The following is a 144,179-nucleotide window of genomic DNA, read 5'->3' as shown; positions in this document are numbered from 1 at the left end:
GTTGCTCTGTGGCTACCTAGCATGTATCATAATGACTATAATATCCGTTATTTCGGCCTTCAATTTGTTTAGGCTTTATTCTCCTAAACATATTCTGCACTTAAAGACCAGCACCACTTGATTACGAACGCTCATGTTCTACTTACTTTGATTGTTGTCCTTTATTTGCTAAATCTATAATACATGAAAAGGTTCAATGTAAGTGTAAACAATTTCAATTATATATTGGGTTACAATGTTTTTGAAATCTATAACATATATAAAAATGTACTAGCGCAGATAACACCTCCACTTATAGATAAAAATATCCTTTTCATTATTTTTGACGGAAAATATCATTTTCGTAATTTATAAATTTCAACTATCAAAAACCTATCATAATCCTAATCAACCACTAACAATTTCCATAGCATAAAATTCTCTAATTATCTTCTCAATTTTAACTATTATAAATCTTTTCTAATCATAATCAACAATTAAAAAAAATCTAATTCTAATCAATCATTTAAAAGTCATTCCAAATGCTAATTAAATATAAAATATTTAGTTAAGGTGTACCAATTTTTAAATCGAAACCTTTACGTTTTTTATCAATGGCAAAAGGGCTGAAAAACCACCGACCTTTGTTTTGGTTTTCAATTCCACCCTGACGTAGGAATTTTATTAATTTTTACCCTATTTCAGATTTTTAGTTTTCAATAGCCCTCTAAATTAGAAAAAAGTTGATTTTTTGCAACTATATAAAACAAGAAAATTTAAGGATTATGTAATACCCCCAAAATATTTAATTATCTAATTGGACCAAGTGTTCAGTTTTAAGTCGCCGGAGTGGCGGTATCGGAAAACTTTCCGAGAAATTAAAATAAATAAAGTTTTAATAAGTCGGCTTCGCGAAAGTAATGAGGCGGAAATTAATATTATATTTCAATTTTAAAGTTGGAGTTGGAATTAAAAGGAAAAATGTCAAGTAAAGTCCCAGAATAAAGTTCAGGGACTAAAGTGGTAATTTAGCCACTACGTCTCAAAAATGAAAATTTTGGATTTTTGACGGAAAAATATTATTATCGGGTATCGTATTATTTATTGGATATAAATAATACGTATAAGTTATAATTAAAGTATAAATTAATTTAGTTATGGATTAAATTGAACGAAAGGAAAGTTCAAAAGCTATTTTGTAACAAGAAAGAAAAGAAGGGCTAAAATGAACCCTTAGACATGATATATATAATTCAAGATATGAATGAAAGAAAGGATCAGAGAAGGAAGAAGAATCTAGAGAGCTTGAGAAACCATCGAACGATACCGTCGTTTCGCCGCCGTTTCTCCGTTCGATGTCCGATTCGAGCGCTTTTCGCGGCAATTTCTTCAGAATCTCGTCCTCTATCAATCTCATGTTTTGTTTTAAGGTAATATTTCGAATTTGAATTATAAAATTGAGAATACGAGGGCTGTTTGGAGTTATATCTTAAGGATTTGAATTTTTATCGATATAAACTTGATTTTAGCGTTTTTGGTGAAAACGGAGGAGCGGGTTTTGAATAATAGGGAGTATTACATGTCGGGATGGACGGAGAGCCCCGTAAATCGATTTTTTGGGGGCTGCACTCAGTGTGCGGACGCACAGTGCTCTCGTACGGACGCACAGTGGGTCCATAGGGACCAAAATGGGATTTTTTCCCTAATTGAACGGGATTTCAATATTTTTTAGTATTAGACCCTAAAAACGATTTAGGACCCCGGTAATTTGAAAAGTAAAGTTTTAGCTCAACGTTCTCGATAATTAACGATAATGAGAAACGTTAAGAAGTTATACGTTTCTCGAATACGAGAAGCAGAGTTCAATATATCATGAATACGATAAAAGGATATCGAGTTCACGAATAACATTAAGAATGAAACTAAACCCTAGAATTTGAAAGTACTATACGTAAAAACGCGATTCACGTCTAATTATTAAACGTTAATTATTATGTATCAGACGTGTCAGCGAACAGAGAGGTTAGTAGACGTGGGATAGCGAGAGCATATCATTTCATCGACCACGTTTTTTATTGGATTGCGGTTTCTGTGAGTTGCACTTTACTTTCGTGTATTATATATTAAAGTTATTTAATATTATATTTTATATATACGTGTATCGTTTATACGCATCACATTATATACGATTTGATTAAATGTTATATGTTTCTATCAAGTTTATATACGAGAGACTAGTATTCGATCCGAAGAAACTAACTACCTATTGGGTGTCAATAGGCTGTGTGATCACCAGTATCGAGTCGGTCTAGTGTGTTGCATATGATTAATGTTTTGATATAAATGTACGATATTATATGAAATGGCATGACATGAATATGAATTTCGAAGTTGGATAATGAATTCGATACGAGTGAGCACTCAGCTACGGTGTAGTCCGGAGTCCCCGTATCTAGTGAGTTGGACTCACACTTTGGGATTAAAGAGATAAGTCGCGATCGACGAGGTAGAGTGTGAACACTCTCAGGTCGGACTATCTGGATCAATATGATTTGATTATTCGAAAGTTGTGTCACATGCTAGGATATTAGTTTCGAATGGATCAAGTATATGTTTTTATATATTGTTTTATATTATTGTTTTCTTGAAATGTGATGCTATGTTTTTATATTAATACTGTTAGTAAAATGCAACCTCACTCAATGTTTTCCAAATACTGACCCCTCACCTTTGATGTTTTTTCAGGTGCTTAGTGTGTGGACTTAGCTAGAAACCAATTTTGGAGTCCAGAAGTCAGCTATGTATGTATAGTTCTCTGACTTCTGTGAGTGCTGCAGTAGTGGTCCAGTGTTGATAGAGTTATAGCCTAGACAACAGTACATTTTGATTGTACATATTACTTGTTGTCTTGTTTATAACTTTTTGGTAGGCTGTGCACGGTATATGTTGTTCACGGCACCAGATGCCGGTGATATGTCTAATACACTAACTTATGTATATAGTACCGCGAGGGCAGTTCGTACCAGGTACAGTAGCTAGAGCCCGCGAGGTTTTGAACAGTTAGTGTAAATATTTGTGTATATATATATATTATGTATGTTTGCTTCTGTTGAGTTGTGGTATATGTTTATTATTTGCGAAATATTTATAGTGGTTTGAGGTTTGCTACGGGTTCCGGAGCTACCACTCCTGTTCCCTAGCGCCGGTTACGGCTCAATTATTTTGGGTCGTGACAGATTATTTCATACTTTTTTCTATTTGTACAAATTTAAACAAGTCTTTTAACTTAAAAAAAAGTTTCAAATAGATCTTAAATAAAATAAGTATAGAATTAATTTTTAAATTTCAACCTGCCATCGCTGGACTCATCGACGCAACCCCGCTCATCACCCGCCAACGATTGCCGTACCCCACCAGAAACCATCGACACATTTTAAAAAAAAAAATTCGATGGAGAGGAGCAGCTTCTCCTCCTTTTCTGAAGTGTTGTTTCTCCTCACCATTGAGGAACAGATCTGCTCCTCTAGGAGGAGCAGATGCTCCTCTCGCCTGAGGAGCTGTTGCTCCTCATTGAGGAGCTGTCGTGGGAGGAGGAGCTCCTCCTTCCCGAATTTTTTTTAAAAAATTAGACCAGTAAAACTAAAAATAAACCTAATGTTATTTACAGACAACAAAATAAATAACTGTCTCCTAATCCAGTTGCAAATGAGTTGGATTGATGAATTGGGATTATGTATCAGAGAAGCAACCTTAGATTGATAAGCAGAAGTATCTGAAGCAGCATGTTTGTTATTGTACAAACAGAAGAAGGTGCACTACTTAAAAACAGCCCTAAATGGCAAAAATCCATCGCTAATCACGTTTAGCGACGGAAAATTTTAAATACGGGAAACAAAATTGCGACGGATTTAAATCCGTCGCTAATTTTTAAAAATAAAAAAATTAACTTTTTAATTAAAATTGTAAAATGAAATATTATTTAATGGGTCACCTTCCCTAACCCACCCACTCGCTATACACCACACACTGTCACCCACCCGCAATTTTCGCAAGTTTTCCAACTTTCCAGTAGGTCATCCATCCTTCAAATTGCTTCCACCCAATCCTCATTAAACTTATAGTTCACTCGCGCGTAAGTCCACTTCAACCAACCCATATTATTATTATATATCCATGTATATTATATTTAAATATATCTGAAAGTAACAAAAGTTACTCCCGCAATATACTCCCGTAATATAAAGTAATTATTTTTTCATACTAATTATTTTTAAATAAATAATTAATAAATTATGTTTTTAATAATTATTTTAAATAAAAACAACAAATAATAAACAATTATTTTTGTAATCAATTATTTTTTAATTAATATTATTTAAATTAATAATTTTTTATATTAATAATTTTTTATAAAAATAATACTTTTAGCGAGGGATTGTGAAATCCGTCGCTAAAAGTAAGCATTTCGCGACGGATTACAAAATTCGTTGCTCAATGTATTACTTCTAGCGACAGATTTTGTAATCCGTCGCTAAAAGGGAAACAAATTAGCGGGAATCATCCCGCCATTTTTAGCGACGGAAATTACGTCGCTAAAAGTGGCGGGATGATTCCCGCCAATTTATTTTAGGATTTAGAGACGGATTCAAAATCCATCGCTAATCGAGTAGTGAATTACGCAGCAAACTAGCAAGAACAACGGGAATATACTCTAATAATATGTATAATATTATTTGCAGATCGTCTTGTAAATAAAATTAAAATTACATAAATGCTCTAACACGTTAAGAATTAAATTTTCTAACTTCATAACAGAAGAATTATAAGCCTTTTATTAAAAACAAATAGATCTTTCAGAAAGAAAGAATAAACACAATTTTCATAAAGAAAGACAGGCAGTTTAATAAAAAATTAATTTTATATTATTTATATCTTTTTTTTAATTTTTGTCGCGATCTTTTAAAATTGTCATATAAAACCACTATCTGTTTTAAAATTCGGCATGTTTTTACTGATCCGGCTAATAAAAAATGACGTCGCAAAAAAATTATTATAAGAGTTAATTATATATAAAACCACCACCTTTACATTCTTTTTCAATTTTATCACGACCTTAAAAAGTTTCAAATTTATCATAAATCTTCATCTTAAACTTGACGGATTTAAATTTGAATTTTTTTTACCAAAAAAGATTTTAGTTTTCAAAATGAAAGAATAAAATAAACTAGAATTTGATAATAAAAAAAATTTCTTATTGAAATAAGATTAAAATTTAATCATAAAAGTAAATAAATAAAAATTTAGTCATTGATTTGATATAATTCAATATCTTGATACTTTTAAAATCGATCTGATTTTATAGAATACTGTTTTGATTTATAGAATCCTAAGTTACTTGTTATGGTTCACTTTTAAAAAAAATTAATAAATTATTTTAAAATAAAAACTCCACAACTTTTGACATCGGAAGTTTCCCAAGCTCTTAATTATCTTCCATAATAGTATTGCATTAATAATCTGGTTGGGGCTATAAACATACAAATTCATATAAGTCGTGAAGAAAGATAATGCCATTGTTAAAGACTTCAGATTTTCTAATGAAATGTTCAACTCAATGTGACATGAAATTAACAAGTGAATGTGAAACATATAACATTTCGATGTGATATATGATTAGATTATCATATCCTTATCTTCTTTTTGGAGAAAAATATCCTTATCTTTTTATAATTCACAACCAAAAACAAAAACTAGGCTGTGGGCTAAATAGTTCCTCTAACTTCACTCATTATTTTTTGGATAATTAATTCTGAAATTATCGTACTTTTTCAGTTTTACAATTTGGTTACCAAATTCAAAGTACAATAAATTATATATATATCATATTATATTTTAAGTGACTCCTGCAGGTTTATAATGAATTTAGTAAACACTTCACACTTTTTTATCATGTCATAATCAAATTTTATATTTTGTTGTAAAATATGGATGTTGCATCTCTCGTTCTTTCAAACTTTTTTTAGAGTGAAATACAAATGTCATATAGTCATAACTTGGTCGGATTTATTAGAAGTTTGTCAGACTTACTAAAAACATAGTATTAGTTAATTTTAATCCATTATGTTTCAAAATTCTGTAACCAAATTTTAATAATAAAAAAAATGTACTCCATCTGTTCTAAATTGATAGGCACTATTTCAAATTTTTTTGTTCCAAATTATAGGCCGTAATTTATTGTTTTAATGCTTAAATTGCATATATACCGTCATTAATTATGATATACTCCCTCCGTCCCACTCTAATTGACAAAATATGGAATTTTTGGTGTCCCATTCTAATTGACAAAACTAACATAACTATAATTTTATTCTTTAATTTTCTATTTTTACCCTCATTTAAAACCATGTCTTTTATAGAAAATAGTGAGTATTTAATGAAAATTTGACTAATATATACTAATAGCATTAATTAGCTACATTATCAATAGAAGGGTATATAAATAATTTTCTATATCATTTATTGACTTGTCTTGGTTATTGAAATATAGTTATTTTGTCAATTAGAGTGGGACGGAGGGAGTATTACATTAAAAAAGAGCAACACCCACTAAAAATTAAAGTCAACACTGCATTAAATAAGGGTAAGTGTGTTGTAAAATATGAATGTTGCATCTCTCGTTCTTTCAAACTTTTTTATAGTGAAATACAAATGCCATATAGTCATAACTTGGTCGGATTTATCAGAAATTTGTCAGAGTTACTAAAAGCATAGTATTAGTTAATCTATTATATTTTAAAGTTCGGTAACCAAATTATAATAACGAAAAAATATAATAACCACTAGAATGAATAATCCATCCTTTTGTTTTGTTTATGTGGGAAATTGAATACGTACATTTCCCCCACTTGAAGAACCTAGTGGTTACTCGTCAGCTTCCAATAATCAACGTGTCAATTTTGAGGGGTCAACTTGTGTCCGCCACCTTTACTATCATCGCCAACACAACTAAACAAAATCCCAATAGATTGTCACATTTGGTGTTACTGAAGTTTATTCATATTATGGACGGTGCATATACCGTACTAATACTAGCTCTAAATTTAATAGTTGCTGAAATTTATGTTCTCAGGAATAATGATATTAATTTTGATTCAATCTATACAGTTAAAAGTAACTTTCACTTAATTTAATGTGGCTGTGAACGTAGTAAATTTCGAAAGTACTCACCCAAACTTATAATTGATCTCGAATTTAATTAGTTTTGAAATAATGGGACCGCCACCTAAGAGCATTTTCAATGGATCCCTTTATTTTAAAGAGCATCTTTATTAGAATAAAGAGCATCTTGAAAATAAAAAGCGAGATTTTAAATAATACTATAATAGACTTTCATATTATTTTTTTAATTTTTTTATTTGAAAAATAAAAATAAAAATATTATCTAACCTATTACGACTGAATACGAGCGGATTTTTATCGTCCCTAGAGACATACTGTGACCGTATTTAGTAGATTTACTACTACTCTTTTCTTTGCTAATGAAGCATTTGTTTTTGTAGTATTTGCATAAACTCGAGTGAAGCTAACATGAATTTTTATCCTTTTCAACACTTTGTGGCTTGTGATTTTTTTTATTTTGTTTGTTAATCATTCTAGAAAAGCTTTAGTTACAATTTGTTAATTAATAGATTTATATGAAAATCAAAGAAAAAGAAAAATACCACTCAAAAACAGAAAACAAAACAAAAAACAAGAACCCTACATTTTAGTATACACTTACAATATTCCACCATATACGCCTTTGCCCTGATCCATCTATCTATCATTCTTTTTAGTTTACACATTGATAGTGAAAATTGGCTCCCACAAACATATAGCTACTTTGCTTTACAAACTTCATCTTGAAACCATCTTGAAACCATATCTATAGAATCTATTGATATGATTATGGTGCATGTTTTTCACATATCATGCTCAATTCTTTTTCTTTTTTCTTGGTAACGACAAATGTTACAGTGGAACTTCTTTGAAAGAAAATCATTTTTTTTCCTTTTGCTTTTCATCTTCATATTTTTGTATAGATAGCTAGACTTAAGTTGAAGAAAAAAAATTAATTAAGGCAGAAGGTAAAAAAATCTTCCAAATTTTTCAAAAAAAACATATAGACCCTTTTTAAAGTTTATTTGCCATTTGGATCCTCAACATTTTTCTGTTAAACATATAGCTTCTTAGCTATTCTCCAGCTCAGCAGTATCCATTCTCTAGCTCAGTAAGAAGAAGAAGGAGCTGAATCAGTTATAACAAATTCCAGCTCAGCAACACACAATTAGTGTGTCTATTAATATAGCAATTAAGTCAGTTTCTAATATGGTATTTAGCAAAGAAGTTTTTATCAAGCTGATAAAGTCCTTCGATTTTTCTATCTAATCCAATCATCTTCCATTATGCCAAATCTTGTATGATATAAAGATTTTTATGAAGAATAAAGCAATAAATATATTGCTTTGTTAACTTACTAGTAGAAATTAGATTAAATGAAAAAACTGGAACGTATAACACATCATGCACCATTAAGTCATCACTAAATTTTACTATACCTACATGAGTTACAACTATTCTTTGTGAGTTTGGCAATGTAGCAAAAGATATTATAAGCTATTCTATATGATGAAAAAGCACTTAAAGAAGAGTCAATATGGTCAGTTGCACCAAAATCAATATATAATCCAAGTTTCACCAAGATCTTTCCTAATAAAACAGCAAGTATTAAAGTTCTTAAAGTTCTGAAAATAAGACTTGATAGAATTGATACCTAATTTGATACATGTATTTTCTGATGTTGTAGCAAAATTGGTAGATAAAGTATTGATTTTTGGTGAAGAACTCACTCCTTTTTGCTGCGACAGACTCATCAACTGGTTGTACTGTTCTTATGTGATCATAGAAGCCACATTGTTGCTAGTATTCACATTATTATTGCTTTGAGAATTCATCATCATTGCATTGACATTATTGCCTTGAGAAGTGATCATTGTCCTATCCAGATTACAAGTAGGGGTGTGCAAAACCAAACCGAAAACCGAAAAACTGAAAAACCGAATCGACAAATTCGGTTCGGTTGAAAATTGTACATGAATTTTGGTTGGTCGGTTTGGTTTGGTTTTGAGTATAAAAAAATTTCTGATTGTTTTACATGTAAACCGAACTAAAATAACCGAACCGAACCGAAATAACCGACTGAGCCGACCGGTTCTATTCGGTTTGAAATATTTTCTTTTTCTAAAATTTCGGTTAGGCTCATTTTTTAAAAAACCCAAAAATTCGGTTCGGTTCGGTTCGATTCAAACCGAATGCACACCCCTAATTATAAGTATCATCCGAATAGTCAGACCTTTGTTCTTGACCAGTATAATCTTGATAATTGCCTTGATCTTCCTCCATCCCATACTCTCCAATTTAATTTACAAAACTTTATGTTCTAGGCTTAGGCTTATAGCCTAGTGGATAGCCATGCTTCTTAAATTTCTAATCAAATTTACTGATGTGACATGACGCACCCAAATCATATTTAAATGAATTATCATCATTTTATGTGGCATTTAAATATGTCAATTTATCTATCGATTATCTTTATCATATTGGTAATTTATGGGTACACGCTAGAGATGATATATTTGATGCCACAAAATTAATTGTTGTATCAGAATAGTTTTGATTGAAATTTATATAATGCCAGCACTACAACAGTAAGAATTATCTTTTTCGCTGTGTTGCTGAGTTCAGAGGGGGGGGAGAGTCTCATCGTGATCGAACCCCTAGACCTCCTGAAGTTCGATCTTGGTTACCTCCTCCTTGCAACGCTTTGAAGATTAATTCTGACGCTGCTGTGTCTGTTCACAAGAATTTATCGATGGCTGCTGCAGTTTGCCGTAATGATCAAGGTGCAGTGTTAAATTGTGGAGTTAATATCCTGCATGGTGTGGTGGACGCAGAACAGGCCGAAGCTCAAGCTATTCTCCTCGGTTTGCAGTTAGCTGCACAGCTACCTGAGCAAAGGTGGATAGTCGAATCTGATGCTCTCACAGTCGTCCACCGTTTTCAGCAACCGGAGTCAGCCATTGATAGTATTCAACTTATCGTGGAGGACTGCATGGAAATTGTCGGAGATAGGACCATTGTTTTCCAGCATATTCGTAGAAATGGCAATGGTGTTGCCCATGCCCTTGCAAAATGGGGTATTTTCTATGGTAGATCTCGTAATTTTGACGGTGAATTACCCTTCCCGGTCAATGAGCTTGTAACTAATATTCCCTAGTTAATAAAGCTCTCTTTTTCTCTCAAAAAAAAAAAAAGAATTTACTGTTTGTACCAGTAAAAATTAAAATTCAGAAATGGATTTAAAATAAAAAAATAGAACTTGGACACTAAAGTAGTAATTAACCCCATTATTAGTTTTTCCTGCATAATCGCCATGCATCGTAGATAAGGTAAGTAAGAAGCATTTATACACATGGCTAATATTTTGCCAAACACAAAGTAATGATAATGTTATGAATATGTTCAAAAACTGAAACAGAAAAAGCACCCAAAAGTAGTGCAGGAAGTGCGGCCAAAAAGTATGGTTCAATTTGCTACCAAAAATTCATGGCATCTCATCATATAATAAAATTAAAAAAAAGAAAAGCACTAAAATTCAAATGAGCATGTGCATTAAAAAAGAAAATTACAAAAATTCAACTTCAGTCCTTAAACATCAAATGCGTGCATACGCATCACTCCCATCTTGAAAAGATGAGGTCGAAATTTAAGCATTTCATTCCAACTATGTTCATATGAAACTACTTTTAATATTTATTTGCAATATATCTATATCTATCTATACTATATATAAAAGCACGGATGGGGGGGGGGACAGGCAAATTTACTGAATAACCCTTTTCAGTTTACTACTAAATAAAGGTTTTATAGTCATTAACTAATTAGTTATTTAATTAATCACTATTGTAATTAAAGTCCTACTTAGAATAGGTAGCTAAATTATCTCCAAAACTAAATTGTCTCCAAATTAGTAGGAATACTTATCTTTTAGTTTGATTGAACTACAAAATTAAAATACTGTATTTGGTTAATATATTATTATTTAAATTTTTATCTTATTATTTTTAAAGATAATATTATTTAATTATGATTATTATAAAACCAAAAAAAAATTCAGTATGGAATAAAAAATTTAAACCGAATATTTTGTATTTACTTTTAAAAAAAATCTTAACTAATTTAATATTAATTATAAATAAAAAATTGATATAACTATAATAAATTTACTAATATATTCATTGAGGAGTTACGTTACGAGCCACGTGCATAGCACGTAATGCGAAACTAGTATATGTAAAGGTTCCTATACCATTCGTATTTTGTTCATAAAGTCCTTAACAATCAAATTTAATATTTCTGGATAACACGTAAGATTATTTTCAAAACTAACTCTCAACTAGTTAGGAGACCTGGTGGAGGGTTAAACATAATAGAATTGCTACTGTATATTTTATTAGTTGAGAGTAATTATTGCTATTAATTAGGAGTGATTAGAGATGCTATCTTTAGGAAGTTAATATCCCATATATATATATATATATATATATAGGATATTAATTGTTGTAACATTGATACCGATTGTTGAATCTTTGGTACCAATTGTCGTGACCGGTTCTTGACCGGATTGGTATGCGCAGCGGAATCGAAACCATTCGGTAGGTATTTAATAATGGATTTGATCAACAAATAACAATATAGCAAAATAATAAATAACACAAGAGATTTACGTGGTTCTGCTTTAAAGCGTACATCCACGGGCGAAAGATTCGAGCCATCCACTAATTATCAATAGGAGTACAAAATTGGTGGAGAATCACCAAATAGAGAACATCTCTAGTAAATATGCCCTTACAAGAAAAACCCACAAAGTGTTTCTCTCTCTACAAGAAGTACCCAAAAGGGTAAGAATTAACTTATATTCCTCACATCACACACACCCCTTTTTCCGCCTTATTCACATCAATGTCTACATTGTGTGTTCGGTTTTTGGTGTATTTTAAAAGGTGAATAAGGTAGGCTATATATAGTGAGTAAATAATCTATATGGCATTAGGAGTATTAATCCTAATTGGATTTATACTTCCTAATTAGCCAATGATAACAAAGTTATCCTTCTCCCAAACACTTCATTAATAGAGTCCTAATACAAATAGGAATTAGAATTCTAGGCATATTCTAACATATATATATATATATATATATATATATATATATATATATATATATATATATATATATATCCCGTTATTAGGAGAAATTCTCAATTAACAACACTAATCGCTCCTAATTAAACGGAAGTACCATTTGTATAAGAATTTGTTACTCATAAATTCCTTAATACCATCTATATTCTTTTAAGGAAATAAGTCATCTATTTTTTCTAACATTGTTTGTTCTAATGGTTTTAATAATAATTTTATAAACTTGTGGCATTAAAGATTAGGACACTTATCATCTAGGATCTTGAAACAAATGCAAAGATTAGAACCTTCAATTGTAAGCTCTATGGATCGTGCTTGTGATGTGTGTCATTATGCTAAGAAAAGAAAATTATCTTTTCATGTAAGTTCTTATGTGTCAAAAGAAAATTTTGAATTAGTTCATGTTGATATATGGGGACCTATTTCTATTACCTCTTTTTATGGTTTTAAATATTTTTAAACCATTATGGATTACTATTCAAGATATAAATAGGCATTCATGATGAAACGTAAGTCATAAACAAGAGGTTATATGCTGAATTTTGCTACTTTTGGAAACACTCAGTTTGAAAAGCAGATTAAAACTATTAAGACTTGCTAATGGTCTAGAATTCATGAACAATGAGTTTTATTCGAAATATGGAATTGTGCATCAAACTAGTTTGTGTTTATACCCATGAACAAAGTAGTATAATAGAGAGGAAATATTAGTATATTCTAAACATTGCAAGAGCATTGAAGTTTCAATCTTCCTTATTTATGCAATTCTAGTCTCATTGCATGCAACATGCTATTTTTCTCATAAACAAAACATCATCTCTAGTGATTTTCAACAGTACTCCTTATGAAAGATTATATGGTACTAAGCCTATATTGAATCACTTAAGAGTATTTGGTTGTTTGTGCTTTTCTAGTACTATGAATAATGGCATATCAAAGTTTGAACTAAGAGCTCAAAATGCATATTTTATGGGATTCCCTGCAGCAACTAAAGGATACATTATGTATTATTTCGATTTAAAATAGTTATTGGTATCCAAGAATGTGATCTTTTATGAAACCACATTTCATTTTTCTTCTACTTCTAGTTTATCTTCTTCTGCAATAGCTCCTGCCTCTTCTGCTAACAATTCCTTATTGCATTTTATCCATATACAACTAAACCTTCCATAACAAGTATCACACTAGGACCAACTCTACCAAATTCACCTAATTCTCCAAATTCTCTATGGATTTCAGTTCTTACTGTTTATCTAACTACTCAGTCTATGTTTCAAAACAAAGACTGTCCTATTCTCAGAAAGTCTTCTAGAGTTTCTCAAAAACCAAATCACTTCAAAGATTAACCATACTCTCTTCCTTCTTCTTAAACAAAAACACCACCAGTCCTCACTATTATCAAATGTTACTACTTATAAACATTTCATTCTTTTTGTTGATATTGTCAATGAATCAACTACTTATAATCAGGAGATAAAGTATAAATTTTGGCAGGATGTTATGAGTGTTGAACTTCAGGATTTGAAGCAGAATAAAACTTGGGTATTGACAAATTTACCACCAGACACGCAACTTATAGGTTGTAAATGGGTTTACAAGCTCAAATATCATTTTAATGGTACAATTGAAAGATGGAAGGCAAGGTTAGTCGCCAAAGGCTATACACAACAAGAAAGAATATATTATTTGGATACAGCTAACTACTGATCGAAATGAGAGCTGTTAAACCCTTCTTGCTCTTGTTGTACTCAATGGATGAGATTTACATCAATTAGACATTAATAATGCATTTTTGCATGGCGATCTGATTGAAGATGTCATTACCATCTGGATTTCATAGTTATAAACCATCTCAACTCTGAAAATTGCAAAAATCATTATATGGTTTGAAACAAGCAAGCAGACAATGGAATGCCAAATTGTCTATAGCTTTACTTGCTCGAAACTTCAAACCTTTTACAGTTAATCCCTCCTTGTTCATGAAGTCAACAAATACTGCTTTCATAGCTCTTTTGATATATGCAGATGATGTGATCATTGCAAGAAACTTTCAGATAGAAATTCAGAATATTAAGAATTATCAGCTAATTACCTTAAGCAAAAGGGATCTTGACAAATTAAAGTATTTTCTTGGCATTAAAGTAGCCAAATTTACAAAAGGTACAACCTTATGTCACAGAAAGTATACTCCAGATTTGCTTAAGGACACTGGTTTTTTGTAGTCCAAACTAGTCCTTACTCTTATGATCACTTCCAATAAACTTAGTAAAGGTGATTGTGATCCTTTTCTTAATAATTTCCTTTATAGACAACTTATTGGCTAACTGATATACTTATGTGTTACTAGACCTGATCTATCCTATGCAGTACAACCATTATCATAATTTTTGGATTGCCTTACTATTAATCACATGGTTGCTTCTAACAGAGTACTCAAATATATAAAGTATTCTCTTGACAAAGGTCTTTTCTTTTCTTTTCTTCTACTTCCAATCTTACTCTTCAAGCATTCACGGATCCAGATTGGGCTTCCTACATTAATACCAAAAGGTCAATTTCTGGTTACTGTGTCGTTTTGGGATCTTCTCTCATATCGTAGAGGTCTAAGAAACAAACTATAGTACATAGATCCAGCTCTAAAGATAAATATAGAGCCTTAACTACTTTGACTTATGAGTTACAATGGTTATCATTTCTCTTAACAAATCTTCAGTACAAAGCTCCATTACTTACAACTACTTTTCGTGACATTAAATCTACCATACAACTTGCCCATAATCTTATTTTTCATAAAAGATCTAAACATATTTCTATAGATTATCATTTGATAAAAATATTAGCTGCATGAGTCATCAAGTTATTGTATATTTCTTCTACAAATCAAATGGAAGACTCTTTTACCAAACCATTGTCACCTATCTCTTTTTCAACTTCTATTTACAAGATGGGACTATTAGATCTCTGTTCCCCAACCTGAGGGGGGGTAACACAGGTTTTTAGTTCAGCATTGGATCCAAGCTTTGTTTTTGAAGCAGCATTTGATCCTTCCTGCATGGTTTCATGTTCAAGAAGCTATTGAGTGATTCATCAGGTAAAAGCAAGGGAAGCATGGGTGATTTGGCATAGCATGAAGAAGAGTGTGATTCATTAGTTTGTTAGGTGTTTTTTATAACAAAATAGATTCCTTTCCTATTTTCTCAAGAAATAATCGCTTCTTCTTGTATTATAAAAGGACTTGGCTGGTTCATTTTTCTGTAATCTGATTTTTCCAAATTAATAAAGATTTGTTTTTCGGATACTTAGGATACATATGTAGTTAAAATTGAAGTCCTCAAACTGCTGGAAAATATGACAGCGGTAGTAGTTATAGAGGAAATGGAAGTCAAAAAAAGAGTTTTGCACCAATTGTAATTCAGACTATTGTGGGAGTCGCAGTTAGAAAAGCGGAACATAAAGAAACAAGGGTTAATTCCATATAAAATCACCACCTTTACATATTTTTTCATTTTAATCACGTCCTTTAAAAAGTGTCAAATAAAATCACCACCTTTTTTTTTTTTTGCAAATCTATCACGGATGTGAAAATTCGGTGTATCTTTATTTATTCGACAAGCGAAATCAACAAGAAAATAGTAAGAGGAATGTATTTTTGTGTGTTAATAGGACATTAGTCAGATTAAAATATTTATTTGATAGGAAAAATACATCAAAATTTACTCATCGATGATAGATCTGCAAAAAATGGAAGGTGGTGATTTTATTTGACACTTTTAAAAGGACGTGATTAAAATGAAAAACGTGTAAAGGTGGTGATTTTATATATATGGAATTAACCCAAGAAACAACAAATGGAAAAAGTGATAACCAACCTATATCTAAAAAACAAACTCAAAACTTAATTTGCTTAATTTTCTTAACATTGCATTTTCAATTAGCTTATGCAATCAATTTTCCTCCAGTATCGACAAATTATAATTCAAATAGTATAAGCGTTGGCAGTATTTATCAAGATTGGTGGGTTCAATTTCTCCTACAAACCCTCTTCCTCCTCCAACATCGAAAAAGATATTCTAATGTAATTGAAACTTTTTTTGCCTACAATATTTCACTTAGTACAATTGTTGAAGTACTTTCAAAGCAATTTAAAAAAATTAGGTCACTTAAAAAAGAAAAAAGTATCAATGACATAATTTAAAATAAACTCTCTAGCACGTCTTACATCAGTGATTTTTATTGAATTTCTAATTTCTAGGAAACATTATCAAAAAAATTTAAAAATTATGCTAATATGTTCCTACAATTTAAATTTTTATCAACTCTATCCAAATAGTAAATAAAACAATGAGAGGTCTAATATATTTTATTACCAATAAATTTATATTTTTAAAATATGGACTAGTTGTCATAATGTAACTTACAATTTTAAAATATATTTTATCTCATTAATTAGACCTTTTATTTTTAATTTATTTTTTGAATATAAATGACTTTAAATATAAAACTATTGAACAAAACTGTTAAAGTGATTATTCGTTTACACATTTAATGCTAGTATAGTTGTGGATATAATTAATTTTGTCTATTCTAGGTTTGATTTTATCTCTTATATTAGAATAAAAAATAAAGCTATTAAATGGTCATAAACATTGATAACAAAAACTACTTTTTTTTCTTTCTTCTTAAAAAAAACTAAGAATTACAAGTTGCACTACATTTTTCAGTACCTTCACATGTGAATCTCTGTCTCTTGCTTAAATTAAAATAGGATTTTTGTTTGTTCTTTTAATAGGTGTACCTAATTCGTTATGACTACGTAGTGTCACAACTCATAAGAAGAAAGAAAGAACTAGGAATATTCACCGATTCTTATGCAAAAACATAAATTATTTAAATTTAGATTATGTTTTTCCTCCACATGTGCTCTTCCTTATAAATTATTAAAGATTTAATCACTTAAAAGCCTCCTATTTTTAAATTTTTTTTGCAATTGTACTTTAACGTAAAAAATTCTCTCAGAATCCTCCACCTTTAAATTCTTTTCCAATTGTATCCTAAAATATTAAATTGACCTCTTTTTACACAAAAAAAATTAAATAATTTTTCATTTTTAATCTATATTCTAATTAAACACTAATTTTATTAATAATGTAAAAAATCATTCTTCCTAAAGTTATGTTTACTAACTTTTTAAAATCAAAACCATAAAAATTTCCAATTTAGGGTACAGTTAGAAAAAAAATTAAAGGTGGGAGGATTGTTAGAAATTTTTTTTACGTCAGTGTGCAATTGGAATGAAATTTAAAGGCGAGAGGGTTTTGAGAGAGTTTTTCAAGGTCAGGTGCAATTGAAAAAAATTTAAAGGGGTAGCGCTTTTGAGTGATTAGGTCATTATTTAATGAAAAAAACTAAATCATACTTAACTGATGAAAAAAATTCATAACAAAATAGATATTCTACATGAAATAACTATTTTTATTTTGATTAATGGATTAGTAAGTCCATAAAATTGTTATTTTATAATTATATGAAATAAAAATTACTTCTAAAAATAAAAAATTACTTTCTAATTTTTTATTATTTGCTATTACATTTGATGAACCAAATATGAATGTGAGAATTTGGTGTCCTATAACTCGGACATTCTTGTAGGTCTTCTTAAAGTACAAAAGATTGTCGTGTTTTTAAGCTTTAGTGACCGAATGTTGATTTTTTTTCAGTTTGTTATCAGATTTTAAATTTTTTCAATTTGGTTATTTAATTAAAATTTTGTTTTGGTGCAAGATTTTTTAACATAAATGCGGCAGCCGTATTTTAGTTTCGTTGTCTACTTAAAAACTTATCATGTACATATGTTGATCTAACAATTACCCTTTTAAATAAAATTATACTTACATGGTAGAATTTTAAAAAAATACAAAGAAAACAAATATTATCATGTATGTATTTTAGCCGGAAATTTCTCATTAAAATGAAATTAAAATTTAATAATTAAAATAAAACGATTTAATTAAAATTCGGGCATCAACAAAAAACGATAATTAGGACATCGAAGTATCAATTACCCACAAAGAGACACATTCTATTGACTGATTTGCTATATAATATATGATAATATAGAGGAATTCTTGTTTGCAGATTGGACCATGATTAGAATAATCAAACACAAAATAAAAAATATGAGAACAAGAAGTTGATTGGAGTATTGCAAGAGCAAAGAATATATAGGCAGTTTGTTGGTTTGTGTTATGTCTGCGATTGACAGGCAGTGGTCAGCGTAATCATAGCCGACCTGCAAGATCTTGATCCCATAATCACTCTTTAATATCATTCTTAATCATATTTGTCTATCGTATTATTCAAAGCTAGGAATACGATATGATGATTTGATTTATAAACACAAATGTAAATTATTACAAGCTCTCTTACATATTAAAATTCACATTCTTATATTTTCTACTTCAACATTAAACAATATAGTTTTTATTTTTATTTTCGTCAACAACTTACTTCCTCTATTAATTTTTAGAATTAATTAACCGAGTCAAAAAATTAACTAAAAAACTAAAATTTTAATTAAGTCTTTAAGTTTATTTTGACACAAATTTAAATAAAAATTATAAACGTATGAAATATAATATATTCTATTTTTTTGGAAAAATATATTCTATTTGCAGTGATGTCATTTGTTAAATATATCATGATTTAAAATTTGTTAGTTTGATTTATTATTTTTTATTTTTTACCAAATTTGCTCATAATTAATTTAGAGATGAAGTATACGTCCATATATATAAAAAGTCAAAATTTATCATACTTGATATATATAACAACATGTCATGTTAATAAAAAAACAAGGAAAAAGGTGCAAAAATAACCCTCATATATACCCTATGTCTCTTATTGGCACCTCATGTATTTCAAATTTTAAATATGACCCTAACATTGTGAAAAAATATCAAAAAAACACAAAAATTGGATGGCAAACAAAAATATGTGCGGCATTCAACGGAAATATTCACGGAGGGGCATTTTTGACATTTTTTCAAGATGTTTGGGTCATTTTTTAGATTCGAAATATATGAGATGCGGACTATACATTAGGGTCGTTTTTACACTTTTTCCAAAATAAATATAGATATATTTTGCAACGCTGACAATGAAAAAAAATTTGAAACTATGATATATTTGACATACGAAGAATAGTTGTGGATATAAATACATTTGCCATTTATTTGATTTAAATTTTATGATCTAATTTATGAATTGGACATAATAACATTTTATTTAAAAATAAAAATTCAAATTTCACCATAAAATTTGGGTCTAATGGGGATTCAAAGTCGAATTAGGACTTGGTACATAGTAAGATTAAGTGTTGAACTCCCGTTTAAGATGGAGGAGACTGAACAGACCGAGTTAATATTTGGCTGATAAATTAGGTCTAATCACTATCTACATTGTTTCATATTTTAAAACAGTTTGTAATATTTACATGTTCATAAAAAAAAAACATTTTCATATTTAGAAAAACATTATATTATTTTTTTTGCCAAAGAGAAAAACATTATATTGAACTCACTGTTTTGAACATTTTATATAATTTTTTTATTAGAAAAGAATGTGTTGTACCATTAGAAAAAGAAGAACAGAATGCCAGTTTTGGATATGTGTTCGGTTTAAATTCCATGCCTTCATGTGCTTGACTACGTTAACAAATACTACCGATTATTTGCATTATGGCCGATTAACATCATTCTATTCAATCTCCATGCCACCATTTCGCAAAACATGTTGTTGCATCAATATTTATTAAAGGCTTAATATATCATTTGACCCCTAAACTATACCATTTTATTCTCCGCGACCTCTAAACTAATTTCGTATTCTTTTGGACCTCTTAACTCTTTTTTTTTGTTCTATTTAACCCCTCATACGGAATGTGCATACCACGCGCGATGACGTGGATAAAATTGCTGACATGGCTTTTCTGACATGGGGTTAAATAGAATAAAAAAAATAGTTAAGAGGTCCAATGTAACACTAAAATAGTTTAGAGGTTATAGGGAATAAAAGGGTAAGGCTTTTCTGACGTTGATAAAATATTTTTTTTAATTTAAAATAAAAAGTGATGTACTTTACATATTATTTGAAAAAATCATCTAAGGCTTTAAAAATCATGAAATTTAGCGTATTTTCCAATTTTAACACAAATTTTAAAAATTCAGAATTGATTTAAAAGTTTGAAATTGCAAAAAATTAAAAGCTGGTGTATTGAAATTTTTAAAATTGAAAATTTATGAAACACACTAAAAATTATAAATTTTTAAAAAATTTAGTCTTTTTTTAATATTATCACAGTATAGTAAATTTATATATTTTATAATATCGTTAAAAACATACAAACTTCATTTATCATTATTAAAATGTAAACAAATATTTACATGTACAAGAAGTTATATTATGTAATTATTTGACTAAATTTTAATATTATTTTATTTTTCTAGAAGATTAAATGGATAAAAATTAAATAATTGTATTTTGGAGAAAGTTAAATGGGGAAAAATTAAAAGTTTGAAGGTGTAATAGGAAAATAAAATAAATTCAGGGGTCAAATAAAACAAAATAGTGTAGTTCGTGTGTTCAATAGAACAATTTATGTTTTTTAATTATCCTTCACGCGCTTCAAAGCGTTTGAAAACACGCGCTTTTGCCACGTTGGAGGAAAACGGTCAGATCGGCAAAAAAGTTGCAGTTGACGGGTTAAATAGAACAAAAAATAAAGTTAACAGGTCCAATAGAATATCAAATTAGTTTAAGAGTCTCAGAGAATAAAAGTGTATAGTTTAGAGGTCAAATGATGTATTAAGCCATTTATTAAATATTGTAATTTTCCAATCTACTTACTCTCATTGAAAATGTAAGAATTTTTCTGAGCGAATTACTATGAGACAGATCTACATATTATAATTAGCAATTTGACATTTTTTATTTGAAAATTATATTTAATAGTCCTTCAGTTTTAGTTCCGTTACTTATTAGACCCTTATGTTAATTTTGGATAGCAAATCGTTAACAAAATTAAAAGTGAGGTAATAAATCATTTGAAAGTGAGGTATCAAATCGTTTACAAAATTAAAAATGAGGGACTAACTCGTTAACAAAATTGAAAGAGGGGTATCAAATTGTTTGAAAGTAAATATCAAAATTAACGGATGGGTCCAATAGTTAACAGAATTGAAATTGAAGGACTATTAAATAGGATTTTAAAATAAGGGGTATCAAACTGTTAGTTATAATATAATTAGGGATTTTAGAGTAATTTGTTTTTTTTTTATATCTAAGTCTAGGTTTGCTTTAAACTTGTCTTTCTAAATAGGAGTTTGTCTCCAAATAAGAATGTAAGCTTATATATTCTGTCTTTTAGATATTATTCTTATATAAGTAAATCTTGGTAAAAATAACCAAGCGTACGTATGCCAATTTATAATACAGACTGCGAAATCTGAATATCGTATCCAAAAAATTACTTCTAAAGACAACTAGTTAGAAGACTTGATTTGGATAGTTGAGAAGATAATTTGGTTTGATTATGTAAATTAAAAGACAGGATTAAACTATTATAAATTAAAGTAACTAAAGTTGTAATTAAAATGAGGTTTTAACAATAATGGGAAAAGCAGGGATTATTAATCGTCATTGTGTTGTTTATTCGATTCAGGTTATGGATTGAATTGTTCTACTAATTTTTGGACTAGTCAAAAACACCTAAATTCTCTCTCGAGTAATTGTAGGTAAAAGCATAAAACTAACTGATAATAGGTTAAATATTCACTCTCGCACAATGATTAACCTAATCACTAATTAATTCAATGTCTATGAAGTGAATCTTATGAACACGCACTCGTTAGTTTACTCTAACGTAATTAAATTCTATGTTTTTAATTATGCTGTTCTATTTTAATTTTACTCTCTCGAGTTAAAACTAAAACAAATGACAAAGGCTAAATGATCAGTTTAGACTAAGCATTAAACACAATAATTAAAACCTAGCAAGAACAAAAAGAAACTATAATTTCAATTCGTTTAAATAGACACAAATACTCCCTAACGGAGGGTTTAGCTACGCATAAAAATAAAATCAATCGTATCTTGTTCTCATTCATTGTATCTTGTTCGAATCAATTGTATCTTATTCGAATGTAATCTAACATGAATCGAAGTAATAATGCAGAAATAATCAATCGAAGAACAATAATATGAAAACTACGCTAGAACTAGGGTTTAATTTGATTACAAAACTATTTGAACTAACCGAACCTTTGCATCAATGTCTAATGCGGTATTTATATATTTTTTTGGTTAGAGAATGACTTTAGGTCGAGTTAAAGTGAAAATCCAGAAGTGTCCCTTGAGTTTCATGGAGTTCGACACTGAATACGAATATTTTTATCTTTTTAATCGCAGTATCAATAAAGTGCACTACAATGAAAATAAGTGCACAAACATGCATATTATTTTCTCAGCAAAGTGCATAAACGTGCACTCTTATACTTAGCCAAAGTTCCACTTTTCAGCTTTCTCAAAGACAGCTTTTTCTTCGGCAAAAGCGCACGAACGCACTTTGTTCTTCTTGGGGATATGCGAACGTGCACCCTTATACTTAGACAAATTTATTTATTTTTTCCATCCAAAACTTTCAATTCCCTTCGGCATTTTTGCATGTCCGTGCGCACTAACACTTGGGAAAATGCACGTTCGTGCACTCTGGAATATAGCCTTAAATCGCTCTTTTTGCTTCCCGATTTCGCTCTGATTAGCTCTGATGTCTGGCAACATCTGAATTCTATCAAAATTGCTCCAATGTACGCCATAATTGCACATTCTACCTGAAACGCTGAAAATGATAATAAATGTCTAAATAAGCATAAAAATAATATAAACATGCAATTACCGTATCAAAAACACACCCAAATATAGGAGTATTTCTACTCTTATCAGTAGATCTATAGCGACGCGTTTGGAAAACACGCTTAGATCTTCATTCCATTTGTTGTCCGAGTCCTCTTAGAGTTGTTTTTTCTGGAGATTCGGACGAATCTCTCTCTGGTTTGTAAGGTTGACAAGTCTCGTGGACTCGAGTGCCGATGTCTCTTGGCTTTCTCTTTTAGTCGAGTCGTAGGATTCTCCTAGAAGGACAGATCATGTACGACTCAGGTCCTTTATACTTATGCTGAAATTAGATTTTCATCATTAGCTCCCCCGCAAGTGAGCTAAAGCCTTGATATTTATGACTTGTAAGTTTTAGTTTTATTTGAGGCGAGTAGTTCTCTCTTTGGCGCATTGTTTCGCTTGCCAGTTTGAAATTTTAATTCTCTTTATTTGACATATGTTAGTTGATTGTCTTTTAGTTGTTGCACGTGTCCACGATTATATGGCTTATGTTTATGGAATTCCTTTATGGAGTTCCTTTAAATTCATTTCTTTATTTTCTCTGTTTCTGTCAACTTCATTTTATTTTGCTCTTTTTCTAATTTTTTGAATTGTGCTGCCCTGATCTTTGCTGCTATTGTTTACTTTTGTTTGTATAATTTCCAAGTATATTTGCTTCTTTCTTGTATTTTTGGTTTATTCTTCTATTCTTTCTGGTTTTTTTGGTTTTTCTGATTTTCTTCGTGTTTTTATTCTAACCTTATGTGTTGGTTTCGATCTTCTTTCTTTTAAATTCTTATTTTTGTTGTTTGTTGGAATCTTCACCATGATAGAGAAGAAAAGGAACCATTGTTCTTCTCCACATGGAGAAGAACAAATCTCTATTTTCTCCATTGCAGAGTCCAACCGTGGAGAAGAACGAAGACATGACTTCTCCAGCCATGGCTTGGTGGCCGGAGTTGTAGAGAGTGGCGGCAGGAGTGGAGGATGATGGATTTCCAAATCACGAGATAGATTTTATTTCGAAATAATTTTTTACATTTTAAAATAATTTAATTTTTAAAAAAAATGATGGTTTTGATTTATTTAATTTTTTAATAAAATTTAAACTAATTATAAATCTACTAAATATATTTAAAAATTATATTTTAAATTTAATTATATTTTATATTAATTTTAATTTGTGTTAAAAATTTCAAATATATATGAATTTTATAATAACTGTAATTGATATGATTTAACGATTAGATTGGTTAGGTGGAGTTGGTTTGGTTGGATTGGTGTTGGTTTTGGTTTTGTTAGATTTTTTATTTTTTTTATTAGGGGTATTTTAACTATTTTGGGGCAAAAAGAGTTTGTGATCGCCCAATCAAATATCAGGAAGTTTACTGGCCGAAAATAAAATTTAAGCTTGTTAGTAATAAAAAGTCCAAAAATTAAGGACGACGGATAAAAATAAGTCAATCAGGCTTACTTTAAAAAATTGGATATTTATCAGTATATATTTTTGTAATTGGACAAGCACTTAATCAGTGAATAGCGGGTCAAATTTAATACATAGGTCTATCAGTTGATTAAAATCCAAATATTTGCAAGTTGTCGTAATTTTATTTAATTTTAAAATTTCGTTATAATTTTAACAATTTTATTACAATCAAATCAATTTTGTCAACTTTTCACCTAAATATGATACCTATTAGCTTTGTTTGCTTTTCCCGGTCATTTTAACTTTAAATTTATTTATTTTTTTCTCCAATCATCAAAAACAAATAAAGAATTTATAATTAGATTTTAATATTTTTTAATATTAGAAGTTAAATTTAAACTTCTGAAAAATAGATTTTGCTAATTGCAGAGTTAATTTATTAAATCAACTAAAACTTGGAATAACAAAATTGATTTAGAAAATTTGGCTAAAATTGCAACAAATATTGAAATTACACTATCATTATAAAAAAAATTAAATTTTAAATAAAATTACAACAACATGTAAAAACTTTAAATAAAATTACAACAGCATGTAGAAATTTGAATTTATTTTAATATAATTGGGCCTAATACATAATTAATTATTAAGAAAGTAAAACTACTTGCAGAACAGTGTTTAAAGTGCATATATATGCCTTGGAGCAAGATCCTGAGAGGATGCGATTAATTAATTAATAAGAGTAGTAATTAAGATTATAAATTAGAAATAATAGAAGAATGGGAATGAGGTTAAGTACTAAGGAAGACATCAATCTCAATATCTTCCTGTGGAGAAGATATGTTGGATTTCCATAACTCAATTGCTTTGTCACAGTTGTCCTAAATTTTGTGTTGCTAAATTGGGTTCACTGCAGAGGGACTCAAATTCAGTCCACTACTTAGTTCACTGAATCCGTATAAAATAAAATGACAGAATCAAAAATAAAAATAATACTAGTTGATAACTGGTAACTGAAAAAGAGTTATAAAATAATTAATTTAAAAAGAGATAGAAGAACTATTAGAGGTAATTAATAACGAACGGGTAGGATAGCAGCTCTACATCAAGCCCCTTTAATTTCATTCGTACATATATATATATATAGGCAAAATTACCAAACAATATAGTTCATTCGCTAATAACTTTAAAATTTTGTAAGTTTTGATCTATTATTTTTTTGATTTTTGTCAAATATACCCACAATGTATTTTATTATTCTTTCGTTTTTGATAATTGGAAAAAGAGAAGCGCTTATAAAAGAATTTAAACGCACTTATTTGAATTATAGTTTATTGGTATTATTTTATGATATTTATATGTGTAAAAGGTCAATATGGTCTCTAAATTTATAATTCACCAAGGTCAAATAATTCAGTATCAGTAATTTTAATCAATTATGACAACATTTTTTATTTTTAAATTAATTAAAAGTAAAACTCTACGGTCTAAATTATTGTAGGGAGTAAAATGAGTGATTTTGGAGAGAGATAATTATTGGTGAGTTTGGTGTGTTTTCATATTGCATGTTCAGTCTAGTCAAGATTGTTTATCTTGTCAATTATATACTACTTATATTGGAAACTAAATTAGTGCATGATCTCAACCTCTTGACGTGAGATAGAGAGAGAAAGCAAGACTAAATAGATCATATATAGGTTAACTAATTTAATTACACATTCATGTTTTATAGCTAAAATATATTTTTCTACTGCCAATTATAGTCTTTGCGTTATTATATCATGATATGCTAAAAATTTGCCAGTGTGGTCAGTAGCCGATTCAGAAATATTTTATAAAATTTATAAAATGATACTAAAAATTTAAAAGATGGATAAAATTATTAAAATATAAATTTAAGTTGGACAAAATGAATAAGCTATACTATTAACTTATATATTCAAAGATAATTTTTAATATTATTATTATTGATGGAGTCTGCCTTCTGAACCGGTGAGTGAACCTGCAAAACAGGGTAGAAGCTAACCGGACGGTGGTTGTCCGATTAACTTTCCGATGCTAAAGTCAGTTTAGAGCTTTGAGCAGCGTTTTGAGTATATGAATGTAATTGTGATTCTAGGCATACCTCGTGCTCCTTTTATAGTAGTCGAATATACCTAGTAGAGTTGTATTTGGCAGGTGAATCCTACTTTGTAGGGATTCGGCCGTATCGTAGAGATTCTCCTGATTTGTCGGGATCTACCTTAATCTGATAACAGTCCTATTTAGGAACGTCTTCCTAAATAGTCTTATCTTCCTAAAGTAGAGCTTATCCTTCCATATGTAGTGTTTGTGTCCAAATAGGACAAGATTTTCATATTTAGTCGTTTACCCGAATCCCGGACTCGGAGCGCTTTCGGCGGATCACGCGGGATTCGGTCTTTATTAACGTGTTACCGAATCTTAGAGATTCGGCATCTCCTTCATATCTTTCGGTCTTCAGGGGGAATCCGGTGTCGCCTGAGAGTGGATCTCCTGCAACTCGGCTCCATTATACTTACAGTAGGATTCGGTATCCATCATTAGCCCCCCCGCAAGTGAGCTGAAGTAGTTTGGCATTTATGCTTTAGTGGATTTTAGCTCTTTTGGAGCTGAGTTCTTTTATACGGGCGAGTCGTTTTGTATTCCGGGCGAGTCGTTTCATATGTTTGTGGGCGACGTTTCATCTTTAGTAAGATTCTGCGTTGCCACGTGTTGTCCATCCGTAGACGGTTATGACTGGATGAAGGACAAGTGTCTTCGTGCGCTATTAGTTGGTCCTTATTTGTAATTATGGGATCTCGTCTTTTCAGTTTCTTTGGTTTAGGCTATATAATTGTTCATTTTTTTCAATTTTCTTTCTTCCTCAACTTTTGCTTTCTCTGCAACTGCTTAAACTTTCGATTTCTTCAAGTTTTCTGTGGGTTTTCTTCTTCTGCTGTCAAGATTCCTCGTTTTCAAGTTGCTCCTTATCTTTCTTTTGATCCTGCGTATTTGCTTGCGAGGTATTTTACCTTTTCTCTAATTTAATTTCCTGGTAGTTCTTTAATTTTGAATTTATTCCTTCTGTTCTTCTTGTTCTTCGTCTTGTTCTTCGTCTTTTCCTTTCTTTTGATCTTTTAGAGTTTTAATTTCATCATCATTCCGTGTTTCCCCCCCATTTTAAAAATTTTAAAATGTCAGAAGTAACTGAGGGGGCGAAGGGTGCTCGTGACGAGCTAGAATATACCCGGAGCTCCTTGTCAAGAGAACGAATACTCGGGTATGCCGAGGACTTTGACTTTCCTGAGTCGTATGTTATTTTGAGACCAGCAAAATCGTGTCGGGCGAATCATAGCACCGATTCGCCTTCTAAGATAGTAATTTTTCATGAGCAACTTTTAGCGGGTCTTAGGTTTCCCTTAGAGTCTTTAATCGTAGAGGTCTGTCATAATTTAGGTGTTCCTTTGGGTCAACTGCATCCGAACGCGATTCGCCTTCTTTGTTCTTTTATGGAATCGTGTAGGGTTCGGATGCAGGAGCCTTCGCTTGCTCTTTTTAATTATTTTTATGTTTTCTCCCGCCGAAAGGGTGAGGAATTTATTTTTGCTGGTGGTCGACCGAATCGATCTCTTTTTAGTCTTCCTTCTTCTTTGAAGGGTTAGACCCCTAAGTTTTTCTTAGTTCAGCACTCTTCTTTCTCCTCTTTTTCGCGGAGTTTTACTTCTAGTAAGGTTTCGCTTACTAATGTACCTGATCTGGATGATGGGGAGAAGGACTTCGCCCAGTCTTTGCTGTCGGATTGTCGTTTTGACAAGCCCAAGTACAGCGTTCTTTTAGAACAGTATTTGAGTCGCCGTGAAATACTTTTGGCGGGTCTTCCTTTAGAAGGTATTTTTCTAATCTTTTGTTGTTATGTTTTTGTTTTGTAGGATGTCGACTTCTCTTGAACATTTGCTTGACAATTTTCATGTCGATATGACTGTAGATATGGGCGAGGTCACCAGCGGCGTTCCTAATCCCTCTACAATCGCCGTGCCGAATCCGACGCCTGATTCGGTGAATCCTGATCTTGATCCTGCTTCTGGCGATCAAGTTCCTGCTGCGACTTCCGAGTCGCCTTTGCTTCCTTCGAAGGAATCAGCTCCTTCTCTGAAGGGGTTGCCTACCGGCGGTCAGAAACGTCCTGCTGAGGACCAGGCTGGAGCTTCTGCCAAGCGTCCCAAGAAGAAGAAATCTTCTGGGGTGTCTTTCGAGGAGGCACCTCGGTTTGCGGCTTGGGCGGACGCGCAGGATCCGCCTCGACTTTCAAACGTCGCCATTCTTCATGCTTGCATGGAGAATATTATGATAAAAGAGGACATTGAGTCCATTGATCGCGAACATGGCGATAATCTGGCTGAGTTCGCCTGTCTCGGCGGTTTTTCGGTATGCTTTTTTTTCTCTTTTGTTTTATATTATGATTTGCTTCTCTTTTTTCTTTTTCTTATTTGTTGCTTTCTTTCTCAGGTGGTCCAGTCCATCGCTGTTTTGGAGCGCCGCCGAAGGGATGCGGTGGATCAACTGAAGAAGCTTCAGAAGGATTCCGAATCCTGGCTCTCCGAGAGACAGAAGATGGAGGATGAGGCTGGCGAGGCGACTGGTCTGATCCAGCAGCTGAGGTCTTCCGTATCTGCCAAGACTCGGGAGATTTCCGCTTTAGAGGCTCGGGTTCGAACTTTGTCCGAGGAAGTCGAGTCTCTACAGTCTTCTTCAGGTGCTCTCACTAAGGAGAGGGATGATCTGAAGAAAGAAGAGGAGCGTCTCCGCCGGCGATTGGGTGACTCTGGGAGCTTTTATTCCCAAGTCATGACTCAGTACCGGTTGGCGATCGGGGCAAAGCTGCGGGAGCAGAATCCAGGCGTCGATCTTTCTGGAGTCAATCAGTTGGATCCTGCTTCTTTGGCGAAGGAGGTGAAGGCGAAGCTTGATAAGCAGAAGCAAGATGCTCTGAAGAAGGCTTAGTTTTTATTTTCTTCTTTTTTGTATTTTTCGCTTTTGCCTTATTTTTGTATTGGATCGTAGGCGGATCCTTTGTAATTTTGCTTCTGTTAATATAATGATCTTTTGGCCATTGCTTTTCTTTAATTGTAGAGTTAATCTAAACTCGTTTGTTATTTTGAGAAGTTAATCTAAACTTCTGCTGGTGTAATTTATTTGTAGGTCCGAACGGATCCTTTTATTTATTTGACTCGGACGAGTCTAAATTATTATTTTTTAACTAAGATTCAAACGACTCTTGTTAAATTGTATGTATTAGGTCTCGAGCGAGCCTATAAGATTTGTTTCGCCAAATCGCCTTTTATTTCAAAAATGGAAATAAGTACAAGCCATGAATTTATTGATAATACTTTCTCAGGTGTTCTACATTCCAATATCTGGGTACCATGGACCCAGTTATTGTCTTTAGTCTATATGCGCCTTTGCCAGTAGCTTCTTCTATGATGAAGGGGCCTTCCCAATTAGCTTGCATTTTCTTTACTCCTGCGTTTCCTCTGCCAACTTCCGCGTTTCGTAAGACCAGATCGCCTCTTTGAAATTCTCTAAAATTCATTCTTTTGTTATGGTATCTTGCAGCTTGCTTCTTGTATGTAGCGGCTCGGGCTGCCGCTTCATCCCTTCTTTCCTCTAGTAGGTCTAGACATAGCCTTGTTCTAGCCTCGTTAGTTTCTTCTTCTAGATAGTTTACTCTGATGCTGGGTATTCCAATTTCTACTGGAATTACTGCTTCAGTACCGTAGGCGAGCCTGAAAGGTGTTTCGCCAGTTCCTTTTCTAGGAGTTGTTCTGTATGCCCATAGGACGCTGTATAATTCTTCTGCCCAGTTCTCCTTATACTGAGAAAGTCTCTTTTTTATTCCTTGTGCTATGGTTCGGTTGGTGACTTCTGTCATTCCGTTTGTCTGAGGGTGCGCCACCGAAGTAAATTTCAAATTGATCATTAGTCCTTTGCAAAATGCCTTGAACCGCTTGCAATTGAATTGTTTGCCGTTGTCTGCTATTACAGTGTGGGGTATGCCGAATCGGCATATTACTTCGTTCTTGAAGAATTCCTCTACTTTGGCTGCGGTGATGGTTGCGACAGGCGCTACCTCTACCCATTTTGTGAAGTGCTCTATTGCGACGATTAGGAATTTCACTTGATGTTTTCCCGTTTCGAACGGTCCAACTATGTCAATCCCCCAAGTGGCGAACGGCCATGGGCTTTCCATTGATCCTTGAGGCACTGCTGGTACACGACTGATGTTGTCGTGTCTTTGGCATTTATCACATTTCTTGACTAATGCTTTTGCGCCTTCTTTGATGGTCGGCCAGTAGTATCCCTGGAGTATTGTTTTTCTTGCTATGGTGACTGCTCCTTCGTGCGCGCCGCATATTCCTTCGTGGATTTCCTTTAAGATGGATTCTCCCGTCTGAGGCGAGACGCACCTAGACCATGGATGAGTTAATGAGGTTCGGTAAAGAACTCCGTTGTGAAAAGAGTAGTTGGCAGATTTTCTGATGGTGCGAATGGATTCGACTTTGTCTGTTGGTAACTCGCCGTGGTCTAGATATTTGATTAGTGGAGTCATCCAGGAGTCGGCCTCCTCGATTGCCATGACTTCTGTTTTTCTGGTGCTTGGTGATTCGAGAATTTCCTTTAGCTGCATTTTAGTGAATAGATCTCCAAGTTCTGACGCTGATTTGGCGATGGCGTCAGCTTCGGTGTTTTCCTCTCTCGGGATTTGAATGATTTCCCATTGTCCTCCTTGTGCTTCCAGCTGTTGGAGCTGTGTTTTGACTTGACTCAGGTATTCGATCATCCCTGTTTCTTTGGCTTGATATTCTCCCTTGACCTGATTTACCACCAGCTGGGAGTCGCTATAGATCTTTAGGATTTCCGTTCTTATTTCTAATGCGAGGCCGAGGCCTGCGATTAGGGCTTCATACTCAGCTACGTTGTTGCTGGCGGCGAATTGGATGTTTACTCCATATTCGATCCTGATTTTTTCGGGTCCTTTGAGGATGGCTCCTGCTCCAGCTCCTTTTTCATTCGACGCTCCATCTACGTGGAGTTCCCATACCAAGGCTGGTTTGGGTTGGCCAGTCTCGGTTGGAGTTATTTCTGCTACGAAGTCCGCCAAAGCTTGTGCTTTCAGAGTCGGGCGAGGTTCGTATCTTATGTCGTGTTCGCTGAGTTGGATGGACCAGTGGACTAATCTTCCGGAGGTTTCTGGTCGTTGGATCGCCTTTGGCAATGGTTGATTTGTTCTTACCACAACGTTGTGACTTTGGAAGTAGTATCTCAGCTTTTTAGCCGTGGTCAGTACGGCAAGTGCCATTTTTTCGATCTCGGGGTATCGTGTCTCCGCACCCTTCAGGACTCGACTGATGTAGTAGATTGGCTTCATCTCGTTATCTTCCTCCCTTACCAGCACTGTCCCGATGGTCTCGTGCGTGGTGCTGATGTATAGGTATAGTGTCTCCCCTTTCAGCGGTCTGCTTAGCAATGGAGGGGTGACGAGGAACTTCTTTATTTCTTCAAAAGCGTTCTCGCAGTCTTCATTCCATTCAAATTTTTGTGTTCCTTTGAGGGCTTTGAAGAAAGGCAAACATCTTTTTGCTGAGCAAGACATGAATCTACCGAGTGCTGTGATTCGCCCGTTGAGTTTTTGAACTTCATTTATGCTTTTTGGTGCCTTCATGTCCATGATTGCCTTGATCTTTTCGGGGTTCGCCTCTATTCCTCTTTGAGATATCATAAATCCCAAGAATTTCCCGCCTTGTACGCCGAACGTGCATTTGTCAGGGTTCAGCTTCATTCCAAACTTATTCAGTATGTTGAATGTTTCTTCAAGATCTTTTGCATGGGTTTCTTCCCTCTCGCTCTTGATGATCAGGTCGTCTACATACACCTGGACTCGTTTTCCTATCTCGTCTTTGAACATGAAATTCATAAGTCTTTGGTATGTTGCTCCAGCATTTTTCAAGCCGAAAGGCATTGCCGTGTAGCAGTAAGTTCCTCCCTCCGTGATGAATGAAGTCTTTTCCTGGTCTTGCTCCTTCATCTGAATTTGGTGGTAGCCTTGAGCTGCGTCGGCCAGGCTATACATCGCGTGTCCAGCGGTAGAGTCCACGAGTTGATCGATATCTGGGAGAGGGTAGCTATCTTTAGGGCACGCTTTGTTTAGATCGGTGTAATCCACACACATTCTATTTTTTCCGTTGGCTTTCTTTACGATAACTACGTTAGCTACCCATTCGGGGTAGTGGACTTCTCGTATGAATCCTGCTTTCTCCAGTTTTTCTACTTCTTCAGCGATTATTTTCTGTTTTTCTTCCGAGAACTTCCTTTTCTTTTGCTTCACTGGGTTCGCCGCTTCTGCTACATTTAGATCATGAGTGATGACTTGGGGGTCTATTCCGACTATTTCTGATGCGTTAGCAGCGAAGGTTTTGACGTTGTTTTTCAGCATGGCCGTGATTTCGCTTTCGATCTTTGGGTTCATGTTTGCGCCGAGATTTACTCTTTTCTCCTTGTTGAGTTGGAGTTTCTTTGTTTCGCCTTCTGGTGCTGTTTCTTTTTCTTCGATGTCGTGATTAAGGATTTCTTCTATTGCCATTGCTTCGCCTGATTCTTTTATTGCTTGCTCGTAGCACTTTTTCGCCTCGGCTCGGTTTCCTTGTATCGTGATAATTCCTTGTTTCGTCGGTATCTTCATGGTTAGTGCCTTTACGCTTGTCACGGCAGCTGAGTCGTGGAGGAATGGTCTCCCCAATATTGCGTTGTATGGCAGGTCGATTTCTACGACGCTAAACCGTGTAGGTAATTCCTCGCTTTTCCTTGTCCTTTCTAGCTTGACGTCGAGGGTAATTGTTCCGTTGGGCTTAATTGGCAAGCCCCCAAATCCTACCACAGGCGTGGCATTTCTTTTTAGTTCTGCTAGGTCTCCTCCTAGGCTTTCGTAGGCCTTTCTTGTTATTAGGTTTATTGCGCTTCCTTCATCGATCAGGATTCTCTCAACGTTCCAGTGTTCGATGATCATGGCCACTACCAGAGCTTCGTTGTGCTCTTCAGCTATTCTCCCGAAGTCCTCCCCGTCAAAAGTTACTGGAGGAGGAGTTGAGAGTTCTGTTGCTTTTCGTTTTCTCTGTGACGTTTGATCCTTCAGGTTTACTCTTTCAGAAGTCATCTTCTTCAATGAGATTTGTTTTTGAGTTCAGAAAAGCTCCTTCTTTTGAAGTTTAGTTAAGCTTTTCCCACAGACGGCGCCAATTGATGGAGTCTGCCTTCTGAACCGGTGAGTGAACCTGCAAAACAGGGTAGAAGCTAACCGGACGGTGGTTGTCCGATTAACTCTCCGATGCTAAAGTCAGTTTAGAGCTTTGAGCAGCGTTTTGAGTATATGAATGTAATTGTGATTCTAGGCATACCTCGTGCTCCTTTTATAGTAGTCGAATATACCTAGTAGAGTTGTATTTGGCAGGTGAATCCTACTTTGTAGGGATTCGGCCGTATCGTAGAGATTCTCCTGATTTGTCGGGATCTACCTTAATCTGATAAGAGTCCTATTTAGGAACGTCTTCCTAAATAGTCTTATCTTCCTAAAGTAGAGCTTATCCTTCCATATGTAGTGTTTGTGTCCAAATAGGACAAGATTTCCATATTTAGTCGTTTACCCGAATCCCGGACTCGGAGCGCTTTCGGCGGATCACGCGGGATTCGGTCTTTATTAACGTGTTACCGAATCTTAGAGATTCGGCATCTCCTTCATATCTTTCGGTCTTCAGGGGGAATCCGGTGTCGCCTGAGAGTGGATCTCCTGCAACTCGGCTCCATTATACTTACAGTAGGATTCGGTATCCATCAATTATTAATGGTAATTTTATAAATTGTGTTTAGCACTATAATCATTAACTTTATATAAAAAATATGAATCTTCAAATAAACGATAATAAAAATATAATATGGACGGTTTTTATGAGTCATTTAAAAATGAGATATTAAACTCTGTAGATCACTAAACTTTCCTCAAATTACAATCCTAAACAAACTTTTGTTATAAAATAGTCATTAAATTATACATCTTGTTATAAAAAGGTTTCTGTTATTACAAATAGACCATTAAACTTTCCGTGAATTATAAAAAAAGTCATTAAATTTTATTTTTTATTACAAAAAGGTCATTGAACCATGTTTTATTTATAATTTTTAGTTTGCCACGCAAGCAAAAATGTTGTGTTTTTGCGTGAAAACAGTACGTTTTATATGAGTGATCCTCTTTATAACAAAAGACATTGTTTAGTGATCATTTTGTAATAAAAGTTTGTTTAGTAATCTTTCTATAATTTGAGAAAAATCTAACCTACAAAATTTAATATTCTTTAAAAATGAGATAATTTTCTTATAATACGGGACAGAGGGGCTATAAAATAGTTTATGATTTTTTACCCTATGAATATAGACATAGATGTAAGATACAAAATAAATAATTATACATGTGTATGTATATACAAATGGAATTTTGTTCATGGACCGACAAGGGATTATATTGCTGCCATTAATGGAGGCGACAACCCTTCGATTCCCCACTGATCTTTGCAGCTACTTGTCTCTCTCTCTATACAAACAGAGACATACACTAACAGTTCCATTCCTTTTTCACTAATCTATTACGGGTCAAATACATTAATGCATCATTGAAATTTTATGTTATTTTTAACAGATTATTCAACTTTTCTTTATTTCTTTAAGACCATGGAGCTTTAACTTTTATTTCAAAAAAGTATATCTGATCTAATTTTAATGATGTGGTCATCCGATTTAAAATATTTATCACATCATCAATCTAATTATAATACAAATAAATTAGCATTTATTTTTAAATAAAATATATAAATTGGTAACATTTACTGACATGACAAATATTTTTAAATTAGATTGCCATATTACTAGATCGGAAAAATCTACATGAAATAAAAAGTTTAGTGACCTTAAAATATATATTAAGATTTAATATTGTTTTAAAAATAAAATATAATTATTCAAAATGTATTTGATCCAATTTTTTTACTATAGACAAAATGATTTTTTATATGCAAAACGTTGACCAAATTATCATCCCTAAAAAAATTTGGTCCATTAATTTTATTAATTGACATAAATAATCCAAATATCAATTTAACCAATTTTTGATCATATAATCATCATTATTAACTTACATAACTCGTTTTAAACTAAAATAAAATATTAATGCTGTAAAATAATTATTTATAAAATTAAAAACTTATAAATTAATGTAGAAAAATATATACAGTTTGTATATATTTGTTCCGTTTATAAAATTAAGGGGCGAAATACTTTAATGGTGTTTTAGAAATATATTAAAAAAATTATTTTGCCATTACTATATGTGGTTGCCCAAATAGTAAACCCTTTGCTCTTCATCATATAATTCAAACACAAACCATTCTTCTTCATTTACAAATTACAATAACTTAGACCTTTCTCTCTCTATCTCTATCTCTATCTATTTTCTCTATTTGTCATTATCATTCTCACTTCACTTTCTTTATCTCTTACCTCTAATACCTAAAATTTTCTTCTGTAATCACTATCAGGGGCCATGGATTTCCAACCCAACACTTCATTACATCTAAGCTTACCAAACAATAATCAACTAAACCTAGAACTCGTACTCGAGCCGTCGTCGTCGTCGTCTTCGTCCCCTCATAGTCCTGCAGAGCCAAGGATTTTCTCATGCAATTATTGCCAAAGAAAGTTTTATAGCTCTCAAGCTCTTGGTGGCCATCAAAATGCTCATAAGCTGGAGAGAACCTTGGCTAAGAAAAGTAGAGAGATTAGCTCTTCTGTTAGAGCTCATGGAGGTAAGTCCGGATCATCATCTTCGTCTTCGAGCATGGTTCGACACAGTGCTCAACCCGGGTTCGAGCCATACGGTCATCCGGCTAGGTTTGTTGATTATAATTTTAGAGATGGTTCGTCTTGGTCTATGGGATATACGTCCGAAATTGTTCAAGATCAAGAGTTCAATAACCAGCTTGACTTGTCTTTAAGACTTTGAATTGCACTTGTTTGTATTAATTATTAATTATTTTTGTTTTGATTTCAATTCGTTATTTCCCTCTTTAATTTAAGATCATTTTTATATGCATGCAAGAGATTTTTTATTTAATTATTTTTGATTTAAGGAAATCAAAAAAGAGAGAGTGAACAATTAGTCATGAAAATTTCTTTGGCATGAAAGAAAATGAAAATTTAATATATAAAAGGCTGATGTCATCTTTTCTTTCTTCTTTTAAATGAACCTTTAGCAAGTTTTAAAAAACACTATTTGAAAAAGATAAAAAAAAACATTAATAAATTTTAATCATTAATTCATGTAAGGCCTGAAGTTTATTAACATATCAAATGAATGTAAATACATATTTAATTTGTGATTATTACCATCTCAATTTATTAGTATATAACATTAATTCAAAATATCAAAATCAGATTTTGGATTATATATATTTCTGTCTGACAATAATAATAAAATGTCATGATTATTTTTTTATCGGAATAAAATGTGATTTTTCAATGGTTAAACATAAGTGCAATTTGACAATCTAGAGTTAGTACTTTGGAGTTTTTTTCCCATTTTTGTGGCTTTAATATATTTTTATTTATAAAAAAAACTATGTATATTTAGATTTAATAATAATTTTAGCCAAATTTTAATTTTCTCCTAAGCTAGGGTGACAATGATGTGTGTACTTCAGGTAAATGTGTGACACGAAAATTTTTCGTACAAGATATTTATAAGACTGAGAAAAAACCGAACCAAACCGGTTAACAGAACCGAACCGGAAAAAATTGTGGAGTGGTTATAATAGCTAAAACTGTGTGGTTAGGTTTAGGGTTTTTAAAATTCTCAGTTTCCTGTTATGGTTTGGATTTAGAGTCCGGTTAACCGAACTGAACCGAAAACCAGGAATATTAAAACGACGTCATTTTACCTATAGAGGGGAGGAGCTATTGGATATTTTCTACCCCTAAAAAAAATGAAGCCCTAACTTTATTCTATTCCTCGCATCCTCTCTCACTCGCTTTCATTTTTGAAACCAAAAGACTCTTTCTCTAATCTCTCTTCGTCTTCTCTTTTCGTTTGAAGATTCAAACCCTAATCTTTGCTCTAATCTCTAGTTATCTTCGCTCTAATCGATTCAACACCACACCACTCTGTAACAAACCCTAATCTGGTTATTGTATCTTCATTACTAATGGATCAAACCCTATTCTACTTTATTTATATTCGTTCTAATGGATTCAACACCACACAACTCTATAACAACCTGTAATCTCTTTTTGCTCCTAATGGATTCATCATCTACTCACTCGTCAGGCATTGTTCTTGTACTAAATGGTGAAGTAAAACCCGATTTGCTCTTGCATGTTAAGTTTCTGGTTCTAAAAGTTTGAATCGACAAAATCTGTGTTGATTTTGTGAAGAAATACTTGAACTTTAAGGTAAATAAACTCGGTTTAAAGGTTTTTTTAATTTTTGTTTATTAAAATTTGTTTTAATCTTCTGGATCTAACATTATTTTTGTGTTTCGTTGTTTGTTGTTGCGGATCTTGTATCTGTTAACAAAATAACTTGATTTTGAGGTATATCTGAGGTTAACCTTGTTTTACTTTGTTATTTCTGGGTATATTATGAATTAATTAGGGCTCTGTTTGCTTATTAAGCGTGTTCCTGTTTGTTTGTTTTCCTTTCATGAACAATTATCTCGAAGGTTATTTGGAAAAAGATACTTGGTGGAAGCTTTGAAAGGAAAATTAAAAGGTAATATGACTCTTGTCAACACTGATGCTTGATATTCTATTTTATATGGTTGTGATTGTGGAAGTTTGATGTTCTATTTCTATTGCATCTCTGGTGAGGTTTTGTTGTCCTTGGATGCTTTTTTGTAGATGGAAACAAATCAAACATCTAGCCAACTTGAGCCACAAATTGGCCAAGTAGCTGGTGTGGAAGTTGTACATGACTCTAATAGTGATGGCCAAAATGCTAATGTGCAAGTGGAAGCTAATGATGTACATGACCCTGATGTTGTTAGACAAACTGCTAATGTGGAAGCAAATCCAAAAAAAAAAGAGTCCCTTTAAAGATCAGTGGTGTGGGAACATTTTGATTCCATAAAATATGGGAAAGGTGTTATAATGTAAGTACTGTGCTTGAATGTATAACTGCAATGCCAAAAAAATGGCACATCTACATTGAGGAGTCATATGATTAGGTGCCTAAACACCCCTCCATTGTTTAAATCAGACAAGCTCTTCTCTCTTTTCAACTTGTTTCTAATGTTGGTCCTAATGTTGATGGTATGTTTAATGTTGTTGCATGGAAATTTGAACATGATGTAATTAGGCAGGCTGTTGCATATCTGATAGTTGTTGATGAATTGCCTTTTAAATTTGTTGAGAAACAAGGGTTTAGGAAGTTAATGAGTGTTGCTTGTCCAATATTTAAAATTCCTTCTAGATTCACTGTGAATAGAGACTGCTATAGCATGTTAGTGGAAGAGAAATTGAAACTGAAAAAAATATATTGAAAACATGTATACAGAGAGTGAGTCTAACTAGTGATACATGGACATCTAATAAAATATTTAATTATATGTGCATTAGTGGCCACTACATTGCTAATGATTGGAAGCTCAATAAAAAGATTATATCTTTTGTCCCTAGTTCTAAGCATAGGGGTGAATACTTGTCTAAGGCATTCGAAACTTGTTTGCAAGAGTGGGGGATGAAAAACATATTTTATGTGACTCTTGATAATGCAAATATAATAGTACTGCTGCAATGGGTTTTTTCATGAAAAAAATGTTAAGTTGGGGTACTACATCTGAGAAATACATTGCTCACATACTTAATCTTGTTGTTTCTGATGGATTGAAGGAGTCTGGTTCCTCGTATGAAAAGGTTAGAGGGGCAGTAAGATACATTAAGAATTCACCACTTAGGTTAAGTAAATTTAAAGAATGTAAAGTGTTAACTCAAACTATTTGTAAGCGTTCTTTATGTTTGGATGTCCCAACTAGGTGGAATTCTACATATCTTACGCTGAGTATTGCCTTACTTTATAAGAAAGTCTTTTAAGAGTATGAGGAAGTTGAGTCTTGTATTAACAACATTTGTGGGTGAAAATGTGCTTGATTTCAGTGATTTAGAAAATGTTATGGAACTATGTGGTATGTTAGAGTGCTTTACAAAATGACTTTGAGAATTTCTGGTTCTCTTTATGTGACTACTAATGACCATTTGAATGAAATTTCCAATTTGTGTACAATTTTGCAAGATTGGATTTCTTCTGGTGATCTATCTTTGAGATTAATGGTATCTAAAATGAAAGCAAAATTTGACAAGTATTGGGGTGAACCATTGGTGATGAATAAGATTATTTTATTTGCTAATATTTTAGATCCTAGGAATAAAATTGTGTTTATGAAGTATACATTTTATGGATTATGGATCTCAAAACGGTAAATTCGTGTTTGCTTGTTTGATGGAAAATTTTGCTTCTCTTTTTAATGATCATGATATTCAATACAAGAAAGAACTGGCTACTGCTGGCCAGAATAGCCCCTCAAATGAAACTTCAGGCCAGATATTTCAAGCCAATTCTGTGTTGAAAGAGAGGTTCTTGCAACAAATGTTGGAGACTGGTGGTGTGGATGGAAGCAAAAAAATTGAACTAGATGTCTACTTAAGTGAGGCAATAGTTCCTAATGATGATATTCTGAAATGGTGGAAGTTCAATTCTCAGAGGTTCTCAGTCCTCTCAAGGATTGCTCCTGATGTACTTATTGTACCAGTCTCCACAGTTGCTTCAGAATATGCTTTTAGCACTGGTGGTAGAGTCTTTAATGACTTTAGGAGTTGTCTTACTCCTAAGATTGTTGAGACCTTGATTTTCACTCAAGATTGGTTTAAAGACCCATCAAAGCTTGTTTGTGTTGAGCAGACTTTGGAAGAGTTAGAGGAACTAGAAGAAGATGATTTTATATTTTGATTTTGTGTTTTAATTTACTTATATTTTTTGGACAGTTGTTTAACTTTTTTTCTGTTTTTTTTTTTTGCAGAACATCAAGATCTAGAAAATGATTAATAGTTTGTATAACTGTTTAATATTTTGTCATTTACTTATTAACTATTTGCTGTTTTGATTACCTAATCTGGTAGAAGTTCGATGATGCTTACATTTGTGGTCCCTTTCTGATAATGATATCTTATTTTAGACATAGTAGAGATCTTGGTTGTTTATAATGTTTCTGTTGTGTTCTGCCATGATATCTCTGTTTTATTATGCTTTGTTTTATATATGGCTATGAAGATTCCACATCTAAGTTAGAATGCTTAAGGTTGTGAACTATTGAGGCACTACATTGTTTGTTGCCACCTTTTTATAATCTTAGGTATTTTATACTTGATAGATGCACTTGATATGAGCCTGATTTAGCATTTGAAAATGATGAGATCTGTCTTTGTATAGTTTGCTGCAATTGTATGTAGTCACTGCAAATAGATGGATTTCTCTGTCTTATGCTAATTTACAATTTATGTTGCCTCTAATGAAGTTTCCACCTTTAACTCTAGAATTATTTGATTTTTAATTGTGCGATATGAGTTTTTTTCCTTGTTGCCTTTTAAGAGTTGAGTTAATGTTTGACTTAAAAACTAAGATGTTGAGTCTAACTTATGATTATTTAGCTAGTTTTGAATTTGATTTGAGTCTGATTTAGCATTTGACAATGATGAGATTTGTCTTGTATAGTTTGCTGCAATTTTGTAGTCACTGCAAATAGATGGATTTCTCTATTTATGCTAATTTCTCATTTCTGTTGGCTATGATGAGGCTTCCATATTTAAATCTAGAATTACTTGATTCCTAATTGTGCGACGTTAGTTTCTTGTTGCCTTTTAAGAGCTAAGTTAAAGTTGACTAAAAAACTAACACGCTGAGGCTTTGAATTCAATGTTTGATTTGGCTTTTTTATTTTATTATGAAAACTTATTTCATTCTTTTTGTTTTTATTTTGCAGGCTTGCAGTTTCAGCTGCAATTTTTGTGGGGACCGAATTTTTGGAGCTAGGCTGTCTGTATACGGCATTTTGAAGCTGGCTAATTTTTTGGAGCTAAATTCATTTTTTAGACATGTTTTTGTTTATATTGGTCTTCTATATGTTATTTTTGGCCTGAATTATATATTGGTTTTGAAATTAAAAAACTGTAAATTTATAGATCTTATAATTTGTAAACTTGCTTTATTTTGATATTTAGATTGCAAATAGGTTATTTTGTTTTATACTTCGGCCTAATAAAATTTGGTTAGTATAGATCATTTCTTTTCATATTTTTATAAATTTTCTTTATCTTTTTTTAAATGAGAACCAACCAAACCTGACCGATATTAACCGACATTTCAGTTAACCGAACCGAAATAACCAGCAACCAAAATAGTAAAATTTAGTTTTCATTTTTATAGGAATGGTTTGATTTGGTTTTAAGTTTTTACACACCGAACCGAACTCAGTCCTTTGGGCGAGTGTGTGGGTGTGGTCGCCTGCTTTAATAACAATAATTCACGTTCCCTCTATGCTTTGCTCTTCTATAGTCTCTTTCTTCACTTTGCCTTCTTCTCCACCCTTATATGCAATTGCATACCAACATAATATATAAGATAACATTTATTTAAAGATTAGACAATCTCATAATGGCATTTTTTATTTCTATTCTCCCTTGAAAAGATCCTACTATATAATATAGAAACGAAATCGCTGAAAAAAAATGCCAAAACAAAAATGAAAAAGCAATATCTTTTGATTATATAAAATACACTTTGAAATTTCAAAAGCATTTTCAAAATCATAAACACCGATACATAGGTTCTCACAATATCATCGAAGCATATTCATATTGCGAATTGATACTAAACAATCCAATTACATGGGATTCTCCTTGTGCTTGCATAGTGACTCAAAAATCAACTATCAAATTCACCACCAAGCCCTCTAAAATTCACTTAGAAGAAGCACAAACAATTGACATCAAGACCACACCGTAATGAACGAATGAAGCATCTGCATCAACTGTTTTTTTTTAATTGAATTGAAAACTTAAATACAAGTCTCATCATAAAGCCTTTCTTTCTTTTTACGAGATAAAAATCTTCATTACACTATTATAGCCACAGAGATTCAGCACAACAGCAAAAGGGGATAAAATTAAATTTTCACAACAACCCAAGGTATTAAACTATTCTAAACAACATGAAGCAAAAAATAAAGGAGATAATAATAATCGAGGAGGTGTACCTTGAGACACGGGTATATACTAAAACATTTATGCATTCCCTTGCATATCATTTTATTACCGCAAACTTAATGATACGTCGGTTCAAGGTTCTTTTTTCAGAAATTCATTATTTTTTAATTAATACTTAATTATCATCACCTTTGCATATTTGTGTAATTGTTAATTTATCTTGATGAAACCTAAAACTGTTATATGAATTCATCATCAAATTTCAGTGGAGTTAATAATTATATAAATTGGATATGGGTAAATGATTTTAATTTGGATATGAAATTCATTATAAAAAAAGAATCCAAGTTAAAATTGTTTGGATGTAGAGTTGACAACGAGTTGATTCATAGTTACAGACATTTATTAGTTCAAAATATTAAAATTGTACAATACAAGTTAAAACTAATTCAAGTACTTAATGTTGTGTCAGTGAAAAACATTTGACATTTGATTGACCGTCAGTTAACATTCAGTTGATTTTTGGTTGACATTCGGTTGATCTACAATTGGCATTTGGTTGATTTTCAGTTAACACTGAGTTGATCTTTGGTTAACATTCGGTTGATCAGCAATTGACATTTGGTTGACCTTTAGTTAACATTCAGTTGATCTTTGGTTTCATTCGGTTGATCTGCAATTGGCATTTGGTTGACCTTTAGTTAACATTCAGTTGATCTTTGGTTGACATTTGGTTGATCTGCAATTGACATTTGGTTGACCTTCAGTTAACATTCAGTTGATTTTTGGTTGACATTTGGTTAATCTGCAATTGACATTTAGTTGACTTTCAGTTAACATTCAGTTGATTTTTGGTTGACATTCGTTTGATCTGCAATTGACATTTGATTGACTTTTTGTTAATATTTGGTTAATCTTTAAAATTTGGCCAAATTATAAAGAAAATTTTTCAACGAGATTTCCTTTTATTAATCATAGCATTTAGCCACTAATTTTTTTATTCGGTTAATCCTGGAGACACACACACACACACACACACACACATATATATATATATATATATATATATATATATATATATATATATATATATATATATAACTATACGCTAAACTTCAAGGAACAACAATATATATTTACTAGTTTATTATGTGCTTTTGTAATCATATCAGCTCATTGTCAACTCTATATTTAAAATAGGCTTAACACATCGAAAGGTCCATGTACTTTACACTTTTTTTTTCATAGGTTCTTATACTTTATTTTCATATTATCTGGTCTTTCTATTTATCTATTTTCGATTTTCAAGTCCTTTTTGAGTTTTTTCAAGTCCCTGAACTTACAATTTTTTTTCCTCCAGTTCCTTTACTTACAATCTTTTTTTCCTCCAGTCACACAAAAGAACTGGAAAAAACTCAAAAAAGACCTGAAAATAAAAAATAGGTAAATAGAAGGACCAGATGGGTTTGGCACTTAAAATATCAGTTACGTAAAAGACAATAAAACGTCAAATTTGTATGAAATCTAGAATGACAATAAGTTGATCCATGATTATAAAAATTCATATAAAACTAATTTTACATATATATAATCGAAAGTTGACAATGAGTTGATTCGTGGTTATATAAACCGATTTTAAAGTAACAAATGTATATTTTAGAGTTGACAATGAATCGATTCATGTTTACAGAAATATATAATAAACTAATAAATACATATTAAAAATTTAAAGTTGACCACGACTCGATTAATATATATGTAAACACGTGATAAATTAAAAATTTATTTAAAATATAAAGTTGACAATGAATTGATTCATAAGTTATAAACACATGATAAATTAAAGGCTTAAGTGCACCAAAAATCACCAACTTTAGCGTGTTTTTGGTATTTAACATAATCTTTTAATTTTGGCATATTTAACATGAACTTTTCAATTTTTTACAATTAAGACCACATGTGTTTTTCTTTGAAATAATGTCATTTTACATCCAAAACGGTGCCGTTTTATATCCAAACGGTGTTCGTGTCTTTAATTGCAAAATTTGAAAGTTCATGTATTTTTTTGCTAAAATTAAAAGATTATGCTAAATACCAAAAACACGCTAAATTTGGTGATTTTTGGTGCATTTAAACCTAAATTAAAAAGTATATTTAAATTTAAAGTTGACACTGAATTAATTCATAGTTATATAAACACATGATAAACTAATAAATGTATATCTAAAATTGACAATGAGCTGATTTATGTTTACTTAAACACATGATGAAGTAATAAATATACATTAAAAATCTAAGACTGATAACAAATTGATTCATAGTAATAAACACAAAATGAATTAAAAAAATATACACTTAAAATCTTAAAGTTGACAAATATATATTTAAAATCTAAAGTTGATAACGAGTTGATTTATCATTACACAAACAAATAGATAAAGAAATATTTAAAATATAAAGTTGACAATAAATTGATTTGTACCAACGAGTTGTAGCTCAAATGGTACAAGAACTGGGCAGCAAATTATCAAGCGCTCTCCCCTCTCCAATTATCAAAAAAATAAGTTGATTTGTGATTATAAATACATTTGATAAATTAAATAAAAAAATGAATTTAATTTAAAATATCTTTATATAGAAGTATAATAAAATAAAATAAAATTTATTAATTTATTATATATGATAAATATTTGAAAGTTTATTTAAGGTTGATATAAATTGTATATTTCCAAAATTGAATTGTATTATCATGTTTGGATTTTTCCCCTCAGAATTAACACTCACCAAGACCGTATGCCATTAAACATTTGTAAGCTAAAACATAAGGTACGCTTCATACAAAGAGAACTCCATAACTTAAGCACGTTGATTTCAATCAAGCAATAACTAGCTACAGAAACCTTTATTACTATTGTTCCCAGACTTCCCGCCAAAACTATAATCTAAAGATTCAGTGGCATAACTTACTCACATATTCAACTTATGGCCGTCCAAAACCCGTCATGAATCCTCAATTAATCCATTATTTAGATTAAAATTCTCAATATCTAAGATTTCTTCAATTATAACAGATCTACAATTAAAAAATATCTTCTTTTATTTATATTTAGGCTTAATGGCAAAAAAAACCCAAACATTTACGACTTGTTGCAATTATATCCAAACCTTTTAATTTTTGCAATAATATCCAAATTGCATTATTTTGTTGCAATAATATCCAAATTGCACTTTTTATGTGAATTTTTTTGAGTTTTTTGCCATTTTTTGGGACTTTTAATATATTATTATACACCAAAACATTATAATAGCCTAATATCTTAATTGAAAACAACAAGTTTAACTATTAATTTGACTATTATTGCTACAAAAAATGCAATTTAGATATTATTACAACAAAAAAATGCAATTTGAATATTATTGCAAAAATTAAAAAGTTTGGATATAATTGCAACAAGTTGTAAAGATTTGGATTTTTTTTTACCATTAGACCTTATATTTATTTAGCATCTACCTAGTTTTATTTTGCAATTCTTCAAATATGAATTTGAACCTCATTACACTGTGATTCTTTTAGGATTTTGTTCTTTATAAATAGATGTCTCAACTTTGTATTAGTGACACATCAAATATATTAAAAATTAACTTTTAAAGTTCAGACTTTTTATCTTTTTAAATTGATTCATTTAGTAATTTTATATTAGTCTTATTTAGCATCTAAATTAGTTTTGTTTTTTATATGTTAGCTTAATATAATCAACATGTTTTGATTATTTTTGCGGTCAAATCCAAAGCATCTGACCAAACAGATCCTATTAATAAATTTAAATACTTGCGTGTTATATTTTTTTGCACAAACAATTAAATTATATATGGTGAATAGTCGTTAACTTTATCTAGAAATAACGTGATAGATAGAGTTTATGTAAATATTAAATAATTATTACTTTCTACGTCTCAAAATAAAAGTTCACTTGTTCCTTTTCACACAGTTTAAGAAATATAATTAATACTCTAATTTTTTATAATTTTATTTTTATTTTTCTTATCATACCTTTATTAAATATTATGACTAATTTGTCTTTTAAGTTAATGACGTTAAATAGTAAACTTTAAATTAAGATAATATGAAAAAATCATCACTTTAAATTGTAATTTATTAGAAACATGAACAACTATTTGGGACAAAAAAAATGGAGTATTATTTTGGAACGGAATCATCTCTTTATGAATTTGAACCTCATTACAGAATAAACTATGATTCTTTAATCATTTATTTATCGTATAACAAGCACTAAAATATTGTTAGTACCAATCTTGAATTCTTTATGTAATGTATTATACACACAAAAAAAAAAGAAATTTAAAAATCATACACACTACGAAGTCATCTCTTTTATCATTTTCCTTAGAAAAAGAGAAACCTAATTAAATTACATCATAAGTACTTAACCAACACATTAAAAGAAATCAACACTTCTGAGTTACATCACAGAAATTAGGTGCAAAAATTGCAAATAAAAACACATTAATTACACCAACGTTTCTCCATTTTTCTGTTGTTTTGAGACTAATTAGGAACACCAGCAGCAAGTATTGCTCTTAAATCTTTTCTCAAAATTTTACCTGATGGAGCTTTAGGGATTGAATCTGTGAAGAAAACCCGTCTTATTTTCTTATAAAAAATAACCTGTAAAACAATCATAAATGTATTGTTATTTATAGAGCTGGTCATGGGTTGGGCTTAGAAAAAATTGAATCATTCCTGATTTTTTATATGCACGTTCAAATCCAATCGTTTCCAATTGATATCTAATATTTATTATTCAAATCTTGTTCATAAATTATATTTTTGTGGACTTACGCAGACAAATTTTTGAATTTATGATGTAATTTTATTTGAAAATAAAGGTTCAAACTCATCCGTAAAAAAATAAGTCCAATACAAATCAGAACCAAATGACAAGTAAAACTCTGTGAAAAGGTTTAGGCGGATATTCAAATCATATGCACGATTATTTATTTAAAATCGACAAAAAAAATTATGAATTCAAATAAATTAAAACATACACTTAAAAACACATTTTAGCTATATAAAATTTACTTCTTACATCTGAAAATAAAAAAATATTGTATGGTATAATTGTTGTTGGATATAAAATAAAAATAGGAAAAAAAAATTAAAGTAGTGTATGGATGTCTCATTAATTCTACTAATATAAAGTAAGAAAATAGAAAAGTTCACCTGTTTTGAAATGTATTGTTGGACATCATCCTCAGTGATGTTAGAACCATTTGATCTCACAACAAATGCAACCGGAATCTCCCCTGCTGCCTCATCTTTCATACTAGAAAAAGAAACGAATCAAACAGAATACTTATAAACTATAAATTTTGAATTTTAACGTGTTTTGTAATTATAAAACTTGGTTTAAAATTTGAGAAAATCAGTCCGCAATTTTTATTTTTAACAAACCAGAATACCAGTAGTATATTTCATTTAAATAATGTTGACGTTTATTATATGGTTTCATATAAGCATTTTTAATGAAAAATAAACAAATATTTTGATTCTCAAAAAATTCAAAGTTGGTGACTGATTTTAAAAGATATAATTTATCTACAAATTATTTGCTTACATTTATGATTTAATTCGTATTTTAACCTTAATTTCAAAAAATAGAAAAAAGATTTGGGGAAACTTACGGTACGACGGCAACATCAGATATACTAGGATGGGAAATCAAGATTGCTTCAAGCTCTGCCGGGGCTACTTGGAAACCATTGTACTTGATCAATTCTTTTAATCGATCAACGATGAATAGCTCATCATCATCATCGATGTACCCTACATCACCCGTGTGCAACCATCCCTCTCCGTCTATGCTCCTTTCTGTAGCTTCAGGGTCATTTAGGTAACCTGCATATTCATTCATTTATTACAACTAACATTAATTTATTCAAATACATACTGTCCTAAAAAAATTAACTTCTTTTTAATTTTACCCTAATGTAATAAACTCGCAAATTGTACTCAAATACACACCTTTCACTTTAAATTATACTTATAAATACTAAATTAACCTTTTTTCATTGAATTTTTTTTCAAATAAGTCTCATTTTGAATTTTTCAAATGAAAAAGAGTTCAAAAACTCATTTATAAGAATTTTTTTTGTTTTATTTTAGAATGAAAAAGAGTCTAATGTATAAATATTAGGTACAGTTGAAATTCAAAGGTGAAAATTTGGATACAATTGTTGGTGTGAAATTAAATATAACTAAAAGATAGAGTTTTTTTTGTAATGTTAAACCTTATTAAAACTATAGAAAAACTTAATATTGATAATAATAGACAAAATTTTGACCAATTTAAATTTTAAAAAAATGCGACCGTGGTTGTCGAGTAATGTATATTATGATGTGTGTATCAATATCTTCTATCTTTTTATCAAATTTTAAATTTTACTAATAAATGGTGTCAAAATTTATATTTTAATTTACCTTTTTATCAAATTTTAAATTTATATTTTACTAATAAATGGTGTCAAAATTCATATTTTAATTTACCTTCACCCTAAATTAAATAAGGACTATGACCCAAATGTATCTACAAAAGACATGACTAAAAAGTCAATAAGGACTATGACCCAAATTTCAATGATTTCACCAAATTTCCAACATGACTAAAAAGTCAATATGTAGTTGGTCTACTCTTTTGGGTCATGATTTTCATTTAATTGGAATCACTTCATCAATATTTACGTTTTGACAGACCATCAAATCATTTCTTAATGAAAAATTAATGATAGACATTGTAATATATTGATCCGACAATTACATCACCCTTTAGCTTATGTGATACTACTTGTATTTTTTATTCAAAATCCAATGTACCATTTTTGAGAAAATGAATCAATCAAAGAAAAAAAATACCTTTCATGATTTGGGTACCCCTGATGCAAATCTCTCCGGCTTGATTTCGCGGTAGGGAGTCGCCGGAGTCGGGATCAATAATCTTCATCTCGGCATTTCTAACGACAGTGCCACAAGCACCGGATTTGATTTCCATGGGTTCCTTTGCAAAAGCTAAACACATTGATAGCACAGGTCCTGCCTCTGTCATACCATAGCCCTGCAAAATAAATCATATTATGTCATGCAATAATAACTAGCAATTGTAGATTATAGATTTATCCGGGCATGAAAGAATATTTTGATGCCCAAATTACAAATAAAATCATACTTTTTCTAGCATGTTTTATTAATATCACAAAAACTAAAATTTCTCAAAAATACTTTTGTTATATACTTTTTATTAAAAATATCATTTCGGCAAATTGTTTTATCATAAATTAAATTTAAAAGCATAAATGTTACTAGAAAACAATAATTTAATTACAAAATCAAGTTTTAAGGCTTAAAATTTATTTCAAATTTTTTAAATATTCAATTTAAACGTCATTTTAGTTTCTGATATAGCATTGGATAAGATTACTAGTAGATTTATTCAAGTGAAGGTCGACCCATAACAGATTTATAATCTTTATTGTATTGTAGACTGTTTTCATTTGATGAGCGAGCAATCATATCATATGTATGGTCACCACGTCGTAGAGCCAATTAAATGTACCACAATTGATATCAGCAAATTAAATGATGTTATTTATTTTAGTTGGTATCCATCAATTTATTTTTCAAAACCTTAAGGTATCTTCCTTCTGGATATCTATTTATTAGTACTACTGATGTTTGATATTTCTTCTAACAAATCTTTTATTATACGTTTGAATCTCTTTGAAGTCACGAAAGTGTTCTTTTAAATTTTTAATTAACAATGAAAGGTTTATTTTAATATAAATTTTCTATGAGTATTATATGCACCACGTATATTAATTTTGCAATACAGTCAATCCTCTTTTACACAGTAATTTCTTAGTAACTTTATTAATTATTATTGAGAATTTTATAGGCTGCATTAGAATTTAGATATTGAAACAAAAAAATTGCATATATGAATGTTATTAAAATTTGGTGTAAAGTAAAAATTCTTTCTAAAATTCTTTATTAATATTGCAATTAACAATGTTATTTGTATTAGTATATATTTATAAAAAGGTTTTTTATTTTTTATAAAACTATAAGAAAACTCCATAGTCATATAGTGATATTAAATTTGTAGTTTATCAATTTTTACATTATATGTGGAAGTTATATTAGTTATATTTAGTATCGTATTTAAAAGATAAATTATTATTCCTATTTATATTTATATAATAAAATCAAAAGACATTAATATATTTGAAGTATTAAAATACTGAAAACGATAACTTAATTTTAGAAGAACAAGATAAATTAGTTTTTAGTTGAACCATCTTCAAATTGTTTACACAGACAACCATTGGTTTTAATTTGACCGAAAGGTCCATAAACAAATTTATATAGTCATCCAAATCATAAGCGCATTTTTGCAAACAAATTAAACTTTTCACAACTTTTATCTAACTATAGAAATATTTCATTTAAATAAGAATATTTTGGATTTTGTCCTGATAAGAAAATAAATGAAAAAAATATTATTTACCGACAAATTTAATTTTTTTTACCAAATATGTTTTAATCTATAAATTTGACGATATATTATCATCTTTTCAATTTTTTCCAAATAGACCCGCGGTAATTTTAGAGCTGATGTGTCATGTTGTAATATATGCCATGTAGAATTAATTTTATATGCGTAGATGAATAAGAGTATGTTACATCAGCTTCAAACAAATTATGAACAATAGAGATCGAAAAGATAATGATATATATGACAAGATTTAAACATGGTAATATATATGGCAAATATGTGGGTAGACAAATATATTTTGCAAAAGAATAAACTGTACATGTAAGCAAATTAAGAAAAGAAATAAAAACGTGACTCATAATTAATTACCTGTCCAAGTTTAGCATTAGGAAGCTTAGCCCTAACTGTATCTTCAAGCTCCTTCCCCATGGGAGCTGCACCAGACATCACCATCCGAATGGACGACAAATCATATTTATCGATCACCGGACTTTTCGCAATGGATAACACGATCGGAGGCACAAAAGGAGCAATCGTCACCTTATATTTTTCTACAAGCTCCATTAATGAGATAATCTCAAATTTTTGCATTATCAGAATGGCAGCACCAACTCTTAACCCGCAAAGCAAAACAGAATGCAGAGAATAAATATGAAACAATGGCAGAAGACAAAGAATCACGTCATTTTCATGAAAATAAAGATTCGGATTCTCTCCGTCAACTTGTTGAGCAACGCTAGTGATCAGACTTTTATGCGTTAGCATAACGCCTTTAGGTAAACCTGTAGTTCCCGACGAATAGGGCAGCGCCACCACGTCGTCGGGGTAAATCTTAACGGCCGGAATTTCATTCTCGTCAGCTTTTATCAATTCTGAGAAATGTAAACAATCTTGACCAACCGGTGGAGAATCTATCGTGATTATCTTTATATTGTTTTCTTTAGCGAATTCCTTAACTTTGTCCACGTAAATGGCTTGTGTTATTATCAACTTTGCATTAGAAGCAGCCGCTTGTTTCTTGATCTCCGCCGGAGTGTAAAAAGGGTTCGCCGTCGTACTAATAGCTCCAAGAAACGACGCGCCAAGAAAGGAAAACACAAACTCCGGTGAGTTTTGAAGCAAAATCATAATAACTTCGTTCTGCCTAACACCCAACTTATCCAACCCGGCGGCGACTCGACGTGAAGTGAGTTCAACCTGGGCGTAAGTGTAGACATCGCCGGTGGCGCCATTGATTAAACAAGGATTATCTTTGAAGTGAGAGATGTTTTCAAAGCAATAAGTATGGAGAGGAAGGTGGTTAGGGATGTAAATATCGGGAAGTTTGGAGCGGAAAATGAATTGTTGGTTATCAAAAATGGCCTCAGTGCCCATTGTTGAAGATTTTTGAGATGGGAGATTTGTGGGTAAAGGGAGGGTTGGAGTTTGGTATTGGAAATGTTAGTTTGGTAGGTTATGAGTTTTGTTGAGGTAAATATACATAAAGTTAGGTGATGGTGGTGGAGAGCTGGTGAATGAAAGGTCCAAGGGTACCAAAAAGTTGCTCAAATTGGTCATCATAGTATAAGTGATAATACTATTATACTATATTGGTAATCATAATATCTAATTTTAAAAAATTTGTTGTAATTATAGTTAAAATAGTTCAAAATCAATTAAGTTTGATTTTTATCACCTTTTACTATTATTTTGTTTTATATTTCATCATGTGAGAAAGATACTCTTGCTTAATTTATTTAATTTAATAAAAATTATCTCTATATTGAAACAAAAATCTTTAAATAAATGTATTTTTAATCGACTTTTAAATTTTTATTAATATTACTAAAAGCGGAAAATATTTATATTGTTTAACAATATAATATATATATATATATATATATATGGGTTTGATGTAATTGATATAGAATTAATCCATATTTACCATATATTATGAACATATCAATTTATTGACCATGATGAACATGTGTATCAATCTAATGTATCGTACGTAATTGGACCAAAGACCAAAAACGAAAGATGTATGTTGAATTTTGGAGATCGAGTTGGGTGTGCAGTGTAAGTTTGGTGATATTATGGATTGCTAAAATGTAGGGGTTGGTAAAGGGTATTTCAGAGCAATGTAAAAGCAATGTCATGATTGAGAGGAAAATGTAAAAGTTTGGGGGGTTGGTAAAGGATACTCGGAAAATGTCAAGTTTGACGGAAAACCCAACTAAATCATATTTATGCCATGTAGGATTTTACCTAACGCACTAACCTTCACTTTCTTCAATATCACATTGCCTGTGGGCTTTTCCGGTCCATTTCATTATGCTATTATTGGGGCGCCAACTTTACCTACTACACAAACTAATCAAATAAACTCAAAATTAGGTGTGATTCATTGTTATGTTTCATTACGTAGTCAATCAAAATCATATACTCCTTCCGTCCCAATAGAGTTGTCTACTTTGAGAGAAAAATTTGTCTCAAAACTCTTATCCACTTTCAAAAAATAATTAACTTTTACACTTAATATTTCTATATTACCCCTATTAAAAATCTACTAATGAGTAAATTATAAGTGGACCCCATATTAAATAGGGGTATGACAAGAAAAGTAAGGTAAATTTTACAAAACCCATAAACAATAATTGCTTTTCTTAAACTGTGTGATAAAGGCAAAGTGGACAACTCTATTGGAACGGAGGGAGTATATAGAATTACAAAATAAAATTTAATTGTTTTTCAGACTGGACTCCTATATTAAAAAAACGTTTGAATTTTATCCTATACTATCAAAAAAGAGTGGAATACACACTAAACTACATAAAAATAAAATAAAAATAGACATCGCTGAATGGACATTTTTATTTATTAATTTTAAATATAATTTTTTTTATTCTCTCTCCAAACAAACCTTTCTTTCCGATTCTTTTGTAATCTAGTCTCTGCTAGAGAGAGATATAGTAATCTCATTGGAGATTTAAAACCCGATTCTCTTTTATTGTATTTATATCCATCAGATCGACGCCTCCTTTACCGCTAACTACATCACCCACAGTTCCTATATAGCCAAAATTACGAATAACGACTTTTAATTTGTGTGGCTCTTCCTCAAAAATTGGAAGATTCGAATTAAGGAGATCAACAATAAAATTTATGTTATCATCCTTATCTCTACTCCAAATAAGAAAAAATATTTAGAGTTTATATTTTTTTTTCTTTTGCTTGGTTTCTTGGGTTTATTTCAAGAATAAAATAATATCATATTTTTTATTGATAAAATAATAAAGAAATACTAAACACATCTAATCTTTTTAAAAATTTCAAGTCTTTGAATTATAACCCAGTAACTTTTTTTACGTGTCTATTAAAAAAATACATATGATGCTTGCGTCAGCACATCAAACACGCTAGTGCATTCGAACGGCAATGCGTTAGACGAGCCGGCACACTAGCTCCTTAAGCACGTCATCTCGTCAGCATCAATACCTCAATGTATTATATATACATCTCTGATCCATATCCGATACATCAGTAATACATCTCGGATATATCATACTGACATATTAAAATCAGCTCAAATGCATTCTTTTTGAAATATTTTATTGGAAGTGTTTTCCATATGTGTTTTTAAATGTATTTGATATATACATCATTAATACATAATTTATACATCCTTTTAATACATAATACATGATAGGTACATCCTTTATATATAATTTATACACTTTTAGAGCATGCGCCACATATATGTTTTGAATTAATATATATATATATATATATATATATATATATATATATATATATATATATATATATATATACTAGTTTCGCATTGCGTGCTATGCACGTGGCTCGTAACGTAACTCGTCAATGTACATATTAATAAATTTATTATAATTATATCAATTTTTTTATTTATAATTAATATTAAATTAGTTAAGAATTTTTATAAAAATAAATATAATATGTTCGGTTATTAAAATTTTTTTCCATACTGAATTTATTCTTCTTTTTGTTTTATAATAATCATAATTAAATAATTAATATAATTTTGTTAATAATATCTTTAAAAATAATAACATAGAAATTTAAAATAATAATATATTGACCAAATACAGTATTTTAATTTGAACAAAGGATCACTTTACCCCCTGAACTTGGCACAAAGTATCAAAAACGTCCAAATTGAGAAAACCGGATCACTTTTACCCTGAACTTGTCAAAACCGGTACAAAAACACCCCTTATGCTGACGTGGCACTTAATTGGAGAGTGGATTTCTAATTAAACTTAATTTACTCTAATTAATCACACTTATATACTAATTAATCACAATTAAACTCTAATTAACCTAGGGACTTTTTTGAACTTTTATCCAAAAAAATTCAATTTTTTTTTTTACTTTCCGGCGAGGAGGACCTCCTCCTCGCCGGAAGTCTGTTCTTGAGAGAACAGACCGGCGTGGTCTGTTCTCTCAAGAACAGACCAGATCTGTTCTTGAGAGAACAGACCGGCGGGTCTGTTCTCTCAAGAAGAACAGACGGCGGCGCCGTCTGTTCCTGAGAGAGCAGACGGCGCGCCGTCTGTTCTTCTTGAGAGAACAGACCCGCCGGTCTGTTCTCTTGAAGAACAGACGGCGATCTGTTCTTCAAGAGAACAGACCGACGGCAGTCTGTTCTCTTGAAGAACAGACTGACGTCTGTTCTTGAAGAACAGACTCAGGTCTGTTCTTCAAGAACAGACCTGGGTCTGTTCTTCAAGACCCATGGGTCAATTTTTGACCCATGGGTCTGATTTAATTTTAAAAAAAAAATTGATTTTTTTTAGTAAAAATATAAATTTTAGGGATTAATTTGGTGTATATATAAAAGTTGGAGGACTAATTTGTAATTTTTAAATTTGAAATTAAAAGGATGAAATTGTCCCTTTTTAAAATTGTTAGGTATTAATTTAAAATGTTTAAAAAAAATTAGGACCATTTTCAACCTTTTTCAAGCAAAAACCACCTTAGAAAACCAAAACCACTATTAAAACCGGAGAGTGAGGTACACTCTCTAAGGTGAGAGTGGGGAGGGGGGTTTTTGTACTAAATTTGACAAGTTCAGGGTAAAAGTGATCCCGTTTTGCTAATTTGGACGTTTTTGATACTTTGTGTCAAGTTCGGGGGGTAAAGTGATCCTTTGTTCATTTTAATTTTGTAGTTCAATCAAACTAAAAGATAAGTATTCCTACTAATATCATATCTTTCGGCTATCTCTTTTTCTTTTTGAGAATTTTTAATTGAGAATGTTATATTCAGTCTGTAGTTGTATTACTCATTTTTTAGTAATTTGATTACTATTTGATGCGTTAGAGATACTACTCAGATACAGGTTTTATACATCTCGCATGTATCGCGAGTACGTATCAAACATAGTCAGAATTCAGTTGAAAACACATAAAAACACAATTCTCCATAATAACAATTTAGATTTTCACCCCATTAATGCATTCATGAAGAAAATAATGAAACTTAGAAAAAATATCATAAAAAGTAAAATAAATTTAAAATCTAAATTTATTAGAAAAAATGATTAGATTAACAAAAGAAAACAAAATTGCTCACCACAAAAGGTCAGTTAAATATTTTAATGAAAAAATTGAAAAAAAAAAGAGAAGAAGGAATGGTTTGAAGTTTTTTTTTTTAAGGGAAACAAATTCTTTTGAATTGGTATCTAGTAGGAAGATGATGACATAGGAAAGACGTCATTTAGTGATTGTTTTTTTCAATTTATTTATGCTTTTCCTCTGCAAATTAAGTAATTGCTTATTGGCCTTATCATTATCATCATCAGCAAATTCATGCTTTTATGGTGGCCACCACTTTACAATGTTTTGTTTCTTTCATCGTCAACTTGACATGCGTTTCTGTGTATATTAGGTTCTCCTTTTCTTATTGTAATTACCATCAAACACTTACATTAATATATAATAAATGCTTTTTAATTTAATCAGAAATTTCAATATTATGAGTACAAAACTGTTTCTAAATTTAATATAAAAATTACCATTTACATAATTATATTATACACGAATTTAGATTAATCAATATTTGATAAATTTAATAATTACTATAATTTGAATAATTTTACTAAAAATTACTATAAAGTCTACCATTCCCTAGACCAGGTGGAGGCCATGTTAACACTACGGGCACAATCATAGGGCGGTACATGTTAGTCTGCAAACTTGATATCTCTTGTAAGTTGTTTCCTAACACTACCTCGTTGTTTGGTTCAGTTATTTAGAAGAGTTTTTAACTTTTACTTTTTGAAAAATTCTAATAAAGTGCTTGGTGAAATTTTTTTAAAAAAATTCGGAATTTTTTGAACCTTCATCAGGTGCTGTTTGAAAAACTCAATTTTGAAATTTTAGCAACAACTGATAGCTGTTTCAATATTTTTTAATTATTTAGACAAAATTACCTCTATTAGAATATATCGTTTTTTTAATATATAAAATTATTTAAATTATTTTAAAAAACTCTAATCATTTATAAATTATATAAAATTATTTTATTTATATTAAAAAAATTATAATTTAATAATTTTTTTAAAAAAATTATTATAAATTTATCAAAAAAATATCTGAATAAACTTAAACTAAATATTGCTTCTTATAAAAAAGTAATTATTAACATTTTCATTAAATAATATATCATATGATATATTATAATTTAATAAAAAAAATAAAAATTATATCTTTACAGTCATTTTATATATAAACATCTACATCTAATTAAATCTCAACAAACACTTATAGTCTATCAACTATCAGCTACCAGCCACCAGCTATAAGAAACAGTTGCACCAAACAGACCTTATATATAAATATCACTATTACGTCCTTTTAGAATTTTAAACAGTATATAACACACAATAGTTTTTCCTTCACAATTAGAATCCATTGATGAAGATTAATGCAAAAGAAAAATCATATAACATGATTAATATATGATCTTTCAATTATTGAACTCAGAAAGAAAATACAACAAACATTGGAAGATACAAGTAATAAAAAAATCGGAAGAACAAATCTAGACATAGATTCTGCATAGGTTAACCGAACAAGAAGCAAAAGTTCTGTTGGAGCGGGTACTTTGATTTTTCCTTATCTCCGATTAATGGGCCACACATTCGGCCCGCTTGATCCGGTTAAATCATATTTCCAATCATTTTTGTCAATGGAGTTCTTAGAAGTTAGATAGCAAAAACCTTCAAAATCTTAGATCTACAAGAAATTGACTATGAAACTTAAATAATCACTAGAAATTCTTAAAAGATCTTAGAAAACAAACCACATAAAACATGAAACCATAAAATTTCGTTTAAGAAAACGCTAAGATCCATATCGAAAAAACTACATAAGATGTTTTATTGAAATAAAGACAAACTATCAAATATTAAGTATTTATGGGCGGGGAGGAGGTGATTTCCGATTGAAATCAGAAAATCACCTTCTCCCACCCTTTAAAAAATGAAGAAAAAAGAAAAAATTTTAGAGAGAAAGGAGCAAAATTTCTAGAGAGAGAAAGATTTCAGTAATTGGATAACATACAATATTTGTATCTAATATAATTTGTATTTATCTTTTCTATTAAGTGAATAAGTCGATGACAGGAATTGGATTTTGAATTTTGTTTTGATATTAGTGAGTTACTCATTTTTTCCTCGTAGACATAGGCAATTATCAAATTACATATATGTTATATTTGTTTGATTGTTTTTCCATTATGATGTTGCTTAGTTTTTTCTCATGAAATTTTGTTCAATTTCAATCTCACAACAATGGACTAACATTACAATCATTTTTGTCTCATGATTAGGGTGCAATATTCGCGTAGTTATAACCGAATTAACCAATACATACACACACACGTCATGTTATTTTTGTAATTATTTTATAATTTTGTATAGGATGGAAACATCCATTTGCCCTCTAAATTTACATATAATTAAAAGTTAACAATGAAATTAATTTTAATTATTTTAATAACTAATATCAATACATAAAAGTTGATTATTCAATTAATTAAAATAATTGGCCGAACTTAACAATTACTTTTTTCAGTAGTAATTAAATTATTATTATTATATGTTATGATTGATGACTTTACGGAACTAACAGGAAATGCCTACCATATCTTGTGCCAATTTTTGTTACCAAACAAGTCAGCTGCCCCATAGATCCATGCCACAAATGTTTTTTAGTTCGAACATAATGTAAGCCATGAAGTTTTCGTTAAATAGTAAGTTCAAAAAGCCGGGAATCGCTCCCCTCAAATTTATAATACCCTCCATTGCTCTGAAGTTCACTTAGATTTTTGACATCTAAGCAAACTGATATTTAATTCTCTCTATTTTTATCATTTTATTTAGGTGTTAAAATCTAAGTGGACTTGAGAGAAATGGAGGAAATTTTGAACTTGAAGTGATCCACTCTCCAAAAAGCCATATCAGCAATCCAACCGGAAAAGCCAATAATTTCTAGTTGAACTGACCGGACCAATTAACCCGTCTGACCAGTTTCTTTATTTTCTTTTTTGAAATTATCCTATATTTTTTAATTTTTTTTTTGCTAATAACATAATATTTAACAGAGTGAAATTCCAATTAGATTGGTCAAAATCCGATCTGACTAAAATATATAATTCTAATCTTATTTTTCAGATGAAATCAGCTCCCGATTTAAGATGAAAATAGTTTGACCGGCCAGTTCTATTTTTAAAATATATATAATCTCATTATTGTTTGTTCATCTCATTATATGTATAATTTCACACTAATATCTTATGACAATGTTCTAAACCTAAAGCACCACATCGTGATTCTGCCCTTTTCATTTTATTTTTTCCGCAGAATTTACATTAATTACGTTCTTCTTTAGGCGGACTCCGCTCCGCTTAAAGGGCGAAGTTGCTGAAGCCAGTCTAAGGCCAAAGTTTTTGCCAAGACATTATAATATTTAATCTTAGCACTACTTCTTCTATAAATAGGTCTCATCAATTCTGGGCAGACCCAAGATCAGGAATCATATTAAGAACCTTCAACAGAAAAGTATATTTGAATGCATCCTCTTGAAGCTTCTCAAATCTGCACATGTGCAAAAATATAGCATTTAAAAAGGTATATTTGCAAACTTCAATTCAAACTTCAATTCGAGTAGCTCGTGATCGAGCTCGATTTTACTACAACATACAGCAGGCATGTACATGTTCATGTTTCAAGCTCAACAGGTTAGAAATGATACTATAGTTGGAGCTCACCTAACAACTTAAACTTTTAGGTGAATTAGTTATTTGAATATAACTAAATAAATAATCTAATTTTAAAATTAATTAATAAATGAATATAAAACCTCAAACTTAGTCATCAATAAGTAATAATTAAAAATAATTATTGGAAAATTTTGCATGTTTCCCCTCCATCCATACTTTCATATATAGTAAGATATATCAAATGCGCAGATGCTTAAAAAAACCTATATTCATGGATGGCAGCTATGCAGCCAAGAGGAATAGAGATGAGATACATCTACCCCGAGATTCAATCTAGGATAACCAATAGCCTTATGTGTGTGCATTATACAACATACCTTCCCGACTTTGAAGAATGTCCAGCGCAGAGATCACACTTGAGTAAAACCACATTGTCATCAGTTTTCATACTTCTCAATTTTGCCACAAATTTAGCAGGTTCTGAGTACAAAACTCGTGGATCTGCACATTTCATCAAAGTTTAGACTGCGTGATAATGTTCAACCATCAAACATTAAAGCATAACATATGCAAATCAATTTCTTTGGATGAACCCCACCCTTGATCGCACGGCTAGCTTTTTCTTGGAAATTATACCGTGATATGAGTAACACGATGTTTTTAAAACAGGGATAAGTACCAGACTGTGTAGTGCATTCTTAACTTTTTATACAACAGTTGCATACATGCATGTTTGCCACATAGATGGTGATTGTTGTTTTGCTACATAATGCCACATCATTGCAGGCAATGAGGGGGATAACAAGTTAACATGTAATTGTCTAATATAAAATAACAGTTGCATACTTGCCGTGGCACCCAAAAGAGTCATTTCTGTGCTTCAGATGCATACTCTAAATCAAACTGAAGCAGCTTTTTAAATTGCAGAAAGGGAATTTTCTCAAATCGTCATGAAATTACAGTTTTAATATAATAATCAAAGTAGAAGGAAATAATTGACAGCATTACATGCTTGAGAGTTATGCCTTCCTATTTCTAACATTAGTCATGATCTTCACAAAGAACTAGTTAACATGTTTGTATATGGTGAAATAAATAAATTCAAAGGTTCATACCCCTTATGGTTCTGCAAGAAATTGATAAATTACGTTTTTCGTAGTACATCACTAGATCTCTTTGACTTTATGATCATTACCTCAACTCAACTTAGCCTTATTTCCAAATTAATTGGAGTCGACCACATGGATTCTCTTTCTCCATTCAATATGATTGCGAGTGACCTCTTCAAGAAGACCAAGAGCTGTTAGATCATTCTGAACCACTTTTATCCAAGTTTGCTTAGGTCTTCCTCTCCTTTTCTTCACTCCATCTGACTTAATATGTTCAACCTCTAACCTGAACATAAACAGGTCTACGACTCACATGACCAAGCCCTATCAATCTCTATTATCATAACTTCTTCTCAGTAGAACTCACTCCTAATATTGCCAAATACATTCATCACTCGTTCTATATATTATTGCATAATCGTATATCCATCTTTAACATTCTCATTTCAGCTACACTCATCTTAGATACGTGCTGCCTTTTCATTGCCCAACACTCACTATCATACATCATAGCAGGCCATATTACAGTCCTGTAAAAGTTGCCTTTTAACTTCATAGCTATCTTACGGTCACATAAAACTCCTATGGCGCTCTTCCATTTCAACCATTCTGCTTCAGTGACTAATATCTCCTCCACAATTACCATCTTCTTAGATGATAGAGCCAAGATATTTAAAGTTTGTGCATTGAGGCAGTACACCCTTACTCAAGGTAACTCCACCTTTTCCCCCACTCGTACACTCACCAAAAATACAATGCATATACTATGTCTCAGTTCTACTTAGCTTAAACCCTTTTGATTTCAAATTGCTCCTCCAATGTTCTAACAGGCTATTTACTCCTCTAAAATCTCATCTATTAGTACAAACATGATCTGCAAACATCATGCACCAAGGGACATCATCTTGTATTTTCTTTGTCAATTCATCCATTATTAGGGCAAAGAGATAGGAATTAAATAGAAAAATCCTTAGCATCACCTCCAGCTATAAGAACACTAGTAACTGCCCCTACATACATATCCTTCGACACTTTAATATATTTAATTGACATTATTTTCCACTCGAACACCATCTATAGGACAAGAATGATGAGAAATAGAAAAACGCACAAGTGCTTTGTCTAGTAAGCCACCTAGCTAACAATAATGGAAAATGGTAGCAGCAACAAAGATTGCCAAAATTAGACCTTTCAAATTTCTTACAGAAATAAGTTTCTTGCTTTTCTCCCCACCAGTCTTGTTTTTGTCCCTACTTTATATACTGAAGTATGTTCCTACCTATATTTGATAAGAGTCCAACTTAAAACTCATAAGTTTAGTTTGATTTGTGTTGAGCAATACTTATTTTGATACCAAATGAGGGAAATAACTTGATATATTTGACCCATCAGTCCATTATATTTTACTAAATCTCTCTCTTATTCTCGCAATCACTATAGAACAATAACAAATTGTATAATTTGGAAAAAAATATCAAAGGTGGCCCTTTGTATGGATGGGTAATTATAGCAAATTTATGTACTTATGCTACACACATGAATATGCCTTGGCCCCACCAATAAAAATATGCAAATCCACCGTCACATGGTAGATGTTCGTTAGAAGAACCGGCTCCAAGCTTGTTAAAATATTTAATTTGGAATTCATACGTCAAACCAGCATCGCCAGAGCTCTTAGTTCACTATGTAAAAATGATGAACACACTTATGTACATACTTGCTAGAATAGTTTATATGCACACCGCTACTCACCATGCAAGCCTGTTGTAACGAGGATGTTGGGATAATTTTGAGGCTTAACCTGTTCAAAAGAAGGTACTCTATATCAATATGATTAGAAAGAAAACTGAGACTAAAATATGCTTAAGTTACATCATGTTAACAGAAATAAATTTCGGCAAAAATAACAATACCATACTGGATAAAAAAAAAGCTTGAAGTGCAGGCTGCATAATACTCACATTATCAACTGGGGAATATGACTTCATGTAGAAGTAGAACTCTTCCTCACTAGGGTCTCCCCATTCCTGGGGTAACAAGAAGATATTAGCTATCATACAAAGATCTGGAAGGAAACAATAACAAGCTGTTTGCTACAGAAAAGATCGACAACTGATTAAAGATGGTGAATCGTGATATGAAAGCACTTGCCAGCAGTAGAAATAAGCCAAAGCGTAATAATAATGATTTATCACCGGAATGCATATTTGACCAGATTCGGTTTAATCCAAGACCACATTCCATATATATGCACCACCGTCAAAGTTCAAATTTGAAAAGGGCTTTTGCTTTCTAGAATACTGGAATCTAGGTCTTGTAACTACAATATTATAGACCTAAGTCATCAAAGTGGTCACTTCATGCAAAAATCAAAGAATAATTGTCTTCAGCTCTTCTAAGATCATACAATGAGAAGCGGACGTTTTTAAATAATTACTAAGGATCATTATGACTAAGAGTTTAAGAAAAAAGGGAACAAAAGTACACCTCCCACTCTTCAGTCGTAAGATGGATACTTGGATCCAGCATAGTAGTCAGAACATCCAGAAAAGGTACACCAGCAATTGCAGCCTTGAACAGATCAGGCCTCATATTAAGAACAGAACCAATAAGCAATCCACCGGCACTTCTGCCTTCGATGCACAAATTTTCCTTTGAACAATACCTCTGTTCAATTAAAAATTCTGCACAAGTAATAAAATCTGTAAAGGTATTCTTTTTCTTCAAGAACTTCCCATTCTCATACCACTGTCTCCCCATTTCACCGCCTCCGCGAATATGAGCTATCGCGTAGCTAAAGCCACGATCCAATAAAGAAAGCATCGATGCCTTAAATGTGGGATCAATACTCATCTGCCATATTAAACAATTCTATTAAATGGAACTCAATTTTATCATACACGAGAGAAATGAGAGAAACTCAACTTTGTAGTGAAAGAATGAAAAGGTGATGCCCAGACAGTCATATGCATGCAAAGTTACTTAAGCCAAAAATGGCCGGAAATAATAGAAAAACTATTCACCTTCTGGCGAGATAAAATTATAAAAGTTTTTATCATGGAAAGGGAGTTTAGAAGGCAGTCAAATGAAAGGAGAATGTAACTGTCAGTAAATTCAACTTTAACAAAGAAACAATATACAGAAGAAGTAAATTAACATTCATGAGTCGCTTAACAACTTCCTATGTCAAAATAACAAAGGCAACAAAACTAGAGAGGATATGGAAAGAGTAAAAGGTCCTATTATAAACTAGCCAACTCACTGACAGATAATAAAATGATGCATCATGAAATATCTCGATAGAATGCAACAAAGACTTTGATATTATAATAACAAAACATGTCTACTACACAATGAACATAACCATTTCCATCAAAGAACTAAGTTTGACAAGAGGAGCAAGAGCAACAACTATTATTCTACCAGTTCTTTATACTACCTCATATGAGCCATAGCCATAAAGCAGTAATGGATGAGATCCATCAAGTTTCACAAGGTCCTTCCTGTAAACTATTGATATAGGAATCTGGGTGCCATCTGAAGCTGTGGCCCATTTCCTTTCAGTAATGAAATTAGATGAATCAAAACCTCCCAAGACCTGTACAAATAAGTAAATAGAAATCCGATGTTATGATCAGAAGACAAGTTTGAGATAAATGAGAATATAATTTGAAAAATCTTAAAAGGCAATCCAGGGAAGACGCATTACTAACACATATGCAAACAAGTGCATCTTATCAACCTTGAACTAAAAAATTTCATCTAGACACTAGTGGCATCATTTTACTAAAAATAGTAGCTTAATTGAACTATTATAGAAATGAATGATGTTAATTGAAACTTTCTACATAAATTTCTCAGTTTTTAGCTAAATTATTACCAAAAATATATTTTATTTAAGCCTCCTCTTAGTTGCCCTCTTAGTTAAGGCCAAATAATACTATGATTCTATGAACAAACAGGCTGCAATAGCCTGCACATGTCAAAGATGAATTTTAAGTTGGAAAATTGTCTGTTATTTGGGGTTTCAGGGGCAAGTTGTAATGGTAGGATTAATAGCTTCAAATTTTAGTTAATGGACTAACAAACATCTTTAACATGGTCCTATTTTTATTTTGTTGGGGTAATTTTTACTGTTACTGTTTAATTACAAATGGAAAAGAATAATAAAATTATTCAGAAATTTTTAAAACACAACAAAAAAAAAATAAAATTGAACTAATAGGTTACTCTGATTTGATGATAACAACTTGCACAATCAGAACTAAACAAGGAAATACTGTATAATTAAGCTCCAAGGTCAGCAAACTACTTAGTCTTGATTATGTAATAACAGAAAGACTCGTGGAAAAACTCATGCGATGACAAAATCAACTAGATCTAGATGGTAACATGTGAAAGGTAAGTGTTCATAACTTACTGTTTCAATCTTCTTCAGAACACAGATGCCTGTGTTCATATCATATTCATACACAGAGAGAGGAGTCCTCAATGAACTGTATGAAAACCTCAAAATGCTAGAAGAAAATTCTGACTCTTCTGAATCCACACAGTATACGGGGTCAATAAAATCAACAGTTTGACCACCTGCGAGGCTTGTGACTGGCTCATCAATGGCTGGGAGCTGATATGTTGTTATTTTAGGCAGACCATTTTCGCGCTCATATACAGCTAGATGGTCAGCAAAGAGCTGTACATGCCAAATTTTTGTACTGGAAAAACCGACAATTAATAGATATTAGATATCATGGAATGAGTGACGAATGAATATTATTTGTTTCAGTGGTTATCTGTAGATATTATTATGCACACTGCTTTATAAGCTATTTGCAAGAGACATTCTTTAAAACACCACAAAAAACAAAAATTGCCGTTAAGCAACACACTGTGTCATGGTATCAACATGCAATTGCTTTTTTGTCCAAATGAAAAGAAAAACCTTATCAGCATTAGAATGTCAATATTACCTTTCCCTGTGAGGAATCAGAACTGTAGTTGCACAGATGTTATCAACTGGACAGGCCAGTAGCTCTGAATTGAAAAGCTCATCAGTTCTCCTTTGAATAAAGAAATGATTTCCTCGATGGCTGACAGTTATATCAACACCGTGTACGCATGGTGCAAAAACCTTAGCACCACCTTCAGGATTAGAAACATCGATATACAAGACAGACCTCGTACATTGGCTGTCAGATACAATAAATATATACTTTTCACTCTCTGAGGCTGCAAGACCCAGACAAAATTTATCATCCTTCTCGTGATAAAGGCAAGAATCACTTGATTGATCTGTTCCCAACTTGTGTAACCACACCTAGGAAACCAAAACCAATCCTCCTTAACATCAATCTAACCAGATATTGAACATCAAAGCATCATCATTTGCATACAAAAGCTAAAACAGAAAACTTACATGAATTGGATTTTCAATTTCTGCATAGGCTGAAATAACTAATTTCCCATAATTTAAAAATAAGAAAAAATCTTGAAATAAGATGGCTGTATGGTGGTGATACCTTATCAGAACGATGCACTTCATCAATTGTGCCATAAACAAGAAAATCATTCCCGGCCCACTGAACAGATGAAGTCGTACCAGTCAATGGCTTCTCAACAAGGTCCCCAGTTTCCACATCCATAACATAAACTGTGTAAACTTCATCCCCCTTAGTATCTTCTGCATATGCAACCAGTTTGTGATTTGGACTAACCTGAACCCAAGAATTTATAACTTCAAAAATTTTAAATTCTACAGAGGAACAAACACACACAAGAAAGAGAGCATATTTAGCTAATTAAACCTCGAAAGCATCAATGCTATAATATTCATTCCCTTGAGCCTTAACATTCTCATCCAGTATAACATGCTCAGGAGGATCATTAGGCCCAGTCCCCATAACATCATGAACTGAAGGAGGGACTTCATTGTTCAATATGAAGCGTCGACAATGCTGAACATATTCCTTGCCCTCAAGAGTCCTCGTATAGTAGTAGTAAGGTCCTTTTCTTCTGGGTGCAGATATGTCCTCCTCCTTTATTCGCCCTTTTATTTCAGCGAAAAGCTGCTCCTCAAATTCTTTGGTTCCTGAAACCAATTTTACCATAACGATCAATTCATTTAAAGTTCATCCAAACTTTAAAAAAGTCATTGAATAGGGCAGTAAATGAAAAGAGCTTATTCACGAGCGGTGCAGCGTTCGGCTCTATAAGAGTTCGGTTCCTGGTCGCTTGTATCTAAACAAACCTGAGTTCGAGTTGATTTTATGTTCATTTATTTAAACGACCCTCATGAACAGCTTGTGTATGAGCTTGTTAGCTATATAAGCTCCATTAACAGTATAGGAGCTCGATACCTAGTTCGGAAATTGGCTCAAATTTAAATTGAACATGAACTATTTTTTCCGATAGCGCTCGTAGAAGGAAGTGAACACATAAACTAACAGAATGCGGAGCTCGCTGCTAAACAAGCTAGTTCACAAACTAAGCTAATATCATGATTGATTGAGATAGAGAAAATGAGAATTAGAGTGTTACCGGACATAAAGGAATTAGTGTAGGCGTTTTCTTGTTGGAGATGAGAAATGACATCAGAATCAGAGCGAGAGTCGTCGCGGAGCCAGTAGTGATGATCTATTCTAAGATCGCCGAACATTTCCATAACATGCTCCACTTTCTTCGCCGCCGGTGGCGAATTCACCGGTAATTTTGATAAAGACATTGAGATGATCTCAGTAATCAAAAGTAGCAAAACGGCCTCCTTTTATTGCAATTGTCCTCTGATTATGGTCTGATCATAAAAATTTCAAGCAGTGATATTCTTACAAGCTTACTTGAGAAGCTGGAAACTTATTTCGAAGCAGTGCCTTTGATATCAAAATGGTTTGAGGCTACTGCTTTTAGTATTTCAATTTTTTATTATTTTTTCTAGATTTGTGGGATTTTGATAAACCGTACATTCGAGTACAACTCGTCCTCATCTCTTTTTCTCTTAAAATATTTTTTTGGAATTTAATTTTTCTAAAAGTTAGAATTCATTAAAAAGGAGTAATATACAAATTACAAAAGTTTATGTGACAAAATTCAGCAGACAAATAATCATTTCACCCTCTGCACTTGGCACGAAATATCAAATACACGCAAATTTGTAAAAGTGGATCAAAAAAAATAATTTGGCAAATTGTATTAAAAACGTCTCTAAGAAAATAAGAATACCACCCCCTAAACTCCCCACCACACACCCCCTCTCCAAAGGTAATCGTCCCATTCCGACCGCCGGAAAAAATAATTTCCACCGGGGTCAAACAGCCAACGCTGCTGGGAAAAAAAATCGGCAACCACCACCTGAGCAGACCCATCCGAGTCTGCTCCTCTTCATCGACGAAGAGGAGCAGACCTAGATGGGTATGCTCGTGCTAGCGGCGGTGTTTGCTTTGGACAAGTTTTAGTCATACTTGCTTTGCTCGAAGGTCATTATCTATATCGACCATGCCGCTTTGAGTAATCTTTTTGCAAAGCAAGATGCAAAGCCGAGACTCATCCGGTGAATTTTATTAATGCAAGAGTTTGATGTGGAGCTTCCAGATAAGAAAGTGACGGAGAATGTGGTAGTCGACCACCTTTCAAGACTTGAGAATACGGAACCTATCCCATTTGAAGTAGAGATCAATGAGAGGTTCCCGGATGAGATGCTTATGATGATCTCGGAGCTAAAAACAATATGGTATGCGAACATCACCAACTATTTGTCATCGGATGCCATGCCACCTGACATATCCTACCACCAAAAGAAGAATTTTTTGAGTGAGGCAAAGCGATTTTTATAGGATGAATTGTATTTCAAAGTGTGTGGGGATAGGATGTTGACAAGGTATGTGGCATTTCAAAAAATGATACCAATTTTGAGCCATTGTCATGAGTCGGCATATGAGGGGCATTATGAAGCGGCAAGAACTGCGGCTTGTGTTCTTGAGAGCGGGTCCTTTTGGCCAACACTTTTTAGAGATGCCAAGGACTATGTGATAGGTGTCAAATAGTAGGGACTATATTCAAGAGAAATGAGATGCCGCTTACCACGATTTAAGAAGTGGATATTTTTGATGTATGGGAATAGACTTCATGGGACCATTTTGTGGTATCTTTTGAGAAATAATATATATGTGTGTCGATTATGTATCAAAATGGGTTGAAGCGGAAGTTTTGCTTACCAATGATTCCAAGATAGTGTTGCGATTCCTCAAGCGCCTTATGAACCGATTCGATGCCCCTAAAGCTATCATTAACGATGGTGGTTCACACTTTTGTAATATGCAATTCGAGGCCTTAATGAATAAGTACAATATGCTATTGAGTTCCTACTCTGTACCATCCTCAAACGAGCGGACAAGTTGAAGTGTTAAACCAAAAATTGAAGCGGATACTTGAGAAGACGGTGAATGGGATGCGAAATTAAGAATTAGTCTTTGAAGTTAAACGATGTTTTGTGGACATATCGTACGGCTTATAAAACGCTTCTCGGTATGTCCCCTTTTCGGATTGTTTATGGGTGTGCATCTTCTGATGGGGCTTGAGCATAAGGCTTATTGAGCTATTAAAAAGTTGAATTTCAACCTCAAAGCGGCGGAAAAAAAGCGAATACTTCAATTGAATGAATTAGATGAATTTCGGTTCACGGTGTACGCCAAAATTTACAAAGAAAAGACGAAGCATGATGTTCATATAGCCCACAAGGTGTTAGAGGCGAGGTCATTTGTGTTGTTCTACCACTCGAGATTAAAGTTGTTTTCGGGTAAGTTTAAATCCCGATGGAGTGGCTCATTCAAAATTCGAAATATGGCGAGTCACGAATTAAGTGTTATGTTAGGAATAAAATAGGTTTCTGGAAAAAAATATAATTCCATCACTATTTTGAGGAAGTGTTTCTTTTTTATACTTTTATATGTTTTTAAATAAATTAATTTATATAATAAAATTGATTTCTATTATATATATATATATATTAGATAGTAATGATAAGTGACGTATTTGATAAAAGTATAATAAATAATTTTTTTGTTATTATTTAATAGTTCATTTACTGATAAATTGTTTATTATTTTTTCTTTCACAATTTTAAGTTTAGAATAATTATCTTATTTTTTTGTATTTTATGTAAAGAAATAAATTAATTAGTATCTAATGAATTAAATAAATAATTTTTTGTTAAATTGATGAACTATATATAAATACATGGAAAAAGTTTGTTTATGCTCCTAATGTTTATTTCAAGGCCAGGATTTGCCCTTACGTGATTTTAACTGAAATACACCTCTGATATTTTAAAACTGGTCTATTTATGCCCTTACTTATGACGTGGTTAAATATTTAAAATTTTGTGTCATCTCTTTACTAGGTGGATAATAACATGGATGGTACACCTAAACACATATTCATTTATGTACCTGATGTTCATCCCACAACCCGGATTTGCCCCTAAATTTATAGTTGGCTAAAAATACACCTAAATCTCATTAAAACACACAATATAAATTTTTAATGTAAAATCTTAGGAACAAAGTATCAATTCATCCCTATACTTGAAACGAAATGTGAAAAACTCTAATTATAATCCTAATGAACACCCTAATTAAAAATTAAATTAAAACCTTATTAAATTCTAATAAACCTAATCATCTCAAAATAAATTTTAATTAAATCCCTAATAAATCGCACTTCTCTTTTGTCGCGACTCCACGAGATTCAAATTTTTTTATTATATCTCTTACTAATTTAAAAATTCAAATATTAAATATATACATACATAATACTTTAAGGGGTCTTTTAAATTTTACCTCTAAAGATGAATAGTTCTATTCATCTTTTTTTAGAATGATTTCATCGTGTTCATCCTCAAAGAGGATGAACAACCGACTGTTCATCCTCCTTTGAGGATGAACAGATTGTTCAGCTTCAGAGGAGGATGAACAGATGAACAAATTTGTTCATCCTCAAGAGGATGGACAACCGACACCGTTCATCCTCTAGAGGATGAATGGTGTCGGGTTTTTATCCTTGAGGACAAAGTAGGTGGCTGGAGTTCGAGAGAAGGTGGTGGTGGACAGAGTGTGATAGTGCGGTGGTGGCGGGACTAAAATTATTATTTTTTTGATTAATTATAATTTCAATTGGGTTAAATTAATTATGTTAATTAGAGAATAAATTAGGATTATTTATTATTAATTAAGTTAGTTAAATGAAATTAAAAAAATCAAAGCCTGTTTTTGATACGAAAACGCAAAATGCGAATTAGTTTGACCAAAATCATAAAAAATGATTTTTTTAATATTTCGTACCAATTTTTATTCCAATGAACTCGCCGGAATTACAGAGTGTAAAAATTCTAATAAAAATCTTCAATTTTTATTGAAAAACTAATTTAAATTAGTATAAGGGTAAATTTAGGTCGTGTGATATACATTAAGGGACATAAATAAACATGTGCCTACTTGTGCCAACCATATCATGATCCACGTAAGAAAGAGGTGACGGAAAATTTGAAATATTTAATCCCGTCAAAAATAAGGACATAAATAAGTCAGTTTTAAAACGTCAGGGTATATTTCATCCGGAATCAAACGTAGAGAGAAATTCTGATCTTGGAATGAACATTAGATACATAAACAAATCTTTTTCCTAATACAGTCGACCCTCTAATAGTTAATATTCTATAAATTAATAATTCTAATAATTAATAGAAAATTGAAAGAACTAACTTCGTTTCACGTCGGATAATTAATAATTCTATTATTTAATAATTAATAAAATTTAAAACATATTCTACATGAATATTAATTATTAGAGAGAATTTTTTAAAGAAATATAGAACAATTGATAATTTATTTGAGGCAAGACTAACCTTAATTCATAAAGTGGAAGTTAAAATACCATCAAATTATAACTTTCTTATTCTTTTGAGAAATTTAAAAAGAAGTTATTAGATAAACAAATTAAAGTAAGTAAAGTATATCTAGTATAAAAAATATTAAAAATTATTTAACTTTATGAATACAACTTCTTAATAATTATTTTTTGATTTGATATCAATTGATATTTTTTAAATTGAATATAAAATTATTTCTTTTAAATTGAGTGATTGTAAAGTGTATTTAGTTAGTTTTTTTATAATATAATATTAATATTAGGTCTATTAATGTAAATGTTTTAAAATATCTTTTATAATTTTTCTTTATAAATTTAATTTTTAAATTTAATAAATTAATAATTTTAATAATTAATAAATTTTTGATCCATCATGTATTAATTATCAGAGGGTTGACTGTATATTGATGTAATTCATATTTTTTATTTTAATTTTTAAAAAAAAATTAGACAGTACAATACGTTATTGCGTCTGAAAAATTTGCATAGTACAACAGTACGTTGTGGGGTCAATTAAGATTTGTCCCCTGGGTAAATTTTTAATTTGGTGACTTGGTACAATTCGATTGGATATCCATGGGTAGGTACATTTTTTGCTGAATACATAGTTTGACCCCTGAACTTGTACCCTTTTACCCATCAAACCCCTAAACATAACGTCTCTCCTATCGAACCTCTGAACTTGTCAAATAATCCGATTTGACCCCTGAACTTGATAAAAACGTAAATATTGAACCCCTCCGTACACAATTTCTTCTAGAATGTTTCAAGTGACAGGTGGCACGGAGGGGTTCAATATTTACGTATTTATCAAGTTTAGGGGTTAAATCGGATTATTTAACAAGTTCAGAGGTTCGATAGGTGAGACGTTAAGTTTAGAGGTTAGATGGGTAAAAGAGTACAAGTTCAGGGGTCAAACTATGTATTAAGCCTACATTTTGCCATCCCTACTTATGATAAGCAACCATGCATATCCTTTTTGTAACTATGTGTGAATAGAATAATCCATCCAAATAGAAATTAGAAATGTGATATATAATTAGCACTTAAAAATTTAAAGACCTTTTCAAAAAAGATGAACATACAATAATTATAAACAATTGAATTGACTACAGTCAATTCCTTAACATGCAAACTAATATATTATAACACGGTTACCTATTGCCCTACGTATCTTTCTATATACCTCGTTGAACTCTTCCTTAATTAGCAACTTTCCTCTAATTTTCCTTCAACACTTCATTTACATATAAATATATCATACTAATTCTTACACAACTTATTAATTAAAATCCTTACATCAAAGTTCACATTTTTTAGACTCCACTTCTCATTTATTTTTCATCAATATATATAATCCGTAAATTAATTTCTTTCTCGGATATTATTTAATTACAATGGTGACGGATGGTTGGTCTTTGCTTAGCCGATTCCAAAGGGTAGTGAAAAAGGTAAAAGTTCTGCTAAGTCTCGATATTAATCGGTGGCGTTTAGTGGCTTCAATGATCGGAGCTTCTTCGATATCAAACAATTCTCGTCGCCTTAGCTTCAACGGAGCTTCTTTGGTGACGAAGAACTCCGGTCGCCTTAGCTTCAACGAAAGAGCGGGGTTGAAGGCTTGTGTGGATGATACAGAATCAGAAGATTGTTCGGCAAGAAATAATGATTTTTCTCCAAGGTTTGAACTACATAGAACCATAAGTAACCAATCAGAAGATGATATTGACAAGAGAGCTGAGTTGTTTATTGAGAATTTTCGTCGTCAACTTCAGATTGAGCGACAAATATCGTTGGAACTTAAGTATTTTCAAGGAGATAATAATAGTTTTAAATTGATGTCACCTTGATTGGTTGTCATGCATGGTTGGTGAATGGTAATGGAGCCTGTGATTTTTATTGAAGGGTTTTTCTATTGCCAATTTGTAATTAGAAGAAGAAGATGAAGAAAAATAAAGATGGAATCTTATTATTTGTTTAAGATTCTGAAGACATTTTACAAGGTTTTCAAGTTTTTTTTTAATATTTTATGGACATTTTCTCATTCAACTAGAGAGAATTATAATTTTTTTTCATTAGAAAATGGGAATTTGTATAGTGGGATTTGAGGTGTGTATAGATTGTTTTGGTTCTTCAATTTATATTCTTTTATTCCTTAATTGATATAAAGTATAATGTACATATTTACACAAATAATTATATCAAAAAATAAAATTTGTAAATTTTAGATTTGTCTATTTATTTTGGGAGATGCTACCATGATTAGTATATATGTGGAACATACATAACACCAATTCAGTTTATGCTTAGCGTTGTGGTAATTGGTTACGGGGAGTCGGGGTGTATTTGCTTTGATTTCACTGGTTTAATACTAATATTTTAATTCAAATTAATTATATTAGTCTAGTAAAATTTTAAAATTAAAATTAAACAAAGTAAATAACAAACCAGTAAATTTAAATTGATTTGATTTGATAATTGATTTGTATAAACTTTATGCCGAGTTAAAGAAGACATAATAGACGGCCGTTTTACTTGTCCCTTCCTTATCTATTATTTTTAACCCTATTTTTTATTACTTTTAATACTATTCATTATTTTTAATTATTTTATTCAGCTTGTGCTCTAAGGATCAACCTTTTGTTCTCTCATTTCATTTCTTTACTTTTAAATGTACCACTGTATTTCTTCTTAATTTTATTACAGAGAAAATACTGAATATAAAACAATGAAATCTGAATAAATATTGAATTATGAAAATAAATATTATTTATTTTCGGAATTTTAAGGGATTAGTATTTAGGAGACCTCAAATATATAATCGACATAAAATTTATTTAAATCTCCATGCATACAGATAAAAAAAGGTTCAAACTCCAAACAATCTCATTTCATCAGCAAGTCTAAATAAATATTCTTTTGGTCAGACTTAACAGTATAAAATACTATTATTCCTATGAAGATACTAATTAGGATGGCTAAGTTAGTACTAATAAATTTGAAAAGTCCTAAGAATATTTTGATCTATGAAAACGGCAGAATGAAGTGGATCTTCATTATAAATGTGGCCTCCATAGACGGCGGCTGCATGACAATTTTGTAAGTTCAATATTGGAAGAAATTATTTTGTACTAGTCTCGGAAGGTGCAAATAAGCCTTTCAACTTTTGATGGAAGAATATTTATACTCCAAAACTTTAACTCGATTCAATCTGGTCTTTAAATTTTAAAAAATACGTGCTAAAAATTCCTAATAGTGGACCGGTTCTATGACCGTTTATACCCGGTGAACTAGTCGAAAGATAGGTCTATGATTAAAATGCATCATAAAATTTTTAATCCAAAATTTATATAAATCCAGATTATTCACATAATATTTATGCCAATTTCGATTGGTTTTTCGTACAACGGAGTTTATAGTGGAGTTATAGCTATCGGCAACACTCAAAATGTGTAGAATTTTTATTGTTTCAGTTAAAGGTAAGATGCATAATGAGATTGTTAGAACAATAATGAATGTTGAACATAAATTCTAAATGCACTCATCTAGTATTTTTATATACTAGTTTCGTATTACGTGCTATGCACGTGGCTCGTAACGTAACACGTCAATGAATATATTAGTAGATTTATTATAATTATATCAATCTTTTATTTATAATTAATATTAAATTAGTTAAGAATTTTTGTAAAAGTAAATATAATATATTCGGTTATTAAATTTGTTCCATAAATTAATTATAATTTTAGAGTAAATAAAAATAATAATAAGATAGAAATTTAAATATTAATATATTGACCAAATACAGTATTTTAATTTTGTAGTTCAATCAAACTAAAAGATAGGTATTCCTACTAATTTGGAGACAATTTAGTTATTTTTTACATATTAAAACTAAATTGGAGATAAGTTAGCTACCTATTCTAATTAGGACTTTAATTACAATAGTGATTAATTAAATAACTAATTAGATAATGACTATAAAACCTTTATTTAATACTAAACTGAAAAGGATTATTCGGTAAATTTGCCTGTCCCCGTTAAGAATTTTTGTAAAAGTAAATATAATATATTCGGTTATTAAATTTGTTCCATAAATTAATTATAATTTTAGAGTAAATAAAAATAATAATAAGATAGAAATTTAAATATTAATATATTGACCAAATACAGTATTTTAATTTTGTAGTTCAATCAAACTAAAAGATAGGTATTCCTACTAATTTGGAGACAATTTAGTTATTTTTTACATATTAAAACTAAATTGGAGATAAGTTAGCTACCTATTCTAATTAGGACTTTAGTTACAATAGTGATTAATTTAATAACTAATTAGGTAATGACTATAAAACCTTTATTTAATACTAAACTGAAAAGGATTATTCGGTAAATTTGCCTGCCTCCCCCTTTCCGTGCTTTTATATATAGTATAGATGAAACAACGAGTTTTATGGATTATTTGGCAATGAATTGAGATTGGATCTACACTTATAATTGGATCTACACTTATATAATGTATACTTAATAGGTTGGTCGACAAGATGATTAAGGGATATGCCACGACTTCAATATTTTTTATTTGATTCAATGATTGCAGGATACTAATAACTTCTATTCCATGTATTAGTTTTAAGACCAATAAAAATTCTAGCTTTATAAAATTTTGTTTAATGCACATGAAGAGAGTTAAATCTTTAAAGTTATTTTGGTTTCAGTAAGTGTAAGACGTTCTTGAAATTTGTATGATTTTCCTCAAAACCTCTTTTGTAATAAATTCAGTTTGGACCTAAAATAAAAAATATGACGTTAATCACAGTTTATTGGAGAATTGAAGTTAAAGTAGAGATTGTTGAATATTGCCTGAAATTCTATTGATTTGGGACACTATTTGTTACATATTTGGATGAAGGATAATTTTATTGTCATTATATATTATAAAGTATTATCAAATTCGGATCAATTAATACTCCTAATACTATATAGACAATTCGTTCACTATATATACCCTTACTATTTAACTTTTAGAGTAACCTATCACATAAATGTAGTAAATAAAAGGTGTGTGTGTGACGTGGTGCGTATGAATTTGGTGATCTTCCATCAATTTTGTACTCGTTTTGGTAATTAGTGGATGATTTGATTCTTTTTTTTTGGATGTAAGCTTTAATGCTGAATTATGTAAATTTCTTGTATTTTTTTTATTTCTCTATATTGTTATTTGTTAGGTCAAATTCATAATTGGATATCTAGTAAATAGTTTTGATTCCGCTACACATACTAATATGGTCAGCCAAATCGACTGCAAGAGTCTCAACTCTAATTACAATAATTAGGTCAAATTTTATAATAGGTTGAAGTTACTTGACAATATAATCTGTCACCCAATATAAAATTTCAAAAAACTTGATCTGAAAATAAAATCTGACTAAAAGGGCATAAAATTTATAGATTTATAATCAATTTGGAAAATAATATTTTAAGTCGTAAAAGTTATATTTGTAAACTAATGTTTCAAATAAAAATGCAAGAAAATCAGAATGGCCGGTTTTTAGACGAAGTACCATCAAATGATTGAGTGCAAAATATCGGATCATAAATTTAATATTTTTTATTGAAATAAAAAAAATTACCATGCAAAGCTCTTTATTTAAAGAAGTTACAAACTCATGCCGGGTAGATAAAATCCATAAAAAATAAATAAAACAAAACAATAGAGGAAAGCAATTTGGTGAAAATCAAAAAATCACGGGCCAAATATAATTTTAGCAAAAATGACTGGAAACCCACCTCTCTCTATGAGATAATGCGGCTATAATTTAAAGAAGAGTTGAAAGAGTTAAGAAGAGAGAAAGGAGAAATTCATTTTCTATAAACCTTTATTGAAAGAGGTAAAAATTTATAAATTTTATATTTATGAAATGTGGAATTCATTGATTTATTGATTCCATCATTTGTTATAAATATAAAAACAATAGACTTATGAGAATAATTTTAAAATACTAGTTTCATATTACATGTTATACACGTGGCTCGTAACGTAACTCGTCAATGAACATATTAGTAAATTTAATATAATTATATCAATTTTTTATTTATAATTAATATTAAATTAGTCAAGAATTTTTACAAAAGTAAATATAATATATTCGGTTATAAAATATTTTTCCATACTGAATAATAAGATAGAAATTTAAATAATAATATATTGACCAAATACAGTATTTTAATTTTGTAATTCAATCAAACTAAAAGATAGGTATTCCTACTAATTTGTTGAGAATTTAATTATTTTTTACATACTAAAAACTAAATTGGAGATAATTTAACTACCTATTCTAATTAGAACTTTAATTACAATAGTGATTAATTAAATAACTAATTAGTTAATGACTATAAAACCTCTATTTAGTAGTAAACTGAAAAAGATTATTCAGTAAATTAGCCTGTCCCCCATCCCCCATCCGTGCTTTTATATATAGTATAGATAGATTAAAATTTTAAAACAATCCATCACTTTTTAAAGGAAAAAACGTATTAAATATTTGTAACGATCTAATTTTAAAATTTAAAACGTTACATGTCAAATTCTGACATTTCTATTTTTTTAAAATTTTGTAGTCCAATTGTCTTCCGGCAATTTGTTGATTTGTTCATATGTGGCATACTAGAGACTATTATATACTCAAATGGTTGTATGCCACGTTTAAGAATAGTTATTGAATAAATATCCGTTTGGTTCATCGAGTAGCAATTATATAGAATTGTTATTTTATAATTTTGTAGAATACATATTCCTCTCAAAACGTAAAAATACAAGAGATTTGCGGGAACCAAACATAGCCTTAGAGACTATAGTGTAAGGAAAAGATAATTTGGGGAACGTAGATGAAAATAAGCCACAGGTAGAGTGAGCAAATATGGTACTGTTATTCAGCTCTTGCAAACGGCAGCGTTTATTAACTGCTAAAACAAAAATGGAAAATCCTTCATTAAATCATTTCTTCAAAACCCAAATTCTTTTGCTTCAACATACAACCAAAATTTTCCATCACTTTCCCAGGAAACCAAAATAAAAATCCCCAGAAAATGTCGCACAGCGACACAATCCCTCTGCATGCATCCTCCCAATCAGACATTGACGAGATCGAAAACCTAATCAACGCCAGTGTCCAATCGGGTCCAGCCACCGTCCTCCCGGCCCGCCCGCCCAGTCCTCCGAGAATCCCAGTTTCTTCCTCACCCTTCATCCATTCAAACCTCCCTCCTTTGCCCCCACAAAAAACATCGGTACCGGCAGCCGCACCGTTACCACCACCACCACCTGCAAGTAATCGATCGAGTAATATTAACAACGGTGGTACAGGTGCAACCGGGTTCGGATCTGCTCCGAATACTTTAACGGAGCCGGTATGGGACACGGTGAAAAGGGATCTGTCGAGAATTGTGAGTAATTTGAAGCTGGTGGTCTTTCCGAATCCGTACAGAGAGGATCCTGGTAAAGCGTTGAGAGATTGGGATCTTTGGGGCCCTTTTTTCTTCATTGTGTTTCTGGGTCTTACTCTTTCTTGGTCCGCTTCTGTCAAGAAGGCAAGTCATTTTTTTATTTATATTAGTTTTACTATATATGAAATGCAATTGTTAATGAATTTAATCGGTTTCGGAGTGTCTTTAACATTGGGGTTTCGGATATGATTGAAAAATAAAAAAAGGGGTGCTTGATCGAAAGGATGATTAACGAATTGTAAATTAAATTTGTTATATACTATCGCTTTTTTAAATGTTGATCCATTCGGTAAAACCCCGAATAGATAGGTATTTTGAAATGTGCTCTGAGGATCTGTTTTGGATTTAGTTGTCTTTGAGCTAGGTGTTAAGTGTTCTCTTGTAATGATTGTTTTAGTTGCACATTTGTGATAGTTTCATGCTTAGCTTTGTGACTTGCCATTTTAATGAGCTTTGCAGTGTCTTGCATACATCTTGTAGTTGTCTCAGAACCTGCCAGTGTCTCTGTTCTTTAGTTGAATGCCTGAATAGAATTCGAAAATGTGTGATTTTATAATTTATTGGGCCAGCTAAGCACATAGTGTCACTTTTCTTGTGAGTGTTCTATTTTTGAACTTAAGTTTTGAGCATTGGATATTTAGAGCAATGTGTTTCAGCTTTTGATAACACCTAATCTTCTTAGTTTGAATTGCCAGAATTAGGTTGTTTTAGCAGGCCATTATTCCTTTTGTACACAACTTGCTGGCTTATGTGATTAAACACCTTGCAATGCTTAGTTAGTAGTCTAGTGAACATTTATGCGCAGTTGGGAGCTCTTCTTACCTTGTTTAACAGTCACTTCCTTTGAAATTAAGTTACAGAGTTTGATTATTGAGTTCTTGGGCATCTTTTACTGAAGTGATTAGTATCAATGTTATGTCAAACCACTAGATTATTGCAGCTCTTGTGTTCTCTCGGTTTGCATTAGCTTCTGACCCTTCAATTAATTAGTTTTTGTTATACTGTTGGCATATTTTTGGATTTCGAAATACATTTTTGTCTTCGATTTTCTGCTTGGAAGCTGGAATGTCCCTATTAACATTTTAATATGTTTGTATATGAAATTATACTTTGTTATTGTAATGGATCACCATTTATGGGTGAAACCACATTAATTTTTGTGTATATCAGGGTATCAGATTTTTTTGTGGTTGATACTGACATTAAGTTCTTTTTTTAATAATAGGTCTATTGATCAAAGGTTTGATGTCTTTTTCAACGTATGTTGGTTTAGCAAAGTTATGAAAGCGGATCTAGACTAGTAGAAATATTAAATGCTAGAGGAACTTGCATGAGCAACATGAGTTAAAGAATTTTAAATAATACAAGTGCTACAAAATTTAATGATTTTTTGTTAGCAAGAATAATTAATGGTAATATGATTGATGATTGTAGGAACGATGTGCTATGGTTTGATGACATAGATGAGTATCGATTTGGAATTCGAGAGAGAGAATGATGTATCTTCATTTCCTATAAAGTACTATCATCTTCAAGTTATCTGAAATCTAATTGAATTCAGAGTGCTAATTGTATGATCGTTTCCAGAAGCATGAATAACTTAATTAAACAAGAGATTTTAAGGTTCCAAATGGATACATTTATCACGCAGCATGATTTAAAGTACTCGGTCTTAAACACACTCTTTAGTGACTGTTGCTATTAACATTTTATTCACTATTATATGCTTTACTAGACATTTAAATATTCTCACACAATTATTGGTGGTGATCATGCTTCATGTTTGATGACAGTATAAAACTACTATCATGCAAGAATAGAATAATGTCATTGTTTGTTGTTCATTCTTTTATGTATTTCGTTATGTATCTTTCCGCTTCATTTATGAGGAAGGATATATATGTTTTGATTGGATTATCGGAAGTCTAGCAACTGATCCAACTCATGCTTTGCCTTTTTTTTGTTGGTTAAAGTTCAATACAAACCTCTAATTACCAAACAAAGAATATAATCTAACGGTTTGGTTTTTCTCTTCCCAGTCTGAGGTTTTCGCAGTCGCATTTGCTCTACTTGCAGCTGGTGCAGTAATCTTGACATTGAATGTTCTGCTACTGGTAATAGCCTCTCTCTTTCTTTCTCTCACTGATAGTTTTAGCACACATATGCATACTAGAGCATGTCTATGCTCACAAATCTGGCCCTAGCTTTTAATGTATATGATCTAGTTGTTTTTTTAATTACTAAATGCATATAGATGATCGTGATGTATTGTGGAAAATATGAAGCCTTCAAGATAATCTCATGTTATATTCTTTCAGGGCGGGCACATAATTTTCTTCCAAAGTCTAAGTCTCTTGGGTTATTGTCTCTTCCCTCTGGATGTTGGAGCAGTAATCTGTATGTTGAAGGACAATGTTATCGTAAAAATGATCGTGGTTTGTGTGACATTGGCATGGAGCTCATGGGCTGCCTATCCGTTCATGAGTTCAGCTGTCAACCCAAGAAGAAAGGCTCTTGCACTTTACCCTGTTTTTCTTATGTATGTATCCGTTGGTTTCCTCATTATCGCCATTGATTAATGCGACAGTGAACCCCATTATTGGGGCTGTCATAAGCAGCCAACAGTCGAAACACACATGAAGTACATAGGAAATTTTTGTGATGTTTTTTGTTCATGTAATATTGTCTTTTTGGCCATTTTCGGACTTGGATATTGTGGAGACTCCATCTTCCTTTATACTCGTATAAGAAAAAACTATAATGTGGTTCAACATTGTATTTGGTATATTTCTCAAGTGGAGAGAGTTACAGGATGGTGTTAGAAGTAGATGAAACAAAGTGGGGGTCTGTCTTTGAACTTTTCTTTTTCTTTTTAAGGGACCGTCTTTTAGTTCCTGCTCTGACGGGGAAAACTGTGTAGGATCTGCTGCATATATAACATCAGCAGCAAAGATGGAATGGTAGTTTTAAATTTGAGACCTGTAATTGGCATTTCATAAAAGACCAAAATTGCCTCACCTCGTTTTTTATTCTAGGCTTCTGAAATTGTTAATTTTATCCTATTTTTTTAATTTGAGCTTCAATTGTACCTATTTTTTCAAATTGAAGTTTTTTTTACTCTGAAAAAGTTTCAAATATCGCAACCATTTAATTTTTGAAATTGTGAAGCAGATTTCCGTTTTTTGACGTTTTTTATACAAAATGACACTGTTTTTGATATTTTTGGCTACTTTTTTTGCTGAAAAATGACTAATTAAATAGCTACAACCATTAATGTTGGATTTAAATGCAAATGTCTCTTTTTAAAATAATTTGAAAGATTTTTTTCAATCCTTGGCCAATTTATTTTGTGTTGTCATATGGAGGTGTAGTAATTAAACCTATTTATTTTGTAAAAACAAACATTTTAGAGGGTGATAAATGGTTAATTGCAATGATTTTTGGGTTTATTAATCCCTGCTAAATCACATGCACTAATATCCAAGGAGAAGATGCACATGCTACCCATATTAAATATTGTTCTACTATGTTTTTTGTAAACAAAGAAACCTAAAGAAAAGTATGCATATTTTTCTGAGGTCATGGTATTTGCTTATTTTTCAAGTACGATGATCTACACTTTATCTAAAAAGACCTTGAAGTCGACTCTACACAATTCATGCAAAAATACCTAATTACGAAAAGTTGACCTAAATGGCTAGCTTCAGTTTATGTGCACAATACGTTCAATCACATTAGGCTGTATTCCATTTCTTCTTCGTCTGAAAATGAAATGACAAAACTTGGAATGTACGCCCTAATCAAAGGAGAAGATGCAGGAGGCTACGTAAACGTGAGAAAGGACTAAAACCTCCTTAATATACCCTGCTAATCCCTAATTCTACAAAGGACAAAATGGAAAAAAAATCATTATCCCCCATGTTATTTTCCTCCACCACCTTCCTTATAGGATAATAAAAGTCAAAAATGATAATCTAAATCAAAGAAAATGACAACTTATGCTTTATATCTAAGACATTATGAAAATTATTAATATCACAATGGACTCAAATCCTAAATCTCCCAATATGCACATGCTACCCATAATTCATACCATAGTTCAATCACAAAAAAGGTTTCAAAATTTAGTAACAATGAAGGCTCCAAGATCAGATCGAAAAGGATTCATACTCTCTTCTTTGTTATTCATCTTGTTCCTTTGTGCTTTCGCTTCCATCAACGAATTTCGATTCGACAAGCTATTGAAGTTAGGAAGATGCGCATTCTCTAATGCATCTTCAACAAAATTTCTTGCTACGAATTCTTCATCTAGTAACGACGATATTCGCATACTCATTGGTATATTGACATTGCCTGATCAATACCATCGTCGAGATTTTCTACGTATGATATACGGAACACAATCTGTAATCGGTGCACAAGTTGACGTAAAGTTTGTATTTTGCAATTTGACGAAAGAAGATCAACAGGTACTCGTTGCACTTGAAATAATGCGGTACGACGATATAATCATACTCAATTGCAAAGAGAATATGAACAAGGGTAAGACGTATACGTACTTTTCGAGCTTGCCCGAAATGCTAAACGATACTGATAAGGCTTACCCTCCTTATCATTATGTAATGAAAGCTGATGATGATACTTATATTAGGTTAGCAAGCTTGGTAGAGTCACTAAAGCCATTGCCAAGAGAAGATCTATACTATGGTTATGTTATTCCGTGCCCTAGCATGGATCCTTTCGTGCATTATATGTCCGGAATGGGGTATATGGTTTCGTGGGATATCGTAGAGTGGATTAGGGTTTCGGAAATTCCAAAAAATCATATGGAAGGTCCAGAGGATAAAATATTTGGTGATTGGATTCGAGAAGGGCATAAAGCAAAAAACAGATATAATGGTAAGTGGTCTATGTATAATTTTCCTGAGCCACCTACGAGATGCACTCATGAGCTTTGGCCAGACACAATCGCAGTTCATCTTTTGAAGAATCAAGAGAAGTGGATTCAGACACTAAAGTATTTTAATGTTACTGATAATCTTAAACCTTCTAAATTGTATCATATACCATAGGTACGGTATTATGTTTCTTCTTTTTAGATGATTAAACATTTTTTTGACTTGTACAATTTTATGCAATAAATTTTGATTAATTGTCACCAATGATGTTTTTGTCTTCTCTCTGTTTCGGAACTTGTTTTTGTCTTCTCAAGAGTCTGTCTTTAGTTCTTGCTCTTACAGGAAAAAAATGTGTAAGATCAGCTGCATAAATAACATGCAGAGATGAAATGTATGAAGTCTTTTGATTTGTATAGTGAACTGGAGAGCATGGTTTGGTGGGATCGGAATAAAATCGACCAAACAGAAATTAACTGAGCTCGGTGGAAAAGATCGTGTATGCCAAAATACCTTGGGGAAAGTAGGTTCAAGAAGGTTCGTGAGTTCAACTTATTAATTGTGCAAGCTAAACTGTCCTGGTTGTTAATCACATACAAAGGGACCTTCAGAGGGAAGTATATATTTTGCTGATGGCATTTTTTGAATGCTAAGTTAGATCATAATCCTGCCTATACTTGGCGTAGTATTTTCGCTACTCAGGAGATTTTAAAACAAGGTGTGAGGAGAAGGGTTGGTAATTTGGGCTATAAACAAACTGAGCTACTCGTGAGCAGCTTGGTATTCTGCTCGATAAGAGCGTGGTTTGTGTTCGTTCGCATTATAAACAAATCGAAGTCGAGTTTGATTTTATGTTTATTTATTTAAACGAGTCAAATATGAATATAGTTATGTTCGGCTTGTTTATGTTCATGAACAGCTTGTTTAATTATTCGTGAATGAGCTCGATTAAGAGTTCTTAAACGAGCTCGTATAGGAGCTCAATAAAGATTCCACAAATTGATTTGTATAAAAACTCGATAAATATTTATTTGGATTTAAATTAAATATACTTTTTTTTTTATAAGCCCATCCCGTTTCCAAAATTTCGCCCTGACTAATCCGGATCCGACCCGCGTCGCGCATCTGGCATGGTGGGTGAGTCTGCTAGTGGGAATTTTCTGCATTCACAAGGACTCGAACCCGAGACCTTGTTTAAGCAATACCAAGCCGCTTACCACTTGGACCAGCTCCCATTGGTAAAATAAATATACTTTATTATTTTAATATATTAAAACTATTTTATTGTAAACAAAATTAATAGATTAAATTATTTTGATAGAAAAAAAAAATTATATAGTTTTAGTTCATGTTCGTGTTCATCCGTTTATTTGTTAAACGAACGAGCTCGTGAACAATATCCTCATGAACTCGTTCGTGAACTTGTTCACTTAGAAGTTAAACGAACAAATATAAATTAAACACGAACCAAATATATAAATCAAATATGAATACCTTATTTAAAGGTCGAATGAGCATGTGGACACCTCGTTCATGTAACGAGCTGGACATGAACACCTCAAAACTCGGCTCGGCTCGATTCATTCACACCCCTAGATATAATATGATTGAAATTTATGCAATTGCATTCTTGAAAGATTAAATTGGTAAAAAAAAGTAGATGTACAATAGAAAAAAAAATAGTTAAGGAATATTATAAGTTAAAATAATATAGTAAGGGGTTAAGTATCCAAAAAATAAATTTAAAGGGCCTCGGCTCTCTTTTCAAAAATTTAAAAGCTTTTCTTGCAATTTCTAAAATATTAAATGTCTAAATTGCCCAAAAAAAAACTAAAAAAAATTATAACTTCTTTTAAATAATTTTCTTTATCAGTAGGTAGAATCTAATTAATTATGTCGGTTGTTAATAGTTATTTTATGAATATCAGTTGTTAATAGTTAGTTGCCGCTGCCAGTCGTTAGATGTTAAGTTGGTCTTAAACTACTTGACCCTAGTGAGACTTAAAACCGAAACCTTATGAATATAATTGGAATTTTAACTATTTATGGATCAGGTCTTATTGGCTTTAAAATAACTTGAAAGGTTCCTTTGGCCAAATATCTTTTTGGTCACATGGAGATAGTAATTAAACATTAGTTTATTTTGTAGAAACAAACAATTTAGAGGGTAATAAATGGTTAATTGCAATAATTTATGGGTTTATTACCCCTGCCAAATCACATGCACAAATGTCCATTAAGAAAGTATTGAACATTATATTCTTTGTTTTTACTATATTTATACCAAAGTGGTTAAATTGTGTGGTTTGTGGGAGGATCTGTGCAGAAGTAAAACGAATCCTCCTCTTTATTTTAACCACACCCAGTGACAGTGTCCCTTTGCTAGATCTTCAAATATTATACGTTATCTCTCCCATCTCATTTCACAATCCCCACTTTTTTCATGTCAGCACAAACACAACTAAAACATAAATATTACTCCTATTTTTGTTTTTCAAATTTATAGTGGTTTTCCATCATTAAACTTACCAATAATACACCCCCGAATTTATGATATAGGATTATTTAACTTAATGTTTACTTTTTTTGAACAACTAACCATGCAACTCTTCATTTTTAAGTCAGATTATCCCATTATTATATTTTTAAAATGCGTAAATATAAATCGACAGAAGGATGCGAAACAAATTTAGAAAATTTCCTAATTGTTGCGATAAAATTATCCTATACTGATTTTTTTGCAACAAAAATATAAATTATGGAGTAATCTTATCCAAAAATAAAGAGTTTTGAGGTCAGTAGCTCAAAAAAGTAAAAATTAAGTTAAATGACCATGTATCACAAGTTCAGGGGACGCGTTAAACTTTATTAATAAATTTATTATTATAAAAAGAGTATATGCAACTCTTTTATATTTAATATCTAATAAATTAATAATTCAGGTAATCAATATAATTTTAAAAAACGTAAAGTTAAAATCAGATAAATTCAAATAAAAGGTCAGGGACCAGATAAACAAAAAATGTCATTTTAAATCTTTTACTTCTGTTTATCTTTATATTTAACTTTAGATCTTTGTCTTTCATTAACTTTTTTCATCTTCATAATTTTTTTATGACTCTGTCTAATTCATGACATTTGTCGTATTTGAAAGACAAAAAATTATTCATAATATTTGTCCCTTTAAAATATCAATAAAGCATTATTCGATCTTTTTTAAATTTGTTTCTTATTAATTTATTGAAAAAATATAATAACAGAAATAAAATTAGTGATCATGGATGTCAAGTTTTAATATAGAGTTAATTCAATTAAAATTTATGAATTAAATAATATGTATTAATTATTTTTTTGTTGTGTCCAAATGCAATAAATATATGGAATTATTTAATACCATACTTTTACAACTTAACTACAACAATTTTGACCAATTTTCTATATCTTTCACCCGGTATCCTGTTTTTTAAAACTAATTTTAAAAATAATTCTTATTAATTAAGACTTTCTTTCTTAATACTCATTCTCTCTCTTTTGTTTCCAACACAAAAATTCCACGTTCTTCGTTGTCTTCTCTCTTTCTTTCTTTTTATTTAATTTTTTTTCTCTATTTTTTAGATCTGTAATTCTTTTTTCGATCTGCGACCAGAACATCATAGTCGCTATTTTTCTTCCGGTTGCATCATCGTCGCTATCTTTTTAGTGGTTTCATCGTCATTGCATTTTTTTCGCTGATTTTTTCTCGCGCGTTTCTTCTGATGTATTACTCGACGGCGTTTTTAGTTTTTTTTTTTAGTTTTTTTGTTATAATTTAGATTTTTTTGTAAATAGATTATTGTATATTTATTATTTTTTTTGTTTATAAAATTTTTCTATCTTTCATATAATTATTTTGTCTTTCTCTTCTTTACAGATTTGTTTTTTTTTTTTTTTTGATGTTAATAATTTTGTAAGCAACAAATTGATTTATTATTTGCAATATTTTTATGGTGTATTTATGTTTTAAGGTATATTTTCCTGATATTTCTACGGTGTTTTGTGGTGTATCTGTGGTGTTTTTATGTATTTTTGCTACTAATTTCGTCCAACGAATTAATTTATATTTTTATGATGTTTTTATTGTGTTTTTATACTAAAAAAATCATACAGATACACCATAAATACATTATAAAAAGTATTATAAAAACATCATAGGAAAAACACTATAAAAACACCACCAGAAAATACAAAAAAATATAAAAATCTACAGAAGAAAGACATAAAACGTAAAAAAATTAAAAAATATATTTTTAAAATTAAAACTCTAAAATAGATATCTCAGATAAAAAAAGTACGGCATGTAAATAAGTTAAAAAAGGTGTTAAGATAATTATATTTTTAAAAGAGAAATTTTAGAAAAGGAAAAAGGGTTATTATTCCCTTATGGTTTATCTTGAGGATCAATAAGCCCTTAACATCCGAAAAGATTCAAATATGCCCTTAATATCTTAAAAGGTGAATAACTATGCCTTCAATTTGGACATATAAAAAGATGTTGGAGGCTTCGTTGTTAAAATCAGAGGCCTGATTGTTCACTTTTTAAGATGTTGGATGCATATTTAAACCTTTTCGGACGTTGAAAGCTCATTTGATCCTGAAGTTAAACTATAAAGATATAAATGATCCTTTTTTTTAGGAAATTTCCTCTAAATATATATCGGAGGTAGTAATTTTAATAATGTTTTTTTATTAGTTTCTAATTCTATTAAAATACTAAACTTATTGTCTATTTTTTATTTTTATTTTTAAATAACTTCATAACTTCTCTAAAAAAATTACATTCATTAATTTGCCTTTTTATGAAGGACTAATTTAACATATTCAAAGCCTCCATAAAAGAGTACTCTAAAATGTGAAAATAATAAATAACAAAAACAAAAACCATCCTGTAAATCACTCTCTCCAAAGATAGGTCCCATTTCTGATCTTCTCCAACTCCAAAATCCAAAAACCCTTTTTGTTTTTTTCTTCAATTCTCTGCTGTTTTCCTTGTACTTTTACATCTCTCTATCCCCACCTTTCCTTTTACTTTTTAAATTTTTCTCAATAAATTTTATTATAATGTGGAATCAGTTCCACTTTCGAACTTGTGCCTTAAATTTAAATAAATATTTTTAATACTCTGTTCTATTTTATTTGTTCTATTTTTTATTTTTAATATTTCAAAATAATTGTCACAATTTGATTTTAGACACATGCTTTTCTCTTTTACCTTCAGTATTAATAAATTTTAATTAATGTGTATAATGAACAATGGTGTTTAATTATTTTATATTTTCAATATAAAAATTATACTACTGTTTAATTATATAAAAAAACATTTAATGTTATTTTCAGTGCATTGAGAACACTTGTCTTTTTAATATAAATGACAACTCAATAGCCAAGAAACATAATATTCCCTCCATTTTTTTTAGTTGTCACTTTAGGCAAATGCATTTTTCCATCAATAGTTGTCTTTTTAAAAATTTAAGATAACATTAGCTATTATCTTCCAAATTTATCCCTCCCCTAATAAATGATTTTATGACTCAATTTACATAAACATTTATTATATAATAGGGTTATATGAGTATTTACTCCTATAATTTAAGACAAAAACCCCACTTTCTTAATATGTGCAACTTTTGCTAAATGGACAACTAAAAAAAAATAGAGGGAGTAAAAAGTATAGAAAGAAGAATGTATTGGTATTCTTTTTTAATATGTGCGAAAATAGAAATATGACTAATAAAATAAAACGGATGAAATATTTTTAATCAATTTAATTTTTCAATTTATATTTTAGAGTCAAATAAGATATTTTTAATATTTATAATCTCAAACGCTATTAATTTAGATCAAATAAGTTTAAATTTGTATATTTCAAATACATAATTTATTTGACTTTAAGACGCAAATTTAAAATTTTAATTATTAAAATTTATTTAATTTTGAAATACAAATTCAGAATTTTAAATAATTAAAAACAATTAAAAGTAACTTATTCAATCCGAGATACAAATTTAAAATTCGAATGGACCCCTTTGTTTAGTTTTGTTCCCTCTATTATAATTTGTCTATAAATCAAACCAAACTCACCCTCTCTTCCATTACCTCAAAACACTCAAATGAAAGAATTCTGGACATCTTTCGCTTCAATTCTCGGCGTTTTAGCCTTCTGTCAAACTCTAACCCAAATCCTCTTCCCACCGGAGCTCCGTTTCGCCTCCGTCAAACTCTTCAACCGCATCTTCTCCTCCTTCTCCTCCTCCTGCTACTTCGACATAACCGAAATAGACGGCGTCAACACCAACGAGCTTTACAACGCCATCCAGCTCTACCTCAGCTCCTCCGTCTCCATCTCCGGCAGCCGCTTAAGCCTCACCCGGGCTCTCAACTCCAGCGCCATTACCTTCGGCCTAACCAACAACGACTCCATTTTCGACACATTTAACGGCGTCACCGTCCACTGGGAACACGTCGTCACCCAGCGGCAATCCCAGACCTTCTCATGGCGGCCGTTACCGGAGGAAAAGCGAGGTTTTACACTACGGATCAAGAAAAAGGATAAGTCTTTAGTTCTTGATAAGTATCTTGATTACATTATGGATAGAGCCAATGAAATTCGCCGGAAAAACCAAGATCGGCTGTTGTACACGAATTCCCGAGGTGGGTCGTTGGATTCGAGAGGCCATCCATGGGAATCGGTGCCGTTTAAGCATCCGAGTACGTTCGAAACGCTGGCGATGGACCCGGTTAAGAAGCAAGAAATAATGGAGGATTTGAAGGATTTTGCCAAGGGGAAATCTTTTTATCAGAAAACTGGAAGGGCTTGGAAAAGAGGGTATTTGCTATATGGTCCTCCCGGTACTGGAAAATCTAGTATGATCGCCGCCATGGCTAATTTTCTTGGCTATGATATTTATGATCTTGAGCTAACTGAGGTACACACTAACTCTGAGCTTAGGAAACTTTTAATGAAGACTACTTCCAAGTCAATCATAGTCATAGAAGATATTGATTGTTCTATTACTTTGAGCAACAGAAAAAAAACCGGTAATTCAGTTAGGACTTACTATGATAATGATATAATTCGCGGCGGCGGAGGGGGAGGAGGTGGTGGTGGTGGTGGGGAAGAGGGTGGAAATTCTATAACTTTATCTGGGTTGCTAAATTTTACTGATGGGTTATGGTCATGTTGTGGAAGTGAAAGGATTTTTGTGTTTACTACTAATCATATTGAGAAGCTTGATTCTGCATTATTGAGATGTGGGAGAATGGATATGCATATTTTCATGAGTTATTGTTCATTTCCTGCTTTGAAAATTCTGTTAAAAAATTATTTAGGGTATGATTATGATTATGAGATTGGAAGGGGTTTAAATGATGGGATTTTGAAGGAGTTAGAGAAAGTTATTGATAAAGCAGAAATGACACCGGCTGATGTGAGTGAAGTTTTGATCAAGAATAGGAGAAATAAGGACAAGGCTGTAATGGAATTACTTGGTGCATTGAAGGAAAGGAATTTGAAGATAAATGGAGGACTAGTTGGCAAAAATGTGAATGATTTTGAAGATGAAGAGCAAGAAAAAAGAGCATTGGATAGTCCAAAAGAAGGTTTAGAATGTGAAGAGGAAAATTGCAAGAAAAAAGATGATGATGAGAAGATCAAGTGATATTAAAATATTTAAAATTAATGGTTTAGCCTTTTTTCCTTTTTGTTTTTTTGTTTTATTTTTATTTAGCTATATTTAAGAAAGAACAATGTAGATTGGTTATTGGGAGTATTAAAATTTTGTTGGTGGGGTGGGCTAGTAGCTGGTGGAGGGAAGTTAAAAAACTGTAATGGATAATATTAGGTCTTTCATTTTTTCTCTATTATATTAAATATTATTGTATGTTTTTTGAGCTTATTATAATTAAATAATGTAAGTAGCATTGTATGATATACAGATAAGCTTATTTTGCATGTGATTTGGTTGGCCATGTGGGACTGCTTATTTGGGGTAGGGTGTAACCTAGTCGGTCTAATTTGTGAGCTATTCGGAATCAATACGGAAATATTTGAAATCAAATCGATTAATTTTGAGTTGAGCTATTCGAATTATTTATCGAGTCAATATTGAATCGAGATCGACCTTCAGTTTTTCTAATGTGTTTTGTTTCAGACTCTCAAAACAGAAGTCAGCCGAATTTGAATTGAGTTTTGTACTTTAAATATTAATTTAGAATCGAGTTTGAATTTATAAGTATTTTCATTTGACTCGAATACTTTCTCTCTTTCTCTTCAACCATCTCTAAATTTTAAAATGTATCTCACTCATTCCTATATTTCAAATTTATACTATTCCTAACATTTATAGCGTATTCCAGTTGCTTCTATATTTTAAGTTTATATTCTGCCTTTTTAACATCATCAAATTTACAAATGCGATTTGTGGCTGATATTCACCAGTTATTTATTAATTTTAGGGTTAATGTAAAAAAAATCATGAACTTTACATGTTTTCTCATTTTAATCACGTGTTTTAAATTTTCTCATTTTCATACATGAACTACCACTTTTTCTCAAATTCATGCATGGTGCTAAGGTGGCACTCATTCATTGGTGTAAAATGACCTCCACCTCAGCGAATTACACCAATGGATCCATGACACCTCAGCACCGTGCATGAATTTGAGAAAAAATGTTAGTTCGTGCATGAAAATGAAAAAATTTAAATTGCGTAATTAAAATGAGAAAACGTGTAATTCACCCTTAATTTTATTAACACATACTACCAAAGGCACATGCCACTTCAGCAAAGTTTGATGGAGTTAGAAAAAATGACAGTAGGGATAGTTGGATATAAATTTAAGGCCTAATAAAAAAAACAAAACTTTGCAATTTGTTGCAATTTTATCCAAACTTTTTAATTTTTGCAATAATATTCAAATTGCAGTTTTTGTTGCAATAATAGCCAAAGTGATGGCTAAATTTGTTGTTTTCAATTAAGATATTAGGCTATTATTATTTTTTGATGTATAATAATATAGCAAAAGTCCCAAGAAATGACAAAATACTCAAAAAATGACATAAAAAGTGCAATTTGACTATTATTGCAATAAAATAATGCAATTTGGATATTATTGCAAAAATTAAAAGATTTGTATAAAATTGTAACAAGTCATAAAAGTTTTTTTTTTGCCATTAAAATTGAATTTAAATTACATGGATGGTTAGGTTATGTTTTAAATTATAGGACATCGGAAAAAAGAAAATAAAATTCGAAGACCGTTGATAAAAATTACCCTTGATTTGGGTTTAGATTTATGCAAGAATTTTTCTTCCTAATAGTTTCTTAATAAATTGTAATAGGAAGAGCTTCTAATGTGAGAATGTAACAAAGAACCTACAATTATCAAATTTTCAAAATTAATTTTAGGTAAATATCTTAAGAAACTTCCAATTTTTAGCCCCATTTTAATTATATTATGATTTTGTAAAATCGCCAACTTTATCTACAACTGCATCTTTCACTTTCAATTGTATTCACAAATATTAAATTAATCTTTTTTTTTATTTTAAAAAAGTTCAAATAAGTTCTTCATTTTATATTTTTCGAGCGGAAAAGAGTTCAAATAAGTCATTCATAAGATTTTCTTGACTTTTTTTCGAGTGTGATAAGCCAATTTTACAAATTAAGTACAATTGAAAATGAAAAATGGAAATTTGAATAAAATGGCAATTTTATAAAATTAGAATGTAACTGAAAAAGGCTAAAAAATGAATATTTTATCTTTAAATGCAATCACTTGGAGTATGTCAGTTATATCTTTATTTAGTTGATTAAGATAGATATGATGCAAATAAGGGATTTCAATACGATTGATATTTTTAGTTCAAAAATTTAACCATTTTTCAAAAATATAGAATAAATTTTATTTTTGATAACTTTATTTATTTATAAAGAAAAAGAATTAAAAAAATCAAATTACTTTTCATGTAAGAGTTGTTTAGTAGTGTTTGGATGAACAATTAAATACTCTCTCTCTCTCTCTCTCTCTCAAAAATGGATAATATTTTAAATGTCTTAAAATTTAAGTAATTTTTTTTATTTTAGTTAGTTTAGTTAAAATATCAATTTTACTTTTCATTAATTTCAATTATTAATATATTTTAATTAATAAATTTTTCAAATAATTAAGATATACTTATAAGTTAAATTTATTACATACATTTGTTATTTACAATATTATCTTTTGTACTATATACTCTATGAAATAAATCACATAATGATACAGCACCATCTTGAGAGATTTCTTTCTTTAAATAAATCGTACCTTTTAAAAATTGTTGTAATTACAAAAAGCCCCTAATAAACATTCCAAACTGGCAGCAGTGGGTGGATTGTGTATGCACATGCGAAATGAAATGCACCTTATGACAATATAAAAGGAGTGCCTTTCCCTACAACTTCTTTTCTTCACCCTTTGGGTTCTCTTGCCCCTTCTTCACTAAATTAAAATATTTTAACAAAGAGAACAAAATTAAAATAAATAAGTAAATTGGTTTTGTTGTTTTTATTAGCTAAATCCATCTTGAAATTCCCTTACTTTTAGGGCTGTGCAGAAACCGAACCAGACCGAGAAACCGGACCGAACCGAACCGAACCGTAGTTTGGTGATTGGTTCGGTTATTTGGTTAAATTGGTCTGGTTCGGTTTCAGATAATTGAATTTACGGTTTTCGGTAAACGGTGCGGTTTAGAGGCTTGGTAAACCGAACCGACCGAAAAACCGATAAAACCGAAGCATATAAAACGATGTCGTTTTATACACACGTGGGACGCATGTGAGAAGCCTCTAGAAACACTGCGGAACCCTCTTCTCTCACCCCAACCGACGCGGTTTAACCTTGGTATAAAAGCCTCCTTATAAAAAATTAAACCCTAATTTCTCATTCTCATTCATTTCTCTCGCTGCTACCGTTTCCTCTCCCCAATCCTCTCCTCTCTGACTCTCTCTAACCCTAATTCCCTTTCTACTTTCCAACGAACCCTAATTAATTCTCTGAAACCTCTCAATCAGTCATTCATTATTCATTAATACTCTTCACTCTTCACTCAGTATCTAAAACCTAATATATACACTTAGTCATGTGCAGTTTTCTCAAACCAAAATGCGTTTTTTCTTGGTAAGTCGATGGCCGATGGGGGCCTCTGATTTTCTCTTTAATTTTCAATATATATTCTATACTCTATCTAATATGATGTTATGATTTTTTGTTTCTACTCTGGTGTTGGATCTCAATCTCTGGTGTGCGATTGATGTGTGAATCGGATGGTACCAATTACCAAATAAAGGTATGAGCCTCTGGCTTTGGCTCTGTTTTTTTGTATGTTACTTTCTTTTAAATTCTTTTTAAATCTAATATGTTTTTACTTTCTCTGGTATATGTTTGGTTCCTGAATCGTTCGGTTTCTGTTTGATTTGGTGACTCTCTATCTCTGAATATATGGATCCAAAAGGTATGAAGTTGATTTTGACGATTTTAAAAGTTTTATGTTTTAACTTCAATGTAAATCGTGAACTCTAATATGATTTCATTTTTTCTGTTATATGTTTGGTTGCTATCCGATTCGGTGATTCTCTGAAAATCTGGAATGGTTGCTTGCTGGCTCTGGCTGATTCTTTTGGTTCGCGGTGCTATATTGAAAAAGGTATGATCAACTCATAGTTTATTGAATTCATAAGTTGAGTCTGTTTCTGTGTTTCATGTCTGATGTTGTCATCTGATATGAATATGATCTTGTATAATCTATAGGTCTACTGGTTTACATTATTGATTGGTGGTGGAAGCAATAGGTTGTGTAGTCCCTGTGTTTGAACTGATTCATTAACTTAGTGAATCAGTTGGTGGAAGCACTAATCTACTTGTTGCTAAATTGGTTTATCAGTTGCATCTTAATATGGTGAGAATGTTAATTGTCTATGATTTTGATTCAATTAGTTGTATATGTTAGTTTGTTGATGTGATTAATTGATTGGTTGCATCTATATTTTGCTCAGATGTCTAACTGTGAGCAAGAGCCTGTTGTTGTTGATTCTGGTGACAGTGGTGAGTTACCTCTGGCCTCAGAGCAGCAGCATGGTGTTGCTGGTGAGGGCTCATCTCAGCCCTCTCAGCAGCAACATGTTGTTGATGCTGATGGTACTGGAAATAAACCAAAACCAGTAGACAAGAAAAGAAAGGCCCCTGTAGTTAGATCCAAAGTCTGGGATCACTTTGAACGCATTTGTGATGAAAATGGTAAACTGTTGTTGGCTAAGTGTATGTATTGTAAAAAAGTTTATAACTCTGACACTAAATTGAATGGCACCTCTACACTTAGATCACATAATATGGCATGCTTAAAAAATCCTCATAGTAAAGACACTAGGCAAGCCTTGCTTACATTGCAGCCTGTTGTTATATGTGATGGGGAAGGGGGGATGGACAGTTAGGGTCTTGGAAGTTTTCACAAGATGCTGTGAGGGATGCTCTTGCTTATATGATTGTAGTTGATGAGCTTCCCTTCAGATTTGTTGAGGGTATGGGCTTTAGAAAGTTGATGAATGTTGCCTGTCCTAGGTTTAAAATACCATCTAGGTGGACTATAACCAGAGACTGCCACCAATTGTATCTTGATGAGAAGTTAAAACTGAAAAATGTGTTAAAAAATCAAAGTCAAAGAGTCAGTATTACAACTGATACGTGGACCAGTATTCAAAGGGTCAACTATATGTGTGTAACATGCCATTGGATTGACAATGATTGGAACTTGCATAAGAGAATTATTTCATTTGTTCCTGTATGTGGCCATAAGGGTGATTACATCTCTAAAACCTTAGAAAACTGTCTTCTTGCATGGGGTCTGAAAAAAGTGTTTACTGTCACCATGGATAATGCAGGCAGCAATGGCACTGCCATTGCTGCTTTTAAGTTGAAAATGCAGTCTTGGGGCACAGATGTTTCTAAGTGTCAATATTTGCATATGAGGTGTATTGCACATATTTTGAACTTGGTTGTTTCTGATGGCTTAAAAGAAATGAACTCCTCTGTTAAGAAAGTTAGGGATTGCATTAGATATGTGAGAAATAGTCCATCTAGACTTAAAAAGTTTAATGATCTTGTTGCTGATGCTGCCCTTGGTACTAAGAAGTCTTTATGTCTTGATGTGCCAACAAGATGGAACTCCACATATCTAATGCTTGATACTGCATGTATTTTTAAATCTGTCTTTGAAACTTATGAGGAAGTTGATGAATCATTCAGGACAGATATGGTTGATAGTATCCCTAACTATCTTGATTGGGAAAATGTAAGGAAGTTTGCTACATGTCTCTCTTATTTTTATATCACCACTTTGCGCATTTCTGGATCTTTATATGTCACATCCAATATGCATTTTCAAGAGATCTGTGATTTGTCTGTAATGTTGGATGAAATGATTGCAAGTGAGGATATACAAATTATGCAAATGGGGAAAAAAATGAGAGAGAAGTTTAACAAATATTGGGGTGACCCCCATAAGATTAACAAATTGATTTTCTTTTCACATATTCTTGATCCTACTTCTAAACTGAATGATTTGAAGTTTGCTCTGTGCAATTTATTTGGTTCTGAGCATGGGAGTGTTTTATTTGAGACTGTGAAGTATGAATTGACTGTTCTTTTTGATGAGTACAAATCTTGTGAGGGAGCTTCTGTTTTTGCCCAAACGCCAGTCCTGCCTGTTCCACCTCCTGTTAAGAAGCATATCTCCCTTATGAAGGCAAAGTTCATGGAGCACAATAAGGAAATGGGAGAAACTGGCAGCAAGAAGTCCGAGTTGGAAGTGTACCTGAGTGAGGCTACGGTTGAAAATGATGATGGCTATGATATTTTGAAGTGGTGGAAGCTAAACTCAGGTCGTTTTCCTATCCTTTCAAGGATGGCTCGTGATGTACTTGTTGTTCCAATTTCAACCGTTGCTTCTGAATCTGCCTTCAGTACCTCTGGCAGAGTTCTTAATTGTTTCAGGAGTTCATTAACTCCCAAACTAGTGGAAGCATTGGTGTGCACTCAGAATTGGCTTAGGGTAGAGACTCAACCTCTGGTTGTTGAGGAGTCCCTCGATGAGCTTGAGAATTTTGAAAAAGGTTATGTGCTCAATTTCTTAACACTTTTTATAGATTCCTGAATTCTGCTTTGTTTGATTAGACTTTGGCTAATAAACTGTTTTTTTGGTATATGCAGATTTGCCAAACTGATTGAGTCCTTCAAGTTGGATTCTTTTGGAAATCTATTTTGCTTTTGGTGGAAGCATATTGGCAATGCTGCATTGCTGTGATGCTGTCTGTTATGTCCCTACTTCTGTTCTGTCCCTGATTCTGTTTTGATTGGGATTCTGATATGAATCCTAAATCCTAAGAGGCTATTGAAAAGTCTGAAATTGTGGTGGAAGCTGGCTGATAATATTTTCATTTTGAAACTGTAAAGTGTTCAACTCATTCTCTTTTCTCTATTTATGTTAAATTTTTAAGTTCTTCAATTTTTCAACTCATTCTGTTTTTAACTATATTCTCACTTTGTTTCAAAATTTTAAACTCCTCTTTCATTTTTTTGTCCTCAATTTAAGGCTTTAACTTCTGTTTCTGGTTCAATTTATGTAAAAACTCAGTTTAAAACTTTTAAACTCATTCTCTTCTAAATTATTCTTTTTTTTTGGGCTATGATGAAGCTTCCACCACTTCAAAATCTGATTAAATAAGGCCTTCTAATTTGCACGAGGAGGCTCTGTAAATTTTTGATACAGAGAAACCGTGCGAATAGGATCGCCTTATAGTGATCTGACAATTATATAATTCTGAGCCCCCTTTTTAAAATTCTTTTTAGTAGTTTTATAATTTAAGTAGGTTGGTTTACTTGTTAAGTTGTTATCTATCAAATTTGTAATTTGTTTTTCATTCTACACAGAATGAAATTCTGGTTGAATCATTTTACTGGTTGATTGCTTGCTTGCTGCCTTGCTTAAGTTGCTTTGCTTGCCAGTTGCCACTGCTCAAGTCTCCATCTCTGCACTTGCTGTTGGTTGCCTCAATTTTTTGTTGCTTAAATTGGATTAGAACTGATTGAATTTTTTGAGTATCAGTTCATCATATAATTTTGCTTTTTTGTAAAGGTATACAGATCAGAACATTTCATTGTGTAATAGATTTATACATTTGTAATCAGTAAATGTTAATTATACAGCTTGCTCAATTTGTAATTGCAGTAAAAAATGTACTAAAACTGTAAATGGAATATATATATTTATTCAGATGTAAATTTTATCTTTTTTTATAAGGCTTTTGGTTTGTTTTCTTTTTAAAATATGGGCCTATTTAAGAAACCCAAACCGAAATGAAATCACCGAAACCGAACCGTGCCGACCGAAATTTTCGGTTGAAATAATTTTCGGTTTTATGGCTTTTTTAAAACGGTTCGGTTGGTCATTTAATTACTTTCGGTATGGTCGGTTTGGGGATTTACAAAACCGAACCGACCGACCCGAACCGATGCACAGCCCTACTTACTTTCATCTTTTTATTTATCTGATTTTTTCTTTTAAAAAAAAGTTTTGTATTCATTAAATCTCAGTATTTTAGAAATTGTTTTTGATAAGTTTTTTTTCCCGACATATTTACTGCGTATATATTTCAGTTGCCGTTACCGTTATCATGTGAAAAAATGATTAAAAAAGTTTGAGTTAAAAGGTCAAATTTTTTTATTCAACAGGTCTCTATATTTTTAAATTTTTATATATCTAAATTTTATTCTTTCAAAATTTTCTTTATCAAATTCTTATAATTTTAAATTTTAACTTATCTTATCCCTTTTCAAATTCAGCCTCACGCACGTTTCACGACGAGTGTAGTGCATGTATCTTTTCCATTTAAAAAAGAATTTAAAAATTCAATATAAATTAAATATATAGACTTAAAAAACTAAATAAATAAAAAGATAAAAGTACAGTATCATGTAGATGGGATTTTCCATTTTTATTTCCCCATGCCATGGGTAGTTGTTATTAGATATAATTACATTATGTTTTTTAAGATTTAATGTGTTGAATTAGTCTATTTTATAATGTATACTATTATATTAAAACAACATCATGTATACATCTTTTGTTAGTCGATCATTAACTAATAAAATAGTATTATATATCTCTTAAAATTGATGCATTATATTAATTAATAATGTACATAATAATATAATTTTTATTTTTATATAGTAAAATATAAATTTATGAACTAGGCTGAATTTTAATTTTTTGTTTAAAACATTTGATTTAATTGACTAACACTAAACTGAATATGAGAACTAAAATGTTGTTAGAACTAAAAATGAAGGACTATAAAGTTTGATTTTCATATAAAAAGGATTAAAATGTATATATATATAAGGACTTTAAATTAAGTTTTTCATAAAATAATATTATCAAATTTTTCTTAACTTTCATAATGGAAGAAAAATTCACTTTGATGATGTAAGATAAAATATATTTTATTAGAAAATATAAACAAATTTATATTAAAAAGGATAAAATAAAAATTTCAAAATATTAATAAATAAAATAAATTATAATAAAAAAATTATATATATTTCTCATCAAATAACTCATATTTCATGGTTGAAGATTTTTTTATTTCTTATAAATCAACAAAAGTAAAAATTCTTTGTCTTTCACATTTCTTCTCCTTAAATTTTCTTACACTGAGTAAACGATGTCTTATTTTTAACTAAAAAATTATTATTTTTTACACACACACAGATATATATATATATGATGTAAAAATATTAATCTGTTTCAATTAAGATTTTATTATTTTGAGCGATCAAGAATTTTGATTTTTGTATTCCAATGTCATAATGTTTTTATAAGGCCTAATTACTTAAAAACCACCCACCTTGTAATTCTTTTCCATTTATACCATGACCTAGGAAAATTTTCAATTGTACCATATTTTCAATTTTTATGTTTCATTTGTACCCTAAAATTTAATAATTTAATTAATTTAAAGATGAAAATATTAAAAACAAGATATATAAATGCTTAACATTAACGTTTTATCAGAATATAGGTAAAAATAAAGGACTAATTTGAACTCTTTTTTAAAAAAAAATAGATCAATTCAATTCATTAGATTAGAGATGAAACATAAAAATCGAAAATAGGAGACAATTAAAAAATTTCTTAAGTCATGATATAAATAAAAAAAAGTTACAAAGACATTGATTTTTAAGTAATATGGCCATTTTATAATGTGTGGAAAGAAAGAAAAGGGTAATATGGGGAGAAAAGTGTGAATGGGGCAAAGCAACAAAGATTTTATGTTGGGAAAAGAAGGATTGATTGAGCAAAAGTAAGTTAAGAAAGTCTTCTCATGCAATGAAGAAAAGTTGGACTATTTTTATTTTGATTTTGACACTTGTTTGTAGTTGTGAGTTGGAAAGCTATTTTGCTTAGATGTTGGCCCACGTTGTTATACTCACAGATGATAAGTGATAACCAGTACATTTCACTTATTTTTCTGTTCCCTAAAATAAATAAAAACGATTTTTCTTCACTCACCAATTATTTCATTTTGCATGAAATGTATTTTCTTATTTAAAGACATTTTCTTGTTCTTTTTCTGATAAATTATGGAAAATATGTGGTGATATGCTATGCAATATGATATGATTAATAGATATCTCCAAATTTGGATCTTACATCAAATATCTAGTAATAATTAATGATGTGTGATAATTTTAGTATAAAATATAAAATTTTTATATTCAAACTTCTGCATTTTTTATCAATTACGACCAAAACTTTTCATATTTTACAATTATGCCCATTTATAAGGTTTTTTTTATACAATTATGTTCAAAATTTTGAATTTATTTTTTTAATCAAATCTTTTTATATTTTTTATCAATTACGATCAAATTTAAAACAATTGTCCAACTTCTGAAAAGAGTTACTATATAAATTTGGCAGCAATTAATATAAGATGAAAATGTTTAGATTTAATTTTAAAAAATGGACATAATTACAAAGAATGAACAATTATAAAGATTAAAAAGTTTAATCGTAATTAATATAATACGTAAAAATAAATTAAAAAAAATAGTTTATCCATCGGCTCTTCGCCATCCGAGGGATTTACTATTTTTTGAATTATCTGCTTAATAAAAGCACATTGAAATGTGAATAAATCACTTATTTAACAAATATATTATGCATAATTAGTAGTATAATTTTAATTAAAAAAAACAAATCGATAATATGATGATCTCTCGAGGGTAACGTTCCCGATGGATGTGGATAGAGTTGATGCTAGAAAAGGACAATTAATGAATGGAGAATGGAGCAAGTAAATATTTGCGATGGTCGAACCATCCCTATCCATGCACCAAATAGTTCAATATTCTCTTATATATACTGGTTATCGATTGATACAAATACTTTTATTCTTATGGTTCCCCCTTCATGCCCCACTCAACTATGCAAAATTGACGCACTCTCTACCAAACAAAACTAGCCCTACTCTAACATCTTCCATACATCACTAACTAAATTATTTCAATGATGTCGGCTTACATCCTATCTTTCCTTCTTTTTTATTGTACTATTTTAGGGTACTAGTATATATTTTTCCTGATTGTCCATCCAGTTTTCAAGGCTTTGCCCTGACTAATCCGGATTGACCCGCGTTGCGCACCTGGCATGGTGGATAACTCTGTCAGCGAGGATTTTCTACATTTACAAAATTCAAATCCGAGACCTTATTTAGACGATACTAAAAATAGAATTTCAAATCTAAATTGAATTGCGTCATGTATCATACAATATCCTTAAATAGATTTGTTCTCAACTGTACCTGAAGTGCAACTGTTTTTAATAATATTATTTTTATCACCTTATAAAATATTTATGAGTTTTGAAATCAAATTTTAAGAGATACTGAACCAAAATTTAAATTAATACTCTTGTGAAGATCCAAATATTAGGACTCGTAGGTAGGGGTGTATAAAAACCGACCGAACTCGAATAATCGAACCGAACCGACAAATTTGGTTTGGTTTAATTTGAAAAGGTAGAATAATTTCGGTTGGTCGGTTCGGTTTGATTTTAGGAGTAAAAAAATTGCAGTCACATTTACACGTAAACCGAACCAAAAAACCAAACCAAACCGAAATAAAAAACTGACAGGTTCGGTTTGGTTCGATTTTAAAAATTAAATTTTCCTAAAATTTTAGTTCGGTTTTTAAAAAACCAAAATTTCAATTCGGTCGGTTCGATTTAACCAAATGCACACCCTTACTCGGAGGTGATCATTAGCCAAATCTAGGCTAATAAGCATTGATTGATCTTTACTTAATTTTGCTTTAAAATTTGGACATGTGGGCGCCTTTTTTCTGCAGCAGGGCAGCCGTTGATGTTAGTCAGGCTAATAATTAAATAATAGTAGTATAAGAATCGGATGCTACTTGAATTGAATGTGAGAACCGAAACAAATAACTAATCATAATAACCATTGATTGCGTGAAGTTATCAACCATTAAAAGACTAGCTAGCTTTATAATATAAGGACCAAATCCTAAAGTACAAACTTTGTGTATAAAATGAGCAATGGAATTAATGCTTCTGCTTTATATAATTATATTTAATTTATACTATAAAACATAATTTTGTTTAAATTTTATTGAATTATTATATTCATCCTAATTGATTGTAGATAAAATAAATTTTTCTAATAGTTAAAAAATTCATCTTTCTATAAATTTGATCAAAATTTTTAGTTTCAACAATTTACATGCGATTTGGATTGGGAGTTTTAAAATACATAAATATATTAATTTTAAATTTATGAACAACAAATCTATGAATTTAAGAATTTTATGTTTGAATTGAATATAATAATCTCATCAAAAAGTTTCTGTACTATTAGCTTTTATTTTACTTGATCTTTCGTAAATATTTTACATTTAAATAATCATTTAACTATAATTTTTGTACATTCATGGTCCTTACATGAACAAAATTGCAAAAGACATCGTTGTTTTAACTAGCATGAAACAACATCATTTTCTACATTACAGAGTTGTAGAATGAGTTTAGCCTAAAATTAATAGATTTCTAAGTATAGTTTTAAAATAATAAAGTATTAAAATCATATATTTTTTTTAAAAATCTTTTGCATGTGAGGCTTTTTTTGTTAATTTACTTTTTAAATTTCATTAAATTTTATTAATTCAAAAATAATTATACTTTTAAGGATTTAGAAAAAGAAAATCAGATTTGATGACTGTCATTGAAGGAGAATTTTGTGCTAATACGCACACTGCATAATTCGTAGATCTCCTTATAACAACCAAAAATTAATTATCAACTTACTTCACTAATAATATACGATCGTAGATCAAAATCTCTCCACCGCCATAATATAATTTTAAATCAGAAACAACAGCCACGACATTTGATTTAACGATCACTTAAGACTACACTTGTTTATGGGCCGGGCTCTGGCCGGGTCTGCCGGGCTTTTCTAGTTTTCAAGTAAGCCGAATTCCAGCCCGAGCTCAATTCAGGCCTCATTTTTTTCAATCCAAATCCAGCCCTAATACTCGATTTTTACGCGGGTTAAAGCCGGACTTTCTCGAGTTTATATGAGAAATCATACAAATATAAAAGTCTGAACTCACCCATAAAATAGCGGACTTTTTTTGGTTTTATTTGCAAATATTGTTTAAATTTGAAGTGTTTTGTGAAATTCCTGATATGTAAATGCTCCTAGAATTTTCTCATTTTTGAAGGGTGCATTAGCACAAAAGCCTACAATAATTGGGCCGAGGGGTTCAACATTGGGCTAGTTCTCATCAGTTTAGTTGAACTACTTGCCCGCTCAGGCGCTCACTCTTCGCCTCCTGGCTTTGCGCTCTTATACAGTCTCCTACTATAACAGAGCTTCAATTTTGAGTTTGAACTTATCAATGGAACATTCTAAGGTAAACCCAATTTTCAGTTTGAACTTATCATTGCATTTGTAGCTTTTATGTAATGTTCTTGCACTACTTTTTTATGTTAGCTCTTTTTTTCAGGGGCTGTGTGTCCATTTATTTTTATCTCAGTATGCATTGTGCTTCCTTTAGCTTTTTGTTTAATGTTTTATTAGTTTTAACTACTTAAATTTGTCAGTCTAAATGATTATTTGTTTTTTTATGAATTAAATGATGAGTTGTTGATTTGTTATTGCAGCTCTATTCATCAAACAAGATCATAGAGAAAGATGATGGCTTTATATTTGCTCTTCAACTCTCTCAAGATGATCCCTTTTTTGAGAAAAAGAAGGTCAGAAATGTTATTGATTGTTGGTTGTGTTTGTATCTACTTACCTTTTCGGTTTCGAGAAGAGTAAGAATAGATTGATGAGTACATTCAGTCTGCATTCAAATTGAACTTAATAGAATATGATACCAAAATGTTAAGCTACTAGACATGATTGGATTCATATATGTTCATCGATATTCTGTCTATTTTGATTCAATATAGCAAGTTTTTTTTTTATCCTATTGAGAACCCTTTTTGACTGTGTTGTTAATTTTCCATTTATTTTACTATGTTCGCCATTGATTCGCAGAATTTACTGCATAACAAGGGTTTTGATATCAAGGAACAAGTACATCTTCAAGGCTCGTCTTGTCCCGATTCAGTTGCCACCACTTTAGAAAAGATACTTCAAATAGCAAGGATCACACACTTAGATGAGGTAAGCTGCGATTCTGCCTAAACTATAATCTTTCTATTGCTTTTAGAAACATGATAGATTGGAAGTTAGTGGATGGTGTTTGCTTGATGAACTGTTACATCCTTATTCCATCCTTTTGCGGCATAACCATAATATGTGCCTATAACACTTGAATATATAGTCTCAATACTTATGTAGTTTCAATGTTGTTTATGTATAGTGTCCCTTGATTTTGATGTAGTACTATTGATGGGAATATACTGGTGCAGGTAGAAATTTATTTTGGTGAAAATGATGAATGTTCATCAATGGAATACTTTAGTCCCAGGAATGAAGTGGAAGCTCTCAGTTCAGCCCTATCACTTGTTAACGAAATGCTCTCTAGTAAAAAGAACAAAGAACTTGGTGTCTTGCTAGAATTGCGAGATGCAGTTCTTAGTAGGATTGAAGATTCAGTGGAGAATTACAGATTGGAAACTAGGATAGAAAGTAGCTGTAGTTGTGACAGAGAAAATGATTTAGTGGAATGGGGTCAAAGAAATGGAGTGAAATCAAGATTGGAGATAGTCTGTAAGTCATAGAGTAAACACTATACGTGTTGCTTAAAAATATGTATGTTTTTCCCTTGGTTTTAACTGTCTTCTATTTGCAAAATCTGACTTAGTATTTGGAGTACTTCCTCTCATGCTTTATTTCATTGTATAGATATTGAAGGTGCTGGTAGAGGAGCCATTGTAACAGAAGATCTGAAAGTTGGGGATATTGCTTTGGAGATCCCTGTGTCTATTATTATATCTGAGGAGCTTGTGCGCCCCTGCGATATGGTATGTTTCATCACCTGGCCATGCAATGAAATTCATTGGATGCATTTGTTACTAACCACCATTTTGCAAAAATATCTGGAAGGACCATAATATGGAAGTAAAATAAACCTTTACAATTTACATATCTGAAAGAATTACTTGGTTCGTGCAAAATTACTTAAGAATTGCTTTCAATTGACTTGTTAAGTTAGAAATTTCTGATTCCCTAGGTGCCCCAGACACTCAGATGTTGTTGAAGCTTTTTTCCCCCTTTGAAATGAAATATATCACAATGTGATCCATCCCATATTAGTGTTTTCTTCCTCCGTTCTGATAAGCTCCACTTTCTGGAACAATGTCGAACAGTGACAATTCTTGGTTTAGATCTTGAAGAACTCAAGTCCAGTTCTTGGTCTAAATCTCAGCTCAAACAGATTTTAGCTGAGATTTTAATGTGCTGGTATTGTTTGTCTTGCTGTTTCATTATGTTTTGTACTTGTTCTCCTATTACTATGACTCTGTATCAGTTCATACGCATCTTAATAAATGCACATATTGCTACCTTAAGTCTGCTGAGTACCAGGTACCTTGTGTGAATGACACTGCTTTAGGCAATTGACAATTATGCTGTTAATACTTATCCGCGAGGAGGTAGCTAATAGACATATTCTGACTGAGAATTCACTTTATAATTTTTGTTACAAATTTTCATTATGTGGTCATGTTAGGATGATGTTTTAGAAACAAGGCAAATTTAATTTATGTGTGCCTTCCTCATTTTTTTTTGACACATCAATTGTCAACATAGTGTTTAATTTTCTTGCAGTATCACATATTGGAGAAGATTGATGGGATTTCCTCTGAGACTATGTTGTTACTATGGAGTATGAAGGAGAGACATAACTGTAATTCAAAGTTCAAGATTTATTTTGATACTCTACCGAAGGAATTTAATACAGGTGCTCCTTCTATGCCGATACACTTGATAATTTAAATGTGTATCTAGACATTCCTGGCGTAAAAGATGAAACAAATTTTGTTAAGCCTTGATGTTTAATTCTTTAATTAAGATTGATTCTCCTTCCCATTTAATGTTGAAAGAATTTAAAAAATAGCACTCTTATATCAGTCGTTCCGGTCCTTAAATATCACTTTTTCCAATCTCATAGGCGAACTTCTTTTCCTATTTTTTGGTTCATTGCTGGGGTGGAAGTTGTTTTCACCGGAAATAAAACACGATCCTCTGAATTTTGTTACTAACATTCAAGATCAAAAAATGGAAAAAGGACCATTCTATGAAGGAAATGGAAGTTTATTGATGAAATTGTAGCAATTGACAAATGGACTGGTGACATGAAATTAATCTCAAAGTTTGGTGACTAATGGTACAAAATACCCTGAAATCTTATTCATAGATAATCTGCAAATGAATCTAACCGTATAATATTTTAAAATTACACTTTTGAATCATTTGAGTAAAATCAAGGAATGTGTTTTAGAATGTATTTCATTATTAAAAAGTAAGTCTGTTCTGATGTCAAAGCATCTCGAGGTCAATGTAAAGAATGCAATTTATAGTTCCCACTGTTGTCACTTCGTGCATTTTTGTCAAAGTTATCACTTTCTGCAATCTTTTACGAGTTCTTAGACTATTCCTGAAAGTTTCTATTTTTCCCTCTTCTCTGCTAGAACAAAATCTGGTCGTTTTCTGATATGTTAGCATTGATATGTCTTGATCTGTTAGTTTATGTACTCTTTTCCCATTTTCAATTTTATAGGTCTGAGCTTTGGAGTTGATGCGATTATGGCTTTGGAGGGAACCTTGCTGTTAGAGGAGATTTTGCAGGCAAAAGAGGTTAGTTAGACAATGTTATGCAGTTAACAGTGGGGAAATGCAGCTAGTTTTTGCTTCTTATGGGGGGCGCTGGCATTAGAAAAGCACATTAATTTAATTACATGACTCATGCATCTTGAAGCTCCTGATTGTGATATGCTATGTTTGTGGTACATAGTATAACTCAAACCACTGTTGTGTGCAGCTGTTGTGAGGCCTAACTTTCTTGCAATATCTGGTAAAAACGATTATTGTTTGATTATTTTGGAGTTTCTAATTACAAGGTGTCAAAGTACCCTTGATATGAAGTGGAGTCTAGACTTTTGAGTTGTAAGCACCGGTTTTTTCAATGTGTTTGCCAATGATTAAAATTGGTGTAGATATTTTGCATTTTTTCTTTTCATATAAATTGAGATGGATATTTGAATTTACCTTTTTCTTTTTAAAGGTTTGAACATTTTGACATAACATTGTTGATTAGAATTTCAGTCTTTTAGTTTCTCCTACTTTTACATATATGTCTCAACTTTCAGGAGACATAAAAAGTAAAAATTATTCTGCTTTCTGAATGTGAATTACTTGTTTCTTTAAATTTCACAGCACTTGCGCGTCCAGTATGATGAGTTAGTTCCTGCACTATACAATAATTACCCTGATATATTTCCACCAGAGCTCTATACATGGGAGCACTTCTTATGGGCTTGCGAACTCTGGTACTCTAATAGCATGAAAGTTAAGTTTCTTGACGGAAAGCTGAGAACTTGTTTGATTCCTATTGCTGGCTTTCTTAATCATTCGGTATGCCATTCCTGCTCTTTCTTCACTACTTTTCGTGCTCAGTCACTCATTTTTCATATAGACAGTTACTACAAGTTCTGACTCCCAATGGTAATTGCATCTGTTATTAGCATGTTTAAAACAAGTCATTCCACTAGACCAGAAATGAGTCAACTATTTGGCCTCCTAAAAATGCTTCTATGGGTGGATTAAATGTTACTGCTTGCAAGTTGCTGGTTCCTTTATGTCTGAAATTAAAATCCGACTTTAGATTTTTTTTATCTGCTGAAAGGGACTTCATGGTCTGTACATCCTTTCTGAGCTGCTAAACTAAAGAAAGATACTACAGATACTTGCAATCATTTTATTGTGACGGTTTGGCATAGTCTGTTCCTTTGTTTCAACTATAGGGTCTTACATATACACAACCTGTTGCAGTCTATTTTATTTTTTTCTAAATTTGCAGCTTTTCGTCGATGTGCAGTTTACATGTTTCAATTGTTTTATTCGCAGGTCCACCCGCATATCACTCACTATGGAAAAGTAGATTATAAGATGAATACATTGAAGTTTCCACTATCAAAGCCTTGCCGCATTGGGGAACAATGCTGTCTGAGCTATGGGAACCTCTCTAGTTCACATCTAGTTACATTCTATGGTTTTATACCACAAGGAGACAACCCATATGATGTAATTCCATTGGGTAATTTTCTTAATCTATCTCCTTTTGGGCGGCGGTTGTGCAAATATGTCTGACTACTAATTCCTTCAGGAAATGAATTTAGAGACATTTAATTCTTGTAGAGTCCTATGTTCTGATATTTCATTTATGTTTCCGAAATTACTTCCAAACCTCTGAAACCTTATATTTATAACCTATTCTTCTAAAAAATATTGTTTCGCCAGTTTTTGTTTCAGCATTTTGTTCCGTACGACATAGATGTATGTGTACAACTTGGATATTGTACAGATACTTGTTTTGATGCAGATATTGATGCTGGTGAGGCTGATTCTACTGAGGATTGCAGCTCGACTCCGCAAATGATCCGGGGTACTTGGCTCTCCAAGAACCATAGCATATTCTATTATGGCTTGCCAATTCCCTTACTAAATTTTCTTCGGAGAGCTCGAGTTCCTACGCCATACGTTAAGACCATGGTAATTTTCTTGCTGTATTCCTGCTTTTCAGTCTCCTGCTGCACACAAATCCTTAGCAACTAGTTGCTGACTTGCTGATATATCTATGAGTTTCATCACTATTTGATTCAACAGTTTTTCCTGGTTTATCTGTTCTACTTGTCAGTTTGTGGAATTTATTTTAACATCCAGTTATTCATAATTCCCTTATTCCATTTTCTTCTCTAATTTACAGACGGAATCAAACTTGGAGATTGAAATTGAAATCTTGGAAGATCTGCAGTCAACTTTCAGTAACATGATGGAAAATCTTGGCGATGTAGACCTTGTTGACAGGTTAGGAATTCCTTAGCAAATATTTAAATCTCAGAACAGAATAGTTTTTCAAGAATCTAAAGAACGTTCATTTTAACTAGAGTTCTTATTAAATCATAGCAGAGAAAACATTAACCGGGACGTTAAGCTGGCGTTGGAATTTAAAGATCTGCAAAGAAGGATCGTCTCCTCAATCTTAACTTCATGCGATGTTGGGCTCAAGTTGGTGCAAAAGGAATTGCTCAAGTGCAGTACTACCAAGGAGTAAGCATAACTGTTAGCTTATAGATATACATATCAGGGTAGGGCGTAACCGAGTCAAATCGAGTCGAAATATGGTCAATCTCAAACTTTAAAATTTGAAGCTCGAAACTCATTGGATCTCGATCGCGTTTTATTATAAGAGTTTGAGATCGAGCTGGTAGAATAATCTAGAGTCGAGTTCGATTCAATGATCTGTATGGAGATTTTGAAAAAGTTAGATTTTAAATATAAAAGGGAATTATTATATGTATAATAAAAATTAATAAAGTTAACTTATCATACCTCAATTAAGTTTGCATACCTATTGAGTTTAGTATCTTAATGTTCGAACTAGACTGTCTAGTTGACTCTGTAGTTCGAATTTGAGCTTGATTCAGTCAATATCGAGTTAATTTTTAGTGTTTTTGAATCAATTTTAAGCAGTTTGTGAATTGACTTGATTCAATTATATTTGTATTCGAAGGCCCTTGACAAGAGTATAAGCCATGGACATTCTTTTGGCCAAATCCACCTCGAGGCTCCTATACTTTCATCTTTTTGTTTATCTAGTCATTTTTCAAAGTTTTGTCATTATCTAGTTCATGTGCTTAATTTATTTTGAATTTTTAAATCCTATTTTAGACGGAATTTGCCTATGTCATGGTATGTAGAGCACAATCATTTTGGAAAGTTATAGCCGAAATCATTGGGAACAAATTACATGAATTCATCTTGCCAAGTCCAATTAACTTGGAATATATTCTTTATTTTTAATTTGATTTAATAATTCAGAAATATGATTAATTTCAAAAAACATCAAAAATGAAATTAAATACACTAAAATAAGCTATATTTGTTTATAATTTAATATCTTAAACTTTATAAAATCCATTTGAACCAAACTAAACATTAGTTAAGTTGAGTATAAATTTCTGTGGTTTATTGTTTATTTATTTGGGGTGGAATGTCGATATATCATCTAGCGAAGTCTAAATTTTTGATAAACGTTGACATAAATGGGTATGAAGCATAAGGAATCTGACTCTTATAATAATAACACATTTTATTCTTTAATAGTAAAATCCTGTGCTGCATTATATTAGCATTTCGATTATGGCTGATTAGACCATCATCTTTGAATGGTTATATTATATGCTTTTTGATAACTACTAAGCTCATACATAAAAAATGTGCTATAATTTAATTTGACTTGATGAATTATTGTCTTTTTATTATGATAAACCATCATATATTATTCCTTTTGTTTGGTGGATTGTGCTGTTTTGACTCTACGTTTTTTTATGGTTTAATAGTGACTTGAATTTTTAAAAGTCTATTAAAACTTTTTAAAAGTTGCAAATTTTATTTCAATTTTACTAATTCGCTGGATATTAATCCAAATTTTTAAATTTAATTTAATTATGAGTACGTCACATGCTATGTTGATATTAGTTGGTATAAAAATGTAAACCATATTATATTTCAATCGACAATTTTTTTCTATTTTTTTTTTTGAAATTACACATTCAATTACTAAGTAGGTTCAATTAAATCAATTCTAAAAAATTGGATAGATTTATCGTATTAATGAACATGTGATAGTTTATACTTTATATCATAAGACAAAGAAATCAAGAAAATGTACATTTTCAGTACAAACTGTTCAGTCTGATTTAAGATTTATTAATTTAGTAACTAAACATTGTTTTTATAATTTAATAAAATTATAATACACTTAAAAAAAAAAGAGAAAGCATGTTGATTACTATGTTAGAAGGTGAATGTGATTAGGCAACAAATATAAAACAGCACAACAAGAAACAACTCATAAAGAAACTAAAATGTGATTGCTAAGAGAAGCATATACACAAAATTAAAACACCCACCACCACAACTCCCATCTTCATAACTCTCTCAATATATGGAAAAAAAATGGGTATCTTTGATTTGCTACCACAAAATATATTATTTTTTAGGAAAAGAAAATTTATAAAAGAAATGTGTTATTTAAAAGTGGTGGTTAGTGAGGTTGTGACTAGGATGATGTTTACTTTTTTCCTTATGCTTATTGCTAATTTCTCACCTTCCATTACCAATTTATAGTAATCGGATTTGGATATTTCATTTTTTTTTTCTTTGAATTCTCTAATCATCATTCCTACCATCAAGTATAAACTAATCTATCAAAAAGGTCGAATTTAAAGAAATTTGATTAAAATTATCTTAAAATTATTAGATTATTTTAAAATATACCTTAGAAATATATATTTTCTTGATTAGATATTTAAAGTTTTATTTAAAAGAAGAATATTGAGTGGGTTAATGACGAAATAAGAAGCTGCTCTGTCAATGGGCTCCACGAGCAGCCCACCACCAGCCACCACCTCTTCTTCTTTTGTCTTTTTATTTCACTCACTCTACTCTACACTCAATAACATATTCTTATTTCACCGCCAACCAATCAAACACAATCGGTTTTCTGAAGTAATAACAGCTGGCATAGAAAAATAGTTGCGGCGTTTTTTAATTGGTTACAGTCAACAAGCCAAAACTGAAACCCGTTACACCAGATAGAACCTCTTTCAGTTCTTTTTTAGTTTTTTTTAATATAATGATATATATTTAAAAAATAATAATACGTCCTTCTCTCTCTATCTCTCTGTTAGCTTTCTCTCTCTAAATTCCTTTCTTTGTTTTGCTTTCAAACTAAAAATTGAAGCACAATTTGAAAGCAAAGCAAAGCAAAGAGAGAAGCTCAGAAATTTTTTGCAAATTTAATCTGTAAATTTAGGAATTGAATTGAAGTTTGATTTAGCAATTGAATTAAATTGAAGTGTGGATTAAGTAATTGTTGGTGAAGATGATGGTAGCCAACACTTTCGATCTATGGCAGAAGGATACTTTCTTTTCTGCTGCTGAAGAAGTTCAAGAATCTGCTGACCTGTATGTTATTTTTTTCGTTTAAATTATTTTTGAGGTTTGTTTGGTATTGTTGTGTTCGTTTTTCTTTTTTCAATTTTTCTTTTGTTCATAATCCTAAGCTCTGATTGATAAATTTGACCAATTTTGTTGTATGTTATGTTATATTATGTTTGTTTAGTCTTTTAATTTATGCGGTTATGAAGGTTTTTTTAGTGATTAATGTGGAGCTTGCATATACAAGCTCAAATTACTTACTTTTTTGCCCTTGAATGTCATTGGAATATATCATGTATCTAGTCTTTAGTTGATTGAATTAATAGTCTTAAAGTTGATGGTTTCTTGAATTATTGTTTGTGTAGAATGCAATCGGCGTATAGGATGTGGATAAGGGAGAAGAAGGAGGGATCAAAACTAGAGGATCTAGATGAACTTTCTAGGGAGCTTCAAACTACGTTGGGTACGGCAAAATGGCAGGTATGTTTCTTTGCTTCTTCAATTTCTATATTTAATAGCCATCTCTTTTTAATTTTTTATTTGTTTTTCTCGAAAAAAATAGAGAACAAGTAATGAATGTTGAACCGCCGTTTTATGTAACAGATGGAGGAGTTTGAGAGGGCTGTCAGGTTGAGCCATGGGCATTATCGTGATGATATTACAGCATCTAGGCATAAACAGTTTGTCGCAGCTATTGAAAGTCAGATATCACATGTTGAAGCAGAGTTAAGGAAAGCTTTTATTCAGGAAGGAAAGCAACCTCTTCAATGGGTCGATCTCAATAAAGAAGAATGTGATGATTTGGCATTATTTCTCTCCGGAACTCCCCAAACTATAAAATGTGTGAAAGATGATCCCAGTGTAGTAAGACCTTCCGCTAAGAGTCCTACTACGGAAAATTGTCATACAAGAAAAGATGCAGACCAATTTCGTAATGCCTCCTCTAGTGAAAGTATTTACAGTCAAAAAGGTGTTAGTGACGGTACGAGTAAAAAAAATGATGAAGTTGTTATAGATGTTGAAGAGAGAGAAACTTCAAGAACACGGGAAAGTATAATTTGTCAAGCTGATAAAACATCTGGTACAAGAAGGACATGGAGTTCACCAAATGTTGGTGCTTTGAAGGTTGTGATTGCCGATGAAGATGAACATAGGGATAAATCACCAAGAGTTGATGCCACGCCAAAGGAAAAAGGGTCCAAGCCTCTCTTTTGGAAGCAAAGATGTGGAGAATTATCTCGAGTGAATCAGGTATTGAAGTTATCCATTCATGAATTGCAATATTTTGCATTTATTTATTTTGAAAGCATGAAGTATGATCCACATCTTAAATTTAACCAAAAAGCAGCTGCAATCATTATTTCTGTGAAATATTCGTCATCTTTGTCCTGATAGTTGTACATGATTGTACTTATGTCTATTCTTAGAATTCTTAGATTATCTATCTTTTGCAGTTCTTTGGTCAGGCTGGTGGGTTCCAAAGGCAATTGCAAGCACCACTGCCCTTGCGGTTCAGTTGTTCTATCCAACTTACACTTGCTTTAATGCTAAGTATCTTTTTGATTGGTAAGTCCTTCATTGTTTTCTGCATGTCTTTTCCTGTTCAGAAGTTGATGAATTAAAACTAGACACTGCTGTATCCTTTTTCTTTTTCTTCCTGGTACATTCTGCTTAAGATAGGAGATCACCAGTTGGAATCGGACTTTACACATAATTTGAAATTATGAGTCTGCACTGCGTATTGTTATGATACAATATTTTTGGCACTATTAATTCACTCAGTAGTTAAAGAAGTCATTTTCAAAAATTATGCTGATTAGTGATTAATACTTGCATTTAGCTGTCGTCTCTTTTACATAATTAACTCTTTTCTAACTATCATTAATTATATTCCTATGTTATTTGACAAAACAACATGTTTAAGAGCTATGCCAAGCAAGAATACATGTTCCTGTCAGTGGGAAGATCTAGGATTTGTCAATTGAAACAATTAACCACTACATTATGCTATTGGTTCAAGTATAGGCTCATATTTATCTTAGCACAGTGATAATCAGGTTAGGAGATATAATGCATGTAGCTTGTTGGAAAAATATCTTCGAAAATTTGAGTTTTAACTTTAGTAACATCTGTAGAAACCAGTCTGGATATGGTTTCTAGGAAATTTTTAACTGGCATCTTCAGTCCAAAATTCATAAAACTTATCGCGACTGCCAGTGGGACATGCATTTTAATGTAGATTTTACCATCTTTGTTTCTTAAATAAATCTGGTTGAGCCGCATGTCAATGAACTTTTGTGGGATCCGGAGCAGTTGCACTATTTTCTTGTCAAATTTGGTCATTTATTTTGAATTTCTTGAGCTGAGTGAATTTTTTTTTTCTTTTAACATGTATCATAATTTTAGTGTGTTCATTTTTTATAGATTTAGTAATATACCTAATACCGGAAATATTTTGCAAATAATTTTTTTCGTTTTCAAAGAACAAGAAGTTCTGATTTCATTTCTTTTTCCTGCAGTGCCTTTTCTAGTTTATTCAGCTTGAGTGGAAGTGATATATTGCTACTAGTTATCAGCTTGAAAGGTAATTGTTTTGTCCTGAATCCTTCGTTTGCACTTTACTATTTTAAGAATGGTTTTTAGTCTCTGCTCCTTATGTGCTATCTAATGTTTCTATCACCACTATCCTCAGATTCAATATAAAAGTTGAGGTTGAATTTTTATTTTTTTCCTAGGAAATTAGTCATTATGCTGCTTGTTTGCCTTTTTGACCATTTGGTCGGAGTTAAAGCATATTCACCATGGAAACCAGACACCAGTTGGCTGATACAGTGCCTGCTACTTATTCTAATGTCATGGTGTATAAATTAGTAAACAAAATCCAAAGTATAATTCCAAATCCAAGTTTGATGTAGAGAAAGTTATATGACAGAAGAAAAAATTATGTCTGAGGAAGGCATTCACTAATTGAGACCGACATTAGGTGTCATCCCATGCCAGCAACTTGTTAAGACCTAGGGCTTCTACATATATGACTACGAGTCTTAAGTGGCTGAACAGAAAAATCCACCAAAACATGTTCATGTATGTCAATTGCTGATCGATGTTCATTGAGTGTTCTGATATAACTTAAAATTTTGTAATGCGGCATATTGTGGCAATAGGCAGCACAAAAAATATGACATTTGAAACTCAGTTCCCTTCAGCCCTCTTCGTTTGTAATGTAGCGTTCTTAGTGATTCAATTGTGGATTTTTGGCAATGGGAATTTAGTAGTTCTTTCTTTTCAACAAAATCATGTACTATAGAACATATCATGTGTGGTTATCGCTCTCGGAGCAAATCACGAATAGATAAGTAGAATCGATGTTAGACAGCTTTCTCTTACACATGTTGTATTGTAAGGCATTGAAGCTTTCAAATTCACTTTTTTCTATGTTCTTTTCGGCAGTACGTGCACTTCATTGAGTCAACGTTTTTTATTCCGGAAATGTGTCGTACACTTAGCAGTTTTGGGCTTGTAACTTGACATAGGAAACCTTAAAATAACACTACCGTTTCGCAGTGTCCGTGTCCAAATATGCCGTTTTTCAGTATCCACGTCGGTGCTACCTAGCTATTCTCTCTTTAAATGACGAGCGCATATTTAGTCTTCACAAGTTAAAATATATTCTTCGAAGCCCTCATTTCTTCCCTTGTTTTGTTCTTTGAGTCACTAAATTTGGTTAGGGGTGTGCAAAAACCGGTTATCAATCCGAAATTTGGTTCAGTTTGGCATGATAAAAATATTTCAGTTTTTCGGTTTAGTTTGTAAAAGAATTTCAGCTTAGTTTAGTACAAACCGAATCAAAAAGACCAATTGAACCTACTGTTAGGCTTGAATATTTAATCCTTACAGGTTTGGTTTGGATTTGATTTTGGAAAATGAAAATCCAAATGTCTTCGGTTTGAACCAGTTGTCTCCTAGTTTTGGTTCAGTTTGCCGATAGGGACTATATCTAACCTCAAAGGTGTTCGTTATGCAGGGCGATGAAGAAGTGTCTGAAGAGTGGACACATGAAGGAAGATGGTAAGAAATTGGCAACACCTCTTCTTCTACAAGTATGGGATTAGGGTAGTGAAAGTAGCGAATAGGGTATTGTATTTGTTTAGATTCCCTATCATAGCCACACAAAAATGTATATGCATACCAAATTTGATTTCAACTCAATCTTCAATTTCATGATCCAAAGTTAATATCCAAAAATGTCTTTGAAACTATAAGAATGGACCCTTTATTTCCTCGTGGTAAATGCTCTTTAGCTTTTTTTTTTGATAATAGAATAATCCTTCATTAATAATATGAGCAGTTACATGTGTAAAAATGGGTTAATTGCAAATTCATACACGAACTTTATCCTAATTTGCAATTATAACATAAACTTTGAAACTTGGCAATATTAGTAACGAACTTTACACTTTTGGCAAATCGATACACCAAACACGAAAAACACTAACGTGGACATTGTAATATACCGTCATGTGTCGTTGCGTGATTAGTCGGTGTACCAATTTGCCAAAAAATAAAAGTTGGTTACCGACATTGCCAAGTTTTAAAGTTTATGTTGTAATTGCAAATTAGGATAAAGTTCGTATATGCATTTGCAATTAACCCAATTTATAAATGGTATAACTGTCTCTAATGACCTGACATGCAACAAGATGTAAATCTTGATTTGCAGATCGTCTTATAAAATATAATCAAAATTACATAATTGCTTTATCAAAATAGGATCCAATCTTTCTCTGTCTAATAGAAAACTAACAAACTATTCATAAAAAAAAAACAAATTTTTCATAAAGAAAGAACAGCAAAACTTTTATAAAAGCACAATCGCTGTAAAATAGTTATAAAAAAATACTAACATAACCTATAACAATTTTATCTTTAATCTTCAAAGGTCCTAATCTATCTCTGATTCTTGATTTGTATATGTATTGAAATTGATTCGCCTCGTTGATAGATTTACCAACAAAAATAAAAAAGATGAAAAAGAGTCGGTCATTTATTTTATTCTAAAGTAATAAAAAAAAATGGCTACCGCCAACCATAAAAATAAACCATTAACGACAGCTGAAGCAAAAAACAAAAGAAGAACTTTTGAGGGTATTATATTTGAGAGAGAGAGGAGAGGATTGTAAAAATAATTGTTCTTTAGCTTGTGTTAGTTATTGCTACATTTTTATAGTCATTTTACCAGGATTTGGGGGGAGATTTTCAAGAATAAAATTAAATTAAAAATTTATTCATTTGAGGTATGGTAGAGGCTAAAATAATGTACTATTTTCTAACCTTTTGAACTACTATAGGAAACAAAGAAAACAACATAATACTCAACAGAAAATAATTTAAAGATTTAGGAACCAAAAGCTGTTTTCAAGACTTATTAATAAGTGAAATTCCACTTATAAAAAAAGTCTACAACTTGTAGCTTGGACTGGTATTATTATTATTACTTTCAAATCTTGAAATTTGGTGTATTACATCAGAAAGTTACAAAAATTAAGAACACATTTATTTTTATTTTTATTTCCATATTTTATTCCTATTACTGATAATAAAATTTCTCATAAAATCCCTTTAAAATGAGTAAATGATGGATAAACAGAAAAAATTAATATAAAAATATTTTAAAAATAGAAATAGAAACTTTTAAAATAGGACATTTGAAAATGGCAAATGAGACTTTCAAAATAAGACAGAAGGAGTACTATAGAATTGTGAAATCTTACTTATATAACACTGAAAATCCCTTCCATTAGTTTTTGACAATTATCCTTTTTACTAAAACACTTTGATATTTAACATATAATATTAATCAGACCTTTACACTTTGAAAATAGATTTTAATAAAATTTTATGAAAATAAAAACTGTAAAGAATACACGTATTAGATATTTATTTTTCTTTATTCAATTCTATCTGTTCATATATATTATTTTATCAAAACATAAATTTATTTTATTTTTTAAAATTTTCTCAATTTTTCTATAATATATATTACAAGTGTTTTAATTTCTTTTTTATAAATGTATGTTAGTATTATTAAAATATATTTATAATTGTGTACATATATTTATATAATGGCAAGATGACATAATAATTATTGAAGATATAAAAGTAGAAGAAAAAGAAGAGATCCTTTCTACTGTTTACATGCTATATAAATGTGTTTGGAAACAATATAAATGACATGTAATATGCAAAACTTAGAGTAGATCTGCTCCTTTCAGGCGAGAAGCAGAGCTCCTCGTCTCAGGCTAGGAGCATATGTGCTTCTCAGAAGAAGATTTATTGCTCTTTCAATGTGAAGGAGCATATCTGCTCTTTAGGAGCAACAACTCCTCGTCTGAAGAGCGGTTTTCGACAAAATTAAGTGGCAGCAGTTTCTAGTTGATTAGGTTTAGGTGTTTAATCAGAATAATTAATTTAAATTAGAATTTTAATCGTGTTTAATTAGTATTAAATTATAACTAATCAGTATTAATTTATCTGTTTAGCAATCTCACTCTCTTTCGGGGGAGAAATTCTTGTGTGAACCTAGTTCGCCACGTAAGATTATGAACTTTTCATTAAATACATGACACTTGTCGTTATTAAATGTTGTGTCCAATCAATAAAAATTAAAGTATTATTAATAAATGTGATATTTATTGATTGGACATAATATTTAATAATGCCACGTGTCATGTATTTAATGAAAAGTTCATAATTTTACATGGCAAATTAGGTTCATATAAGAATTTTTCTTTTCAGGGGATTTTGTGTTAGAAGGGCTGTTTTGATGCTAAATAACCAAGTTGTGGGTTGATGTGTAACAAAAGCTTTTACAAGATTTTTTTGATATTTTATGTCAAATTCGGGGGGAATTTCTATTTCACACATTAGTCATTGATTTTAAAAATTACAAAATATTCTAGAAAAGCAGAGCGCCCATGGCCTAATGGATAAGGCGTCTGACTTCTAATCAGGCGATTGTGGGTTCGAGTCCCACTGGGCGTGTATTACCAATTTCTTTTTCTAAAACTTTTCAAAATCACCTAACATTAAATTACTTTTTGTTTTTCAAAACATTATCAAATCCCATTATTAACTGAAGTTTAGCACTTAATAATGAAATCAACTCCAATCTTCATATATCAGATGAAAATGTAAAATTCCTTTTTACATTATTTAAAAAAAAAATTAATATGTTAAATCATTTTAATTTTTCTTATTATACCCTATTAAATATTATAACTAATTTTTTTTTAATAACGACAATATAAAGATAGTGAACTTTAAAATAGACAAATGTTTTGGGGAAAAAAATGGACAATTTAGCATTTGAACACATCGAGTAATTTCTATAAAACCATTGTTCTTAACTGGCTACATGAATGGTTTATGATTTAACCGGTTCATCGGTTATATCTCGGATTTTTTAATTTTAACATGTAATCCTATGCCCTAATTAGTTACCTGAAAATAGCATACCAATCCAGTTGTATAGAATGACAGTGTGGCAGCTCTTGAACATCATGAACACCAAAGCAATTGCTAGTAGGAGGTTTGCATTTGGTTTGAACTGAATTATTTGTTTGATTTTGTTTTAAATCAAACCGATTTAGTTTTATATAATTTTAAATCTTGTAAATTGAACCAACCGGCCAATTTGGTTGATATTTTCATTCCAACCCGACCTTTCTAATCTATTTTTATTTTGGAAACCGAACCGAATTAAAAAATATGTCGGGTGAGTCAAAATATTCAATTTCCAAAACCATATATAAACCAAAAACTTCCATCTCCCAATCAATTTATCAGGATTGTGACCGTATAATGATGGGGTTTGGGAAGGTATAGTGAAAAAATGATCAGCAAAAATTCATTAACCAAACTAAAACCTACCAGCAAATCAACTTTTCAAGTGTTCTTCATATTATAATTAGATACTCCCTCCGGTCCATAATATTTGTCGCATTTGCTTTTAACACAAGAATTAAGAAAACAATTAATATGTCTTAATTTGTAAACACTTTTACTAAGTTAACCATACATTAAAACTTGTTTATATTTATTACTACCATTTTCATTTATTTATTGTATTTTTTCAATAAAATCATAGAGGACAAACATGGAAAAATAGCAATAAAATATAATTAAATAATATAAAAAGAAGTTATAAACTGATTCATAGATCTATACTCCCTCCGGTCCATAATATTTGTCGTATTTGAGAAATTCTTTTGGTCCATAATATTTGTCATGTTATAATATCAAGAGAGCATTAATTGCTATTTTTCCATGTTTGCCCCTCATTAATTTATTAAAAGAATACAATAAACAAATGAAAATGTTAGTCATAAATGTAAACAAGTTTCAATATAGGGTTAACTTAATAAAATTATTTACAAATTAAGACATATTAATTGTTTTCTTAGTTCTTGCGCTAAAGCCAAATGCGACAAATATTATGGACCGGAGCGAGCATTAGTTATCGGGTTTATCCATAACCGGTGCATTTTCAGCTTCGAAATTCATCATCTAATCGGAGGCACTTTTCGGACCTTTAAAAATTTATGCCTCTAATTAGCATTTTTCATCTGCTTTAAATTATTTCCTTTTTCTACATTAATTAGGATTACTTTTTAAATCCTATAAATATATCTTATTCAGCATTAAATATTATAACAAAATTTATTCTCTCAAAATTTTATTTACTATTAAACTGATTTATTTAACCTTAAATCTGGTCGGTGGGCAATAAAATATAGGCCTAATTATTTTAAAAAACTCCACCTTATAATATTTTTTCGTTTATACCCTGATCTAGGAAAAAGTTCATTTGTACCTTTTTTTTGATTTTTTTATTTTCGTCTCTACTCTAAAGAGCTAATTTGACCTCTTTTCATTTAGAAAAATATTCAAAATGATCCTTTATATTTGGCTTATATTCTAATTAGACATTAATATTATTAATCATTTATAATGTTTTCATCCTTTAATTAATTTAATTGTAAAAAAATTAAATTTTAGGGTAGAGATGAAAATGAAAAATCAAAAAAAGGGTACAAATGAACTTTTTTCTACATGAGGGTATAAACGAAAGAATGTTATAAAGTGGGTTTTTTAAGTAATTAGGTCAAAAATATAATAACATTAGTAAAAAAAGCATCGGTTCATTTGTTTTGTGTTGGCTGCTCCTACCATTTACAACTAAATCATGATATTTTTTCTTTTTATTTTCTTAAAGGATGATTATTCTCTCAACTTCTTCACAATTTTCTCATTATATATAGTTAAAGCATACTATGCGTGATACATCTTATAACATTTCATGACTAGCTATCTATAAATGATAAATGAATTTTAATGATAAATTTTAGTTATATTAGACATTTAAATTTATAATCTTTACTTAAATAAGATATTAGAGTAAACTTAACTAAAAAACTTTATCCACTTTTTTAATTAGTATTAATCATTACAAGAAATGGATGGACTTAATAATACAATTAAATTTATGTGATTGCATAAAATTATTTTAGTAGTTCTGGAAAAAAAAATAGGCGGTGCATACTGAATCAAAAGAGTGATTTGATTATTTAAAAAATATTAATTTTTAATCTTGTATTATACTACAAATAAAAAATATAAAAAAACTGAAAGTATACATGACAATTCAGATTTAGAATTAAATTTTAACTTAAATTAAGCTCCATCTTTCTTTACAAGCTCAAGATTTGGTGAAAGTTGAGGCTCAAAATCTAATTCAAATTCGAGTTAAGTTTCACTGTCTCTAAATTCAAAGGCAGTCTGAACATCAATTCTTTGACAATATGGCTCGTTTAAGTATTTTATCATTTTCTTGGTAAAACGATGAATCATAAATTAATTTATGTGATATTTCTTGTGAATTTATTTGTATTATATGTTGTCTTATCTGAATTTATATATTCTATACTTATTGTTTTTTGTGCATCTCTTTTTTACATTTTTAAGGAATCTTTTATATATAACCCTCTTTTAAGTATCATGTTATCTTTAATGTCAAATATAAATCAGTTCCACTCCATCATTTATAACCCAACTCAATAATTTATATAACTTGACTAATATAACCCTCACTTAAATAAATATAGAAATCAAAATATATAGTCTATATATAATATTTTTACAATTATTTTTATTCTATCAGTGGACATTGGACCCTACTTTTAATTGCTAAATGGACAAATATAAAATTTATTTCACAGAGTATTTCTCTTTTAATTTTTTATTGTTTTTGTCAATAATTTATTTTATGTTTTTAAAACTTAAATATATTTTTTTGTTAGAGGTGGTGATCGACTCTTTAGAGTCTCAATTGTTAGTTTGTTAGTTATCGAGGCGTGATTCGAACTCACAAACTCTTAATACACTTAGAGACGCCTTAGCCATCCAAGCTAGGCACACATTTAAATATCACTATTTAAAATTTATTATTTACATTTTTTATGAAAAATTCTAACGATAATATACTTTATTCAATTTTTTATAAAAAAAATGATATGATTAAGCTCTATTCAAAATTTTAATAAATAGAAATAAAATATTATAATATTTATCTAAATTAAAAATTAGTTTGAATAATTAACATCATTATAATAATTTAAGTTAAAACTTAAAATAACTAAAGTATTTTAAATTGATTCCACTGTTGATTTAATTGAAATTATAGTTGATTAGTTATTGATATTAAAAATCAACTCAATTTTGATTATAGATTATATAGATATAATATCATTTTAGGAAAAAACATAGTTCTTTAGGTGGATTAAATATTTATATTGCATAAGAAATTTAATTAATAATGTCATGACAATTATAGTAAAAACTGTTTAGAGTACTAGTATAGATATTAGTAATTTCTGTTCAAATTTTTTTTGTAATTTTATATTTAAAGAAAATTATTTAGTAAGTCAACGAATTTAAAGAAAAGACACAATACGAACTTAAAAGTTTAATTAAGGATAAATAAGAAAGAGAAAAGAGCAAGATGAAATAGTTTTAATAAACTTTCTACGATGACTTTGGCACAGTAAACTATTTGGCTATGCAAGTAGTTGCCTCCTAATATAAATTACGATATGCCGAGTTGGTTACAACATACAAACACATCGTAAACCTAATAGAAGACCATCTATCATCTGGCTTGCCATATTTTCCAAAATAATAATTGAACTTTAAAAGAAGAATGTCTGGTGCTTCGGTTAATCCACATAACAAATCACCGCAATCAGTTATTAGATGTGTGCATATGTAAAATTTCCTTTATAGAAAAAAAATGTCATCTTTACTTTAAAATGGAGCGAATTCACCTAGATAAAGTAAAATTAACAAATAAAACTTACCTACAAACCCTTTGTTCGGGGCCATACCAACGTGTGGAGAATAAATTTGCTTATTCACTGTACTATATAGTGTGTAAAGTTCATGTATCTATCCAATAAAGTGTTAGAGAAATGAGAAAAAAGAAAAAATAATGAAAAGAGAGAAAATTGTGTTAGATTTTCTAACACCTCATTAGATAAGTACATGAAAAATGAAACAGGTTTAATTTAGAATTTCCCGTGTTAAGATAACCTCTTAAAAAACAAAAACAAAATATATAAGAACAAGGGCAGATGTCCTTTGGTTTCTTTTGAGTTAATTTCCACTACAGATGTCATTTGGTTTCTTTTGCGTTTAAGAGTGTTGTAAATATAGCAGCATAATTAACACAAATATTCTGCATTCTTTTCTGTTTAATAGCTATTTCAAACTTTTTACATCGACAGCAGCATAGCTAGCTAGTTGCCATGTTATGGAAATTGGAAGTATCCTAACGATGAAGGCTCGAGAAGGTCCAGAGCACTATGTTGGTGAAGCAAGAATAACGATAAAAGGACAGTGCTCGATCTTGCCAGGATCGGATATTTATCCATCGTATGACCTTGCGCATGCTTCATGACATGGATTATAGCAAATTCTCCTTTCCGAAATTTCCAGGGAAAATCTATACCTTACCTTCAGATGAAGCCACATTGTACAAAACAAAAGCCATTATCTTTGAATTCCAAAAACCCCTTCTCTTTTAATAACAAATTCGCATGACGAATAGGGTAAATGAGGCGCAAAGACGACATGAAGCCGCCTTTCGCCTCCATTCCCTTCGCCATTCTCCTGCCTCGACAAGAAAAGCCTCGAATTCACACAATTAGCCCATGCTAACCCCAATGCCGGACAAACCCTTCTTCCGGAGGAACACAAGCTGCTCAAATTACCAATCCTCACACCATTTACTCCATCACCAGAGCCCATATAATCCACCACTTGATTACTCACAACAACAGCCAAATTAAACCGCCTTGCCAATACCTTTAACTTCCCCGTAACCTTGAAAAACAAGGACGATCGCCTCTTTAAATCGCTTCCCGTGTTCTCAAACTCGGACCTAAAAAGAGCTGCAATAGAATCAATCACAATTAACCTAACAGGAAGCTTCAGTTTCGAATTTAACAAAAAATATTCTATCTTAGGCATTATATCGAACAGTTGGTCGGCAGACTGTACACTTTCTACAAATATATTATCACACGGATTAACGTTATTATTGGTAAATATTTGACTGTGTCGAGACTGAAATGAATCGGAGAGTTGGTGCAAGCGGCGGAATGGGAATGGGAATTCGGTGTGGATGTAAAGAGAGGAGGCGGAGAGGCCGCCGAGAGAGAGTGGGAGCTGGGCGTTAAGGGAGAGTTGGAGGAAGAGTTGGGTCTTGCCGGTGCCGCTTTCGGCAACTATTTCGGTTATTGAATTGCATGGGACGCCGCCGTTGAGAGAGCAGTCTAGGATGGGGCAACCGAGGGTCAATTTTAGGGCGGGGATGGGGTGGTTCAGCAGATCTTCAGGTGTCAATGTCATGGATGTCAATTGTGTTGGTTTCTCTTCGTTTTCTCCACAATTTATGTACGAACCAGAAATGGCGCCCAACGTCGTGGCATTCAATCTCTATTTTTTTAAGGGATTTTTAAATTGTTCATATCAAATAACCATGCTTATGTGCACCGCAACTTATAAGTAATGAACAATTAATATGTAAATTAATTTTATGGAGAAATCAGTATATAAATTTAATGATTATGGATAATTTATTTATTTTTATACAATTTGTCCTTTTAATTTGTAATTAATTGTCTTTTAAATTAGCAATTTATCCCCTTAATTTGTAAATTAATTTTCTAAGAATGGACTACTTAGTTTGGTTTAACCTATAGCATAATATATTATTTAACACCTGAACTTTACCACTTTGTTTACTGCGAGTCGCGACTATTAAATTAATTCCGTGTTCCATTGAATCTTTTAATTATTCTTTTTGTTCTATTTAATCCTCAAACTATACTATTTGTTATATTTAACCCCTTAACTAAATGTTTTCCCGCTAAACATCTAAATTATTATTTTTACCCATTTAACCTCTCATAAAATTTAGTAATTTTAAAAAGATATAAATATGTTTTTTACATTTAAAATAAAGAGCGATAAATTTTATATATTATTTAAAAATCCATTTAACGATTAATCACTTTAAAAATCATGAATTTTAGCGTGTTCTGCAAAACACAAATTTGAAAGATTCGTAATTGATCCTTCATATTTGCACACTTTTATTTTATTTGCACACTTTTATTAACAAAAAGATTTTACAGAATTTTATATAGTTTAAATTTTAATTATTTTATTTTTATATTCAAATTTGTAAAAAGAAGAAAAAGTTTTTCCATTTTGGTTAAACCAAAAAGTAAATGAAACTATAAAATCCTTAAATTCGGTTTGACTATTTTTGTTTTTGGTTGTCCATCAAGGCTGCGGAGTTTCGCCCTGACTTAATTCGGATCTGACTTGCGTTGCGCACTTGGTATGGTGGGCGAGTCTTCCAACGGAAATTTTATGCATTTACAAGACTCGAAGCTGAGACCTTACTAAAGTGATAACAAGCCGCTTAACACTTGAACCAATCCCTCGTACTATTATTTTCTTCAATCAACCGAACGGTTTTAACATATTTATTACTGAACTAAACCGACCCATACGTACCCCTATTCATAGCTGCATGCATCTTGGATGTATGAAAGATTCAAGAGATATGCGTGAAGCTTCGATGTCAAGAACATGCTGATGAGAGAGTGGTTAGGAATAGCTAGGATGATGACGGCTAAAAGTTAGGAAAATAAGAAAGTTTTTGTTGGCACTTAAGGCTTTACCGAAAAATTCATCGGTTATTAATTGTTTGCGAAGAGTTAAAAACAAGTGTTAGATATTTTAAAATTTAAAATTCATCTTATATTTATAAAACATGCTAAAATTTATAGAAATATTTAGAGTAGTATTTATCAACCAAATTTTGTAAATCCTATTTATTTTACAACTATATTTAATATTACCATGGTATATGGTAGGACAAGCTCTATAGATCATTTCTCTCACCACATCTTCTCATTGTTGTCATATTAAATTCTAGATGCTTTTCTCCACTATATTCTGTCTTATTCTCTGCAGCTTCTTTCTAGAAACCAACTACAAGTCTAAAATTATTAAAATCAAAATTGTGAATCTTCTTTAATTTTCACCAAAATACTCTATTAGAATAATCTTCTTTAAAATCACCACCTTATCATATATAGTCCACACATAACTTGTTCATGTTTAACAACAAGATCAAATTTTCTTTTCTTAATCTTCCCCTAAAAAATAGTCCAATCAAATTACCAAATCGAACCAAATAAAATATAACCAGATCAAATTATTTATAATAAAATTTTAAAAATGGAACAAAAAAATCCTTTAAGTTATTCAGAAAAGAATATAAGCTTTTTAAGTTATTTTTAGGCCATTTAAACCCTCAGCGTTTCAAATTGCGCAAAAAGGTCCTTCAATTTTTTTGAAAGGAGCATTTAAACCCTTTTAACTACTTTTAGATACTTAACCTCAAATTTTCAGTAAATATTTTAGATATTAAGATTATTTTTAAATATTTTTTTTATATGATTATGAGAGATATGTCAGCAATTAACAGGTGCTAGCTTCTGATGGTGTTGGACGAAAGAAAGCATTTGTTATATATTAAAAATAAAGAGAACTTAATTGTGCACGGAATTAGTTTAAGAACTTATGTGTATTTTTAAGAAAACTACAAGGATTTTTTTATATTTTTGCCTAAATTTTTTAAATATTTAGATTCGTTTTTAATTTTTATTTTGGAAACCTGAAAACTTAAAAAGTTCAATATATATATATATATATATATATATATATATATATATATATATATATATATATATATATATATATATATATATATATGTATACCCATTAGATTGCTTTGTATTTAAATAATATATGTATAAATTTGATTATCAATTTCTATAATTTTTTTTGAATTCTTTAAAATTGAAAAAAATATATCTCTATGAAATAAAAAAATCAAATCAAACAATACATGTTTTATTTCTCCAGTCCAATTTCATAGGCTTGATACATCTACTTTTGAACCGAAAATCTATTTGCAAACCCTACTAGTCAATGACTTAATTTCCTTATATATATTGCCCGTATGCCATTTCTCAACCTAAAAGAACACAGTTCAAACTCAACCTCTCTCTCCAAAGACACTATTTCACCTCTTGATCTCTCCAAATCAATGGGAGAATACACCGATCCCTGCCGCGACTTTCACGAAGACGATAACGAAGAAGAAGAAGCACTATCTCTCTGCGACCTTCCATTACAATATCCTATAAAAACAGCTCCAGAAATGGCAAGCAACCATACTCGAAGATCATCCTCAGAACAACCCTCCGATCAACTCTTCGAGTTCTTTAGCAACTTCAGTTCGGAGATGTGCTCCGCCGAAGATATCATCTTCTGCGGTAAGCTCATACCGTTCCGAGACGCTTCTCCTCCACCCCAGCCAGATAAAAGACGCATATCGTTTCGTAGAAGATCGGAGTCTTTGTCGGGTTTAAACTCCACTGTTTCCCGTTCGAATACGATGATGAGGAGTAGTAGATCACTGGATTATCGTAAACTTGACCGGTTTTCAAGCTCTAAAACGTCGTCGGATTCTGAGATATTGATGGACAGAAACTCTTCTAGTAAAAGTACAGCAAGAACAGTGGCTAAGCCAAGATGGTACGTATTGATGTTTGGAGTAGTGAAGCCACCAAAAGGAATGGAGCTTAGAGATATAAAAAGCCGACAAGTACGAGGAAATTATTCGAACGTCATGTTACCGCCGTCTGCGGTTGATTCCGGCAAGAAACCTCCGGCTGGCAAGAGTTCTTCTTCCTCTTGTAAGCTGCTTAAAGTATTGAGCTGTAGGGATCCCGCTAGTGTTGCTGTTACGACGTCGTTCTACATTCCACCGGCATGAGTTTGAAATTTAGTAGTTGTCGCGTGCATTGGATGTCCATTTAGAATGATGGCTGAAATTTCACCTACTTGGACAGTTTAATCCCTAATAAATTTGATGTTGTGGGTTTGGTAGAATGATAAATAGAGGGCAATTAGGGGAGTTCAGGAAGAGGGTAAAACATATGTATACTTGAGATTTTAAATAGACTAGTATATAGTGATGGATATTGTTTTACTTTAGTATTAATTGAGGTTTATTAGCTACTATTGCATCAAAATTTACACTTACTTCAAATTGATACTATACTTTTAATTTATATTTTTTTAAGATCGTTACTATTAATTTTATTTCAAATCAATCCAATTATTTTGGGTAACTAAAAGCTGACATGACAACCTAATTGGGACTAAGTTGTTTCATTTTAGGACCTAATACCTCAAAAAACCTTGATCATTTAGCTTGTTTTCAATTTTACCATGACGTTTAAAACTGATCAATTTACCCTATTTCGCATTTTCTCGTTTCAATTGTACCTAATTTTTTAATTTTTCACAATTTTTTTATTTAAATGAAGAAATCATTTAATTAACTAAGTTTAAAGATAAAATTAAATTTATTTCAAAAAAGTACAAATAAGTCTTTTATTTTTAAAAACTAATTAAAAACCATAATTAAATTAAAACTAATTTAAATTCTTAAATAATTTAACTAAATCTAAATAAATTTTTAACATATACAATTAATATATGCTGGACATGGAGAACGTTTTTTAATTTTTTTTCAAACGAAAAAAACGTCAATTTAATATTGCAGGGTACAATTGAAACACAAAAATACAAGGATAAAATTGACCAATTTTCAACTTCAGGAATTAAAAAGAGGCTAAAAGGTCGGGAATTTTTGAGGCATTAGACCTTTATTTTAACGATTGTCATGTCAGCTTCAAGTTACCTAAATGATTGAATATTCCAATACGAAATAAAAATAAAGATAATGGTATTAAAAAGATATAAACTAAGATTATATTACTAATTTGAAATAAGGTATACAAATTTGGTATCATTTTAGCTAATAATCCATCAATTGATGTTCATTAGTAGTATTATTTAGTTTGGTTATGATTTCTTTGTTGTTTAATTAGGTAGGCTTATAAGTATGGTCTAGTAATGAATGATGATCACGAGAGTCCCGGCATTGTTTTCTTATTTTGACATAAATTTCAAAGTATAATTTATCTAAATTTATTGATATTATTTATTGCTTTTGTGGTTTATATTTTGTCTTTGAACTTGTAAAAATAGAATGCATTAAATTTTAATATAACAGAACAATATCGTGAAAGCATATTGAATTCTAAATTTACATTTTAGCTTCTAGAATAAAAAAAAGTTGAGAAATTTAAATATGGGAATTCGGTTAGTCCGTGATATAATCTAGAAACTCATTTTAGCATTGGATTTAAGCTAGAGGGAAGCTTTGTTTTCTCAACCCAATAGATTTGGATACTTAAAAAAGGATGGGGATCTAGCCTAGGGGCGGATAATTGTTATTTAAGAAATAATGATTTAAAAAACTTGGATATTTATTATTTTTATTAATTTATATTATTTGGATTTATTAAATATAAACTTTTTTTTGACAATTATTAAATATAAACTTATTTAAATGTTTTATTTATATTTCAATTAATTTAATTTAATTGTATACATGTGGCCGCTACTAAATAATTGTCTTTTTATATGTATATTTTTTAATTAATTCTGTGAATTTAATTTCAATAAATGCCACACATATGTAAAGTTATGTGTAATTTATTTAATTGAAGAATCTAACCACAATTAAAATTAAAAAGTTCAAATCATATATTTTAAAAAAAAGTAAAAAATGTACCTATTTATAATAAAAGCAGTAAATATTTAAATTTTTAGGCCTTTTTTAATTATGAATATGTTATTTTTTATTGTTTTATACCTCACTGTGTATGTATGGATAATAATTGTTTTGCATCATGTTGATTTTTGAGTTTCAGCTCTATATAAATTTTATTTATTTATGTTACTAAATATATTTAGGCATTTGGCCTTTTGTACCTTTAGGTAGAATGGATGATTAGGTTACTGCCACCTTTTTTCATTTGTATAATATATGAATTGACATACATTTTTCCTTTAAGATCGCTGTTATATATTTTTTTAATTACATACTTATCCACATATTTTTAACTTTATTTAATATCCGAAAAAAATTAATAATATTAAGGAAACAATATTATATAGGCCAAATGTCGTAAAAAGGCCAAACCTTTCATAAAAGTTTCACAAAAATCATGACCTTTCAATTTTGTCGATTTTGACCAAAAACAGATTATTTGGTTTCAATTGTGGCCAACTCTTAATTTGATTTCAATTTGCCTATGTGGCGCTTAAGTGGCATGCACATATATTGAAAGGTCGGGACTTTTGTGAAACCAAATAATCTATTTTTGGCCAAAATCGACAAAATTGAAAAGTCAGGACTTTTGTGAAACCAAATAATCAGTTTTTGACCAAAATCGACAAAATTGAAAAGTCAGGACTTTTGTGAAATTTTTATGAAAAGTTTGGCCTTTTTATAACATTTGGCCTATTATATATACATATACAATATTAGCACTACAGACGTACCTCAAGATATTCATTTTCTTGTCACTAATATATGTATATATATTGCCCCTATTTTTAAATTTGAACCAAATATATAAAATGGATTTTATGTGCAATACAATTTGGGATTTTGGATGGTACTCCAAAATTAACATGCATGTTTGCTAGCAATTTGGATGCCACTTCAAATTGCAAATCATTCTCTGCATTTTCTCCGTGACTCTACCATAAGTATCGATAATTAATATGCCTAATAGCCAAATTCTTGTTTAAAATTGCAAAGGCAATTAGATTTCAACATATAATAAAAAGAAAAAAATTATATTAATAATCTGAATTTTGTAAAAAAATTATTTTAGTGTCTAAATTTTTATTTATCCTATAGTAGTGTTTCAATTTTATTAAAATATATCAAATAGGTGTTTTTAGCTGTTTTTTGCCACCGATGTGCTAAACAACAAGATTAGATCCCGTTTTTTCTTTAATTTTACATCATATTAGTTGAAAACGATGATTGTGTGTGCAATAATAAATTTATACATTTGAAATTTAAATGACAAACCATATCAATAAATTTTAAAATATTTTTGTCTTTTAATTTGTCTGATAATTTTAAAATGATCCAAAATACACATTTGATATACTTTTAGAAAGTTGAAATACCAATTTAAAAGAAATGAATATTTAGACACTAAAATGTAATATTATAAAAAAATCATGCACCCTGCTGTAAATTTCCTAATTGAAAAGAATTAGTGGTGTTTGCATTCATTTATGTTTTGACATAGAATCATGAATTATTCATTCATTAAAATAAATATAATGATTTTCTCAAAAAAGAAAAAAGAAAATGATACATCTTGATGAAAATAAAAAGCACACAAACACAGCCAAACTAAAACAACAACTTAATTAAATTTATATTAATATTTTTCAATGATATTGAAATGTTTCAAAAATACAATTCGACAATTCCAATAATTCCTACACTCCCTTCAAATATTTGAGTTATTTTATTTATAATTATCATGCGAAACAAATGATTTGCAAGGAAGCAAGCAAAAGGATGAAATTTCTCAAATCATTTGTCTAATATAATGTTGTCAACCATTAGATGGCCACAATTATGGCTTTCTTAAGGAAAACATCATTTATAAAAGTCAAAATCGTTTTTAAGAGTTAAATATTTGCATTTATCTAATCAATTATGACCTATATATTTTTATGAATGTACGTTAATTTAAATTGAAATATTTACAACATTTATCAATTACAATCAAATTTAAAAATATTATATAATTTCTGAAAAGAATTACTACTATAAAAGTTTGTAGCCGTTCCAAAATTGACTATTGGTGTCCTCATCTTTGCAGTGATAATTACTTTTTAATAAAATAAATTAAAATAATTATCAATATTTTAAAATAAAATATTAATTTTTTTGACAATAAAATACTAATTTTTAAAAATTCAAAAAAATTATTCAAATCTGATAATATATGTTGCGTGTAACAAACAGAAATCTAAAATTTTTTAAAGATCATTCTACCACCATATCATTTTATATATATTTTTAAAAAAGTATTGATTATTAAAATTTTACTTGCAATGAAAGAGATACAGAGAAAAAATATTAAATAAATATCATCTATATTTAAAAAATGTAAAAATAAAAAAATAAAAAAAATTGCAACAAAAAATATAATTATTTACAATTTTAAGTGTTGATTTAAGTATAATTCACTCATAGTGATTATAAAAAATATATATAAAATAATTTTTTTTATTTATGAGTAATAGTTGAAAATAACAAAGATATCAAAAAAATTAACATTTTATGATTTAATGTGTTCAACAAAAAAAATAGTAAGTTAAATTTTTTAACTTACTATTATTTTAAGTGGTTTTTTACTTAACTGAATAAGTAGAACCTTTTTAGTTATCAAACTAATTTAAAATAATTTAAGTGCTTAATACATTAATTTAAACAATAAATATGGCTATCAAAGATACTCTTAGTCGATCAAATGCTAGTAAAATATGAAGTGAGAAGAAAACATATTGGATTTTTAATATCTGATCGGTTATGTTTATGAATTTAACATTTTACAGTCGACCCTTTGATAATTAATACACATGGTGGATCAAAAATTTATTAATTATTAGAATTATTAATTTATTAAATTTGTATAAAAAAATTATAAAAGATATTTTAAAACATCTACATTAATAAACCTAATATTAATATTATATTATAAAGAAACTAACTAAATACACTTTACAATCACTCAATTTAAAAGAAACAATTTTATATTCAATTTAAAAATATCAATTGAAATCAAATTAAAAAATAATTATTAAGAAGTTGTATTCATAAAGTAAATTAATTTTTAATATTTTTTATACTAGAGATATTTTACTTATTTTAATTTGTTTATCTAATAACTTCTTTTAAATTTTTTTAAAAGAATAAGAAAGTCATAATTTGATGGTATTTTAACTTCCACTTTATGAATTAAGGTTAGTATTGTCTCAAATAAATCATCAATTGTTATATATTTCTTTAAAAATATCTCTAATAATTAATATTCATGTAGAATATATTTTAAATTTTATTAATTATTAAATAATAGAATTATTAATTATCCGACGTGAAACGAAGTTGGTTCTTTCAATTTTCTATTAATTATTAGAATTATTAATTTATAGAATATTAATTATTAGAGGGTCGACTGTACATGGAGAATTTTAGCCAACTATCATAAGGGAAAAAATTGGGATGCTAAATTGTATTTTTTGCATTATTGTGAAAAGAAAAGAGTATGAAAATAGAATAATTCATTTATATTTTTTTTAATACATCAATAAAACAAGTTGTAATATTAATTATATAGAATGTGATAAAGTTTCAAAATTTTAGAAAACCACATCAAGATCACAACACTACAAGCAGTTTTAAATTTTAATAATCTCACTGATTAGTTTAAAATTGATGTGTTTGCTTTAAATAGTGGAAAGGTGGATTATTTTCCAAGCTAGTTAATGACTAAATCAATTTCATATGGACTGCCAAAATACGCAACTAATGACATAATTGATAATCATATAAATCTTCAAGTTTCTTTAATTTTCATTTTCAATCATGGTTTGTTAAAACTTGAAGAACAAGAGAATTTGCAATAAAAATATTATATTTTGAAATTAAAAAAAATAAATCTCAAAACATTATTTCTGTTCAAAATATGTTCAATGGTTTGTTAAAACTTCATTACTCTCTCTTTTTTCCTGCTTCATTACTCTTCAAACGGTGTTATTTTTATCTGGTTGGTACTTTCAATTTATAATAATTTATAATATTTTGAATCAAAGATTTCATATATAATTACATTTATTTATCTATTGTATAATAAATATAAAAATAAATGTATCATATAATTTACAATGTATTAAAACCTCTTAAATTCCAACTTAAAAAGACAGGGTGCGAAGGAACAGACTATTCGGGCTTGATTTTTTTTTTTTTTACATCACAGAGACATTCACCACAATAAATTTCATAATTCTAGTTTTCTTTTATCGTGAAAATGATGTGATTTCATAATTCTAGCTTCTTTTATAGTTTGATTTTTGTGTTTGTCTTTCTCACTTTGTGGTTGTCCTTATGTTTTCTTTTATAAACAAATTATATTTTTTACAAGAAAAGCGTTTATAAGAGGAATCGAACTCACGATGTAGCAATTTGCTGCCCAACACTTATAACATTTGAATTATAACTCATTCTGAGCATTATTAAAAAAAACAATATAGACTTAATGATAATAAAAAGTTAAACGTGTTTAATTTTTTATAATTAATTTAATTTTTTTAATATTTGTAAATTTATTCTAATTTAATAATTTCATTGCAAGTTTATCCAATTTTTTATTTAATTTAATTATGTCATTTTTTAATTTCAATATAATATTTTTTGTTTATTTTTCAGTTTTAAATTTGATTTTCTTTGCTTCAACCGCGAATTTAGAAATGAATATTGATGTTGTTTTTAATATTTTTGAATTAAAAGATTAAATTTTATAATTCCAAAAAGCAAAATTTTCTAATTAATGAATTAGTATAGAAACTTCAACTCAGAATTAAAATAATCAAATTGATTTGAAGAACAATTAAAATAAAATTATTATATTATGATATATTAAAAAAAAATAACTTTTTAGCGCTTTCAAAACAATAATACGATAATGTGCTATTATAAAGAGAAAATTATAAAAAGAATTATAAAGAGAAACATTAAGGACATGTTAAAATCATTCATGGCGTGCATTTTAATAAAACATTGGTGTGAATATATATTATATAATAAAAACATAACAACTTTTCTATGTAAAAATATTATCTCATTCCAAATAAATTATCTGACCAGAAGTTTTTTAGTTAAAATTTTCTTCCATCCAAGAAAGAAGGATCCAAAGAAAAATGTATATTTTTTTTCTTGTGGAGAATTTGACCCAAATTAGTGGTGAAGTATACACATCTAATCAAAATGTGAAAGGACACATTTACTTTTAATATTTTTTAATTTTAATTTCTTTCACTCTCTTTCTTTTTTCTGTTGCACCAATAGGACAATTACAAATAATGTAGCCCACCTACTAATCTCGAAAATCAAATGCTACACTAATAATGCAAGTATGAGACAAGTTAGGAACATTAATTATTTATTTGGGAGAGGCTTAATAGAAATGTGCAAAATTAAAGAAAAGGAACATTATATTGATATATTCTATTATCAACTTTTTTTTGGGGGGGGGGGGCTAAGAATAGCTTTCCATTAAGCAATAAGATAACATCAATAGACTATTGACACAAATGCACATCATTTAGCTCCTTTCTTGCTTATATGAATGTTAAAGGAAATTCATTTAATCTACACTTTCTTTTGAAAAATGAAAGATATAACATTAACATAATTAATTCTATTAAAAATAAATTGATAGTTGCTAAATTAATTTCTAAATAAATTAAAACAAGACTTAATCATCCAAAAACATTCCATCTTTTTAACTTTTTTTCTTTGTCAAAAATAGAAAATCGATTAGGATAATTCCATTTTCTTCTGATTTTTTCACCGGTATGATCTAAATAAATTTAAAAAATTTAAAAATATGTAAAATGAGTATTTATGAGAATAGTCGAACCGAATGATTGGTTTTTGTATAAGTATGCATAATTATTATGATTTATTTTTTTATTTTCAGTTTAATCTTTGAGTTTATACAATTATTATATAATATTTATTAAAAAATGAAAATTAAATTAAAATATTAAATATACAATTTTAGCATAAATATTATTTAATTTACTTAGAAGAATGATTTACAATAATTGAAAATAAATTATAAACATATTTACATTTAACCTACATAAACCCCTTTAACAGGTTACAAACACTAATTTGATACAAAACAAACAAGTTCAAACATTTAAATGAACAGAATAAAAGTGTAAACACCTAAATAGAACATTTTAAAAAGTTCAGATGCCACTAGTGTAATTTTTCTTTTATATTTTGTCCAGTTTAACCAAATCGACCAATTAATTCAATCAGTTCGGTTATATTCAGTTAATTCGGTCAGTTCAATTAAAAAAATCGGCTAATTCGGATACATATAATTCAATACTGTTTTAACAGAACCAACCAGATGCTGATCCCATCAAACATATAGCAAAATGTTTCCAAATGAATTTGATTTTATGTTGGAAGCTCAGGCCCTCATTTTCCCTCTCACAATTTTTTTGTTTCTTCATTAAAATAATTTAATGCGTCCACCGTTGATGATTAGTGCTCCAACTCTTTTTGTATTTTAATATTAAAATATTTTATTAAAAACAGCTTTGTTTTCTCCGCTGTGACAAATTAATTTTGGCTTAAGGTCTGAAAAACTACCGACCTTTTAAATTTTTTTCAATTGCACCCTCACCTTGTAATTTCATCAATAGCACTCTATTTGGTATTTTTGGCTTTCAATAGCACCCCGACCTTGTAAAACAGTCAATTTTACCCTATTTTGTATTTTCAACCTTCAATAGCACCATAAATCATCAAATTAAACTCATCTATCGAGGACTTATTTGAATTTTTTTTTAAATTCAAGAACTTGTTTAAAAGTGTCCAAGTAAAAAAAAATATGATTTCACCTTTAAATTTAGTTTTTCTGAAAATTTTCATCCTTATAGTAGTCAAATCATATTATTTTTTTAATTTAAAGTGCTATTGAAAGTCAAAAATACAAAATATGGTGCTATTGAAAAAATTACAAGGTGAGGGTGCTATTGAAAAAAAATTGAAATGTCGGTAGTTTTTCAGACCGTAAGCCATTAATTTTCTATCTAGTCTAAGTCGAAATTCTTCTTTTTATATTTATTGCAAGTTTTATTATGACACTTTTTAAATATATATTTTCACATCTCGTAAAGTACTGTAATCACAAAACAATTACTAGCAAATATGACACGAGATTATAATTGGTGGCTTGTAGCATGCTCTCCATAAAAGAGAGAGAAAGGCGGAAGGATTATATGCATGAATAGAATAGCAAATTTCACTGTAATGGATGAATTACATATAGCCATACTTGCAAACTTGAAGACAACAAAGATAATTCAAACCTTAACACGCTCATTATAAGAAAAGGCATCACATAAATTCCAGTAAAAATGTAAACTACCAAAACAAAAAAACTAAACCCTTGGTTTAAAATTGTTAAATAACCAATTCATCCAAAGCCGCAAACTGTTGGATGAAGCTCCAACAATAGCATTATCTCAACACACCCCGCATGTAAATGCACATTGGTCTTGAAGCATGAACAAACAAGCACACGGGCTCACCTCACTCTGTGCTCAAACAAAATTAATCAACCAAATAGATGTTGCCAAAGACCGAACTCTACACCTTTCGATCATAGAGTCTCTGATACCATGTCAAATAACTAATTCATCCAAAACCTAAGTTGCTGATTGAGGTTCCAACAATAGTATTGTCTTAACAGAAATAAACAAGTTCCTTATAGAATCCTTGCAATTCTTTTATTAATCTTATTCACAAACTTAAAACAAAAATCGTTTGAAAAGTAAAATCAAGTCAATATAAAGTGCAAATTGATGTAGACTTGAGTGTCTTACATTGTTTGTAGCATTCCTCCATGACATTGATGGTAATCCAAATCCAGAGAACTCTTGGAACTTGAGGATTTAGAATTAAGCTCAATAAGACCTGATATGTCTTTGCAGTGATATAAGATTTACTATAAACTAGATAAACAGTACTAAGTTGTAACAATGATTTACATGTGCAAGATGGTTTAAATTACAACAGCTATGCAAAAGCTTTGAACATCCAGGTTCTACAATTACTTAAAACAAAAATTACAGCACAATCTGTCCTTCACAAAAATGACCTAATCATGGTATCATGATATTCCAGAGTAACTGATGGATTTCGGGAAAAGATAGTATAAATGAAACAAAATTCACTAGCTAATAACATATGCGCAGAAAGTTTTCACATAAATCTTTATCTAAGTCACAAATTCATATATCAAAGAATGCTACAGGCACACAAAAATAGAAAACCTCATTGAATACAAGTAATGGAAACAAAAGCACAACAATCTGCAGCAAGCAGCCATGTAATTGTGTTTTTCAATTGCACGTATAAACCCCACTCTCGTACCTGTGACCGACCTCGTAAAAGTCTGTCTTACCCTCAGAAGCAGGCCGTAGACAAATTCCAGATAAAGAAGTAAGTCCTTGCATGGAAAATTTAACGTAGCCAACAACCTCAATTCCTTCATCACTCTCTCCCTCACTAGTGTCCACAGGCATCCTTGCTCTTAGCCGACCAGGAGAACCCTTAAGTGGAATCTCCGGGACATGCCATTTCAATTCTTTTTCAGTCCTATTCAAGACAGCTTTAGGCGAAACTTTCAACAATGTCGGATCAACTGGTAATTTCAAGATAAATGTTACATCAGACAATGGCGCTAACAGATCTGGATTTGAAACATACTGAATCATTACAGAAAGCAAAGTCCCACTATGACGTTGTATTAAACGAACTCTCAAAGGCAATGGAGTAAGCCTAGGTAAAAGACTATATTTCAATATTGGTAATGGCTCATCTGATGGAGCAGTTCTTACATGAAACATCCCATTACCAAGGCTACTAATCCTTGAACTCTGCATAACAAATCTCTTAACCGAACTTGTATTATCAACCCGAAATGAAAACTCAGTTTCTTTATCCCCAGCAGTTTTTGTAGGCAATGTTCTCAAGTAAACCACACCCATCAACCCAACTCTAGCAAGCAATGATTCCCTAAATTCTGCACTAATTTCTTCGACAATATACATCTCCGGACCTTTCATTTCAGTTTTCTGAACAAGCAGATTCTCAAGAGGAGTACCACCTGCTGCTCCACTTGCAGCAACCTTAGCTGCAACAGCTGGATCACTTCCAGTTTGCAACAATTCAAGTCCACCGAGACCTTGCTGCTTCGGAATTTTCTTAGGTCCCACAAACTCTGATGCATCCAAACCACCACCCCAGGCATCACCAAACCCTTCAAAAGTTTCGCCTAATGAAGCCTGCTCACTACTAAACTCAATACCACCATAATCCCCTTCGAATCCCTCCACGCTAATATGTGTAGCTTGTGTCGCTTCCGCAGGAGGCAATGTAGTAACTTCCAATCCAGCTAATGCCAACTGCAGATCAGCCGCTTGATTCTTATCCTTTTTAAACTCACCAGCCAAATCCTCCTCCTTATTAATCATCTCACTAGCCGCAAACGGATCCTGGGAAGCTTCATTCTCCTCCTGTTTCTCTTGCTTAGAGTCAAGCTGCTCAGTCAAAACAGGAGCAATACTCGCGGCCACCTCATCACCAGCAGCAATAGTCTCAGCAGGCAACTCAAATCTAGCATTCGAAAACGCCTCAATACTAGCCTGATGCTCAACAGCATGAATTTCCTGAGCAATCCAACTATCGGCACCACGAATCTTATTTTCCGTATCTAAAGCAGAATGCACCATCTTCGCAATACCATCGCCGTGCATCGAACCAAGCATAGCAGCAAGCCGAATATTACTAACACCGCGCAGAACAATATCCAACGCCATATAAATCTCGGCGTATTTCCGATTCAACTTCTCAGGCGTAACATCAACGCCACGACACGCAGTTACAATTACACTAACAGCTTGATTAACAATATGAATACACTCAAACACATTAATTGAATTATCCTGATCAGCAGTTGTAACACCCAACACATAAATTCCGTTCACTAACCTGTAAACGACTCGGTAACGGCTCTCCACGCCTACAATCAGCTGTCCGCTGGAGGCGGTGAGAGGATCGTCGCCGATTGACTCCGCAGCGGCGGAGGAGGCGTCGTCGGTGTAGAGATGGTTAGGGTTAGGGTTTAATTTAGTTGCGGAGAATGATAAGCGGGTTTTACGGAATGATGAGGTGGCGACTAAGGCACGAGCAGGTGGGAACCATTCTCGGGTTTGGAGTAAGATGTCGGATCCGTTGGCGGGTTGAAGAGAGAGGGCTAGACAAGACATTATTGTGATGAAATTGTTGTCTTAATTTTTTTGTTTTGGATTTTGAAGAGAAGTTATGGATCCAAGAAATGAATGTCAAGATTCAGAGATCATCTCTCTTCCCTGTGTCTGAGCGAATTCAGAGGGAAGATCTGGAGAAGAAAGAGTGACGGAATCGGTAGGATGGGCCGAGTGTGAGTGAGCGAGTTATGGAAACTTCAAAATTAAGTGGGCCGGTACTATTATTTAGGGATAAGATACAAAAATTGCCCTAATGTTAAAACAAAATCTCACTTGACTCCTTTATATTTCTTTTATTAATAATTACTCTTTTATGTTTTTTGAATCTCAATTAGAATTCTCATGTTGTAACGGAAGTGCAAAAAATAAATTTAATATTATGAAAACAAAAATTTAGACCTCTCTGTTAGA

At 30.9% G+C, this 144,179-nt stretch overlaps 13 protein-coding genes and 1 non-coding gene across 15 annotated transcripts in view; 10 read left to right on the top strand and 4 right to left on the bottom strand.

Annotated features, from left to right (window-relative positions):
• Window positions 1-247, top strand: part of LOC126667052 (CASP-like protein 2C1) — a 2,900-nt gene extending 2,653 nt beyond the window's left edge. Inside the window, exon 3 of the mRNA XM_050360018.2 lies at window positions 1-247. This exon is cut by the window's left edge and continues 137 nt beyond it. Within this exon, the coding sequence (XP_050215975.1) occupies window positions 1-121 (121 nt within the window). The 3' untranslated portion in view covers window positions 122-247.
• A 35,904-nt stretch (window positions 248-36,151) lies between these two features.
• On the top strand, window positions 36,152-36,775 carry LOC126670126 (zinc finger protein 2). Its single transcript, XM_050363790.1, has one exon. It carries the CDS (start codon window positions 36,275-36,277, stop codon window positions 36,731-36,733), a length of 459 nt encoding a protein of 152 aa, XP_050219747.1. The 5' UTR covers window positions 36,152-36,274; the 3' UTR covers window positions 36,734-36,775.
• A 10,565-nt stretch (window positions 36,776-47,340) lies between these two features.
• Window positions 47,341-53,042, bottom strand: LOC126669525 (4-coumarate--CoA ligase 2-like). The gene is made up of 5 exons (XM_050363013.2): window positions 51,918-53,042; window positions 49,913-50,111; window positions 48,685-48,898; window positions 48,224-48,326; window positions 47,341-47,668 (listed from the first exon to the last, which is right to left on the bottom strand). The coding sequence occupies exons 1-5, from the start codon at window positions 52,920-52,922 to the stop codon at window positions 47,549-47,551; spliced, it is 1,641 nt and encodes a 546-aa protein (XP_050218970.1). The 5' UTR covers window positions 52,923-53,042; the 3' UTR covers window positions 47,341-47,548.
• Window positions 53,043-60,263: 7,221 nt separating this feature from the next.
• Window positions 60,264-68,833, bottom strand: LOC126669151 (uncharacterized). Its single transcript, XM_050362526.2, has 11 exons — window positions 68,438-68,833; window positions 67,705-67,988; window positions 67,420-67,614; window positions 66,871-67,217; window positions 66,324-66,615; window positions 65,343-65,501; window positions 64,391-64,756; window positions 63,865-63,930; window positions 63,656-63,704; window positions 61,172-61,295; window positions 60,264-60,669 (listed from the first exon to the last, which is right to left on the bottom strand). The coding sequence occupies exons 1-11, from the start codon at window positions 68,619-68,621 to the stop codon at window positions 60,579-60,581; spliced, it is 2,157 nt and encodes a 718-aa protein (XP_050218483.1). The 5' UTR covers window positions 68,622-68,833; the 3' UTR covers window positions 60,264-60,578.
• Window positions 68,834-74,099: 5,266 nt separating this feature from the next.
• LOC126670046 (uncharacterized) lies at window positions 74,100-74,951 on the top strand. The gene has a single exon (XM_050363700.2). It carries the CDS (start codon window positions 74,215-74,217, stop codon window positions 74,662-74,664), a length of 450 nt encoding a protein of 149 aa, XP_050219657.1. The 5' UTR covers window positions 74,100-74,214; the 3' UTR covers window positions 74,665-74,951.
• A 4,857-nt stretch (window positions 74,952-79,808) lies between these two features.
• Window positions 79,809-83,098, top strand: LOC126669576 (protein YIP4b-like). The gene is made up of 3 exons (XM_050363082.2): window positions 79,809-80,401; window positions 82,357-82,431; window positions 82,636-83,098. The coding sequence occupies exons 1-3, from the start codon at window positions 79,901-79,903 to the stop codon at window positions 82,894-82,896; spliced, it is 837 nt and encodes a 278-aa protein (XP_050219039.1). The 5' UTR covers window positions 79,809-79,900; the 3' UTR covers window positions 82,897-83,098.
• A 1,270-nt stretch (window positions 83,099-84,368) lies between these two features.
• On the top strand, window positions 84,369-85,494 carry LOC126669846 (hydroxyproline O-galactosyltransferase GALT3). Its single transcript, XM_050363413.2, has one exon. It carries the CDS (start codon window positions 84,385-84,387, stop codon window positions 85,387-85,389), a length of 1,005 nt encoding a protein of 334 aa, XP_050219370.1. The 5' UTR covers window positions 84,369-84,384; the 3' UTR covers window positions 85,390-85,494.
• Window positions 85,495-91,294: 5,800 nt separating this feature from the next.
• LOC126670691 (AAA-ATPase At5g57480-like) lies at window positions 91,295-93,128 on the top strand. Its single transcript, XM_050364503.2, has one exon. It carries the CDS (start codon window positions 91,359-91,361, stop codon window positions 92,904-92,906), a length of 1,548 nt encoding a protein of 515 aa, XP_050220460.1. The 5' UTR covers window positions 91,295-91,358; the 3' UTR covers window positions 92,907-93,128.
• Window positions 93,129-106,162: 13,034 nt separating this feature from the next.
• LOC126670340 (uncharacterized) lies at window positions 106,163-112,429 on the top strand. Of its 2 annotated transcripts, none has more exons than XM_050364044.2 (12): window positions 106,163-106,272; window positions 106,523-106,615; window positions 106,905-107,033; window positions 107,282-107,582; window positions 107,718-107,836; window positions 108,642-108,774; window positions 109,594-109,670; window positions 110,250-110,447; window positions 110,940-111,129; window positions 111,415-111,584; window positions 111,799-111,899; window positions 112,002-112,429. In XM_050364044.2, exons 1-12 carry the CDS (start codon window positions 106,258-106,260, stop codon window positions 112,144-112,146), a joined length of 1,671 nt encoding a protein of 556 aa, XP_050220001.1. In that variant the 5' UTR covers window positions 106,163-106,257; the 3' UTR covers window positions 112,147-112,429. The 2 variants fall into 2 exon arrangements, with proteins under 2 accessions (XP_050220001.1, XP_050220000.1); XM_050364043.2 differs by having other exon boundaries at window positions 111,999-112,429.
• A 2,336-nt stretch (window positions 112,430-114,765) lies between these two features.
• LOC126669735 (uncharacterized) lies at window positions 114,766-119,328 on the top strand. Its single transcript, XM_050363281.2, has 6 exons — window positions 114,766-115,064; window positions 115,403-115,517; window positions 115,641-116,288; window positions 116,492-116,603; window positions 117,557-117,621; window positions 119,062-119,328. The coding sequence occupies exons 1-5, from the start codon at window positions 114,982-114,984 to the stop codon at window positions 117,580-117,582; spliced, it is 984 nt and encodes a 327-aa protein (XP_050219238.1). The 5' UTR covers window positions 114,766-114,981; the 3' UTR covers window positions 117,583-117,621; window positions 119,062-119,328.
• A 2,677-nt stretch (window positions 119,329-122,005) lies between these two features.
• Window positions 122,006-122,078, top strand: TRNAR-UCU (transfer RNA arginine (anticodon UCU)). The gene has a single exon. It is a non-coding gene; the product is annotated as a tRNA-Arg (tRNA).
• A 4,627-nt stretch (window positions 122,079-126,705) lies between these two features.
• On the bottom strand, window positions 126,706-128,102 carry LOC126667113 (DNA repair protein XRCC3 homolog). The gene has a single exon (XM_050360083.2). The coding sequence runs from the start codon at window positions 128,001-128,003 to the stop codon at window positions 127,143-127,145; it is 861 nt and encodes a 286-aa protein (XP_050216040.1). The 5' UTR covers window positions 128,004-128,102; the 3' UTR covers window positions 126,706-127,142.
• Window positions 128,103-130,782: 2,680 nt separating this feature from the next.
• On the top strand, window positions 130,783-131,514 carry LOC126668786 (uncharacterized). The gene has a single exon (XM_050361963.1). The coding sequence runs from the start codon at window positions 130,783-130,785 to the stop codon at window positions 131,512-131,514; it is 732 nt and encodes a 243-aa protein (XP_050217920.1).
• Window positions 131,515-141,652: 10,138 nt separating this feature from the next.
• LOC126669157 (uncharacterized) lies at window positions 141,653-143,973 on the bottom strand. Its single transcript, XM_050362535.2, has one exon. The coding sequence runs from the start codon at window positions 143,766-143,768 to the stop codon at window positions 141,840-141,842; it is 1,929 nt and encodes a 642-aa protein (XP_050218492.1). The 5' UTR covers window positions 143,769-143,973; the 3' UTR covers window positions 141,653-141,839.
• Window positions 143,974-144,179: the final 206 nt, after the last annotated feature.

This window comes from Mercurialis annua, linkage group LG2 (assembly GCF_937616625.2).
Source record: "Mercurialis annua linkage group LG2, ddMerAnnu1.2, whole genome shotgun sequence".
Lineage (NCBI taxonomy): Eukaryota > Viridiplantae > Streptophyta > Magnoliopsida > Malpighiales > Euphorbiaceae > Mercurialis > Mercurialis annua.
Note: the sequence above shows the minus strand (reverse complement) of the source record. Positions and strands in the feature narration are given on the sequence as shown.

Excerpts from the sequence above, each read along its gene's own strand:
- LOC126670691 (XM_050364503.2), top strand. The coding sequence starts at position 91,359 with ATGAAAGAATTCTGGACATCTTTCGCTTCAATTCTCGGCGTTTTAGCC.
- LOC126669576 (XM_050363082.2), top strand. The coding sequence starts at position 79,901 with ATGTCGCACAGCGACACAATCCCTCTGCATGCATCCTCCCAATCAGAC. Across the intron at positions 80,402-82,356 it reads GGTCCGCTTCTGTCAAGAAG|TCTGAGGTTTTCGCAGTCGC; the intron begins GCAAGTCATTTT and ends TTCTCTTCCCAG. Across the intron at positions 82,432-82,635 it reads CATTGAATGTTCTGCTACTG|GGCGGGCACATAATTTTCTT; the intron begins GTAATAGCCTCT and ends ATATTCTTTCAG.
- LOC126669151 (XM_050362526.2), bottom strand. The coding sequence starts at position 68,621 with ATGTCTTTATCAAAATTACCGGTGAATTCGCCACCGGCGGCGAAGAAA. Across the intron at positions 63,931-64,390 it reads TTACGACTGAAGAGTGGGAG|GAATGGGGAGACCCTAGTGA; the intron begins GTGTACTTTTGT and ends TTGTTACCCCAG. Across the intron at positions 60,670-61,171 it reads CATTCTTCAAAGTCGGGAAG|ATTTGAGAAGCTTCAAGAGG; the intron begins GTATGTTGTATA and ends GCACATGTGCAG.
- LOC126669525 (XM_050363013.2), bottom strand. The coding sequence starts at position 52,922 with ATGGGCACTGAGGCCATTTTTGATAACCAACAATTCATTTTCCGCTCC. Across the intron at positions 50,112-51,917 it reads CTAATGCTAAACTTGGACAG|GGCTATGGTATGACAGAGGC; the intron begins GTAATTAATTAT and ends TTTATTTTGCAG. Across the intron at positions 47,669-48,223 it reads AACAATACATTTCAAAACAG|GTTATTTTTTATAAGAAAAT; the intron begins GTGAACTTTTCT and ends ATTGTTTTACAG.
- LOC126670340 (XM_050364043.2), top strand. Across the intron at positions 107,034-107,281 it reads GGATCACACACTTAGATGAG|GTAGAAATTTATTTTGGTGA; the intron begins GTAAGCTGCGAT and ends ATACTGGTGCAG. Across the intron at positions 110,448-110,939 it reads CTGGCTTTCTTAATCATTCG|GTCCACCCGCATATCACTCA; the intron begins GTATGCCATTCC and ends TTTTATTCGCAG.
- LOC126670046 (XM_050363700.2), top strand. The coding sequence starts at position 74,215 with ATGGTGACGGATGGTTGGTCTTTGCTTAGCCGATTCCAAAGGGTAGTG.
- LOC126669846 (XM_050363413.2), top strand. The coding sequence starts at position 84,385 with ATGCACATGCTACCCATAATTCATACCATAGTTCAATCACAAAAAAGG.
- LOC126667113 (XM_050360083.2), bottom strand. The coding sequence starts at position 128,003 with ATGACATTGACACCTGAAGATCTGCTGAACCACCCCATCCCCGCCCTA.
- LOC126670126 (XM_050363790.1), top strand. The coding sequence starts at position 36,275 with ATGGATTTCCAACCCAACACTTCATTACATCTAAGCTTACCAAACAAT.
- LOC126669735 (XM_050363281.2), top strand. The coding sequence starts at position 114,982 with ATGATGGTAGCCAACACTTTCGATCTATGGCAGAAGGATACTTTCTTT. Across the intron at positions 115,065-115,402 it reads GTTCAAGAATCTGCTGACCT|AATGCAATCGGCGTATAGGA; the intron begins GTATGTTATTTT and ends TTGTTTGTGTAG. Across the intron at positions 116,289-116,491 it reads AATTATCTCGAGTGAATCAG|TTCTTTGGTCAGGCTGGTGG; the intron begins GTATTGAAGTTA and ends TATCTTTTGCAG.
- LOC126668786 (XM_050361963.1), top strand. The coding sequence starts at position 130,783 with ATGGGAGAATACACCGATCCCTGCCGCGACTTTCACGAAGACGATAAC.
- LOC126669157 (XM_050362535.2), bottom strand. The coding sequence starts at position 143,768 with ATGTCTTGTCTAGCCCTCTCTCTTCAACCCGCCAACGGATCCGACATC.